This window comes from Amblyomma americanum, chromosome 3, assembly GCF_052857255.1.
Source record: "Amblyomma americanum isolate KBUSLIRL-KWMA chromosome 3, ASM5285725v1, whole genome shotgun sequence".
In the NCBI taxonomy this organism is placed as follows: Eukaryota; Metazoa; Arthropoda; class Arachnida; order Ixodida; family Ixodidae; genus Amblyomma; species Amblyomma americanum.
In genome coordinates, this window is record NC_135499.1 from 164,692,670 (window position 1) to 164,834,188 (window position 141,519).

The 141,519-nt window shown below is 45.9% G+C and overlaps 7 protein-coding genes across 11 annotated transcripts; 4 read left to right on the forward strand and 3 right to left on the reverse strand.

Annotated features, from left to right (window-relative positions):
* Positions 1–4,865: 4,865 nt before the first annotated feature.
* MED4 (mediator complex subunit 4) lies at positions 4,866–7,765 on the reverse strand. The gene is made up of 6 exons (XM_077658654.1): positions 7,667–7,765; positions 7,358–7,476; positions 7,174–7,289; positions 6,381–6,525; positions 6,150–6,287; positions 4,866–5,091 (listed from the first exon to the last, which is right to left on the reverse strand). The coding sequence occupies exons 1-6, from the start codon at positions 7,732–7,734 to the stop codon at positions 4,922–4,924; spliced, it is 756 nt and encodes a 251-aa protein (XP_077514780.1). The 5' UTR covers positions 7,735–7,765; the 3' UTR covers positions 4,866–4,921.
* Positions 7,766–7,979: 214 nt separating this feature from the next.
* On the forward strand, positions 7,980–13,793 carry LOC144125352 (uncharacterized). The gene is made up of 8 exons (XM_077658659.1): positions 7,980–8,188; positions 8,280–8,387; positions 8,490–8,567; positions 8,775–8,836; positions 8,946–9,185; positions 9,726–9,798; positions 9,999–10,148; positions 13,611–13,793. The coding sequence occupies exons 1-8, from the start codon at positions 8,115–8,117 to the stop codon at positions 13,777–13,779; spliced, it is 954 nt and encodes a 317-aa protein (XP_077514785.1). The 5' UTR covers positions 7,980–8,114; the 3' UTR covers positions 13,780–13,793.
* A 463-nt stretch (positions 13,794–14,256) lies between these two features.
* On the forward strand, positions 14,257–27,726 carry LOC144125351 (UDP-glucuronic acid decarboxylase 1-like). 3 transcript variants are annotated; one of them, XM_077658658.1, is made up of 11 exons: positions 14,270–14,632; positions 15,158–15,260; positions 15,629–15,821; positions 16,314–16,494; positions 18,255–18,359; positions 19,288–19,469; positions 21,214–21,333; positions 22,426–22,588; positions 23,579–23,682; positions 26,562–26,592; positions 26,683–26,901. In XM_077658658.1, the coding sequence occupies exons 1-11, from the start codon at positions 14,524–14,526 to the stop codon at positions 26,757–26,759; spliced, it is 1,368 nt and encodes a 455-aa protein (XP_077514784.1). In that variant the 5' UTR covers positions 14,270–14,523; the 3' UTR covers positions 26,760–26,901. The 3 variants fall into 3 exon arrangements, with proteins under 3 accessions (XP_077514782.1, XP_077514784.1, XP_077514783.1); XM_077658656.1 differs by having other exon boundaries at positions 14,257–14,632; positions 26,562–27,726; XM_077658657.1 differs by lacking the exons at positions 26,562–26,592; positions 26,683–26,901 and adding an exon at positions 25,324–25,578.
* A 3-nt stretch (positions 27,727–27,729) lies between these two features.
* On the reverse strand, positions 27,730–56,866 carry LOC144125350 (putative serine protease K12H4.7). Its single transcript, XM_077658655.1, has 9 exons — positions 56,532–56,866; positions 47,146–47,330; positions 39,098–39,333; positions 35,507–35,642; positions 34,704–34,818; positions 34,034–34,235; positions 33,464–33,557; positions 31,177–31,385; positions 27,730–27,931 (listed from the first exon to the last, which is right to left on the reverse strand). The coding sequence occupies exons 1-9, from the start codon at positions 56,748–56,750 to the stop codon at positions 27,816–27,818; spliced, it is 1,512 nt and encodes a 503-aa protein (XP_077514781.1). The 5' UTR covers positions 56,751–56,866; the 3' UTR covers positions 27,730–27,815.
* A 10,254-nt stretch (positions 56,867–67,120) lies between these two features.
* Positions 67,121–73,400, reverse strand: LOC144125353 (transcription initiation factor TFIID subunit 9-like). Of its 2 annotated transcripts, none has more exons than XM_077658661.1 (6): positions 73,136–73,400; positions 72,909–73,045; positions 72,686–72,817; positions 70,757–70,823; positions 70,228–70,386; positions 67,121–67,426 (listed from the first exon to the last, which is right to left on the reverse strand). In XM_077658661.1, exons 1-6 carry the CDS (start codon positions 73,251–73,253, stop codon positions 67,134–67,136), a joined length of 906 nt encoding a protein of 301 aa, XP_077514787.1. In that variant the 5' UTR covers positions 73,254–73,400; the 3' UTR covers positions 67,121–67,133. The 2 variants fall into 2 exon arrangements, with proteins under 2 accessions (XP_077514787.1, XP_077514786.1); XM_077658660.1 differs by having other exon boundaries at positions 70,228–70,425; positions 73,136–73,392.
* Positions 73,401–73,702: 302 nt separating this feature from the next.
* LOC144125354 (sepiapterin reductase-like) lies at positions 73,703–78,039 on the forward strand. Its single transcript, XM_077658662.1, has 3 exons — positions 73,703–74,608; positions 75,388–75,534; positions 77,213–78,039. The coding sequence occupies exons 1-3, from the start codon at positions 74,053–74,055 to the stop codon at positions 77,335–77,337; spliced, it is 828 nt and encodes a 275-aa protein (XP_077514788.1). The 5' UTR covers positions 73,703–74,052; the 3' UTR covers positions 77,338–78,039.
* Positions 78,040–83,153: 5,114 nt separating this feature from the next.
* Positions 83,154–94,555, forward strand: LOC144125355 (sepiapterin reductase-like). 2 transcript variants are annotated; one of them, XM_077658664.1, is made up of 5 exons: positions 83,154–83,291; positions 84,524–84,675; positions 88,033–88,670; positions 89,889–90,035; positions 94,269–94,555. In XM_077658664.1, the coding sequence occupies exons 3-5, from the start codon at positions 88,115–88,117 to the stop codon at positions 94,391–94,393; spliced, it is 828 nt and encodes a 275-aa protein (XP_077514790.1). In that variant the 5' UTR covers positions 83,154–83,291; positions 84,524–84,675; positions 88,033–88,114; the 3' UTR covers positions 94,394–94,555. The 2 variants fall into 2 exon arrangements, with proteins under 2 accessions (XP_077514790.1, XP_077514789.1); XM_077658663.1 differs by lacking the exon at positions 83,154–83,291 and having other exon boundaries at positions 84,215–84,675.
* Positions 94,556–141,519: the final 46,964 nt, after the last annotated feature.

Consider the following 141,519-nt stretch of genomic DNA (forward strand, 5'->3'; position numbering starts at 1 on the left):
CAGTAGCTCTGCAAGGCAACAAACTTGCCTGCATTTGTTAATAAATTACTATGTGTAGAAAAAAGGATATAGTGCCAAACAGTTGCAAACTCGGATGATTCGCATTTCCGGTTAAACTTTTAAAATTTTCGTTGTGTATATTTTCAGTCCATTCTAAAGCCGCTTAATTCGTGCCGCGGTTAGGCTACGTTCGCTGAATTCTAAATTTTGTCTTGCTGCTCCCGGCGCGTGAAAGAGCAGTGGCAGAGGTCTGATACTCAAGTTCGTGGTGTTGCGCGAGCTGAAAGTTCGGCCATGTAGCTTTTATTTTTCTGAGCTTCGCTACCAGCCTGCAGTGATATCTGCTATCGGCTGCACATCAGAGAGCCATTAAGCTCAGCTGCGTGCCGTTTCGGATGCTGATTGATGCTTCGCTGAAGCCCTTAGAGAGAGATGCCGGCGGCGTGCGTTAACGTGTACTTGCAGATGGTACACAAAATCCCAGCGATGGCAAGAAAAATGGTGTGACATCACCAAGCGGCCATAGGACACACACTGCAAGCCAAGCACCGCCATTTCAGACAATCATACACATTTCGTTCATACCCTTCACTGGTTGACCTCAATGCAGCGCCAGTTTTCCCGACTACATTCGTACCAAATTTATGAGCAACCGTTTTTCTTGCAGCATTCCAGGTGGTGTCATACGATTTCTCGTTGCATACATGAGCTGGTCAAGTTGGAGGCTAGCTTGCGACAGATTCGAACTGATGACGTATGCATCATCAATTGTATGCCTTCCCAGGCTCATAAATTTACCTCTTCCCTTGAGGCTCAGTTGAGGTTTCCACCGAGATGTGACAGTTACTGCACCATTTCCTTTCCTCAGAAGCCAATTTTCATGAATTTGTAATAAAAGAGTAATTACTCCCTTATGAGAAAGCTGTATAGCTTTCCTTTGTAGCCGGATGGCTGCACTTGGGCGGATGCTAATGAGTAATTACTCCCTTATTACACATTCTACTCCATGTCAAGGGATTCCCCTAAACATTTGACCAACACTGTTCCCACTTCGAGTTATTGCTCAATCCGCTCTCGCCCTACCATAAGCTTACCGTCCCGGATAGCTCGGTTGGTAAGAGCGACTGCTCCGGTGAAGCGGTGGTCCCGGGTTCGAACCCTGACCAGGACGAATTTTTCTTTAACTGTGAAGTTTCTGTGAAAGCTGTACAGCTTTCCTTTGTAGCTGTATGGCTGCACATGGGTGGATGCCAATGAGTAATTAGTCCCTTGTTAGGAGTTTTCATTGCATAATAGCATACGTCTCTTAGGTTGGAGGCTAACGTGAGACAGGTATTCAAACCGAATGTCCAAGTGTGTCACTCGTACCTGTGTGGATTCAGAATTTGTGTAATTGGCGTTGAGAGAAGCGTCTGTGCTTCACTTCTCACTGCACAACCTGCTTCGAGGTCAAACACTAACGATGACACACTAATGCTTTTGCCTTCACAGCACATAAGCAGTCCGAAGTGCCTTCTGAATTTTTTTCTTTCTAGAAGGTGTAGTGTTAATGTGCGTTCGTCTCGCTTCTGTCTGCATGGTCCCGTGTGCCAAATAAGCGCGCTCTGCCTCTACACAAGCTGCTGATTGTGTGGTGGAGCCTCCTTGCATGAATGCCGCCGCTTTTAAGGAGGACACGGAAAGCTTATATTTTAGATCAGTTCTGCTTTAATATTCCCGGCAATGGACACTCAGTACTGTACAAGTTAGTAGCAAAAAATAGTCATTGCTGCGCTGTTTTCACTCAAAAGCAGACTACTATTATTAGCTGTTATTTATCAATTAAATCTGCTGCCATGCGAAATTGGTTTTTAAAGTTTTTTCACTGCTATTCAATGAGTCTACCTTTGGATAAATTGAACTGCTTACTGTGATAGCAGTACCATTAGTACTGGCTGGAAATCGCGATGCTGTCCGTTTGAAGCCTCCACCTTCCAAAACCACCCCTAAGCACATATGTCGACAAAGCAAAGTCTACTGTACTTCAGACTTCTATTTTAAGGTATGGCACATTTGTACAACATGTAGACCATGACACAATAATAATAATAATAATTGGTTTTTGGGGAAAGGAAATGGCGCAGTATCTGTCTCGTATATCTTTGGACACCTGAACCGCGCCTCAAGGGAAGGAATAAAGGAGGGAGTGAAAGAAGAAAGGAAGAAATAGGTCCGTAGTGGAGGGCTCTGATATATTTCGACCACCTGGGGAACGTGCACTGACATCGCACAGCACACGGGCGCCTTAGCGTTTTTCCTCCATAAAAACGCAGCCGCCGCGGTCAGGTTCGAACCCGGGAACTCCGGATCAGTAGCCGAGCGCCCTAACCACTGAGCCACCGCGGCGGGTCCATGACACAACCGGCAAAATACTTTTTCTCCTCTCTACTCCTGTGATGCCATTATTGTGCTGAACTGTGCCAAATGACATTTTCTGCTCAGTGCCTAGGATGAGAGGTTTAGCATTCAAGTGCTGCAAGTTTCACAGCTGGACTCTGCTTTGCACCCCTATCTTGACAAAGGATAACCTGCACTCTTACCTGTGTGGTGAAGCATTTTAGAGACTGGATCAAGACTCTAAACCAAGGCACTTTTGGAGAGAAGATGGTGTTCTCCAGGATTATTGTGCAAGTATCGTATTGCTGTTCTAATGTGCCCACCCATATTTGCTGTTAATGGCAGTTCAGCCTGCCGAGTCTCTCGTAGCCAGAGTCACTTTGAGACGTTAAATCCCCCATAAACTAAACCATCAGTCTGCCAAGCATATGGCTGCGGTCAATTCAGTTTTTCCCAAGGGTGTTCAGGTAGCACTGCTGCTGGACAAGTGGTGTGCACTATTGACCTAATGAAGATGCCACTTGTACTCTCTCGTGTTTTTTTTTGCCTTGCCAATTCTAGTTACATGAAATGCAGGCTACAAATGTTTAGTGAGAAACACCTTTGTGTGTAATCGGAGGCTGTGATCCAGGAGAAACCAAAAAAAGCGTGGGCTGACAGCAGCACAACGAATAGGACTGAGATTTGAATGGAGAAATGATGCCATCAGATGCTCAGGTCATCAAGGAGAATATATCTTTCAAAGGGTTCAGGAATTTATCAATACAGGCCCTCGATTCCAAGAAAATGGAGGAAACTGAATCCTGTCAAGCACTCCTAGCAGAGGCAAATGGGACACTTGCACAGAGATGGAACAACTGATGGATGTAAATGAAAAGCTAAGAGAGCTGGCATGCAAGTTCGCATGCAAGGTGTGCCCAGCTTGCAAATGCTAGTGGTCAAATAAGCAAGCTGTTCTATGCTACTCAATTTGTGGGCTTCACTAGTAGTTTCCCATGTACCTGTACCTTGCTCCATTTCTTATTAGATGCTTGCACAAGAGGGAGGCATACCATTAAACAAAATAGTTCTCTTATGAGGCATGCACACCTTAATTGTATGCCAAAGCCGGCTGTTAGATTTGACAATAGACTTTTTGTTTGCAAAAAATGAGACTAGACACATGCCCATTTTGGTATCTCCACTTAAGCATGCACTGCTGCCTGTCCAGTCCGGACCTGTCTCTGCATATATATTATCTGCCGATAAGCCAGTTTTCAGTTGGAAAGCTGAAGCCTTTCTTGTCATTAGAGCACTTGCCACACCTGGGTTGGTATTATATTAAATATTCCATTTTTGAATTTCCTGACCTTTGCCTTTGGCTGAAGCGACACCAGGCCCTAGGCTTCAGCCAATAATCAAGAGCTAACATGCAGTGTGATGTGACTTCAGCCAATGTGTAAGTGACCCCAATGAGGAAGGGTTGGAAATTAAAAAAAAAATGGCACAGAATCATTATACTATACTTGCTGCACCATGGTGTCACCTGCCAACACTTTAACTATCACACCAGTGCACACTAGCCTTAGTCGCTTTGGGACGTTAAACCCCCATAAAGTAAAGTAAACACCAGTGCACATATGCAGACACAGACAGCGAGGAGCCTGTCTGATACCTAAAGGAGCCACAAAATTTGAGCTGAATGCTCTAAAGTTTGATTTCAGTCCCCACAAGTTTAGAGGTCCAAAAATTGCTCCCAATCAGTAGCATCACTGGTTCATGCTCACAAGACCTAGTTCCAGTTGGTAGACTATTCTATGAGCATTAATGAGTTTGAGAACCAACAACGTGACTTCCATTCTATAAGTACAGCGACTTAAGTTTAATCTCACTACTTCCAACAGTTCACTGTGCAGTTTTCATTTGAAAGTCGCACGAAGGTTTGCTCAACTGCTTCTTTTAGCTCGATAGCAGTCATAGCAACTTCTATATGTTTGACGGCATGTTTTGCTGCATTAAGTACTAGACAAAAGGAGCAGTCTTCAAACTGCTGCTCTCATTTCAACACATTCAATAATTTTCTTGGAAGCAAGCAGTGCCATGGCCTGAACCAGGAAAGTAATTTTTGGTGGGCATTTTGCACTATTTTGTGTTGTACTGTAGCCATTTTCCTATCTTTACACAAACAGCCTCTATAGCATGGTAGTGGCATTTTCTAGTGTGGCAGTTAGGCACAACAATCATTCAAATATCTACAATGTGGTAAGCCCATAAAGTACATTAAATGTAAGGCTGACTTCCGAAACTATGAGCAATTTAAAGGGTCCAGCTTTTGTTAGTGCAGGAAGCGTAATGCTCTATTTACTCTATTATGCTCTATTATTAGGTACTACTTGGCACTGTTCTGCACATATCGTGGTGAGTGCAAGCAGGTTTCGAGCCAAGTTCACTGTGCATGCACCACAGCACGTACGACACATCAAATGAGGTCGGACAAGGAAGGCACACCATTGCAAGTTGCTCACATGGTGTTTGTTGATATGTACAATAGTGAAATGGAGTCTGTTCACTGGCTGTCACTGGAAGAGCTGCTAGAAGAGTCCGTTGACATGACTTCAACATCTTCGTTTTCTTTGTTTTTAGCATCCATGCCAACAGAGTTGTGGTTGCTAGAGATAGGTGGCTTGATATCTCCGCCAATCTGCCATGAAAATGACTGCCCAAGTGGATTCTGGTCTGAAACAACAGTAGAGCAACAGAGTTACACATTTTGCTTCAATGTATTCGCATCATGCATCAAATGTGTTGAATGGTCATTTGGGGAACCCTTCATTCTACCACACCACCAAAGCCAAGTAAGGGACTGATGTTAAAAAAAAAAAATGAAACGGCTACTACTTGCACAATAATGGCTAACATCCATGGGTTTGTACAAACTCGGCAAGAACATTGTTCCATTTTAAATGGAGGACGTGGAATATACGACAACCGGTTAATACTCCAATGTTGATACTTTATTTGCTGGAAACAACAAGATTGGACTCTAACCATTTATTATCTCAAATACTTGCACCAAAGTTAAACCAAAATTTTATACCACTTCAGTCGCAAAATTTTATACGTTGCATCATCATGAATGGAGCAGCACGAGTATCAATAACAGGAAATGAAAATAGCTTCACTGGCATTTCAGCACATGAATAAACAACAAAAGAGTAGGTCATATAAGCTGTAGAACTTGAACATGTCAAGTCTCCTGTATACAACTGCACTTCTGAAACTGGATTCCAGCAGCCCAGTGACTCATCATTTTCATTTCATGTAGAACTGCTGTGGCACTATTTGCACAAAGTACGTCCACCCTATGGTATGGCATGTGGATGGCTCCAGATTTATTTTGACCACCTGGTGTTCCTTGATGTGCACTGACATCATATAGCACATGGGCATTAATGCAATTTGCCTCCATCAAAACGTGGCCACCATGGCCAGTATTTGATCCCGCGTCTTGTGCTCGAGAGCCAAATGCCACAGCCACAAATCCATTGCGGCAGGGCTTTCTCACAAGTGCAACAAATGCAGTGTACTAAGCATGCCGCTGCTTCTGCACTGATCTAAAGTGAGTTGCACTAAGGAACTGCCACACACTGTACTGCCACAAAAGGTAGCAGGATGAGGCAAGTCAAAAACTAGTTCTGGAAGTGCAGGCAGCTTTATCTGCGCAGGGTTATCTCCCAGGCCAATCAATGGCAAGAAACTGAAGTAAGCAGTAGGGAGATTTTAAAAAATCTCACCATGATGACGAGCAGCATTGAGATCACCCAAGCTTCCCTGTGGCTGAAGGGGTGGCCCCGAGAGAGGAAGATCACTAAGGCGACCAAGGTATCCCTGCCGCATCTCTATGTCTGTCGGGTATGGTCTTCTCGGGTCACCTGAGTGCCACGGAGAACCGCACAAAGGTCACCACAGGAATGAGGCTTCCTCACACAGCAAGTAAATACACGGCACTGCGGCCAGCTTGCTACCTTGCTGCCAGTTGTGTGGTGCGGCCACCGCGTTGCTGGCACTGATGCGGTGGGCATACTTGATGAGCTCCTCCGAAGAGACTGCCCTCGCATTTGCCTTCTCAATGCTCTGCAGTTTCTGCTTCGCCTGGTAGATTGCTGTTGACTGAAACAGGACAGTTCAGAAGTTATGGCGAGCATCGTGTTACAGAAACAGGAGGAGGCTTGTTGTTAAAAGACGGTACATGCCCACTGGGGGATCGGCCAAGAATCGAGGCATAGGTCGCTATACACCTGTGCGTTTCTTTTGCCTTTATTATGCACTGTACAGGCCTGTTGCATGTCCACAGCATAATAAGAAAACAAAACTTTCTTCCCCTTCTTTTTGCACAAGGCAAGCATACGACGTTCCAAATGACTAGCACGACTTAATTACATCATTTTTACATGAAAGTATTGAGCACTGGAGCACGCCGCGAAAAACAGACTGGCAGCTGACGCCGAGGAAAATCATCGCCTGTTTATTCTAAAGTCCACAAAGAGAAAGACCAATGACAAATTCAGAAGCAGAAGTAATTACGCGATCAATAAAAAAATATGTGCCAAGTACACACAACGTTGATGCGCGCACGGCAGCTTGATAAACGAGTGACACGCAAAGGCGGCGCACTGCTGAAAATCTGCTTTTGTTCTCAAGCACTGAGCATGCGGGTGATTTTTTTTTTTTACCGCAAAAATACTTGCTACACAGCCGATGCGTTGACAATAGTCATCGCTAGAATGAATTGTGTGTCCGGATACAGAAAGAACGTACCAGCAAATGTTCCGCTTCTTTGAGCTGCCACTGCAGTAAGTGAATGTCGTGGTCCTGCTTTTCCACTTCCTCCTGAAGGCTGTTGATCGTCTTCTGAACTTCTGCTTGGACTGCGGCTGAGCGGATGAAGCATAACAATTTGACAACCTTGACAGTACGGATCGCGTCGATATGACGGACTTACCAATCGCCAGCGTTTGTTTGAGCTCTTCGTCCTTCGCAACCAACAATTCGGCAAGCTGGCTGTGCTCTGCTGCCGACAGTCGCTGATTTTTGGGAGCGATAATGTTCTCAAAAAGCTCTCTGAAAGAAATTGACGGATTTCAGGCAAGCCGGGAACTGTCATCGTTCAACACACGTTTCGAAAGCTGCGCAACACTTGAAAGAAACATACAAACTTTGCACATATAATATCACGCGCGATGCTTAGAAAGAACAAGGAGCAAACAGCTAAGCTTAAGCAGACGCCTCACAAAAAATTATTCCCACGTACTTGGCAATTATTTCGATATCATCAACCAGTCGAAGCAACTGCTCGCGCGTGCTCTGGGGAGCTGCCATATTTGATGCCTAACCACATTAAAAACGAAACAACTCTAAAACAATCGTGGAAACGGTAACGAAACTGACTGAAGAGAAGAAACAATATAAGCCATTCTGCGGTGATAAAATTAAAAAGTGTGTTATTACACAGCAAACTGCAGTAAAACATGCTGTTAGCAAAAACCTCCCAAAAAGTAGAAACCAATTTTTTTGTACGAAACTAAAACAAACATTAGAAATGTATTAAAGGCCGAAACTGTATAAAGTTTGCCACACGGAGAAGCCGAATTCAGTGAGAAGTGTGACAGGAAGTCCTGTGTGTTGACATCGGGTAGAGTTCTGTCTCGGAAAAATACGCAGCTAAGTTCGTTAATAATTCGTTAGTAGACGTATTTACCATGAGCAGTGGTCTTCGCTATCAGGTTCCTGCGGCGGCTGCTGGCTTCGACAGTTTCAGGAAGAAAGATTACAGGTGCGCAGAAGCGACGCTTGGGGTTACGCACTTCGCACGTAAGTGGGACGTTTGCTCTGGTTAGGCACTCAGCTACTGACGCCCTTCGCAGGCCTTCGGATTCGGAGCACTCGAAGCATAGGGACGACCGGGAGGATGGCCCATCGCACAGCAACTTCAGGCGACCCTTGCCTGATATGGCAGACAGCTTCATGGCTAGGTGTGTGTTATTACACAAACATCAGAAAAGTGACAGTGATCACCGTGCTACGAACGGATGGTGAGAGCTTTCTCGTGTTTCCTTTCTTTCTTTTAATTCCAGGAGAAGGCAAGAACGAGAGAAAATAGGCGCCCAGGGTGTTCGAAGCCTGTGGGGTGAATCCCCGGAGCGGCCAGTTCAGTAAGTGCGCGTTTACATTTCTTTTTTAAACCTACCGCTATGGAGCGCTCAAGTGTGAAGCGCGAAACCCGAGATCTTTTGCGCAAGCATGATCATAGGTTTAGATATCGTTCGTGCCGGGCTTTCAGAGCTTCTTTATATAATTCTCAGTTTGTAAAATTTCTACGCATACTGGCATGTTTAACTTTGTCATCAATTTCGTTTCAGGCCAGACGACGATCAAAACAGCAAAAAGAAACAGTCTGGCGACTCACCTGACACTGGCAAGAGTGAGTTCGACACCAAAGCAATGTTTTCTTGATTTTGATTCACACATCTTTGAGGCTGCGTCTCTTAAACCCCGAACTTAAATGTTTCATTTTGTCAACGCAATTTCAGAGAGCAAATCAAAGAAACGTAAACACAAGCACAGCAGAGACTCCTCATCGCACAAGAGCAAGAAGCGAAAGAAAGAGAAGAAAAAGCACAAGAAGAAAGAGTCAAAAAAGAAAGCCAAGAAACACCACAGGCGCAAGAGCAGCTCCTCCAGCTCATCTAGTTCTTCAGACTCTGAGGGATCAGGCAGTGGGAAGCACAAAGCTGGTGACAGTGATTTCGAGATGTGGGTTGACAAGCGAAGTGAGTGCTTGAAAATCTGAAATGCTAAATCCTTGAATCCTACTTCTTCTCTTTTCCTATTTCTTTTCTTTTCTTCAGGCATACACAACAGGTCAAACAAGTTTTTCAGATTAATGCTTAAGCTCTTGGTGCATTAATTCTTCCTAATTGTCTCTTGTTTTCAGGAATACATTTGAGGGCACTTCTTGTTGCCAAGATCATCACAATCTGGCTAGGAGTGACATCTATCTCCCTCAAATAACCTATTGTTTTTTGTGCTGTTTTGTTTTGGCCAGTATTTAAAATGCAAAAGTGCTCCTCGAGTTGTTTCGTGCTCACAATTTCTGCGGATAAGTAAGCTGCACGTTGGAGCACAGAAGCATGTGATGGTACTGCCTTGACAGTTTCGTTGTTCATCGTTATGGTATCGCAAAGTATGTGTGTGGTATACGTTGAGGGATTTGTTTTGCCACCTTATATTATAGGTAACAGAATATTTCTTTTAAATGAAGGCATAGCATAAACCACTTTTCCATCTTTATTTTTTTTTCACGGTTTTAGGAGAAGATGCATCAGACGATGATGAGATCATTGGTCCCCTACCAAAGCAGCATGTTCAGCTCTCTGCCAAAGAGTAAGTGTGCCTCGGCTGATCTCTGTTTGTGAAATGCTCTCATCATTGCAGCTCTCTGGTGTCTGTGAAAGAATGTTACTTTCTTACCTTGTCCACGTCTGCCTGTGATATCTTGTCCACATGTGTTTGTGTGGGCAGTACAGCTCCTTGTTAATTTGTATCATTGAGTGATTACAACTTGCATTAATTGCAATTTGCAGCTACGGCAAGGCCCTGCTTCCAGGAGAGGGTGCAGCGATGGCAGCATATGTGGCAGAGGGAAAGCGGATCCCAAGAAGAGGAGAAATTGGTCTCACCAGCAATGAAATTGAGTCCTTTGAGTCTGTGGGCTATGTCATGTCTGGTAGCAGGTACGTACATAAAGAAGGCAGCAAATCAACCCATATCAATTGTGCAATTGGTGCATTTTCATGTGTCTTTCGCCGAGCATGCTATATGCGAGCAATTAGGGTGCCATACAACGAATTCCAATCTATCATTGCTTTCATTATTGAACAGCTTGTATAAACTAAACTTTTGAACATTTCAGATCTTTATAGTCATATCACTCTAATAGCTGGGCTCTTTGCAGTTATCACCTCATTTTTTGGTGGGGAGAGCCATCTAGAAACTGAGGAGCATGTTATTATATGGACACTCACTGCAGTGACGTTTAAATTTGTCATCATCATCATCATCATCATCATCATCATCATCATTTATTATACCCTTAAAGGCCTCTGTTGAGGCATTACATAAGGGGGGGGGGGGGGGACAAAGCAAATGCAACTAAGAATAATACGTTAATACAACAAAACATAATGCAATACAATAAAATGAAAAACGATACATCACAATACAACGTTGGTCAATAATGAAGGGCACAAGGCTGAATTAGGCGGTAACAACTACAACAACAACAAGAAAAATAATAAGTTAACTGGGTGAAGTTTGAGAAGTGTCTTTTATTCAGTACAGTGATTAATTAATGCCTGTCGAAATTTAGTAGCGTCGCGCTCGTTAACAATGTAGTCGGGTAGCAGGTTCCAATTTTCTATTGCAGTTGGAAGAAAAGATTTATTAAATGCCAAGGTCGATCCATGTATACGTTGAATGCTGAGGAGGTTAAACGGGCGGCGCGATGTTCTGATGGGAGCTAGTAATAATGTGTCACGAAGATCAGGAAAATTGTAATATAACTTATGGAAGAGGCAGAGTCGTGCGATTTTCCGTCGGAGCTCTAGTGGCGGGATGTTAAGTGAAGATTTAATACTGGTGATACTGCTGTGTCTATTGTAATTTGAGGATATAAAACGGGCTGCTCTGTTTTGAACGGCTTCTAAGGTGTTAATTAAGTATGCTTGGTGAGGATTCCATATAGCCGCTGCATAATCAAGTATGGTACGGGTGAATGTTTCGTATGCTAATTTTCGAACAGAAGGAGGGGCTAGGTACAGGGATCTTCGGATGAGGCCAAGTGATTTTGATGCTCTAGATGCTAGATATAAGATGTGTTCCGACCAGGTTAATTTGCTGGAGATGGTGATTCCAAGGTACCGATATGATTGGACTTGGGTTATCGTGTTTGACAGGAGTGAATATGCAGATCTGATGTTGGAACGTTTTCGCGATACTTGCATGAATTGGCACTTTGAGACATTCAGCTGCATAAGCCAGTCGGAACACCACCGTTCTATTATGTGTAAGTCGTTCTGAAGCGATAGTTGATCCCTGTTAGTGACAATGCGACGATAAAGGATGCAATCATCCGCAAAAAGCCGAATAGTGGATGAAACACCGGAAGGAAGGTCATTAATGAAGATTAGAAAAAGAAGTGGGCCAAGAACGGAACCTTGGGGAACGCCAGAGATAACGTTAGTAGTGCCTGAAGGATGATTGTCGATTACTGTGTATTGGGAGCGACCTGTTAAAAAGCAATGTATCCATGATAAAACGAGAGGATCAATGGACAGTCCGGAGAGTTTAGACATGAGGCGAAGATGGGGCACGCGATCGAAGGCTTTAGAAAAATCTAAAAAGATAATGTCAGTTTGGAATGAAGAGTCCATATTTAAGTGTGATGTCAGGTTTGGAAGTTTGTGACCATGATCTATTATTAAGCTGCATGTGGAGATGCTAGTGGATACCTCTGCATTTTATTTCTTTTAGTTCTGGGCACTCAGCTGTTTGAACATCACTGTAAAGAAAGACAGTTGTAGGCCACAAATTTTCTTGTCAAGATCTGATTATTTTTGTTTCTTGAAAAAAAAACGACTTGCCCGGCTAAGCCAAATAAATTCCTAGTCAAAAATTGTCATCACTGATAGTGCAGAGAAGTGAGGAGTTTTCTTTTTTTTTTTTCGAAATGAGCCAAATCCAGACATTGAATTTCAGCTGTAATTGTAAGTTGTCTTATAGATATTCCTTTTGAAAAACTATCAAAATTAAATGGGCCCCATAACTAGCATTTTAAAGCATATCACATAACAAATCCCAGTGTGTGTCTACGGATAAAAAAGCTTCCACGTTTTTCTCGGGTTCTGTCAAGGTAGATGCGACTTATTTCGAAAAAAAAAGAAAAAAAAAAGTTTTTGGTTTTGTTGCCATAGGCAGTACTTGACATTTACACTATTTGCTCCCTTAAAAATGCTTTTATTAGTGAAATCTGCATATTAGGTGACCTTGTTGAATTTATCAACTATATTGATAACCTGTCCAGACTAACTTCGTGTTGGAGTTTATGGTTCCTTGAAGGAAATAGTTTTTACTACAAATGTACAGAGGCTTTTGGTCATTTCTGGCAAATAATGACCAAAGCTGTCACATACAGTTGCCAGTTTGGACAATCAACGCACTCACGATAGGTTTTGTGACAGTAGCTGCGACATCATAGGACGGTCTGTCGTGATGTCATTGTTGGGTTGAAACCCAGTTTCAGTTTCCTGGTTCTTGCTTTTTTTTTAATATTTCTACTTGGTATTTTGAAAGACGTTTTTTTTTTGTACCGGAGTGAGGGTCCACTAAGGAATGTGATGTGGTTACCGGATTCTAAGATGTAATGTAATGTCAGTTTTTTTTTGTATAATGAAAAACATTGTGCCAGAAGTGTCCGTCACCACATTACTGACTTCAAAAATACTGTGAAATATTTTTGACGGGAATTTTTCTATCAGTGGACACTCATTTTTATGTCTTTTGATTCTGCAAACAAGATTGCTAAGAGCAGCGATGACCACAGGCCAATGAAAATAACAAACGGGAAAGCAGTGCTGTCCCAGCTGGAGAATGTAATCTTTTGGCTCAGGATTTCAGGATGGTTGCATTATTTCCGTGCTAACATGCACATGCTTGAATGTGTTCTCATGCATGCATACATATTAATGAATATGTGCAAGGGCTGCTCCATTTGTCCGTGGGATAAGAGCGCCACTTTTCGGCATTGTCTGTTTACACCAGAAGGCAGTCTGGAGAGAGTGTGTGTTGTTAATAAATTTAACAAATACCCTTGAAAAGAAAGCACCACAATGCATTTGATAACAGCTAGGTTAATTACATTGACTGATATGTGGTCATGTCGAAGAAAGTGCCGGTAATGCCAGTTTCAACATGGAACATTTCATCATCTAATTTTGTATTTAACTAGATATATTATGCCTGATTTTGACACTATGGAGCAACATGTCGTTTTGACCACCATTGCAATATGCAGTTTGGTTATTTGTCAATTCCTTTGATAGACCCTTGGATATGCAGACATTGAGCATGTGTTATCTTTGTCTTGTAGACAAGAGAAAAACATTTCTGCAGTACTGTTTCCTTTATTTTTTGGGCAGACATCGTCGTATGGAAGCTGTGCGTCTGAGAAAGGAAAACCAGATTTACAGTGCTGACGAGAAGAGAGCCTTGGCCATGTTCAACAGGGAGGAACGCCAGAAGAGGGAAACGAAGATTTTGTCTCAGTTTAAGGAGGTCATTAAGGCCAAATTACACAGCGACAGATAAAGAGCACAAACATATTTAAGCCTCTTTTTTTCTTTCTAAGGGAGGGAGAGAGGGCATTGAGGCAGGAGGCAATTTTTCACATGTAATCAACGGAAGACCAGAAACATTCATTTATCACAAGAGTCTTGCACAAGAGTGTTACCCGCCAGCTTCTTTTCATTACAAATACCCACATGTACAATAAAATATATAACTTTACCCACCCCCATGCTGACTGTGCCTGAAATGAATTACTTCTTTAATGCCTTTGTGCGCAGTTTTTAGGCGATCTTGGTTGTTTTGCGCGCGTAACTTGCATAATCTATCACGCCATTTTAACCTAAATCCAAACAGTGGATACTGAAAGGGAAAAAAAATGTTTATTGTGAGTAGAACTTATGAGTGGTTTTGCGGCTAAAGCGCCAACACACAAATGCCGTAATTGATCGTCTCTATGGCTAAAGTTGTGTTTGCAACAATGGGCTTGTTTTGATGGATGCTAGCGGCGACTAGTGAGCGCTGCGTAGGTTACGCGTGCGTTAGCGACCGCGCGCCGTGTGTTATTTGTACTCTATGCAGAATAAATAACGACATGTTGCGTGATTTTTCGTTGCCCAGCAACATTAGGCATTGTTGTAAATTCGCAGCTAGTGAGGTAAGCGTTCACTGAAACAGCATGTGAGCTCTTCAATGGAATGTTCAAGGCTACGACTCCATGAAGACAGTCGTTCCGAAACTGAACCGCGTGCGTAGACCCGGCTGCTGATGTGGAATGCAATGGAGCGGCCTGGCGCAATTAGTTCTTCACGCGTGCAGTTAAGAATTAAGATGGCATGCGTGTACGCAGTGGCGTGTCTCCTAACGTTGGCCATTGGTAAGTATGTACCACTTAAGCTTGTGATGCTCTTGCAGCGGTGCAGTCTCTCGCCTCTCTCTCTGCATATTCAGGGCACTTGTTCATTTCACTTGCGCCAAAGGTACCGGCACTTAGCTACTTTCTATTGAGCGCGGAAAAAAAAAAAGTAAGGGTAGGAGCTTAATATAACTCGCTCACCGTGTTAGACGATTTCAGCGCATTACAATGATGCCTGCGTTTCCAAAAACACTAAAAATAATTGATGCCGAGAGATAAGGTTGCACCGAAAAGTGTCACATAAGCGTTCTAGTTTCGCTGTATACGCTCGCCTGATTGGCGATCTTTTGGTGCGTAGGACACTTTGTAGACAAGCAGCGAGCGCGCGGTGAACTGCATTGATTGGCTGCAGCTGTGGTCTGGATACCGGGGTTATGCCCTCCCTTCTAATCAATGGAGTGAAGGTCCCTACCTTTTTGGGATTCAGCGCGGCTTCCGTGCCTCGTTCCTCAAGGACGTGCCGCATGTTTCTCTTCCTCTGGCCAGTTGCGCTCAGCTATCGGCAACTGGCGTGGTCGGGAGCAACTACTGCTTCAGCGTCGCCTGTAGCGTTTGCAAGCTCGGATGTGAAAGTCCTGCATCCTGTCCCGTGAGTGTTCAGCTTAAAATGTATTTCTATACCCTTGCATTAAGCGTTATTTGTCACTTGCGACATACGTCTGTGTTTGCTTTCAGACCTCGTTCGTTGTTCAATGTCCCATGCAAGCAACAGAATTTGCAAAACATTTTTTCTTGCTATTGAGCTACTAAGTTAATATTTGTAACATAAAATGTGTTTTACATAGTATTTTCAATTCTACGGCACATGCTTTTTCACTGCACACTCTTGGTACTGGTGCTGTGAGACTGCGTTTCTGTTTTATACCCTTTTGTCGCTGACATACTTTGGAGCAGTACTGTGAATCCAAGGTGTAAAAGTTTTCTGATGCATGTGTCTACATCACCTTACCACTGCAGTGCCATCGCCAAGCCATTGCCTGTTGTGAAAAGTAATTACGGAGGCGAGGCTGACGCGAAAGATCAACTGATAGCTGCAATGGAACAGAAGCTGCGTGACTTGGAAGTTCGAATCCAGAAACTTGAGAAGAATGCGCCAAAGACTTTTCCTTCTGTCAAACAGCTGGACTACCGAGAGAAAAAACGCATTCTGGTGGGTGCACTTGGAATATGTGATTCAACTTCACATAATTCCTCTCACGTGCATTACAGATGAGAGGTTTGTCTGTCTGTGCAGGTGTAATTTGTGCAAAACAGTGAGACATTCCATTTAGCTGTTTCGTGTATTGCACACTGCATGTCGTGCTGAGACACTGTCAGCAGTTTCACTTACGCTCTTTGGTGCATTGAAAGTTGGAAAATTCATTGACTGGCATTCATGCCGACCGGTTTTAGTTATCTACTATATACTTTTTATGCCACATACTGTTTGCTTGATCTTTTTCTGCTTGAGTAACTAACTCTACCATTTACCACTGCACTTTGATAGTGTGGGAAAATAATCTTAAGCCGTTCAGATAGGCAACTTCAGGATGTTTAGGTTTTTGCTGTTTTACTTGCACTGGCTTATCTTGATAGGGTAGAAAGCACAAAAAGGAACTCTCACTAGTGTTAAAAACCGAATAATTTGTTTTGTTTATCATAGGTTGCTGGTGGTGCCGGGTTTGTAGGAAGCCACCTTGTGGACTTTCTCATGCAGCAAGGCCACCAGGTTACTGTAGTGGACAACTTTTTCACTGGCAGCAAGCGCAACATTGAACATTGGATTGGCCATCACAATTTTGAGCTCATTCATCATGACATTGTGAGCCCACTGTTCATTGAAGGTAGGATATAATGCTATGGTTCTTGTTTATGTGTTGCAGAATTTACCCAAAATTTAATAAATAGCCCATAAGGAATGCAGATATGTATAAAGACTGTAGTAGGTAAAATAAATTAGGTAATCATTTGAATGCTTATGGCACAGCCTGCAACATGGGGTATGTTTTCCTTTTGGGCCAGTTTATACAGCCCACAGATGCCCCTGCAGAGGTGATAGCTTATAAGGGGTTGCTCAGTGCTACGGCTGTCCTTTTGTTGAAAATTGCAACCAACATCTTGATACCCGTAGAGCATGTGCACATGCGGTTTGTGAACAGTGCCAATGTTGATGCTCCCAATAGCACAGGTGCATAACAAAATACAGATTTCAGCCCAATATGCTGCTTGTACTATTCAGTTCACTTTTCTCTGGAGGTGTCACTTTCTTTGGCACCGATTTCACCAAATCTTTGATACCACTTTTGCTGTGTCCATAAAGATGAATCTTTGTGCTACTATAGTTATGAAAGGCTGAAGGAAAATTAAAGACATGGTAAGAATTCTTGCTTCTGGTTAGCATTTGCCTTTTTCTGTGTCCATAATGATAAGTCTGCTTGTTTTTGAAACATACGCACTATTTCGGATAGACAACATAATACAACACAAGCGACCCACAGAGCAAGTGATGAACAACGCAAGTGACTTGCAACACAAGCAAGGTCAAAAATGATAAACCAGCTGGACCAGTTTCAGCCGTAATGAGCAGTAATTTCAAGTACAGCGGGCTTATTTATTCCTAACCTTCCATAGAACATCTGTCATGCGTCATTCTATCCCTTATCGTGTATCCCAAGTGTCGTGTACAGTCGTGCGCAAAAGTGGAGAGACCATGAAATGGCGGTGACTGCGATTTTTCTGCGTCGGATAAGCACATGCCTGGCAGAAGTGTGGGGGCAGACAGGCTAGCATATTTGGTCAGGCACCCTATGCATATCTTCAAAACAGGCACTGCACCGTGAGAAAGTGCCCTCACGCAGTTTTGTGAATTCGCTGGTCTCACCACTTTTGCGCAGGGGTGTAATTTCAAAAATGAGCAACCAACTCGCCCCTGTGTTAGTTTTACTAGTCTACTTGTGCATTCTATTTCAGTGATGTAAAACCTATTTCAACCTATTTCAAAGGCACAACAAGAACACAGCCAGCGGTCTTGCTGCTCATTGTCTTTATGGGTGTGAATGTTGTGAACACAAGTTTCAGAGCTTCCTTGAAGCATGCAGTGTTCAGCATTTTATTGCACTTGCATGATGATTAAACAGTAGTGAATGGCATGGAAAAGTACAAGAATGATGCAAGGCTCAGTGTGTGCTGTGTGTAAGTAGCGGGCTGATGTGATGTTTATAAAACCAAGTGGCCTGCGACTTCGATGCCTAGTGCCATTTTCAGAGAGCAAAAGATTTTAAATGTTGTAGTTTGTGTTGATTTCATGACAGAGTCATCTTAGATCAGTTTTCACAAAGCAGTTCATACCAAATATTCCATGTAGTTGTGTTTCATGTTTGTGTGAAGAATGTTTTTCATGCATAAAAGGAACAGCTTGGTCGATTACAATGCACACTACATCTGATAACCAAGCATTTAGAGTGAGTAGCGATTCCATGACCTGACCTGCTTTCTGCAGTATCTTGCACTTGCCATAAAAAAAAAAATGTGATGTTTACTTTCACAGTATGTGGCCACGCTCATGCATTGGGGTGATAGTAACATGCTCCATGCTCATTTGCAGTTGACTACATCTACAATTTGGCATCACCTGCGTCTCCTCCACACTACATGATGAACCCTGTGAAAACAATCAAGACAAATACATTGGGCACCATCAACATGCTTGGTGAGGAACTCTTGGTGGGCAGGCCCTTCTTGCCCTGCAAGTATAATGTGTGTCTCGGGGCTGCAGTGCAAATCTGAATTGTTTTTCAAAAAGGAAAACTGCTTTTGGCTTCATTTTTCAATAAGGAAAAAAGCTTTCGTCATACCAATGGAACTCTCTTCTAGCATGGTTGCTCAGAGGGTTCTGTGAGGTATTACTTTGAATAGACCTCATCGTAACTGCAGAACAGAAGGCAGCTTTATTTCTTTCTGCTGCCATGCTGCTTATGCTGCCACAGTGCTGCCATGCTGTTTGTCATCTGAGCCAACTCTATGTAATGTAATGTCCCATCAGTTTGGCGGCTGCAGCTTGTTTCTTACATGAAAAGCTTTTTGAGGAAAAGGAAAAGCATAATGATATAGTGACAAGCGCCTCACTGAACCACTTTGCAAGCCTGCTGCATCTTTCTAGTGGAGTATGTTGTCTTTCGGTCCTTAGTGTGTTAATCATAAGAACAAAGTGTGATGGAGTTCATGTGACATAGTTATATTCAGTAGGTCAAAGTAGATCATGCCTTTTTATGTAACTTTTTGGTATGAGGTCATGAAAGCAGTTTATTGCCTTGTGCTTATTGAAGCTATTTAGCAGACACTTCTTTCAGGTGACCAGAGCCAACACTGCGTGCCAAGCCTGATTTGCAAGCTCCTACAAAACATAGTTTTGCCGCTTTTTATAAACTGTAGACTTAGCCCCTTCAATGTGTAACGGATAAAAGACCATGAATATGAAATTACCAGAATACAGCCACTAAATTAGGTGGCCCTCTGTTGTGTATGACGGCTGCCATACTCTAGAAATATTTTTGAAAATGTATATACCTGCAAACTTTTTTTCTCGCCCTATGTTAGCGAAACCTCCTTGGGAGCTTTATACTTCATTTTATGTGCAGGGCTGGCAAGACGTGTTGGTGCCCGACTTCTGATCACATCGACATCAGAAGTGTACGGGGACCCCACAGTACACCCACAGAACGAGGATTATTGGGGCCATGTCAATCCAGTGGGGCCCCGCTCGTGCTATGATGAGGGCAAGCGGGTTGCTGAAACCCTCTGCTATGCCTACGCCAAGCAGGCATGTAGCCATAGCCGTAGCCATGAACAGGCTGCATTGTAAAAGTTGTCCACTTCTGTCTGGTTTTTCATGTGACAGCGCTGTCATGTTTTTCCGAGTTGAATTTCAAAAAAAAAAAGAGGTAATCAAGCCGCAGCAATATGGTCATGTAGCAGAGTGTCAAAAATCTGAGTGAGTTGCGCTTGACATTCACATTCTTCTCATAGTATATTATTCTATGTGAAGACATCATTTTAACTGCCTGCTTCAGGAAGAGTACCTGTTTTAGTTATTGTTGTTGTTGTTTTGCTCATTTTTAACTATGTAAGAAAGGCTCTAGTGCAGTGTTTTCATTACCTCTGCTGATCTGCTGCCAGTGTCAGGCAGGTTGGGCTCATATTCAGTAAGTGGGAAACATGTAAAAGCTTTGGTACTTGATGTAAAAAGTTTTTGGCAAGTTGCAAAGTAAAAGTTTCATGAGCATAAGAACTGAACTGCGGGAGAACTTCTGTAGGTTGAATTTCAGTGCTGACACTTCTTTCTTAGCCCCCTAATGGCCATATTTTTTTTTTTCGAAAATGGCACTAAAATGGTCATTCAGAACCCATGCAAACCCAAACCAAAAAAAAAAAACAAAAAAAATGCTTGGAATGAGCCCTACTTGCCTTGAACACGACACAAGAGTACCAGAAAATGCACAAGCTGGACTCGTCTCGAGCCAGAAATGACAGTCTGCGTATGACAAGCCTGGCTTGTCCAGGTCCGCGAGGGGATTAAGATGGGGTGAGACTGTTTTGTCAAAAGCATATTTAGATTTTGTAACTTTCTGATAAAGCGTTATGAAAATGGGTTATACTTGAGTATTCGCGGCTTCAAAAATGTTTTTTTTTTCTCCTTTTTCATGTTCTCATCAAGCAGAAAGATGGCAGTTTTCAGAGGCTTTATCTGCATTTTTTTCAATACAGCATTTTTGGAGGTTTCTGTACATTTTTCTCAGGAACTATAAGGTGCAAAAGACAAAATTTTCTACAGATTTTAATCAATCAATGCCTTTTAAATGATTGGAACCACAATAAACAGCCTAAATCAGTTTATATCTTTATGATTAAAAAAAGAATCATACATGTGTGGTAATTTTTAGCACCGATAAATAAAAAAGCATAATAAATCTGTTCGTTGTTCAAAGCGCATAATTTTAGTTATGGTTGTGTAACATAACCATTTCTACTCACGTACAAAATTTCAGAACTCTGCATCCAGTAGATTTTAACAGAAAAGTACATAAGTAAAAAAAGACGCTAGATAAAATTTTCATCTGCATTTGAGCTCTTATGCAAGCTGCATCCATTTAGAAGATTGCTAGCAAATTTCGTAGCCACCATAGCTTTTATTTGCACTACCCTGCAGCCAATCTGAAAACCATTTTCAATGTCACACCCCACCTTAAGTTATGCTTTGTGTCCAGTTTTTATTGTTATAAAATTTATGTCCTTGATTTACTTTTATTTTGGCTTTCTTTCTGCATTTATCGAACTTCATAATCCAGCAGCCAATGCAAGGAGAGCAGCTCGACTCTTTTTTGCAAGAAAACTACAGCTGACAAATAGAAGCCACACAGGAATGAACACACACGAGTCTCATGTATGTGTATGTGTGTTCTTCCCTGTGAGGCTTCTGTTTGTCAGCTGTAGTTCTCTTGTATCATGCACCAACTAGCTCAAAAACAAATTCTTCAACTCTTTGTGTTAATTTTTTTTCAACCCAGGAAAATGTAGATGTCCGTGTTGCTCGTGTTTTCAACACCTATGGGCCTCGCATGCATCTTAACGATGGCAGAGTGGTCAGCAACTTCATTCTGCAGGCTTTGCAAGACACTCCTATTACCGTGAGTCAACTGGCTTGCTTAATTTCTTTTAGCAGTGAACATATTGCCAGTTAGCTCACAAAAACAACATACGTCCTATCTTAGCTGCAGCACAGCAAGAACATGATAAAGTCTGTCATTTGTATTGACTGAGGATTGTATAGTTCCGAAATGGCACTTCAACCAAATTATGCCATATGCTGTGGCTACATGGACTATTCCCTACACTACCACAAACAAAACTGAAAGACCAATGTGATCAAGTACTGTAATGTCCAGCAAGTAGATTCATTCGCACTGTGCACAGTGCAAACAAGGCACTGCAAAGGGCAGGAGAATTGATCGGTTCTTTTGTGCTGTGTGCACTCGTTTGCTTTCATATGAATGGAAAAAGCGCAATACAAACCGTGTTATACTGTTCATTTCATAGTAACCATGTTCATTTTTTTTGCACACCGTGCTGTTCCTGGCACTGCACTTTGCATCTTGTAGCTTTCGTAGCTCACCCACACTGTTGTTTGTTGCTTTAAACATAGGAATACAAGCACTATGTACTGCATTCATCATTACAAGCTACTGCAGTTGTTTTTGTTTGCATTTCAAGTACATAGCACACACACACACAGTTCTTTGCTTCAGTGGAGTACCTTGTTCACATGCCTGTTAGCAACAGTCCTACCATCATACAGTGCCTGTTTGTACAGTAACTACGGTGCACTTGTATGCCGGCCAATTAGTTCAGTCACCCAGGATTCTTACCTCTGCTGCAAGCACCTGCTTGGAAATCTTTTTGGCAGCTCTCTGTTTATCACAATAGTGTCTACCTACGGGCAATTTTCTTGTTCGCGCATTAGCCAAATATTATGTAAAGACAGCCTAATTTGAAGAGTTTGGCAGCAGACATTTTGCTATTGGTTGTTGGGTAATAATGCATGGAGAATTAATAAAGCTTGTTGACATCACAGTTGAGGGAACAAACTTATGAATTCTTGCTTCTTAAGTTTCACACATGTCTTCATGAAGGAGATGTGTTAGTGTCAAAGTGAAAGAGATTGGAGATTTGAAAATCGTTTCTCATAATTATGGTTAACCTTTGACCCATCTTGCTTGCAGATTCATGGCAATGGCAAGCAGACCAGGTCATTTCAGTATGTCAGTGACCTGATTGATGGCTTGGTCAGTCTTATGCATGCCAACTACTCCAGACCTATAAACCTTGGCAATCCTGAGGAGCACACTATTGAGGAGTTTGCACAGATAGTGAAGAACCTTGTTGGTGAGCCACTTATGCTTCCCTACTTTGCCCACCTACAGGCCGAACTGTTGAAAGGTTATCATTCTAATGTATGGAGTTTCCTTCTGTGTGCTTACTGTAGATAATATCTTTGTCATCAATGACTCCAGGTTTAAAAGCCTAGGTTAGCTTTATACGAGCTGAAGCTGACACGCAGTTTTCATTTTGAATCATCTTCTTAAATGAATACATAGTACATGTTTGCTAGAGAGTTTGACTCTGGGGGTGGTTGTATATGCTCTAGTAGGTAGCACGGAAATATGGACAAAAGAAATCTTTGGTGATTGTTTTTTTCTTTTGCAGACAGTAAAAGTGACAGCTTTGTGTAGTCCCATGCTTAGATGGTATTTAGGCTTGACATTGCTGCCTGAACCTTGTTTATGATGCATCCCTAGTGGCACTAACTTAAAGAACGTCCATGCAAAGCTCACTTTTCTATTTAGAAATGCCATGCATGCATTTGTTACTAGTTTGGCCATAATCATGTAAACCTAGATCTCTGTTTAAAATTTAGGGGCATAGAACTTTGATCAATGATGCATGTTTGCTTTAATATCTGCTTCTGTCTATTTAGGGGACAGGGTAAACTGCATGCTACGCTGAAATTAACTGCGATGAACCCTTGTCTGTAACACTCAGTTGCTTGATTAGCTGGATACTAACCACTGTCATTGTAAAATGTGTCGAGCCTTTTTCTACCTGCATAACTGTCTGCAGGACAAGAAGTGGTATACTAGAAATTCCGGCTTAGTAGCTGGGTGCCCTACCCACTGAGCCACCACGGCAGATAGCGTGGTAGTTGTGAGCTTACTTTGTGGGGCATGCATGTTTGTTAAGGTGAGAGTGCAGGGATATTTACATATGATTAAGCACTATGCATTATGGTTTGCTCCCCTGGCCTCTGCTCTCCATGGATGCTGAGACATCATTAGATGCTTGGCCATTGCTTAAACCCTGTTTTAATTTTTACAGGAGGCTCTAGTAAGATTGAGTACGTGAGCACAGTTGTCGATGACCCGCAGAGGAGAAAACCCGATATTGGGCGTGCCAACAAATACTTGAAATGGGAACCAAAAGTAAGTCTGTTCACAGTTGTACCAATAATACAGGGTACTTATAAAGTCTGTTTACAACCTTGCTCATGGTTGACACTCTGTTATGTATGTCAACTCATAGTGATGATAGTGAACTTTAATGGCAACATTAATGGCAAACCTTGTACACATTGGGAACCAAGTGGGTACCTGGCAGCACTGGTGACTGAACCCTGCACCTCCCATGTCAATTGATTGTACAGTTGTACAAGGAAATATGAATGTCATAGTTGCGTTGGACAGTTTTCAATTCTATAGTGATACAGCAGGTTGTGTTGCATAAGAATATATCTCCTACAAAAGAAATTGCACTGCACTGTTTAATCCAAGCAAAATTTGGTAGAGTAAGGAGGTGTGCATCACAAAAAGAAATTGCAGTTGTGATGCTAAATACTGACTGACTGATGGTAGCAAGTTTTTTTGCACATTCTTGCCACCGTAGAACCCCACTATATTAAACTCAGTTATAGTTAAGTGAAGCTGCGGTCCCATTTCCTCTTCCATAGGTGACTAGATTTTTTTTTCTGTTATAGTAAAAAAAATTTTTTTTTCCAAAGAAACGGCTGTAGCAAAGAGCATGTGGCCGTGGCGACGTACTTCCCGCGAAATGATGACATCGAGGCACGCGCGAAGTCTAGGATCGCGAGGCCTTTAAATACCAAATACAATAAAATGGCGATTTTTAAGGTGGCTTCACCGCCAAGCTCTAAACCCGCGCAGAGAACCCAACTTTTCGAAGCCCTTGAAGACTCTGAAAGAAGGCGGTGCTGGTCGCTAAGAAAGGAAAGCCAGTAAAAGTTCGGTGAGCACTAGAAAGGGGAAGAAAAGGGCGTGCGTTCGTAGCACGGTAGCACAAAGCACGGTGAAGCGGCGACAAGAAGCGGAGGCACGGTGGCACTGCGTAGGCGGTTTTGCCGCACATCATGGTGTCGCGCGCGTTTCTTGACTGCTACATCTTAAATGACACTGAGGTCACGGAAGACGATGCCTTGATCATGCAAAGCTTTGGTTTCCACATGGAATCAAACTGGTATTACATTCGTAGCCGCCTTATATTCGTGCAAATCCAGTACTTCCAAATCAAGTCGAAAACGTAATAACATGTGATAACTGAAAATAAATAATTATCACATAAAGGGACAATAAGAGCAGGATGCAAGGTATTTCTAAGTTCTTTTATAAACCAACACTTCATTGCTTAGGAAGCAGCCAGGCAGTATAGTCAGAGTCGTACCATGACCAACAACTGGTGTCACATGCTGTCTAAATGGGACAGTTTCTTTGTCTTCAGCTGAAGTGTGGCCCTTGTTGTTGGTCTGAGGTGCTGTGTTACATTGGTGCCACATACTGGTGTAAGTTGATGTGGTCCTATCTGAATTTCTGGCTTAGAATTCACTCAGAAGTGGCATTTTCTGGTAAGCTTGGTTCAGTATCACGTCTGAGGGCAATTGCTCAAATGACTTGTCCAAATTGTTCGGAGATGTGTTTAACTACCAGTATGCAGTTTTCCTTGCTTGAAGTTTAGCACAATTGGTGAATAAGTGAAGCTGAACTTTTTATAGTCCAGTCTGAAAAGTGCACAAGGGAGGTCATGGACTGCAGCTGCTTTTACAAAATTTGCAGGTGCCACTGTTAGATGGATTGAGGAAGACTGTGGCTTATTTCAAGGAAGAGTTGACAAAAAACAGCAAGACCTACAATCCGCACCTAAGCCAAAGCCCACAAGGCTAGCGCAGTACTCTTTCCAAGTTCTTGTGTTCTCATTAGTGTCGTTGTCCCTTGAGGAAAGAGACTGTAGGCTGATGAATGGTGACATTATGAAAGGACTGACGGGTGGGCCAAGACTTGTGCTGCTGCGTCAACAAAACTCGAACTGTTTCCAGAAGTGCCATTAATTTCTAGATGTGTTGTCGCAGCCATGTTTTTTTTATTAAGAGTTTTGTTTGTAAAAACAAAATTGAGAGTTGGCTTTCATGTGAACAGAAATGATCCATACGGTTTTTTGCGTAATGTGCCTGGTATGTGTTCCTAGACTTAGCATTTGCAAACTCGGGTAAGTCATCTGTATTTTGGCGTAGGTTGTGCAAAAGGCCCTTGTTTCTTTTTATTATTTTGTGATAGTAGCAAGTTTGTATTTTTCACATTGTTTCTTGCATGTACAACCATTTGTATTGGAAGCACCTCAGTGTCCATGAACCTCATATGTCTGAACATATGATAACTGTAAAAATGTCTTTTCAACACTTTTTTTATTTCAAGTCAGCACTGATGTTACTAAATCGTTTGCTGTTGTTTTGTGGAAAGATATGGTGTCACGATGAAGATGACGCCTCTGGAATAATGTTTGTGTTTGAAAGCTTGCATTTCCTACACTATGTTAAGACCACATTTGGAACATTTGGAAGCCGTCACGTAGTACAAATTTCTAGCTGCCAAACAAATAAGTTTGGAGGTGTTTCTGTTAAAGATTGAGAAGTGCCAACACATTCACATGATTCTTGTCCTGATTATGCATACAACATCCCAGAGCATATAGCCCTATTTTCTGCTGGTCATCACTGGAAGTTGTTTGTAGTCATCTTGTAATTAATTTCACTGATGAGGAAGTGCTGACTTGTCTTGGAAACTGTCTGTGCACTCACCCAAACCAGGTTGAAGAAAGCAAGTTATTTTAGTGAGGCTCTACTAATAAAATCTGTTCAGCAGTGCATGCATGGGATGATATCAGGTTTTAATTGAAGACAAAGGCCCTAGATGTATGTATTATTTTGATGTAAGTAGCTAGCAGCAAGCTTTTTAGTCTTAACTAGAGAAATTGTTTAGTAAAGTTTTTATGCTCATTTGCCATGTTTCTATTACAGTGGCATACTCAGGACGAGGCACACACGAAAGGTAGTGCTGAAATCTGCCGCATTTTTTTTTTTTTCTGTGCAGCTTTTCATGTTCTGAATTCTAATGATGTGTGTTGTATATGCTGTACAGGAAGGAGCTCCAAAACAGACCCTGATGGCAGACACATTGCATTTAATGTGTCCTGCAGCGCTATTGAGACGACTTAGAACGTGTCAATTGGTCCTAGCTTAATTTTGAAAGTCTTCGCTAAGTTATGAAGTCCTGGTGCTGCTTTCATAGCATCAGATTTAAGCAGACTAATCTCTCTTGAGTGGTGAATAAGTGCACTTAAATATCAAGCTTGGCTTAAAGTTGTTGCATAATGAAATGAACTTGGCAAGTGAAGGGGGGGGTTATGAACAGAACGTTTGAAAATTGCAATGAAAAGTAGATCGTCGGGTTCTTTTACTCCACGTGCTTGACTTTTCAGTTGTGTCCAGTATATGATGGTACATTGTTATCAGAGTGCATGCTCGAAAAACATTCGTGCTGTATCACAACACTGCTTCACAATCTGTTGACATGGTTTTCTTTTAAAAGAATTATATGACAATGAAGTTTCTGCCCGATCGGTGGGTATATAGGCCTTGTTAGTGCCCTAAAATGATTTGTGCATATTATTTTTCTTTTAATTGTGCCTTTGTTGCTTAAGGAATTCTGCTCATGAAAACAAGTGCTTGGATCACCTCTTCAGTGCTAGTCAGAAGAAATAGCTACAATAGCTGCCTACAAATGCAGTGGGAAAAGACTTAACTGGGCCCACATGTTAGCTTTTGGAGTTGCGCTGAGACATGCAAGCGTAGCCCTGTAGCTGTGCTTCATGTGACTCATTTGGGAGCCTTTGGTACATGTAGAAGCAATTCGGGTATACAACTACTTGCAGACACCCTGTGTGTGTTTCTTTTTTCCTTTTTTTTTTTTAGGACTGCTGTGATATGTCTCGAAAGGAGGAATTATTATGCATAGCTAGATTGTGTACCATTTGCATGCAGCAGCAGTGTGCTGCTGTCAATGTTGCCACTTTGCACATAACTGTACATACATCTTGCCATTCAGAGACAACCACTCATGCAGTGGTTTATTTGCATTTTGTGAACTGACTTGTACAGTGAGAAAATATATGCACTTTACACAAACTTGGTTGTTTCACTTTTTTAACATTTTTATTGCTGAATTAAACTCTCTTTTTCGTGCAAGCAGCTCAGTTCCTGGCGGCACTGTGGCTATGATGTGGCTCCCACCCATTTTCCAACGAGGTATTCAATCTGTTCTCTTGCCGCTGTCAGTTCAGGCACGTCATGCTCAGAGGGTGGGTACATGTCTGCACAGTGGGCAGTGCCTGAAAGCAAGAATAAACATGTCGCAATAGAAATGAAGCAGCTGCAGAACTTCTGGTGAATAGCTTCATGCAGGCATGTTTTAAAATCTTGCATTGACCTAGCTTACTTGGAATGTCACGTGTGTACACGTGCTGTTCGACATAAAACTGTACGATCAAAAGTGATCTGCAATTCATATTCAGACTCGAGGCTCATCCAGAAGAGCAAGCCGAGTGTGTGTCATATGGCATGCACAAACAGGAAAACTGTCACAGCCATGTCCTCTTGCAGTGCAGGCTTATTTCACCACGTGCAGTTCACACACAAAGTTTAGATCACCATTGTTATAACCCACCCGAGTTTATGGTACCCTTGACTGCATTTCCATTCATATTCACTCCATCAGCTTGAAATGGCGCCATCCTCTCCATTTTGCGTAGGATGTCGATAACCTGTGTTCTCTAATTCACGCTGCTCCTTTTCTGTTTCTAGATAAGGTGCTGTCCATTAGTGTGTCATTGCTAAGTCATTGGATATGTCTTGTTCATTAGTGCCTATTCCCATCTTGAAAACTCATTTTCAGCATTTTGTGTGTCAAGAAATGCAACATTTCCAATGATTCGGAACAAATAGTAACAGGACATATATGAGTAGGGAATTCAAAGTATACTTTTGTTTAAATTAAGTTTCACTCTACTGGAATTTCGGCTGTGTATAGTTCTAACTCAAATCTTATAGCATATATATGGTTGTGTATCATAGAAGTGTTAGATGTGGGCCTGTAAGAAAAACTGTAGTACACTGGATATGAGTGGAAGCCTGGGCCAGTCACCCTAGGAGGATAGCCTGAGGACAAGAAAGAGGTGTTGAATGTATGAACAGTTCATGCACGTTGTACCTCAGCCTAGCTAATCGTGATTTAAGCTGCTGCGGAAAGTCCTAAAGATCCATTAAATATCCTATCGAGCCTTTTTAACACTACTACTTGCTTAGAAATTGTTTTTCCTACAAGTAAACATTGGACAAAGGACCGGCTTAACGAAATTTTCAGTGTAACGAAATAATAAACGATGGTTTATTCTTTTGGTATCCGTGTGCTGCTAATATTGTATAATTTTATTTTTTTGGTTATTTAACAATGTAAATTCATTCCTGCTTGGGCCAAGCAGTGGCCTGCAGTATTCTAAAAATAAATAAATAATACTGTTATAGCTTTCCAGTGCAATGGAGGCTAGCGAAGTTCAATCACAATCAAACTAAATTTGGCTTCTGTTTGTTGAGCTTATATTTATCATGAAATAACTTGATGAAGAGATCAGCCAAGTAATAAACTGCAGCAAATTATAGAACAGAAAAACTCCGAAAAACTAGGATAGAGATAAGACGCGAAAACCGCACACACAGCGCAGCCTTCGTGTATTATGTATTTCTATTCCAGTTTTTTGCCAATTTTTTCAGGGGTTCTCAAGTTGCACAAGCTATAGCGTGCTAGAAAGCTAGCCTGCAGCGAAATTAAGCTAAAATCACGTCTTGCTCGGGAGCAAAGCCGAGGAACTGCGAGGTGGTACCACGTGCTTTGTAGCGTCGATGTGTTTCGGGCACCGGCGTTTCGGGGTTACCGCAGAATACACGCCCGATGTGTAGCGAAACGCACAGAGACTGAGACGCTGTAAACACACATTCGAGGGGCAGGGTTTTAGCATAGGCGGTCTGTTGGCATGCGGCGTAAACTGCGCGTGCGCAGTTCGTCATTCATTCCCTGTGTTGCTGCGGTAGCGGATCGCCACCCGCCGACCGGGCTGTGTCAAAACTTCCCTATACAATGCCGAAGTCAGAAGATTTGTGTCACCTATGGCAGGATTAGAGGAGCAAAGTCTAAGTTGGAGATTTGATCCACGCGTTTAACAGTTCTACGTGCACAAAACAAAGGAACGACTGGACACGTGCTGCTATTGTACCTTCGTGAAGGGTTTCTAGACAGGTCATCTGAAGCAACGCATTCTCTAATTCATTTACCTCCATATGTAAAATCAATAAATCAATCAGTCAATCAATTGTAGCAGCGAAGAGGGGAGGGCACGTGCGTTGGCAACGTCCGCTCCTCAGACACGCGGCCAGTGCTGTGTTGTCTTAGCTCTTTCTTGGCCTGCCGTTTTTTGTGCTGTGACAGTGTGGAAAATTCAGATCAACTCGCCCCCAGCTTTTCATCCTGTCACCTTACATTTCTTCAAAGCCAATTTTCATTTTTACGTGGTTCCGGTTTGGTGCGCTTGGGGGGGGGGGGGGGGGGGGGGAGAAGGGGGGGGGGGGGGGCAGTAACCATTGCACTGCACCACTGATGAGAATTGCATTTTAGAAAACCTAAAGGCAGATAAGACTACTACTAATAGCGAGCTGCTAATCTCTCATTATACAGTGAGGCACCTGGCTAATACTCTCTCGGATTTTAGTTGTTCATGTGTTACCACGTTTTAGCTGTGTTCCGATGTCCGTCCACCGATGACAGTACTATACCAAAGAAAATGTTCTTTTAACTCAAAAGCCCATTGTTAAATGCTATCAGTAAACAGTCTTCGGTGAAACAGCCTGTACAAACAGCTGTAAGACATCAGCACGCTCGCACTGCCCTGCACTGCCGTGCACCACAGACGACTGACACCAGAATTCTTCTAAAGGAGGCGTTAGTCTAGGTGATGCTGGCTTAAACATCAGATTTAAGTTAACATGTAGTCACCGAATCGAGATGACCTTGCTTGGCCTGATGCTTAACTCGACCCGCTACTGGTAGTGTAATTAGGTGTAGTCGATAGGGTACGTTTATGTGTACAGAGAGAAGAGAACAAGAGAGAGCCTACAGACACCTTCTTGCTGCATCATACTAAATGTATGTGAGTTATGCTCGCTTAAAATCTTATACGTGGGTTGCACGTGACGTCACGGGTGCCATAATGGAGTCCAAGGCATATCTTTCACACGGAGCAGGTGGCAATGAGCGGATTAGAAAATTCGCCGGTTTCCGCCGTGCTTCTGGTTCCAGACATGGCGGCCACTTTGATGTCAAGGAGACCCATGTATACTTTCTTCGACAAGGTACTGCCAAAGGTTCGTTCTATAAATGTACCTTTACAGCACACATCCAGGCGCCCTACACTAGTGTGTACAGAACATTCAGTCCGTGTCTTCCTTTTTGTTTGCCTCGGATGGCAGCGAACCAGCCAAAATATGCGCGAATGGAGGGGCACTGCATCCGTTTCGAAGCACTGACCGTTGATAAAGATGGCGGTCACATCGTGAGCGAGGTCCTCGATGATGCCCAGCGCGTGCCACGGGTCGATGGATCCGTTGGGGAAGGTCACGTTGTGCACCGCAGGGTGGAAGCCGCCGTAGAAAGTGTTGGTGCGGCGCACCGCCCTCTCCAACAGAGCTTCATCAAAATGGGCCCCGAAGATGTCCTTACACTGCTTCACGAAGAACCTTTTGGGAGTAAACAAAAGTTCAGGGTGCCAACATGGCGGTGTTACAACGCGGATAGTCATGCAAAAGCCATGCTCGCTGCACATTACTCTGTTCCTCAGTCACAAGTTGACACCTCCACCAACTTAGCTGCTGTAAAGCGCAAGCTTGAGGTCGCAGTTATTGCCGCATCGGTTCATCTACGGCCTGAAACGTCAGCCAAACTTCGGGGCAACGCTTCGTGGTCCTACACCCTCCGCACTGCCGACACACAATTGATGATTATTGTTTCGGGGAAATTCAACGCACAACACGTTTTGCTTGGCTTAATGTGCTGGCCAGTGACTTCGAAAGCCCTACCTGGCTCGCTCTGTTCAGTCGTCTGAAAGACTCCACTCCTGATCTGACGATCCAAACATCGAACCAATTGTGATGAGACTGTGTGCATGCATATGATTCGTGCAGTGTGTTGAACGCTTTCTTTTCAGAGGTTACTTTGAGAGCATCAGGTCAACGGCAGTGCGTAACTGTAGTTTCACACGATCGCTAACAGTGATTTCCCTACACACCCCCTTGTTTTCCTGTATAGGCACCCTCTTATTTCGGAACGGTATTTTTTTCTACTCATGACAAGGACTTCTGTCATCTCTTTCATGAGTTTTGGAGTTATAAACTTTGCTATTCCTGCGTGACACATCGATGACACAAATAAAAAAAATTAAGAATGACCACCCCTACTCTACCCTCACCCCCCCCCCCCCCCCTCTCCCAATTCCTGGGGAAACCCGTTGTTGCTGACCTGATGGTCTAAAAAAAAACCTGCTTTGTGATGAAGCGCTCTTGTGGTCCAAGTTGGAGAGCAAAACTTCACAAGGTCGCAATGGGTGAAGGCAGGGACCCCGGAACTTTTTTTGAGTGAGGGGGCAAGACTTAGAGCTTATTTTGTTATTTATTTAATGCTCATTTACACAATAAATTTTATATTTTTATTATTTTTTATTTTTCAAAGTTCAAAGGTTGATGCAAACTGTCACGTTGTGGTGACGACGCTCCAGCAGTCGGGAAGGCAACTAAAAAACTTATAAAAGAAACTATTTAAAGGGCTGACTCGTGCCCACTAAGAACTGAATGACCTTGGCGGCGGCGATAGCCGCAAGCATGATCGGCGGTTATCGGACTAAATACCTGCAGTATTTGGCTGCACTCAATTTAAAGCTGGCAAGGAACCTTCGAGATAAGGAACCAAGAGCAACTACAGCAACCTGGAAAAATGTGGAAGCATTTGCACGTGGCCACGATCAATGGAGATAAGTCTGGTCACATCTCTCATTACAAAACAAAATGATAAGTTCGAATGAACAAACAGTGCAAAGATTCACAGCAATATAAAACGAATTGAAATGGGAAGCTTTATAAATGGGATAGATGGGGAGTGATCAATTGCAATAAAAAAGTTTGTGCACAGTGTGTTTAAATTCTGCTAATCATGATCATGTACATGGGTCAGACAGTCGACTTCTGTTGGGACTTATGACTGGTTTAGGTTACTCATATACGAAATGCTTTACAACTGGCTACGAAGCCAAGTAGCTCAGCCATACTGTGCTTTGCATTAAAAGAGTCCTAGAACTGAAATGTTTCAGTTGTCAGCAATCTGATCCAAGTGCCAGAAATTGGAGACTGCGTCCCCTCTGGAAAAATGTTGGGGGAGGAAAGACCGCCCCCCGTGCCCCCCCTGTTCCGGGGTCCCTGGTGGAGGGGCTCCATCGGGCATCTTGGCATAGCCCTTGCATGCTGCACAGGGAAACTGGGTCTTCATGGGTTATTCGGATCCGTTTGAGCACTACGTTTTAGTCGCTTGGAAATATACGTGCATAGGAAACTTTGTTACAACAAAAAAGAAAAAATTTGGACGATGACCGTCACGTAGAGTTCCCATTGTTTTCTGTTAAGATTTGAAGTCACAAGAACTTCAGCAAACTTGGAAATCAGTAACAGTAGCTCCTTTAGTGCAGCGTCTTCATTCCTTCTTTTTCTGTTTTTAAATGTGTAGCTAGGCATTCGTGGGGCCGTCTGATATTCCACCGGACTATACTCACTCAACAGGGAAAAGTGAGCCGAAAGGCTGATCCTTGAGGTCCGAAGACTGGTAGTAGCCGAACTCGACGCACGTCTGGTAGGTCCACTGTCGACCTGCACAGACGTATACTATTGAACATAATTGAGAACGCTGGCGATGGCGGCGAGTTGCCTGTATGCTAACAAAACTATTCAGTGTCTCATGCCGTTATACAGCTGCCTATGGCCCGCTGTTTTGTTGCTTCGTTGTACCACATTCTTCGTTTTGGCCCTCGTCCTTGTTTAAAGTTTAGAACATCGCTCAGGCCTCGTGCACTATTACATACTCGAAGCCATCTTTTTGCACAATTCTATACACCCTACATAACGGCTCTTGCAAAGTGCAGTCATGACTTCCGTAGGTGATAGTACGCTATGTCTCATCATTTATGACTATTCATGTTCGTTTCACTTATTGTGACATAGACGCCGGTTGACGGCTTTTGTGCAAATGGGACATATTATGCTTTTGCAGTAATAACAGTCATCCAGAGGAGCATGCCGTGAGAAACACGAAAGAAAATGTGGCGGTGCGCTGGGCATATGCCCACCTCCGGCTCCCTCGGTGCTGTTGAACTCTATCTCCCGCAGGGAGTTGATGAATGCGTCATAGTCATAGTCCAGGCAGGGCTGCTTGGTGGCGTTCAGCAGGATCTCGTTGACGGCGGCGAACCTCTCCAATGGGCTGCGGTCGTCGCTCGGGTCTGTCATGGTGTTGCACAGCGTATCGATGGTCACACTGTTGTCCCCGTCCTGCGCGAAGCATTGTGCATGCGGCGCCGTTATACTGCTCAACACCCCGCCCCCCCCTTTCATGAGCGCATTGACAATGCAATGCGATGATCAGGGGAGCTGAGCAGTAATGTGGAAACGTGACCAGACGACAGCGCGCCACATCACGGTGGCAAGAAAAGCAAAGCGCAGACGTTGCATGCGCAGTGTTTCTTTGCTCTTTTATGTGTTCCCACAAACCTAAGATTTTTTGCACATGGCATGCTCTCCATATATGCCGAACGTACTCTTTCGGATTCTGGCACCGCCTAGAACCCATCTGCTCTTCTAGGGCTCAAAAATCACGCCGCATGGTTGTCGGTTCCCACGAGTAAAATGCTTGAAAGTGTGCCACAACAAATTAAAGAAACCGTTTTGCTGAGAGGTATGCACGTGCTCCTCTTCCTGGTATGTGTGTGTTGGTTGGGCAATATAGGCGCGTGTACATACCTCGAACTCCCTTGCGTCCTTGTTGTACTGGACTATGCCTTCAAAGTTTCCAGCCAAGCTCTGGAACAGGTTGGCCATGTTGTTGGCGTTGTATCCGTTGAAATATGTGCACAGCCTGCGTAATAGGTAGATGGCTGTTTAGTTTAGAGGCAGGAAAGAAAGCATCAGGAGCATGCAGAAAATATTTGCGAGAAGCGTCAAGTATTTCAACCGCTTTCAGTAGTATTGGATAGGTGCCGGAGTATAGAGCGCATGCGCATTCTTGTGGAGGTAGCTGTGCTGAGTAAAAAAAGAAAAGTAAAATATGAAAAAAAAGACCGAGGCTGTAACGAAAGAGAGCAGTTGGTAACAATGGGCCATGGTCCGCAGTGTCCTGTGTATAACTCCGCTGACCAAACACAATAGGAAGCGAAATCAGCTTTTTAATCCTTTATATATTGAACAAGCCAGAAGCACCAAAATTCTTGAGCTTATAATGTTGACTTGCCATGACTTACAGTCGAATGTGTTTGGAAAGGCCAGCTGCCTTGAAGGTAAAGGTGTGCCCTAATGAGCGCACATGTGGTGGCCTTTACACTGGATAATCGTTTGTTCAAGGACTGCCTAGTCGTTCATGCGTGCCAACGATGTGAAGAGAAGACAAAACAGAGAGTGAATACGCTGCCGTATACTCTTGCTCATCAGTGGCGGCAAGGTGCATGCGGAGAAACAAGTGTGGTACATTTCAGAGATTTCGTATGAGCGTTCACAAGCTGTTGTACGCAACGACTGATAGACGCAGGCTGATGTGCGAGTGCGCTCACTTGAACATATCCTTGATAGCCGGCCAGTTTTCGGGCGTTCCTGCCAGGTAGGTGAGGTGGTCCACGGCTTGCTCGATCTGCTTGTCGCAGTCGGGCCCCGTCGTCGCCAACGAGTCACGCACCACTCGGAGATAGTCTGCGCATGATCGCACAGTGTTGACATGGACAGAGGAGAGACGATATAGAGAGCTAGCCGACATGGCTACGGGGACACATGCTGTTGGTGCGGGGTATATGTCGTGCATGAAAAAAAAAAATTCAGAGCGATTACTTCCCAAGCTGTTCAGACTTAGTACACATTGTCATTACTCGATTGTCATCATCACACGGGTTGGACTTACTGCACGGCAAAGGTCTCTGCCAAAGACCTCAAACTGTATTACTATACTAGCTGTTTCAAGTTTGTTACTCCATTGAACTCTCAGTCTCCTTTGATTGCATTTTCCCTTCTCTTATATCTACCCAGACACTCCCATAGACCGTCGGCTGTCAGTTCAGCGCACTATATCCAGCAGATATACAATAATTCGGATCAGTTGCACTATAGTGTTCAGGTCTGGCTGGACATCCTTTCGGTTGGGCTTGTTGGCAGACAGTCCTGTCTGCCATGTTCGTCTTGGTGTATTCGCACTGCCTTCCCTATAAAGTTGCTTCTTGGACCCAATCAATACCCTCTCAGTCTCATTGAAACTCAAGTTTACTGAAAGATGCATTGATTCACGCTGCATGTTTTTAGTAGTATTTCGACGCATTTGCTTCTATCTCTGTTTCATTCTCTGCTCGTTTGAATCGTCTCTCGGTGCATTGCGACGCGAAAGTCATTGCGGCGAATGCTTTGCAGGCCATGGCCGTCGCCAAGAGGCTTATAAGCGTTGATTGCAGCTCTTGAATTTCTTGGAATTTGTTTTTGTCGTCGGACCTTTCGTCTAGTGCACGTATGCGTATTTTCAGCTGAGCCCGCTATGGTTTTCTCAGTAAAAAGAATAATATTAACTGAAGAACAGGTATATGGTTTGAACAAATGTGCACTCAAGAGCAACTGAAGAGGTTTTAGAATTTGATGAGTTTAAAAGGGACGAAAGTGTAAAAAATGCAGGTAAAGCCTGCGAAATCGTTTTGCCCTAGCATTTGAAATGGCGATGTAATCGCCAATAAGGCGTCGGCGTTGATGCTTCTCTGCAGTGCACAGCGACTAGCAGAGGCCCCATTAATGACGTTACATACGACAGCACTACATTTCCAGCAAATAAACAGCTGTTTCATGGAAAAAAACCAACGCCATTAAAGGAGAATCTCGCAAAGCATTGTTTCGCCGTATCAGACGACGCACAGCAGCATGCAGGTGAAGGCAGCGGACATCTGAAGTTTCGGCAGTAATGACGTCACAACGACTTTCCTCGCACTTCCCTAACGCAGTGAGGAGAAGTCTGAACATCGTCGCAGTTTTAATCGACGATTACGTCGCCATTTTAAATGCTAGTGCAAAAATACTTTGCATGTTTTACCTAGAATCTTTGTAGATACGAATTCTTGAATAACCTCGAATTCTCAGAAAACCATTAATTGTTTACAAAATGGCTATATAATGCGCGCATTATGTAGAATAAAGTCCATTAAGCGTTCGTGCCGCATAGAAGTCCTCAAAAGCGTGCCGATAATTTAGAAATAACCTTTAAAAGTTCCCATTCCGGCGTCTCGCTCTGAGTTCCAGTGCTGGTCTTGCGTGCGAATCGTGCCATGCAGCGTCGTATGAAGCTCGCATGACGTCATTCGCGAAAAAGTTATTGGCTCGCCAAAAACCGCAATGACGTTCGTTGTCGAACAGGCGAATGAGGCGGGGGCAGGCTGCCTGTCAATCCCCTCTATTGTCACTGCCGCTTTAACCTGGTCGGAAGAAAACGCATGGAGGGGCTTTAACTGCCTGGAGACGGCGGCGCGTTGCTTCCTTCCAAGCGAGCGGCCGAAGAGAGAGAGAGAAACCCTTTATGAAAAGGAGAGAAATCAACCGGCGTTTAAAAATCGCTGTAAATTGTAAATTGGCTGTTGGGGAAAGAAAATGGCGCAGTATGTCTCGCATATCGGCGGACACTTAAACCGCGCCGGGTGCTCCGAATCAGCAGTCGAGCGCGCTAACCACCGAGTTTAAAAATCGCTGACATTTGCTACTTTGCGTGGTGAAGGGAAAGGGGGAGAGATAGAATGAGAAATATGTGCAGAAAAGGGTAAAGTAAAAAAAGGTAAAAATGCGTCCATTGAATTTGGGCTGAGGTTCACCAACGAGTACCGCTTGAAGATAATAAACGGTGAACTGCAGTCTCCTACAAACGGGCTGACAAAGTTCACTGTATGAATTAGAGTGCAAAATGGTGAGTTATAAGGTGATTTAGAGTTTGCCGAGAAGACTAACGTCGTCTAAATAGGCAAATAAACATCCATTGCCCGCCTCTGCTGCGTAAGGCAGGCTGGGACCTAATGCACGGTCCACTATTAGAGGCACTTGGGTGAGAGAGAAGAAACATTTGTTTGTAAAAAGGAGACCGAATCGGATTGTAGGTGTGGTCCTCCAGTGACTCCCGCCTTTCCAAGGCTACGCGTCTAGTATGCACACTCGTCGATATACGCTGCAGCTTTCACACCGAACATGCTGCACAGTTTCGATTGAGCCGCAGTTGTCCCATTGTGGACTCTTCACGTGTAAGTACTATACGGTATACTGTAAGCCGTTTGTCAACGCAGCGTTTAGGTGAAGTCGATGGTAAACAGTTAGCAGATGGCGAGCAAACCTAGGTGGAAATCTAGACCTCGGACGTGGGTCGACTGAATGGAGAAATGGGTAATGATGTGGCTGCTAGCTCCCGAGTCTATTCTTTTCCTCATAAGCGTATCTTTTATCCAGCTGGAACTCATTTGATTTCGTGAAGAAAATCGTCCTGTAGTTTCAACGCTGAAGACCTTTGCGGGCCGCTTCATCTGCTTTTTCGTTGGCCAGAAAAGTAAACAATCGAGCCAGCGCTGACGTACTCGTGGGCAGAGCGTAGTCTCAGCCTATAATCTTTATTGCTTCCTGGTTGGCTCTGGTGTATGAGTTGATAGAAAAGGAAGACGGTCATTTTTGATATATATATATATATATATATATATATATATATATATATATATATATATATATATATATATATATATACACGGTTTGCACCGAGGGTAAAAAAAAGCGAAAGACTGATCACAGATATTGAATCACCCATCATCCCGCGCGCATATATATATATATATATATATATATATATATATATATATATATATATATATATATATATATATATATAACTTGGCCATGCCATTTCCTCCGATTACGCTTTGTCAGGATCAGCTGTCTATGTGATATATAGCGATAAGCGCTAGCAGAAAGCCAAACACACTTGACGACCAAAAATAAGAAATTTCCTTCTCTTCTCGATGACTCGTGACGTGTAATGGGATCTGCGAGGTGGCCGGTGTAAATCGCCGATACGAGATATCGGAAACATCACGGGTATGAGGTATAAGTCACCGTGCGCCCGCCAGTGAAGACGGCACCCTCTTTTTGCATACCTTTGAAGTCAATGATGGCGTAGAGGGGTGCGCTCGAGGCCACGGCTCCGACGGCCAGATGCGGATACTTGAGCTTGAACCAGGCGGCCAGCGAGCCAGAGTAGGAGCCGCCGAACACCACCCACTTGCTGTCCGGCCCGAGCTTGTATTTCTCCACCATGGCGTCGCGGAAAACGGCCCCGTCGGCCAGCGCCTGCTCGCTAGTCAGGAACTCCAGGTTGTCCACCGACATGTCTCTGCACGCAGACGCGAGATCGATCCGGTGTGATATGTCAACTATATGCCAGCGGAGGCAACAGACTTGGCTCAGGCGAACAGCGCGAAGACTGTGTTCCCAGACGGCTACAGCATAAAAATTTCATATGGGAAAAACACACCGCCCCCATTTTCTTTTACCAAGAAATACACGGAGCAGATGGGACCGTCCATCCTGCCGCCGCCATAAATCCGCCCCTGACTGCCGGGCGTTATAGTTATGCTGGTACGTATACAATGCATGGCGATATATGTGTTCATTAGAACGTTGTGTCTAAATCGTAGCGCGAGTGAATATTATGCACTATGTACACCACTCTGAAAATTATCCTCGTGGTGACAATGGCTGTTCCTTTTCTTGAGAGATCAACTTCTGTTGGTTCGCTGCGCGCGAGACATCGCAGCCAGCGCCCGGCTTGTGGTGGTGGTGGAAACATATATTGCCGAATACAGAGGGGGGCAAACCCCCTAACATGGCGCGAGGCAGCCCTTAGGGGGCTGCCCTTACAGGGCAAAGGACAGCCCTTGGAGGGCTATCCGCTTCAGGGCGTCGGTAATTATCCGGCGCTGATCAGCAGCAGCGGAGCTGGCCAGGAGAGTCTCCCAGTATGACTCCGCCGTGGTGGGGGATGGAGGGTGTGGGAAGGCAGGACATGAAGGAAGTCTCCCGGTTTCCCGCAGTGCTTACAAGAAGAAAGGAATTGACCGGGGTAGCAGGCAGGAAGGAGAATAGGGTAGGGAGCAGTTCGGGTCTTGAGTCGGCGCCAGTGGGAGGCATGGGTTAATAAGGTTAGTGATACCCGGAACGTTTACGCACGGCCGGCTCCCTCCCTAACTTTAACCCGGCTTCTGAACCAAGAGGAACGCCCTCAGTGGCAAAAATCTAATAAAGTTACCTCTCTCCATGGAACAAAGGCGCGACCGTATAAATATGCGTATACGGTCGCGCTTAATTAGTTTTAAAAGGTTTTCTCGAACTACTACTACCATTAACGTTCGTTAAGCATATTGATGGGTACCAAGGCCAAGAAAAGTAGATGCACAAAGGAAGCAGAATAAAATTTTTGTTCCTTGGAACCTGATATCGGAGGGAAAGTTCGCTCTGTCGGTAGATATATGCTTGTTTGGCGGGCGGCCCATTCCGTGCTCCTGACTTTTTGGCTGCATTGTTAAGCGCTTCTACAACACAACCTTAAACGCACCAAGTGTAGAACTTCAATATAGTTAATTGCATATACTGGAAAAATTAACGGTGGAAGAAATTCAAGGTCGAAAACACAATACACAGAGCTGTGTTCGTGATTTCCTTAGCAGTATAGTTCTGATTTCGACATTTTTACGCGCCTTCTTGAGCTATGGAGCTCTCAAACCTGATTGCCGCCATATGTTACTCGCTGGACAGCCTGGACTGTTTTTCGCACCTGGAGCTACCAGTCCACCGCGCCTGCGGCAAGGGCGTACGGCGGAATAGTCAAGAATAAGGGGACGCGCAGGGAACGGTTGGTAGCGCCCGGTAATAATTGGTTTTGGGGGGAAAGGAAATGGCGCAGTATCTGTCTCATATATCGTTGGACACCTGAACCGCGCCGTAAGGGAATGGATAAAGGAGGGAGTGAAAGAAGAAAGGAAGAAGAGGTGCCGTAGTGGAGGGCTCCGGAATAATTTCGACCACCTGGGGATCTTTAACGTGCACTGACATCGCACAGCATACGGGCGCCTTAGCGTTTTTCCTCCATAAAAACGCATCCGCCGCGGTCGGGTTCGAACCCGGGAACTCCGGATCAGTAGTCGAGTGCCCTAACCACTGAGCCACCGCGGCGGGGAAAAAATATGAATTTGGATTAGCTCAGCCCCAACTGCGGCGGCCGCGTTTCGATGGAGGCGAAACGCTAAGGCGCCCGTGTGCTGTGCGATGTCAGTGCACGTTAAATATCCCCAGGTGGTCGAAATTATTCCGGAACCCTCCACTACGGCATCTCTTTCTTTGTTCTCTTAGTCCCCCCTTTATCCCTTCCCTTACGGCGTGGTTCAGGTGTTCGCCGATATGCGAGACAGATACTGCGACATTTCCTTTCCTCGAAAATTGGAGTGGCTTAATTAGCTCGGCTATGCCAGGATATACGTAGCGAGAGGTACGTTTCCCTGGCTGAGCTTGTTGTGGTCACTGTATGCTTAGCAACGAGAGACATTGTGCTCCATCTCGGCGGTTATGCGCCGTCTATTACGCTCGGCAGTCTGGCATCTCCGTTTGGCAAGGCGTTCCTCTCTCTCTGTGTTCGGGCGTCTCCGCTGCTCTCTTCGCTTTCTTACGCTCATTCTCTCTTTGTTGAGTAGCCAACGGCCAGGCGACAACCTCAGGATCGGAAAAGTTAATCTTCTCTTGTCTGTACCGCCGTTTAGCAGCGGCTGGACTCTCCTTCTCTGCATCCATGTCAAACGTTGTGATACAGCCGCCCATTAGATCTCCGCCTTTTATACGCAATGCTGCGCATGCGACGCGCGGTTCGGGTGATAGAACGGCGTGCGGCGAAACAGCGACGAAGCGCGCGGCGCACCTGTGGGGTCTATCTGGTTACCATGGTATCGGCGCACAACTCCTCATCCGCGTGACGTAAGCGCGGCTCCGACGGCGAAGCGCACGCAGCACTTCTCCGGTTGCCATGGTAACGGCGCATGCGCACAATTGGCCTCTCCCGGCCACCGCGAAATGTTCTGCTAGTATCCCATAGTAGCTAAGTGTAGCTCTTGCTACAAAAACCGATTTCGTTAGCTCAGCTTATCGAGGATATACAAAGCATGCGAATGCTGTCGGCGTTCATTGTGTTCATTGGCGTTGACAACGTTCTATACGCTGACGATTTTGATGAAAGGAAGGGCGCATAACTGGCTCCCTGGGTCAGTGGACACCTCAATCTCGCTTTGAGGTACGCGGCGGTAGTGAGAGAGAGATGTGGACATCACACATCAGCGCTGACAACGTTGTGGCAGACATGCGGCATTTCAGCAATATGCCGCAGCGTTAATTGGGTGACCAACCTCTCGCGATCAACCATTAGCTGCCACCTGGCAGGGTGGGCGCGCTGCCCATCCAGTGTGCGGAACACACTCAACGTTACAGACGCCAAGCCGCGTCTGCTTGGCTAGATCACGTGGTCAGCAGCAGTCGTTCCGCGGCTGTGGAGCCCAGGCGCAGCGACGGCGAAGACTCGGCGGCGCGGTGAAGTCACGTGATGCGTTGCTATGGCAGCGGCGCAGCAACAACGTTCAAGGTCAAACTGTAGCCCACGGTGAAATCGGCGCCGCTAGGTCAGTAAAGCTTCCGCCTTAAAAGCAGTCCAGCGAGCAACAATATAGTGGCAATCAGGTTGGCAACGTCCATATCCCCGGCTTCTATGTGAAAGCCGCTGAAATAAATGTAGTGGGAGGTAAGTTGCGGCGCCATGTGAGAGGGTGTCGGTCCGTTCAGGGCGGTCACGTAATATTCCTGGGGATAGGCCCATGGGCGGGCGCTGCCGTATGTGATCGCGCCCGATGCTTCTCCGTTGCCGGTCCGTTGCCGCTCTGTCACTATGGGTACACCCCTGCTGCTAGTGCTTGCCGTCAAGTTTAGGTTCTTGAAATAGTGCCGTTGGTTACAACTTGTTTTTTTTTAAGTTGCCGATTACCAGTAATCAGTTACAGAAAAAAATAATAAACTACTCGGAACGTTACAGTTTGAAAAAATGATCAATCAATTACAAAAATTTTTAAATGTGATTTGTCGGCTACTAAGGTTCAGAAATGCACGTAACACATTAAAAATGATAGATTACTCTATAGATACAGTAATAAATTACTTGTATACGCGTTACGTATACACCTCTGAACGGATTTGCAGCAGTTTTTTGTCTGACTAACTTAGTTCAGCGCACATTTATACTTCTGATGCGTAGCAAAATCTTGCTTTTAAACTTTGCCCTGCGCTCGTACCGAGTAAAGACTGCTAAAGAAAACGTATGAGGTTTGTTTTGGCAATAGATAGCATAAAACTACAAGCGTCCCGAGGAAGGATCTGCGGGTATATTTATTGTTATGATGCAGTCTTACGATATGGGAAAGAATTGTGCTCGTGAACAAATTCCCGTTGAAAAAGATCGCTTATCCAGGATTTCTGGGTATGTTTGTCAGGGAGGAATTTTGTGTGGCGGTCACTGCAGACCTAATTTGTATGCGACTTCAGCTACCTTCTAATCAGAAAAAGGTAGCTCTTTCCGGGTTTTCCAAATGAACGAGGATGTACAAAGCAAGATATCAAGCTTTAAAAATTTCGGCACCATGTTTTTCGATTTGTTCTAGATGTGTTCTTTTTTTTCAACCTCTTTGACTGTGTTCTTGTATTGTCCTACGTACGTCGCCCCCCCCCCCCCCCCCCTATATAATACCCTGTGAAGGGTCCTTAAGGGATCAATAAATGATGATGTTGATGATGATGAGTGATTATACATTTTGCTTTATAACGTCATTACTTTGCAAGGTTTTTTTCCTTTACAGGATACAGGAGGCGCACGTGCAAACGTGTGGGCTTTTTACCTTCCGCTAATGGCACGACAGTGTGTATGCAGAGCCTCATGGGCAAACAAATCCCTATCTCAGTTTTTACAATTTCAATTTGCTTTTGGCTGTAGTAACCTTACTTTCACCTTAGAGCTTCAATTTTCAAAGCAGGCACATTTTAACTTTAAAAGACAGAACGAGAGAAAGTTATAAAATTATAACAAAATTTCGTTATTTTTAAAATAGAATCGAATTCGCAAGAAAATATCACAGGTGCATGAAGACGTGCGGAATGTAGGCTGTCCGGCTTCTTACGTCAAAAATAAGTGTTAAGCGAGGCGGCTGCGAACGGTTGACAATGTTCGTTTTCACTGCACGCTCTTGCTTCATCTGACTGTCGGTCCTTGTGTTCTTGCTTGGTTGCGTTTTTACTGTCACTGCCTGTGTGTGTTCTTTAAAACTTGTTTCGAACCCACGTGGCTGCTATGTCAGCTGTTCGTTATGGGCACCAGCACAGATAAGTTGGTGACAATGGAATGGCAGCAGCCTGAGAGCCTCCAAAAAAGAAAGGAGCGGCCGTATCTGGACCAATCTGTCGCGTGAAAGTGATACGATCCCGGGACGCATACAAAGCTCGTAGATATTGGCTAAAGCATTGTTCCAAGCCTGGGGCGTCATGTGACAGCATTCACTAGCGTACGAACGCACTTGACGACACTGGTCCGGCGATCGCACTGATCGCTCGCCCAAGCAGTTCAAGTGCCCATTGTCTTCGTGCTCGGCGGAGTTACATGAGGCCCGTTTTCGTCGCAAGTGCATGGCTGTAGGCGATGAGCCTCTCGGCCTGCACGCACACGTGTGTGATATTTCTTATAAGCAGAAGAAGCAAAGTAGCCGATTTTCAGTAAAACACCGATCATTATCATCACAATCATCATTATATAACTTTCTTTTCAATATATGGGTCCCATGATCATTTTTGTTCTCAATTAAATTTTTATACGGGATGAGCAAATGTGTTGAAACAAGGGAATGGATCTTGGTTTTGCAAGAAATGCTTAGCTTTCTTGTGAAAAATAAAACAGTATATTACAACAGGCCAAAAAGTTGCTTTTGCAATTTCGCAACATCGCAATTTTGGCTCCGGCAGAAAGACAACTAAAATTTTGGGCAACCTGAACATTTTTGCAGTGAAACTCTTCTGTTGGCAGCCGTGCAACAATATTTTTGGTGCATATAATTTGGCGGAACAAAATCGCAAACATAGTTCAAAAACTTAGAAGAGAGTCAAGAAGGGCACTTTTTAGGACGATAATGGGAGAAGAAAGATTGAGAACTCGGGCCTGAAATTTTTTTCTCAGTATTTATCAGTGCTTTCTACTATCGCCAGAGAAAAATCTGTACTTCTGGACGGGTGAGCTTTTTCTTAATTCGGTGTTGAAAATTTTGTAAACCAAAAATTTCGAAAAATGACGAACTTTAATTCAGACTAAAAAAAGAATACAGCCGATTCTCCTTAAAATTTCTCTGAAAGACCTATAGAACCTGGTAATTCTAGGCCAGCACTAAAGTGTGGCATTATATTGCTTTAAATTCTAAAATTAAATGCTTAATTCAGACAATATTTTGTTAAGTTACCATTAGTGGATATTGTCCGCTAGAAAACACTAACGGTCACGAATTAGACTTCGAACTGAGTTAATGTAGTCGCACTTCCCTTAGCACAATGGCACAATCTCAAAAATACCTTGGAAGCATGTTTCTGCTTGTTAGTGCCGTTTTTAATACGTTGAAGGTCCTATTTCGCGCATTCTCTTCAGGTCTCGCTAATGGCAGCAGAGGACTTCGAGTTTGTCTTGTTTGTTATTAATTTAAAGTTTTTAAATGTTAAATTTTATTTTTCTTCATATTTTTATTTAGCACTGTTCAAAGGTTTATCTTTTAATGCATATAAAATTTGAATTAAAATGGGCAGCTTTATAAGATGTTTGGTTTACGGGAGTTTAACGTCCCAAAGAGACTATGAGGGACGCCGCGTAGTGAAGGGCTCCAGAAATTTCTACCACCTGGCTTTTTCGACCACCGCACAGTACACGGGCCTCTAGAATTTCGCCTCCATCGAAATTCGGTCGCCGTAGCCAGGACACACACAGTGATAAGTTGCATTAAAAAAAGTTTCTGCATAGTCTGTTTCAATTCTAATCATGCTCATGAAGAGGGATCGACAGTCACCGACTTGCTTTACGACTGGCTACAAAGCCAACTAGCTCTGCCTCACTTAGCTTTGCATTAACAACACCCTAGAGTTGAAGCCTTTGTCAGAAATCTTATCTGATCGAGTGCTAGCAGTCGGAGACTGGGGGTGCGCTGCCCATCTGGAGAAATGTGGTGGCGACCGCAAAAGCGGCGTTTTCCATCTCTTTTGATAGATACGTGTTTTTTTTTTCAAGAAAATTACATATTTCTTGCTGAACCAAGGTCCATTTCCTTGTGTCGACAATATGCCCATCAAATATAAAATTTTGAAAACAAAAAACGGTCATGGGACCGCGATAGCGTGCTTTATATAGCGCTCAAAGGGGTGACATGATCGTCGTTGCATGGCTTAGAGACCGTTTCAATGACATAAAATTGCGTGATAACTTCTGTGAGATACAGGAAAGCATCACACGACTATACCACCGGGGTGACGACATATTTGGTTCGACTCAGAAGAGTAAAGCGCGAAGGCTGTATACTACAGTAATACTGCATATTATATTATACTCTATATAAGGTACCAACTGCACAAACAACATTAATCCTTGCCTTAGCTCCATGAAAGAATAAGCCGCTCACAGAAGTGAAGATATGACTGGAATGTGGCTTATATAAGGACGAAGTTTTCCGATTTAAATAATTGATGTTTTCCCCACATATACTGTGAAACTCTTTTATTAGCAGTGAAAATCGGGGCACACTGCTTTCCAATGCAAGGATATGTGGCCTGAAAAGCTAATTACTAGACCACTATATCGTCATCAGCTGGAAAATGTCGATAGCAGTTTATCGCTGCACGCATCCCAATTACCGTTCACTCTGCAGCAACTGGCGCCGAAATGCAATGGCACTTGGAGTTACGTGAACACTTTGTCATCTGTTTTTCATACTATACAGGTATATTCACAAACAGCAAAGAGGCCCGGCGGGAGTTATCCATTCTGGCACCGCTACGAGTTGCCTGTTATATTGTACGCAGCAGAAGCGAGGGGAAAGCTCACGGGGTTGGCCGGCTGAGGCCGTAGAAGCGGTGCTCCAGCTGGAAGACGAGTGCGCCGTACTTCTTGGCGAGCAGCATGACGTGCGTGGGCGCCGTGAGCCACTTGGCCGACGCCGCGCCCTCGCCGCCGAACAGCAGGAACACGGGGCCGCCGGGCCGGTAGAACTCGTCGCTCACAAAGTACCGCTGCGTCGGTAAACAACGTTCCGTCACGCCAAATGTACCACATGTCTCTCTGAGATGTGTTTGCGCTAGCAACCGAACGCATACCAACGTAACCGGTTTGTACAGCCCGGCCCAGCATTAAAGGGAACACACGAGCACGTGACCCGCGTTCCGAGCCGAGCGAATAGTTCACCCGTCGCGGTGAACTAGGGCGCTCGGCCACAGATCCGCTGTACCCGGGTTCGAAACCGACCGCGGCGGTATAGCGTTTCGATGGAGATGAAACGCAGAGGCGTTCATGTGCTGTGCGATGTCAGTGCACGTTAAAGATCCCCAGGTGGTCGAAATTATTCCGGAGCCCTCCACTACGGCACCTCTCTCTTCTCCCAGTCCCTCCTTTATAATTCCCTTAATTAGGGCGCGGTTCAGGTGTCGGCCGCGATGTGAGACAGCTACTGCGCCATTTCACCCGCCGCGGTGGCTCAGTGGTTAGAGCGCTCGGCTACTGATCCGGAGTTCCCGGGTTCGAACCCGACCGCGGCGGCTGCGTTTTTATGAGGAAAAAACGCTAAGGCGCCCGTGTGCTGTGCGATGTCAGTGCACGTTAAAGATCCCCAGGTGGTCTAAATTATTCTGGAGGCCTCCACTACGGCACCTCTTTCTTCCTTTCTTCTTTCACTCCCTCCTTTATTCCTTCCCTTAAGGCGCGGTTCAGGTGTCCAACGATATATGAGACAGATACTGCGCCATTTCCTTCCCCAAAAAACCAATTATTATTATTATTATTATTATTATTATTATTATTATTATTATTATTATTATTATTATTATTATTATTATTATTATTATTATTATTATTATTACAGCGCCATTTCTTTTCCCCCAAAACCAATGTAATTTATATCAAAGGGCCAGCGAGGGCCATAGAAATGATGAAATAAAGACAGGAATTTAGTAAGAAAGGATAGTGAAGATGATTACTATTTGCAGTTGTATGTACTGGGATCGCATTAGCACAAACACACGTCCACGTGCAGAGTAGTCGGGTCACGGATAACAGCTGCTTAACGGAGGTCACGCGCTGGCTAGACGGTCTCGGTATCGCGTTGCAGTTTAACTGCTGAATTTCAGCACTGACATTAGCACTTGCGTCATTGCCGACTCGCAGCTTTGAAAAGAAAAAAAAGAAATGCGCGTGCACTTCCCACCTTTGTCCTCGAGTGAATAGAAAGGCGGTGGTGGTGGAAATATTTATTGCCAAGCAATACAGAGAGGGGGGGGGGGGAACCCCTAACATGGCACGAGGCAACCCTTAGGGGGCTGCCCTTACATGGCAAAGACAGCCCTTGGAGGGCTATCCGCTTCAGGACGTCAGTAATTATCCGGCGCTGGTCATTGGGGGTGGAGGGTGTGGGAAGGTAGGACATGTGAGGAGGACGTGAAGAAACTCTCCCGGTTTCCCGCAGAGATTACAGTAAGATAGGGATTGATCGGGGTAGTGGGCATGAAGGAGAATAGAGTAGGGAGCAGTTCGGGTCTGGAGTCGACGCCAGTGGGAGGCCTGGGTTAAGGTTAGGGAGGGAGCCGATGGTGAGTAAACGCGCTGGGTAACTCGGTAGTATATAGGTAAGAATATCTTTGAACGTAAACAGACGCTCCTGGGATGGTGGAGGAGGTCCAACTCCAGCCCGGAACTGAGTGAGACCTCGGGCGAGGGAGTGGACCTCCTCGTTACCCGGGAAGCCTGCGTGTGTGGGTGTCCAGTTATGGGTTACGGGTTGGGTGGGATGCCAGAAGCGTAGAAGCCGAGCCGCGGTGCGGGATATCAGAACTTTGGCGAATTTGGATAGGGCGGATTTTGAGTCGGAGAGAATTTTGGTGGCAGAGGTGGAGGTGAGAGCGAGTGCAATGGCCGCTTCCTCTGCAATTTCCGATGAGTCTGTGGTGACGGATCCTGATGCGATTAATCTGGCCTGATATTAGCGACAGCGAAAACCATGCGGGAGCCCGCCGAGTACGCTGCCGCTCCACGTAGGCTACCTCGGGACTGTTGCCGTAGAGCTTGTGCAGGGCTTTGGTACGGGCTGCCCTGCGTTCTCCGCCGTGCTCGGGGTGCATGTTCTTAGGGATTGGAAGGATGATGAGATGGACTGCGTAGGTCTGGAGGTAGGGGAACCCCCTCGTTAGGAAGGGTGATCGGGGCGATGCCTAGCTGACAGAGTAGAGTGCGGCCTGCCGCGGTACACGACAGGCGGGTCAGCTGTGCTGTTCTGCCAGCTCCTCAAACGTGTTGTGGGTACCGAGGTTGAGGAGCCGGGCAGTAGAGGTGCTGGAAGGTAGGCGGAGGGTGACCTTCGTGCAGCTCCTGAGGAGGGCGTTGATGCGGTCCCGCTCCTGCTTTAAGGCTGCTGTACGATCGTTTTTTTTTTTTTTCGCATGCGCACGCGTCCTTCCACCATGCGCACGGGCGCGTTACGGGCGCGTTAGGGGGAGGTAGGGGAATGAGTACGCCATGCGGCTCGTGACGTAGGCTTGAGTGAGGCGGAGAGTGTTTCGCTCTCGCAGACCCGCGCGCCGGTTCGCCACGCGCCGAATGAGAGGGGTGGCTTGCTGGACTTGGGTCTGGAGAGTTTGGATGGGATGGATGGATGGGTGGAGAGTTTGGATGGAGGTTGGTTGGTTGGTTCTGATTTAATATCTGCTACGGGTCTCATTTGGACCCAATATATTAAATTTATATTTGGAAATATGGCGGGGTGCTTGCAGCACTCCGGCACGGTTTGGCCCGGTATTGCACTGCCTTCGGGATCGGCACGTGACATGGTATTAGCGCGCGCGCGTCTTTCCTAATTTTTCCTCTTCTATCTTTCGACTCTCCTATTTTCAGCACGTGGCAGCGCTTTTGGCTCAGCTTGAGCCAGTGGGCAGGTCCGTGCACTTTCCTTTTCATTCTTCATGACAGCAATAGCAGTAGCAGTCATTGACATTGGATGGCATTGCCATGCGCTCCGTAGGAGTGAAGGACGAGGCCCAGGATGCGAATCTTTGAGACCAGGGGAATGGGGTGGTTCCCTACAGTGAGTGAGATGGGAGGGTTGGGGGTCGTGCGGCCTGGGGTGGTAGAAAAAGAGGAGGCTAGGCCGCGCGCGCGAGCGTACGAGTCGATGATGTCGAGGACCGACTATGGGTTGTGTTCCATGTCGGCATCACTGCCTCGATTAGCCCAGACAGTCATGTCGTCAGCATAGAGGCTGAAATGTACGCCGGATATTTGGGCGAGTTGAAGAGGGGCTATGTTAAAGAGGATAGGAGACAGTACAGCACCCTGGGGAGATCCCCGTGCTCCCAGTGAGACACCGGACAGCCGGCGGTCGCCCATGGTGAGTGTGGCTGTGCGTTCGGAGAGGAAATCGCGGACGTAATTGTGCATCCGCGGGCCTGCGCCTAAGGCGTGCAGGCCTTCTAGGATGGCTGCGCTTGTAACGTTGTCGAAAGCTTTTGTTACGTCGACGCCGAGGATAGCCTTGGGGTCGTCCGCGGGGGAGTCAAGGATGCGGTGCTTGAGTTGTAGAAAGAAGTCCTGGGTGGATAAGCCCGGACGAAAACCAAATATGCACGAAGGCACAAGGTTGTTGTTCTCCAAATACCGGCTGAGCCGGGTCTGGAGAACGTGCTCCATGAGCTTGTCCACGCACGACGTAAGAGAGATGGGACGGAGGTTAGCGGGGAGAAGTGCACATGGTTTGCCGGATTTGGGAATAAAGACTACTTTTGCGTCTTTCCAGTGAGGTGGGAGGGCGCCGCGCAGCCAGCAATCGTTGAAGTAGTCGGTTAGGGCTTTGACGGAGGGGGAATCGAGGCTGCGGAGTGCCTTGTTGTGCGTTCTACCTTTCTGTGCGATTTCCTCTGGCTTTCTACTTCCCCTATCAACAGGCTACGTCTAGGTTTTCTCCTTTTTTTTCTGACTTAAAAAGTTGACTTGAGCGGCTTGTCGCAAAGATACACACCAGCTTCTTTTATCCGCGGGAGCAGATAGGTACTTTTAAATGATTCGCGGTTGTAAACATGATATGGAGCTAAACTGCTTGTCAAATATGTATTTTGTACGTGAGAGCACATATTGGGAGCATTATTCACTTCCAGGCCACGTCATAACCATGCTACAAAAAAAAACCTCCTCTTCCAGAGCGCCAGCTGCATGTTTTCCGCTATGCTTATTTTTGCTGGGAACACAGGCTCGCGGTAATACGCACACAGTGCCACGGTGCATCCAACAAGTGAGCAGAAAATTAAAAAAAATAGCATTAAGTGTAACATTGAAACTATTGAATAAAAACCGCAACAATAAATATTTGCAAAGTACCAGCAACTGAATAAAGCAATACAATGCAGTGATAATGACGGCGATGCTTTTCACCTCTGCATGTGTGCATGAAAAGGACAAACCCTATTACAATAAGCGGTATTATATAAGTTTTCATGAACACTGGAAAAATAAAAAAAAATATCTACAAAAATAATGTATATCTTAATGTAAATGCTGTAAGGAAAAAATTGGCTCTTTCTGGTATCACTCAAAAACGCTTAGCATTTTTAGGGCCTCCAGTACAGCTACACATCACGTATGAAGGGCAAGGTAATGGGCGCTAAGGATTGCAAGGGAAGTGTATTAAATTGACTTCACCTTGCCGCCTTGTGTGCAGTGCGGAAGGAAGCGCATAACTTATACGCTATTAATGAGAACCTTTGTCGATACTGGGACACGTACGCAAAAGATTTTGAACTGCGTTCTGTACAGCAAAACTGGAATTTGTTTGCCGCGCAGGTTACTGAGCTCTGCAACACATTCATTCCATTACGATGCATTAGGAGCAACGCTAGAGCCCCGTGGTATAGTAGAACACTCGCCCGCATTTCTAACAAGAAAAATAGGCTGTTTCGTCTAGCTAAAGCTCGTAACACGCATAATGGATGGGATGCCTACTTCTCAGTTTCAAAACAGTACGCTGATGCAATCCTGGATGCCAAGGATCACTTCTTTAAGAGCACGTTGCCAAACACGTTAATAAACAATCCAAAGAAGTTTTGGTCCACTGTTAACATGAAAGATAATAGAGCAATTTGTCTTCACGATGATTCTGGAGAGCCAATTACGCCTGACGAGTCCCCTTGTGTTCTGAACTCTGTATTTTTGAATGCTTTTTCGTCCGTGTCTGCAGAATATGTTCCGGATGATTTTCCAGATTTCAAGTGTTCTCCGATGTTCCCAGTAATCATTGATCCGGGTGGCATCGCAAAAGTAATTCGTGCCTTGAAAATCTCATCCTCTTCAGGGCCTGATGATATAAATTCAAAATTTCTGAAGCAAACAAAAGTGTGGTCATCTATTTTTTTGGCAAAAATTTTTCAGCAGTCTCTTGAATGCGGTGAACTATCCTTGCAATGGAATACCAGGAAGGTGGTTCTGTTGTACAAATCAGGTAACAGACATTCACCTCTTAATTACAGACCCATATCATTAACAAGCATTCCTTGCAAAATGTTGGAGCACGTGCTGTATTCGCATATCTTCAACTTCTTGGAAGAGAACTCATTTTTCACACAGGCGCAACATGGCTTCAGACGTTCATTTTCCTGCGAAACGCAGTTGCTGGTCTTTGCACATCGTTTGCATGCTATTCTTGACAAACACTCCGATATCGATATCATTTTCCTTGACTTCTCGAAAGCTTTTGATAAGGTTAACCATAAGCTACTAATGTTTAAGCTGTCTCTTTTGAATTTAGACCATAAACTTCTTTTTTGGATTGAGAGTTTTCTTACTAACCGCTGTCAATACGTAACACTTGACGGCTTCGATTCAAACCTAACTAATGTAACATCTGGGGTCCCTCAGGGTTCTGTTTTAGGCCCGTTGCTATTCCTCATATTTGTTAAAGGCCTTCCTAATTATGTGACATCTTCCGTGCATCTTTACGCTGACAACTGCGTTGTTTATCGGGAAGTTTGCAGCGAAGCTGATATAGAAATTTTACAGTCGGACATTGACAGCATTGCAAATTGGTGTAAAATGTGGAAAATGGAGCTTAACACCAAAAAATGCAAATTAATGCATGTATCACGTCGCTCCACTCATACTCCAAAGTACCACCTAAATAACACTGAACTGGAAGCCATGTCATATGGGTACTTAGGTTTGCTCATAACCTCAACATTATCGTGGCAACCGCACACTAAATTAATAATTTGCAACGCTAATCGCATACTCGGGTATCTGCGTCGAAATTACAGCAAGGCCTCAGTTTCATTAAAAAATACTCCTTTATAAGACACTTGTACGATCCAAACTAGAATACGCCGCTTCCATATGGGACCCTAACCAAGCTAAATTGTGTCAGTCCATTGAGCTTGTACAGAACAATGCGGCTCGTTTCATTTTATCTAACTTTCATCGCACATCTAGCGTAACAAGTATGAAGAAGTCTTTCACTACCCTGTTTGTCTCTGCGTAGAAATTTCTTTCGTTTATGCCTCTTTTTCAAAGTATACCATCATTCAACTTCAAGAGAGCAGCTCATTCTAGAACCCGCTTCTCGCTCGTCACGAGTCGACCACAAACACAAGGTTGGATATATTCGTTGTAACACATACACATTTTCTTACTCATCTTTACCAGGTATACATGCGGCGATTGGAACCACCTCCAGGCTGATATCGCATGCATCAATGATTATGCCCTTTTCAGGAAAGCTTTCTCCGCTTTTATGTTTGCTGGTGACGTGGCCTAAGTGTTGCAACAATTTTTCATTTATAATGCTCAAATGAAGCCATGACATTTTGAACTTCTTTGAAATCATGTAACGTCATAAAAATTATATGCTTAAGTAGTAGGCTTTGAATTTTTTTCCTCTTTTTTCATGGCTGTCTTCCCTTATGCCTTCGTACTCATGAAAGAACCAATTTTAGCTGTCTGTTTTGTTATCTACATTTTTTTTCATTTTTAGTTGTTTGTTGCTAATATTATGTCGGGCTTTTAATGGTTTGTTACTGTTTACTCTAATGTTTTTGCAATTTGGTTACTAATACTGTTTTCTCCTATAACCTGCTATATACAACTTGCTCCTCTTCAACCAAGATTCGTCACAAATGTCCACTGCAAATGTTCACCCCACTCCCCTCTGCAATGCTTCGGCGATTGAGGGTATTGTAAATAAATAAATAAGAAAAGGTGTGCAAGGAAGCGGCGGGTGCGCATGAGAAAACGCATTCACCATGCGGCGCGCTGAATGATTCGAACTGAAAATGTGAAGGTCATGTGTACCGAGACACAGTGGACGCCGATCAAGGAAATGCCAAGGTCATGGCCGCTCGATCGTGCCAAGGTGAATGCATTTAAAACCAATTCAGTTTACTACTTAATAAACGTCCCGAATGAAATGGCGATGATTACCGCTAAAGAGTTCCATAAAATAACGTATGGGATCTTTTCACAAGTATTAACGCTCGTTACTGCAAATGTTAAGGCTTGGATTTTCATTGACTGCGCAGCAGTGATTTTTCTACACACATCCTAGGATGGTTGCGCACAACCACTTTTTTTTATAGAGTCACCCGTTTAATTTGTGTCGTTTCTTTTTAACACTAATCACTACCAAACCTGACTACCGCTTTTCCTCTACCCTAACACGTCCCCTCCCCTCATAGAAACTTGTACCCCACTCCCCACAATTTCATTTCCTGGGGACAGCTGCACTGCTTGACTGCGTATGCAGGCCGACGTCATGGCACGAAAATGCGCGGTAACTGTCAGTGGACTCCTAAACCGCGCCGGAGGATAAAAAATGAAGGGAGTGCAACAAGGAACGAAGATGCGCTGTATTGGAGGACTCCGTAGACTATTCCTAATTTCACACTCCACCTCGGCGGTTCTGCGGCCAAGAGATAGAGAGAAATGGGAAGCGGTAAGAAAGTAAATTGTAAATTGTAAAGTTTAACATCCCGAAGCGACACATGGGCTTTGAGGGACACTTTAATGGAGTGCTCTGGATTAATATAGGGCACCTGGGGCTCTTTAACGCGCGATGACATTACGCAGCACACGGGCGCCTTTTGAGTTAACTAAACACAGCCGCCACGCAGGTATTGAACCAGGGTCATCTGGCTCAGTAGCCGAGAGCCCTATAATAACCACTACTAAGCCACCGCGGTGGGGCTATGGCGCTAAGAAAGGCGGAGAGATTTACTAGAAGAATGTACGGGTTTGTCACCCTGCACTGGAAGAACGAGGAGAGGAATATGAAAAGGAAGGAGAGAAAAAAAGCTGAGTTGAAATGCCAAGTACGCACTCTAGCATATGACAAAGTCATATAAGCTATCACGCGGGCACAACACCCTCAAAAAACGTAACAATGTTTGGCAGAGCACCCGCCGCGGTGGCTCAGTGGTAAGGGCGCTCGGCTACTGACCTGGAATTCCCGCGTTCCGACCGTGGCGGCCGCGTTTCGATGGAGGCGAAGCGCTAAGGCGCCCGTGTGCTATGCGATGTCAGTGCATGTTAAAGGAAAAATTGAAAATTGTTTTTTCAGGGAAAGGAAATGGTGCAGTATCTGTCTCGCATATCGGTGGACACCTGAACCGCGCCGTAAGGGAAGGTATAAAGGAGGGAGTGAAAGAAGAAAGAAAGAAAGACGTGCCGTAGTGGAGGCTCCAGAATAATTTTAACGAACGTTTCTTAGTCCTTCCTTTATCCTTTCCCTTACGGTGCGGTTCAGGTGTCGGCCGATATGTGAGACAGGTACTGCGCCATTTGCTTTCCCCAAAAACTGATCCAACTACTGATCCGGAGTTCCCGGGCTCAAACCCGACCGCGGCGGCTGCGCTTTTATGGAGGAAAAACGCAAAAGGCGCGCCCGTGTGCTGTGCGATGTCAGTGCACGTTAACGATCCCCAGGCGGTCGAAATCATTCCAAAGCCCTCCACTACGGCACCTCTTTCTTCCTTTCTTCTTTCACTCCCTCCTTTATTCCTACCCTTACGGCGCGGTTCAGGTGTCCAACGACATATGAGACAGATACTGCGCCATTTCCTTTCCACAAAAAACAATTATTATTATTATCAGAGCCGACGATCGCTGCCCCCATCATCCGAGAACCTGCACCCAAACCCAAAAACACAGGGTAATTAAAAGAAGTATGTGGAGACTCCACGGCAGCACGCGCGCACCTGCTTCCAGGTGTCCTTGCCGGCCGGGTTGAAGTGACAGCGGGGCTGGGTGAACCACAGCTCCTGGGGCTCCTTGGAGGCCAGCCGCAGCTGACTACGGGGCTCTCCCAGCATGCCGAAGCGGCCGCGGGGCCGGCCTCGGTGCATCAGCGGCGTGCGGGCCAGGCAGGCCGAGATCACAAGCACGAGGAGCGGCAGAGACCGGAAAAGAACACCCATGGCTGCTGTGTCCGCGCGTTCGGTCTGTCTGTCTAGCTCTACAGAAAGGCTGGCAGACTGCACCGCCTCTTGTGCAGACCGCTGAAAAGGCCAGAACTCCTATCTTTCCTCCTTTCTCTTCTCTCTTTGTGCAGGGGCTCGACAGGAAAGTGATAGACGCTCCCTATCAATCGGGGGACCGATAAGCGCCGCGTCGCCGCATGCATTTTTTTCTTTACTTCTATCTGCGTATCATGTTTTCTCGCGGAGTCGAGACGAAAAAGAAAAGCATAGACGAGGGGCGTGGAAATATGACAACAGGCAGCATCCATTTTGACCCGCCGCGGTGGCTCAGTGGTTAGGACGCTCGGCTACTGAGCCGGAGTCATCGTCATCAACACCAGCCTGACTACGCCCACTGCACGGCAAAGGCCTCTCCCATGTCTCTCCAATTAACCTGCGTTTTGCCTCTAAAAACGGAACCCGACCGCGGCGGCTGCGTTTCTATGGAGGCAAAACGCTAAGGCGCCCGTGTGCTGTGCGATGTCAGTGCACGTTAAGGATCCCCAGGTGGTCGAAATTATTCCGGAGCCCACCACTACGTACGGCACCTCTTTCTTCCTTTCTTCTTTCACTCCCTTCTTTATCCCTTCCCTTACGGCGCGGTTCAGGTGTCCAACGATATACGAGACAGATACTGCGCCATCTCCTTCACACAAAAACCTATTATTATTATTATTATTATTATTATTATTATTATTATTATTATTATTATTATTATTATTATTATTATTATTATTATTAATGTTAGGGCACTCGGCTACTGTACGAGGCTGGGATCAAAGAGTGTTCACTCATGTGACGAGGGCTCCTTGTCACCGGGGGTATCTGTTGCTATGTGATATGTGAGACAGATATACTGCACCATTTCCCTTCCACAAAAAAACAATTTTCAATTTTCAAATGCTTTATGTGCAGGAAAGGTCGCACTCTCGACAGACATTCGAGCCGCAATGCAGGCGGCCGTGGCCGGAGTACCCGGGTTCGAACCCGAACGCGGCGGTATTTCACTTCCATCAAAGTGTGGCCGCCGTAACCTCAATAGCCCCGCGACCTCATGCCCAGTTTCCCATGTCGCAATAGCCTATAGCTATGCCTTGATCATTGCGCCATCGCGATTTAGTTCAATGAATGAATGAATGAGCTATTTATTTATAAAGGGAGGCTCGAGGCAGTTTGTTGGTGAAGTGGGTTGTTGAGGAAAGCAAAAGCGGAGATACATGGATACATGGAAAACGGCTTGGGTGGTAGCCACGTTCTACACTGCTTTGTATAGAGGCCACTTAGCATATTCGCCGATATCTTCCCAGATGCCGTTCGCTCCGGCTCTGGTCAACGCACGAAATTCCTCGCCATCGGTCGGAAAACCATGCTTGGCGATGAGGTTGTCGCATCCCTTGCGGAACTCTGAGCAATGCCAAGCTACGCTGTACAGATCAGCACGAAATTTTCTCCGACTGTTTGCTGTTTTTCTTCTGCTTCTGCATGAAGTACTCACTGACACACCCTCCTGCGGTGAGCCCCTCCTATTTACCCAGCACATAAAGGGAGCCTTCTGTGACATCAATCAAGCGCATCCACTGCGGCTCTCACATATTTCAGTATGTCTCTGCCTTTGTAACCAATCGCACCGCCACAAGAGGCATCAGCGCCACACGATCCCCACCCTTCCACAATTTCAACAAGCGCACCCCACAAGGAGCTGTCCTCTCATCCCTTCCTTTCAACATTGCCATGGCCCCACTTGCCTATCAACTTACTGCACACGAGTACATCGGCTACACCATGTATGCCGACGATGTCACCCTCTGGTGCACCCACGGCTTCCTCGCGAATAACGAGGCAGCCCCGCAAAATGCCAGTTACACGGTCGAGACATTTGTCACGCAAAACGGCTTGCGATGTGTCCCGAAGAAATCTGAACTACTTCGTATTCACGGACACCTCTAAAGGTCACCCGGTACTATCTGCCTACAAATTCACAATTGTCCCACCGAGGAGCGCCCGCCGCTTGTGTGAGTCCTAGGTCTCTGGATCCAGCATGACGGCAAACCTGTCCAAACCATCACTATTCTTCGTACATCGAGCCCGCGTGATTCGCCGCATAGCAAAGCACTGCAAGGGCATGCGTGAGCAAGACATCACTCGTTTGATCACGGCCCTCGCCATCAGCCGCATACAATATATGGCCTCCCATATCATCAACTCACAGGCACTGTATACCCTGAATTAGATCGGCGTCCTAATATGCACCCTCTACAAGAGTGCTCTCGGCCTTCCACTGTGCACGTCCACAGCCAGCCTGCTCGCCCTGGGCATTCACAGCCAATTAGAAGAACTCCGTGATGCAGTCCTCAACTCCCAATGCACTCATATGCTCACCACCGCAGCGGGCAGAGCCATTCTCCGCCACATTGGTGACCCCCAGGCTTCCAACCCTTGTCCTTACGGACGCACTCTCCACTGACATCTGCATCCATCTCTACCTTGACCCTATACCCGCATCTCATGCACCGCGAACTTCAAACGGCCGAAGACAGGAGCGCCTTTGACATCTTCGCAAGGAGTATGGATATTACACCGTAGCCACCTACGAGGATATTGCCTCTATATGCCCACCCACAAACATACGCCTGCGCTGCAGCAGACTGTACCTGGCCACTTCCGTTCGGGCACAAGACCCCACCGCCGCTGAAGCAATCGCTATCGCCCTCACCATTAAACTGAGTGACGACCATTCTTCAAGATCACATATATCGTCCCAGACTCACAGGCCACCTACTGAGCTTACACAAGTGGTGGCGTTCCAATGCAAGCTCTCCGCATCCTCGGCAGCGCTGGATCGGGGTGGGGGGGCTGCAGCCCAGGGCCTCACCTCGGACAGTAGGAGAAGGGGGCCCATTTATTCTAACCTGCTTAGTATATGGAACCATGGGCAACGGAACTTCGAGCGACATGTATGAAGCGAGAAACCAGAACGAGCAGACGGGGCCCCCCGCCTAATGTAACAGCACGCGTTTAGCCCGATCATTTGGGGAGAGCTTGTCGAGCTGCAAAAACAGTAATCCCCCGCCATCCAGGCGGGGCCCTCTTTCTTACGTATCGAGGTGCGTTTTTCTTGGAGGAGTTTTCGTGGTTTCCTGTCAGTCCATCTGTCCAGTGCTGTCTGGAGAGGAGCGGCCAGGGCGAAACACCTATAACATGTAATGTGAGATGAGGACCTAAATCTCCCTTGCCCTCGTCACCACCACGCCACCGTCCACCTCTCCAATAGTTCCGCCGCTGTCCTTCTCATTGAAAGGATGTGCTGCAGTAGCCAACAGTGCCTCCCATTCGACTTTTCTTCACCGTGATGGTAATTTGTGCGGGGGAAGATGAGTCCGATAGCAGATGATGATGAGTCTGATGGCAGAGTCTAGGCAGGAAAGGAAAGAAGACGTCACGCGTGCTTTTGTCCGCGTGCCGTGGGGCATGGAATGTGCACTGTTCGGGCTAGGGTTGTGGAAGAGTGAAGGGGGAATTTGGAGAGCTGGACACAAAGGCCTGTCTCCAAGGCCCATTCCTGCCTAGTGGCTGCGCACCCTCGCGCGCGCTCAACGGAAAAAGTAGGTCAGACTGGCCGCCGAACTTACCGCAAAGTAGAAAACGATAACTCGGAGGCGACGGAGGGCGCGTAACTTCGCCCGCGCTAGGTGTCGCCCTCCCTCCTTCGTTCTTGCGCTCGGCGTCGACGGGGCGAAAGAAAAATCAAGAACCTCCCAGAACAGACTATTGCTCCTAGCCAATAGGAAGACGAGACCGGAACGGGAGAAGGAGTGAGTTTGTACGGAGGGAATTTGTACAAGGAACTCTATGCGTATGTGAACGCTTGTTTTGGCGCTATTAACAGACAGACACGGCGCGCGTCTGTGAAAGGAAGTTGATCGCGGGCTGCGATTTAGCCCCGAGCCGCCGGTTAAGCTTGCATAAGCCCGCCCGCTCAGGAGCTCCCGAGTGACGCACCACTCTCGGCCAGCCACGGACCATCCAGGCAGCGTGCGCCAGTCATCGGGATGGCCACCGTTGGACACCTGCGGTCGTGTCGGACTGACGAAGTGCCCGGTGCGGTGAACAATTAGCACCCATTAATGCGAAAATGCTCGGTCGGAAGCATCAAATTGGTGCGTCTAAACGAAAGGCGAAGTTAGAAAGATAAGAGCGTGAAAAGAAGCTACCAAAGATGACAAAGTACCTATTGAATGCAGCTTCCGCGGAGCAGTATGATCGCTCTACCCAGAGTCCGTGTCAAACTCGCAATAGTACCGGCTTGACTGTGCTTCTGTGGAGGACTTCCCAACTCCATCACCACGGTTTCCTGGCAAGAAGGAAGGTTTGACTCACCTTGGTTGTCTGGATCCTGTGAAAACGGTGCCAACCTCGGTCGTCCATATTTCTGAGCAACCGACGCTAACCGAGCCTTGTCCTGTTCTTGAGTCAGCAACGTCTATGCTACTCGGCCGGACCCCTGCCACAGGGTTCCAGGTGTCCGGTCCACCACGCCCAATTTCTACTACTGCTGATCAACAGGTGCCAAACCTCCCCGATGAGCCTCCTTCTAGCGCCAGGAAACAACACTCCAAGAACTTACTCGCTTGTTTCCTGTTAGTTTGGCTTCAAATAATCATGTTCCCACCCACAAAGTGTGCCGGGAGAGGACGAATGAGACGGCTTCTCGTTGCAGCAACAGAGAAGTACAGACACCCCCGCAGCAAGAGGTACGTTGCGAGATTCTCCGAAGTGACCCTGCTAAGTGGCCGGACGTTATTACTGAAAGCTTTCGGAGTGTATGCTTTGAGAAAGGGCCATTGTATTTTCAAAATCGGGCAGAAAACTTTCCGTCTTCCGAAAGGCAATACAAAACTCAGAAACGATATATGTGACCTCATCTTTTCGTGCGAAAGGCTGTAAATGGGGAGGCGTACGAGCGACACTGCATGGTTAATGTACTCTGAGTCCAAAGGTTCCGTTTATTGTTTCATGTGCAAACTATTTTCGATTTCAAGCAACTCTAGTGCTTTCACCACGCCCGGCTTTTCTGATTGGAAAAGAGCAGAAGAAAAAGTTTGCGCACATGAAAACAGCGCCGAGCACCGGAACTGCGTGCCAGTATGGCTCGCCCACTCTAACTCGAGCAGCACAATTGACAATTGTCACTGAGCGCTTACTGGACAGAGGTGTTGAAGCGCGTAGTCGTTGTAGTTAAGCTTCTAGCTGAGCGCAACCTAGCTTTAAGGGGCAGTGAGGAGATTTTTAATTCACCGAGAAATGGCAATTATATTTGAGTGCTTGAGGCCATTGCCAAGTTTGATCTCTTTCTAGAGGAGCACAGCAAACGCTACGGGAACAAGGGAAAAGGTCACCCATCGTATCTGTCAAAAACCATTTGTGATGAATTTATCGAGCATATGGCAAAGGCTGTCAAGGAACGTCTCCTTGACGAAGTGAAACGCGCAAAATACTTGTCTTTAATTGTTGATTCGACTCCAGACCTTACTCACGTTGATCAGCTGTCAGTTGTTTTACGATACTATTTAAATGAGAAAGTGTACGGGTGCTTTCTTGGATTTGTTCCAATTGAATCGCATACCAGCTTGTATCTTTTCGATACCTTGATGTCCCTCTTGACGACCAATGGCATCTCAATTGATGATTGCAGGGGCCAAGCTTATGATAATGCGAGTAATATGTCAGGAAAATACAAAGGACTGCAAGCTCAAATGAAACACCTGAACGAATTGGCAGTCTACGTCCCGTGTGCAGGTCATTCACTGAACTTAGTCGGCGCGTGTAGCGTTGACAGTTGCCTTGAGGCAGTCAAATTTTTCACTGTAATTCAGAGACTGTATGTGTTCTTTGCTGCCTCACCTAAGCGATGGACAGCATGGGCGGAACTGGCCAGCAGCTTGTTTTGAAAAGTCTCTCTGAGACCAGGTGGTCAAGGCAGGCTGAATCATGTAAGGCCATTCTAAAAAACTTCAATGCAGTCTTGTGTTGCCTTGAAGCTATACCAAAGAACGAGGAAGAAAACGGTGACACTAGGAATGAAGCACACTCTTTCTTCAAGAAAATGACGAAACTAGAGACTGCATTCATGGCGATTTTCTGGAGTGAAATCTTGGAGCGCTTTGACAAAACGAGCGTAGCACTTCAGAAACCAGGCCTAGACATTTCAACTGCTGTAGGCCTGCTGAGCTCTCTAGAAGGCTTTGTTAATTCTTTGTGACCTCTCTTTGATACCTTCGAAGAGAGAGCATGCACGCTAAGTACCAATCAGTGTTATCAGGATGAGGGCAAACGCATCGTTTTGAGTAAGCACCCGGATGGAAAAAAGCGATAGTGCGCTACAAGGTAGAAAAAACTTTATCGTACAGATCTACAACGTTGTACTTGAAAGTCTAGGCTCTGCTTTGCGAGTGCAAAAGGCTGCCTACACTGAACTCTGCGAAAGGTTCGGATTCTTAAAATTGTTGACAGAAGTTGGGAGCGAGGCCTCTCTGGCACAGAAGGCTGAGAAGTTGGTGAAAACCTACAAAAATGATTTGGAGCCAGCATTTTTCCGCTGAAATCGTTCAGTTTGCGAACTTTCTGCACAACTCTGTGTGCCAGGACACGAGTCCACTGGGAATAATGAAGTTGCTGCACGAAAGAAAGCTTACTGATGTGTTTCCGAACCTTTCTATTGCTTTGCGAATGCACTTAAGCATACCCGTGGCAAGCTGTGAGACCAAACGATCGTTTTCCAAGTTGTCGCGGGTAAAAAATCACCTTCGTTCAAGCCTCCTTGAGGACAAGGTGAACTCGCTTGCTATCATGTCCATTGAAAGTGACCTCCTCCGTGATCTATCCTTTGAACAGACTATATCTGATTTCGCCAAAGCGAAGGCGCAAAAGATGCCATTTTAAAAGAGGACTGTTTGCACTATACATGAATAATTCCAATAAGTTTACTGTGTCGCCTCCCAGCCTCCATGTTGCCAATGAAACGCTGAGCAGTGTAATTCAAGATATGCAAATCTTCATTGTTCGTCTCTTGTTTATTGTTCTTGTGATATTTAGCGTGCTTATAAAGAACTGTATTTTTGTTGTTTTTGATAGTGCCACGTTTATTTGGTGTCATCCTTCCTTGTCTTACCTTGAACGAAAATATTTTCAAATAATGTTCTGTAATTACAGTTGGTAATTTTCATCTGTATTCTAGTGCATTTTTATGGTGCTTGTATTGCATTAAGTATTGTATATATCTATTGCATATTTCTAGAGTAACGTGTATAACAATTACTGCAGTCTGATGCTTGAATTTTAATAAAGAATGTTCTGGATACAACCATGCGTCTCCTCACAGGATTAAACATAGTGATGCAAACAAAGCCTAGCTTCTGAAGGATCGACATCTGAGCTGTGTTGTCTTTTCTACGTTCTTGTTCGTCTTGAGTGCACTAAACTTTTCCTTAAACCCTAGCTTTTGCTGAAAACAGAATGCAAATTAATCACGAAGTGAACATATGTGTTGGTGTTTACAACAGCACGCGTTTCAAGCTAGTTTTGTTGTTTTCCTTATAATAATAATGCTCTCGGGTGGAGCCTCTCGATTCGAAGTGAACTCATTGGTGTTACTGCGTTATTCGGGACATGAACTGTCTATAAACAGGGTACGGGTTTTCCACTTCGTCTTATCTTGCCTGTAACAAATTGGACGGACGATAAATCTGGCCTGTTTTTTATTTCGTTGGGCGATTCGGTAGCTCCTATGCCTAACACGCATCGGTTTGTTATAGAAATTGTTCTCTTCATTCATACCAGATGGTGCCGTTATCACTGGAGTCATCTAGTCTATGTGCGTTGAATGACGCAACATCAACCATAATGTCTCGCAGAATGCTTGCGTTTACTGTAGTTTACAGCACGCAAACGCGCATTTCCTATTCTAGAACTTTCTATTAGATGTAGAAGTGTCCTGCATCATGATCGTGTGTAATGCCTGGCAGCGTGAAACCACTCATGTGCACGGATGGTCAGTCGCCAGCGACGCGTTACTGCACCGACGCGTTCGACATGCCATACGCGGTTTTTCGGTGTTTCTTAGTGTTCTCGATAGCCGTGGTGGTGTGGTCTTGCATTGAGCTCGCGAGTTACCTGGCAAGTTAGTTTTCAGGCGTCAGTGTGGGCATGCATGCGCTTCGTACCATGGCTAATCTATGAAACCTTCGTCTGCGAAGTCTCCCCAACATATATATGAAAAGAAACACCGCAAGATTTTTTAGCTGATTCTTTTTATTTATTTACTGCAGAAAAATTAAATACCTAAACACGGCATCTTGTTGTTCTTGCAGTGAATGCATAAAAGGAACGAAAAACAAATTACCGTCTGCACCACAGCCCGATCATAGCACCAACTTACGTTGAGTGATGTTGCAGACAAGTCGTCACATCGTCTTGGTTCAGCATGGCACGGAGCGCGCATTGTGCAGCGAGTGAGTGCATGCCACAAATTTTTATTTCCCTATCTTTTTACCTTCAAGGTAAATGTAAAACGCCGTGTTGTGAGAACAAGCTAGCTGTCTTTTATTTACCATTAGTGATCGACTGTCACTGAAAAGCCATGCGTAGCTGCGTGCAGTATTTTCCTCTTTAAGTACACCCCCGGCCTTTACGGTGCAGAAGAGAGTATCTGAAGTATTGTTTCTATTTGTCGAAGTCCATTGGGTAAATAAAGCAGCTTTGATATTACCCTTTACAGTGCAATGCGATGCACAACTAAACTTGTGGCTGAATTTTTCTGTCGTACTGGTCGCGTTCCATTTCTCGGCAAAGAGCAATAGTGCCGCTGGATGCTTTGCTGCAGCAACCGTGACGCAGTGACATCCTGCCGCCGCTCACAGTCGAAACCGAACCAACATCCACTTCCGGTGTTTTGACCAATCAGGTGTGGCCGCTGCGGCAGATTGACGCTTTTTATTATGACACAAACTCGGAATACGGCCCCTGCTCCGAACTGTCGGGTTTTAAATTAGAAGTTTTTGGTGGGAGATGTGCAAGAGTTATAAGAAACATATCCACGCCTGTAAAAAGCTGTATAGATGCATCTCTCGCCGTAAATGGCTAATGATGGTGCATGTGCATCTGGTTGATTCCGGCTCTACATTTTGCGTGTAAAAAAGCTTCCTTTTCTCTGTGCCTGTCTTTCAAGGTAGGTTTGCTAAGCTAGCGCATGCTATATATAAAGTATTATTTTTGCTTTGTGCCCCTATGTAGGCGTTTCAGACATGCGAGATGATTAGAGCATCAAAGATAAAAATTAATGTGGATTAGCCCAGCTAATCCAGGATATACAAAGCGAAAGCGAGATTGAGGTCTCCACTAACCCACAGAGCCGGTTGTGCGCCTTTCCTTTCGTGAAAATGAACGGTCTTTGCAAAGTTGACTATATATCATGAAGCAGGCAAATCTCTGCAGGGAAATTCCGCAATGTGTACAGAAGACTATTGAAGGCAATGTAACCGGGTTCAACAGGCAGTCTTGGCAGCGTTCAGCTGCTGTGAAATGAATGTTCTCAGAATGCTCCGTGTAGAGGATCTTTCAAAGCATAAGTCAAGCAGGAAGCTTCCCTACCGCAAGAAGCCTTTTGCTAGCATTTCAAGGTCATTCGGTGTTTAATAGTGCCACGGTGGCTCTGTTATGCGGCTGAAATGAAAAGCCTTTGGCCTTAAGACTTTTTTACCAAGACGGTATGTATTTATCACAGCTAAAAGCGGTTTTCCAGCTACTGTAAACATGTAAAGCTAGTATGGCACGCTCGTCCTGTGTTGCCTCTCTTGTGAACGTCCCTTATGCGAGGGCCAACTTGCCATACTCGAAATAAACCAACCTGCCCAGCAGCCCATCCCGCTAACTCGTATGTAAAAAGCTCACGCTGCGCTGTACTTGTTGCAATAATATTTAGTCGAACGCAATCAACGTATGAGGCCTTTTAAAAGCATTAAATTTTAAAAAATTATTTTCAAATTTTGTTTCATCAGTACACCGATTCATTTCTGAATCACCTGCAACAAATTTTGTTTGTAGTTAAACACTGTTAAAATGGTACAGCCAAAGTTGTAAGCCCCCTGCGCATTTTGCGGAACAGAAACAGTTTTCCAGCCAAATAAAAACACAATTTTTTTTTCGTTATTAGCTATTTTTCTTGTCAGTTTTTCATCGCTGCTGAGCCTAACACTACTGAGCCATCAACATATAGTGCCTTCAAAGCATGCAGCTCTGCATTGTGCGACACAAAAACATGCAAAGGCAACACACAGCATTCAACATTTATTGGTTTGCATCATATTCATCATCCTCTTCACGTTTCCTTTTCTTCTCATTGAGTTCAGTGGATGGCTCACTTTTAATATTGATGATTGGCTGAGGCATAGGTGGCTGAGATGCAGGCTCTGTGGTAGTGGCAGTGACGGCAGCTGTGGTAGTGACAGTTTCGGGCGTTGTGGCCACTGTTGCAGCTGTTGTGGCAGCTGGAAGCACAGGCTGTGGAGCAGCGCTTACTTGCACAATCGGTGTGGGTACTGCAGACGACGACACTGGTGCACTTACAGTGAGAGGCGGACCTGCAGTCATCAGAAAAACAGTAGGTAGCTCCCAATTTAACACCATCGAGGAGTACAACATTGCTATTCAACCAGCAGTGATACAAAAATGATGGCATGCAACAAATGAAAGGCTATCGACAAACGAATGGGCCCATTGTGTGCGCACATGCACAATACATTTTCGAGACTGGATGCCATATGCAAGGATGATACGTGGATGCCACTGTAGCCCCGTCAATACTGGCAACACAAATATACGTGCCTATGGGGGACTCTGCAACACTCTTAATTTTGCTTCCAAGTAGATACCACAGGTGACTACTCAATGCAATTTCACCTTGCGTGTTTTGAACCGCTGCCCAGAGATTAGGATAATGAACAAGTAAATGGCAAAATTAGACGTTGAAAAATCAAAAAGCAGACAAATCAACACCAACACCTCTAGGACACTAAGTTGCTACTGTTGAGTTCTCATGGGCGAGTGGTCACTTTTGTATGACCTAATATCACATACAACCACAGACAGGATCTCGAATTTAGTATTGTTGACTGTGGACCAGTCTGGTTAAAAATTGATCCTTTCTTTCTGAACATTGATGGCAAAAATTTAATTTTTGGGTGGTATCTATCAATCACTGTCATCTTCAACTACTGACTTTTGCAACACCCTTGAACATGTCATAGAAACACTATCATTTGAAAATTACAATGTTATAATTATGGGTGATATCATTAACCTTCATGATATCTCATCCTCTAGATATGTTAATTATTCCAATCATTTTGGCTATGAATGCTTGACACCCTTTCCAACACAATACACTCACAGTGGTTCAAGCACACTAACTGAACACTTATCTAATTTTGTAAGCCCGTCAGAAGGAGGTGCTTTACAAAACTATATTGCAGACCCTTATCCCATCTTTTTTTTTTTTAGTTTAACTGCCCTTCTCAAACTGTGCTCATTACAAAAACCTTCTATTCAACTATGCAACTGATCTGGCACTTATGTTTCTAATAGAGCAACTAAAAAAGGTGACAAAAGATAAGGAACGTGCTGGTTCAGTATTCACATATTTATCTAAAGTGTTCAATACAATTACCCGCTCCATCCTTTTAATTACAATCGAAGAAATAGGAATCACAGGACCACCTTTAATTACTGCACAATTATTTACAAGATCGAGATCAGGTAGTAACTATTTCAGGTGTTTACTCAAAGGTAACAACTAATATAGGCGTACTTCTATAGTAGTACTGCTTCTCTTTTTAATTTACATTAATGACCTGCCTAACTGTCTCATATCCATTAATTGCATGCTATACGTGGATGACACCGTAATCATAGGTAAAACTCTTGCTTGGACTAGTTGGTTCGTGCTTCAAGATGTAATGAAAACGGCGCGATGAGGAGGGCAAAAGCTGGCCCTGTCCTGTGTGTTCTACTTTTGTCCTCATTTGTCGTGTCATTTTCATAACATCTTCAAGTAATCTTAAGCTCCAATAACTGTATCACTTCTCTAGTTAGCGATGTGAACTACGACCTCACCAACACTTTCATTTGGTGTCAACTAAATCAGCTAAAAGTGAACCACAGTAAGACCAAATTTCTTTTATTCACTCTGCATTCGTTACTGACACATAATCAGATTACTGTGGCCCTCAATACTAATGAATTCCTCTTCAATGCAAACAGAACAAGATTTGCAGTAAATCACAACCTAATTTTGCCCAAGGTATGGACTAAATATATATAAAAAAGTTCATTTCCCATCGTTTTCTTTTTGTAATACACTACTATCTACCGTAAAACAATTTAAAATACAGAGGCTTAGCTCAGAGCTCAAGAATTTCTTAATATCAAGGTACAATGTGATAACGTCCTAGAGTCTTTCTTTCTAGAGTCTTTATGCTGCTTCTGTTGTATGCTTGAGTCTCATACATTACATTTCTGCCTGTTCTTTTTTTTGTATTGACATATAATCTAGTGCAATGTTGTAATCCTCCCGACTATTTGTAAGAAATGTGGGGATTTATGCATCATGTACTGGGCTTATAATTGCTATTGTGTTCTTTGTTAACCTTTTGTCAATGCTGCGTTTTGTTTTGAACACTTTCATGTCCACTATGTACAGGAGGTCCTGATTCAGTCTCCGACTATGGGACCTCCTCCTCCTGAACACATCAACAAAATAAAAGAAATTCTAATGCTGATGTCTATTATTTAGGCTGAACTGTATTTGTTCAGAATAACAGAAATTAGGACAAAACAGTGCAAAATCAAAGGAGGAGAAGAGTATTTAGACATTCTAAAACTTCCTCGGTAAGCTAGCCCTGGCTGCATGAAGTGCCATGCCAGTTTTTGTAGCCGTCTAAAAAAAACATCAAGGTGAGCACCTTTAAGTGTCCAAGAGCACTCATGTCGTTAACATCTAATGCATGTCCATGGCCCTTGTTGCTGCTACATATTTTGTGGAAGTTCTACAAAATGAGCGGCGACTAACTACATTCCCAGCTGCATATTTGTCACTGCAGATAAGTTGCTACCAGAGTTCGTAGAATGCACCATCACTGCAGAAAAATTTCAATTTCCTTTTTGATGAAATTTCTTATTAAGTATGGCAAGTAATTTGCATTATGATAAGGTTACTGTTTACCAGTTATATTTAGCACAACAATGTCCAACAAACTATAGACAAGGAAAAAAAACAGTTTGGTTCAGTTATAGAAATCACGCTGGGGCCAGACCAACAATCAATGTAGAACAGAACTAGTAGATACATTTTCTTTGATCAGAAATTTTGCGTAAGAGCACTCACGTTGAGAGAGTTTGATAATGGGAGTCGGATGCGTCTTGTTGGCTGTGGTGGGACGGGACACAATTGTTACCGTTGGCGCAGATGCTGGCTTGCTGACCACAGCCAGTGTGGCACCAGTCTTGCTGCTCAGGCTCAGTGCTGGTGCAACTTTCGGTAGGCCTGTAAGAAAGACATGAGGCGTCCTTGGCATGCCATTTACTGGCATGCGTTTGGCCACACAAACAAGTTACTGCAAAGGCAAAAACAAGACCACAGGCATAACACACTCACTACCCTCTTTGGCTGGTTAAATCTGAGTCTAAAAAACAAAACTCGAAGGAGTTTCCAACTACTTTAGTGTTTTTCTATCTCTTCGCTTAGATTCTGACTAAGACATGCTTACATATGGTAACATGACTTTAGCTCAAAGGGCTGCTCATACTTCATGTTTTGCAGGCTACTAGAACAATGCATGCTAGCCAAGTTGAAGCAAAATCTTTAGCCAAATAAAAGAATGACACGTAAAATGTCCAAAGTACAATTTGCTCACCTGCAACACTGTTTCCTTGCATAGAAGTTAGTCCAAGCTGTGGCGGCAGGCCAACCTGGATCCTTGGCTGTTAAAAAGGCACATAAAAATTGTTTTGGTGGCCCTCCTTGTTTTAAATTTTGGGGCAAACAATGAGATGCAGTAGGAAGAAATTTCACTTCAATGCTGGCCAAAAAGTGCTATAATAACCAATTCTACCTTCTTCGAAGCCCTAAAACGGTGCCCGTACTCTTAAATTTTGGACGCTACAGTCTGGTGTTGCTTTTACTATGAGTGGCTCCCACTATCCCCACTACCATTTGCAGAAAGCATTCAGAAGCACACTGCAGCCAAAAAAAGTGACACTGATGGTAGCTGCTTTGTTTACATTGGCTCTGGTATAAACCAAAAATAGTATAAAGCACTTGGGAAAACTCCACCAAGGTGGATAACAGCATTCATTTCCCTATTTGGACTCTACATCTTGGGATATTACTCAAAACACAGTAGACAAACATTACTGATTTGTTCATCTATTCAGCTTTTTCCTGCCAACTGTTAGCCATCCAGCCTCGTTAGCCCAACAAAGTGATGCCTGGCAGATACAGTGGTCTTAAGTTTAAGCCTAGTGCCAGAATGAACATTTTTGAAAAAACCAGCGTGAAAGAAGAACGGGATGAAAACAAGGGAACACGGACAAGCGCTGCAAACATGCATCCTCTCCAACCTGCCCAGTTCAGCATTCATGAACATTTTTCTATGTTGTGCTCTGGCGATTGCTAATAATAGCAATTATTCTCTTGTCAGTCGGAACCGCACTTCCACCAAGCCAACACACTTAAATTTGAGCCAACACATGACATGACGACAAATACTCTAAGCAGCATAACAAATTTTGAAACTTGTTCCAGCCTACATAGATGAACACCTTGCTTGCATTGGTACTTGTGAACTGAATTGCGAATTGCGAGATTTAACGTCCAAAGTGACACATGGACTATCGGGGACACCACACACAGTGGAGGGCTTCGGATTAATTTAAACTATCTGGGGATCTCTAACAAGCACTGATGCTATGTAGCACACAGGCAACTTTGCACTTGCATTCTTGAAACAAACGGAAGGAAGAAAGACACTGCTCCACCCATGTAGCACACATGAGTTTTGCACGCGAATGCTTCGCAGTAAGGAGACAACACAAGCAAGCCTTAGAAGTCGCCAAGACTTTTCACAGGTGAGTTAATTATAGCCAATGGGTGCGATTTCTTCCAAGTAGTAATCGCTGGTTCTAGCTTTCTCGTTAAAAGTAACCGAAAAAAGCACTTCTCTCATAGTAGTTGCACAATTCAAAGGAAAGATTGGTGTTAATGATGGCAGGTTGGCAGGGCTTCACGTATTTTTATCAACCTGTGTACAACCATGCAGTGAGGGTATGATGTTTACAAACAAATGCTTACAAATAAAAAATGTGGAGACTGCTAAAATGTGTTGGATTTTATGTTTTTCATTAATGTGCACTACTTGTTTTAGTTTTGCTGACTTTCAGCATTGCCTATATAAACACTCATTTCAACATTTGGTCAGTTCACACAGGATAAGACTTGGCTGCATAACCTTAGAATTACTTAAAACAGGATGGCTGCGGTTGATGAAACCTACCGTCAAAATACCTCAAACAGAGAGGCATAACGATCTTCCCTTACACATAAAAGCTATGTTTTGTTAACAAAACAATAGAAACATGATTTTTAAATCTCAAGCAATATCCTTGTTCATAACATTGTGCTCTAGAAGTAATTCAGCGGAGTCGTCAATGCGCCAGCCACAGGCAAGTAAGCACGCATTAGTATTTCAAGAGAATTTCAAACCAACTGCTAGTAAAGAAGGAATGTAACATATTTTCTATTAAGAAAGGTGCGGTCGTTGCTTTAAGCCCGACACTCAGCTTACCTTCTTCGCCGATTTCAGCCGGTAGTTACAAGCGGTCAGGCTGTACCTATCTGGAGGCAGACGGGGACCAGCATTGGCTTTAATGAGTGGCAGTGGCGTACTGTTTTTCTGGCGCGCGATTTCCATCAGCAGCTGCAAGTACATACAAGCAACAAGACTCGGTTAAACAGCGTCCACGCGGGTGAACTTGTTAGTTACCGCGTTGATCATGACAAGAACGTACGTCTCTGGGCGGCGGCGATGTGAAACTCTTGTCCGCTTGCATTTGAATAGCCAAGCGCACGTCGTCAACGTCAACAGCTCTCTTCTTAGCATGAGCTGAAAATAGCCTGGCGTCGTCCAGGATGTTCGTGACATAACCTGATAAAGAATGGAATATGTAACTGATTAGGTGGGCCACACATTCCGACACTTTTCCATAACTCGCTGCTTCGCAAGGTGACAACTCACGGTATGTGAATTCCAGCATTTGGTTTATGACTCTAGGTTCGTATTCGCCAATGCCCATGTCCTTTAGTATTGCGCTCATGACCTGAGCATCTTTCGGTGTGCTCTTTGGAGCCGCCATCGGGGTGAGACTGAGAGTTAGATCACCAATACAAAGATTAACGGAGAGCTAAGCGTGCTAAAGTTAGAATTCCACAGCTCTGGATAACACAGACAACCTGCACGGCTTCGAAAAACAAGCAGCGGCCATTGTTGTTTCATTGATGGGATTCAGCTGCAGAGTGCGCCGCGGTCGAGAAAGTGAAACGATGATGATGATAATTAAATAAAATGAGAATAAAAAGAAAAAATGCTTTCTTCTTATATGGCCTGCGACCTTTGAGACGGTAAACCCACGAGAATATAAAATAAAATTGAGCAGAAATGAGAAATGAGTAAGTCTCGAAGGCCATGGGCGACTGTGTGCGTAAAGTTAATGCAAGGTGTTTGGCTGCGTGTGGGCAAATGAGGCTCCATCCGCTCTGTTGCAAAGTTTGTAGTATAGTGAACTAGAATATTCTAGTACACTATAGTTTGTAGCATTAGTTTAAAAAGGCAGTTCGTGGTGGAGTTGCTAAAATCAGATTTCGTGGTTTCGAAGTTTCGAACAAGCCTCGAAGTGTTGTGAAAGCGCCGATAAAGCGCCATCACGCCATTCTGTGACGAGACTGGCGAGGCGCTGCTGCGGTCGTAGCTGTGGCCATAAAAAAAAACAGATCGTGTGGTAGGGTTCAAGGTCTTCGAAAACATGCGATAAGTGCTGTTGTGCTCTTCGCAGATCTCTTGCTCAAATAGCATGCTTTAGCGTCGACGCGACGGTAGTTAACCGCTGTCGTACCCTCGGTGCACCGAACCCCCAACGAACCGCTTCAAACTCCTGGATGTCTGAATCAACAGGTGACACCAAGAGCCGCTGTGCAGGCGTCTTCTGGGGCAAGAAGTATTATGTGATAATAACTGGAGCAAGCGCTGGAATAGGGAGGGCGATAGCGGTAGCCTTCTCTAAGGAAGTCGCCGAAAACTCTGTATTTGTAATCACCGGTCGCAACTCTGAACGGCTGGATGAAACCAAGCGCCTTGTTGGTGAAGCTGCTCCGGGAGTGCAAGTCATCGCAAAAACGACGGACCACTCGAAAGCCACTTTTAAAGACTACAGAAAGCTCATATCGGAAACATGGGCCAAGATTTCTGGGGCCGATGGGGTCGTGTTGGTTCACAATGCAGCCACACTTGGCGATGTCCAGAAGTATGCAATCGCCTACACTGACGAGAAGGAAATAGACGATTACTTTCACCTCAACTTGACTTCAGTTATGACGCTGACCTCTGCATTTCTTGAAAAGTTTCCTAGTAGTTCTACCTTACCTCGTGTCATTGTCAACATTACGTCACTTGCGGCTGTTAAGGCGCTGGCTGGTACAGCACTTTATTGCACTGGTAAGCAAAATTTTGCTGCTCATGCCTTAGGGGACTCTTGAGTTGCTACATAGGATGTCACAAATGCTATTTGCTCAAAATTAAGCAAACTAACGAATGATTAAGAAGGGTCCACATTGAAGAAGATGTCATAGTTCATATTTACACAGCTAAATATGTGTTGTGTTAAGCAACAAAGGAGACCACTCAGTATTTATTTGAGGTTGAGGTTATGTAAGCATTGCCACTGCTTCTTTAGTATGATAACTCAGCTCATTTTTCATGTCGCCGTCATTGCAATACAGCCATAAAAGGCAACGTGTGATATGTGGTGGACCCTGTGCGAAACTCTCACTTTGCACTAAACCCTGACCTCTTCTTAGTGAAAAGCACTTCTTCATTTTGGGACGGCCTGACCTTGTGGCATCAGTTATGTACAGTGCTGGAGATTTCTATAACCACAGTAATGTCGGACGTCTTCCCTGCACACAGCTGCTACACGTTGCAGCTGCTACACGTTGCAGCTGCTACACGTTGCAGTTGCAACAAAGTGCAGCCCTACCGAGCCACCAGCTCAGCTGGTGTGTGCAAGGCACAAGGCTTGCGATCATTCACGAAATACTTCATTTTGCAATTTTATCAAGTGGTGACTGAGCTAGTACGGTTGTGTGGTAATGCACAGTTCTTTCAACTTCTTTTGTTTTCTGCTCTGCTATTATTTGTGAACTAAGTAGGCACAGTGAGTTTATGCATATTTTGTAACCAAAGACTCACTTTTTGTTTTGATTATCAAAATTCAGGGAAAGCTGCTCGAGAGATGTACCTTAATGTCATCGCTGCAGAAGATCCATCGCTGACTGTTCTGCACTACTCACCTGGTCCCGTGGATACAGCGATGCATCACGAGTTGCGCCGTGGAGTAAAGGAAGCTGCTACAGTGGCATATGGTAACAGTAATGGACATAGGAGTTGTCACATGCTCCAGTCTCACTTAGTACTTGGTGTGCTACAACATGAATTCTATCAGTTCAGAAGAATGCCTCACTTTTGTTAGTAAGGTTAAAATAGCCATAAATAGCGGTGAGGTTAAGCTGCTTAAGGATTGAGCTTACTTATTTGCCAATTAAAGAAAAGAAGCCGAATATATAATGCAACTTTTGTTTGTTGATGACATGAAGTTGGCATTACGCAGAAAGATGGCTGTGCTTAATCTGTCGTGATTGCAATGCTTATGCTCTTAGAGGCGTGAATACAGTTTGGTTGGAGTATCCAGGAGATGTGAAATAAAGGGGGCTACTAAATAACATGTGCTGCTGCTTTAGGTGCTGCTAAACATTTCCGGCAACAAGGATGATGTGCAGGGTAGCTGCTAAGGGAATTCATATGCACCTGGTCAGTATATTGGAAGCAGACAACTTTATCCTCTTATTTTTAATGTGATAGCATTAAGGCTTCCATTCCGCAGAAAATCCGGCATCTGCGTTGTGAGCGAAAAATCCATGGAGAGGAACCTAGGTGGGCCACCTAGTTTACATGACCTTGTGATGTCATCACAACCTGCCCAGCGGATAGTGAGCAAACTTACCACCATAGCAGGTGACAGTTAAATTAATGATTGGTCACGAGAGGTTGCTCGGGAAGAGCAACCTGGGTCGCACTAGTCCTACCGGTGGCAGCACCTGCCATCGCATGGTAGTGGCACATCAGTTAACTGCTGCACCACTGCACCAGGAATGGTATGAAGACTCCCAGGGATCTATGATGTAAAGTCGTGAATGACCAATTCCGCATATATGGGCATTAACCCATTAACACTCTCTTGTCATACCCTTATTGCGGAGCTTTAGTATCCCCTCCAATTTTTTGTTCATCATTTTTTATGATACTAGATACAACTGTGATAGTCAGCTATGACAAATGCAACTTTTACAATGCTAGGCATAAACTTTCTACTTGATGCAATGCTATTCATGGGCTTACGTTGTGAACTGCGTATGCAGTGTGATTTATCTGTCAGGACTGGGAACTTCTGAACGCATGGTGCTGGAGGGAAAGGAGCAAAGCCAAAGGCACCTTTGCAGGATGCGCCAGTGTGCCTGCTTGAGGCACCCAGCACTGTGTCTTTTCTTTGGTCAAACATGATTAACCAAAAAAATCAAGTCATGTAATCTTTAAACTGATTACTTGTTTTAGTGCACATTTTTTGCCCGAACTGCCTACATCTATCTCTGCGTCACTGTGTTGCTCGCAGCGTAGTTAATACTGCTCAACTAAATGCTTGTAATGAATGTTTTGGTACCAAAATCCTTGGCTACTGATGGCCAGACTTTTCTTTAAGTAATGTACAAAAATTTCTTGGAAGTTGCGTAACCTACAAGAGACAAGAGCTGAAGTAGGGTTCCTGTATTTCAAGGCTGGATGCTTCTCATTTCGATCTAATCCTTAGCATGCACACTACTTGATGTGTCTTTGCCATATACTACACTTGCGTAAAACAGATATTGTTGCTTTCTTGAAACTCAGTAAATTGTAGACATTAATTTCGGATGATATCACTTGATGATGGGATTACATACACTCAATAAAGCTGTTACCTTGCTTTTCATTTGTGATACTTGCTTCCAGGTGCACGAGATTCGGGCAGGCTTTTGACACCAGAGGCCACAGTTCTTCGCCTGGTTCAAGTTCTTGGTGCTCAGGAGTTCAAGTCTGGTGATCATGTTGATTATTATGACCGAAAGACCTGTTGAGGCAGTTTGTTGGGGTGGTAGTGTCTTTTTCTTGATGTTTCAATTTGCTGAGCAATTTGTTCAAGGCTAGTATGAACAGTTGTCATCTATTTGATACAGAAATGCAGGCTATGATACTGCCTTTAAAAAAAAATTAAACTTGTAGATCAATAAATTCATGGACCATGTAAACCGAGCTATGACTCCTGGAAATTATGAATGGAGACCTTGGAGGCATGGCATGATGGTGCATGTGTGCATAAAAGGGAAGCTTAAATTATAGGCAACCTTTAAATAATGCACATTCTCTTTGTAGAAAAACTTGCAGTGGTGAGTTTCATTCCTCTTTTATATCATTTGGCAAGCACTTATTAATTGGCATGGTTTGTGTTTTTATGGTTTTGTATTTGCACACTCAAAGGCCGTGCACCTCATTTGAAAAAAGTGAGTTTGCGCAAATGCAGGGTTACGCCTTAAGGCCATTGCTCTGATATTATGGCAATTTCGTTTACTTATATTAGCATACGGCAGGTTCGAGAGCCATGTTTGTCATGCCACTTGCATTAGTCAAGTTGTGTTTGGAACGCATTTTTGATGCCTTGCTTTTGTCATTCTGATGTCAAGTGTTTGCTTTTGTGTGTGTGCGTGCGTGCGCGCATGTGTGCATGCACAAGTGTGTATGTGCTAACGTTACCAATAAACATATTCTTTGGTGCAGCAAAACTTGCAGCCCGCAGTGCTTCTTATACCATATGCAGTGCTGTGTTGGTGTTTCTTCCACTTTGTGTTCATCTCTCTGCACTGGTTTCTACCATGAATCACCAATAACTCACCAAGCTTGCCATCCTTGCAAGCTGTTGTCTTGAAGCTCTTATTGGGGTGGGGGATTGGAAAGTCACTACCCACTGTCAGCAGGTCTGTGTCGTGGTGCACGCTGTATGCAGCTAAAATTGAGAACGAGAAACCGCAACTTGCACGTGCAGGGGGTGTTTTCTTCTCATTGCAGAGGTTGTAAGGGGGGAATGGGGGCGCAGCTAAAGACTTAGGTCTGTAGCATAGTATTTATGCTTTGTATTCATGAAAAGTTGCTTTCCTGATTGGTTTTTTGTTAAAAAATAAACATTCAAGCAAATATGCAAACCATTTCAGAAGCTATAAGATTAATTGCATATGATTGTCAGGCAACTGCTGAAGGACAGAGACACATTGCAATGTTTCTGAGTGGCAAAAATTTTAGAATAGGTTTTTGTGTATTGCAGAACTACAAAAACATGGTACCCTTGTGTTAAAAGGTAACACCGCACAAGAAAAATGAAGCAGCGAAGTATGCAGTGAACAAACGTGTAAACCTCGATCCATTTATCGTTGTTTGCAAAATGACTGTTAAATTCTTGCGTGACAATTACCGTGTGGATATACAAGACCACTTCAAGCGACCTTCGCCCACATGTGACGTCAGAGAAGGATCGTGTGGTACTGACGATGCGCACAGGCTACTTGAAAAATTAATTGACTGAAGGCATAACTGAAGGGAAGAACACGCACTAAAAAGAAATTCAGTTCCATTTTTTTTTATGGACAGACACTCAAAACGTGACGGCGGGCGCCGACTACAAGCATAGCATGTACCGCGCCTCTCTATATTACTCGTGCATATGACTCGTTTCACGGTCGACGCACCGCTCCAGCCATGTGCATGTTTAGATAGTCCCGACGCGGCCATTGGGCCCTCAGCTGCCGTTCCAACACAAATACGCCTATATGGGTGTAAAAAGGGAGTAAGCTGTCCTCTCGCACACTCCGTTTTCCATAGGGAGTGAGCTAGAGGAAAGCTCCCTTTTTACTCCTTTGTGTTTATAGTGGTGCTTCCCCATGCCTGGATGCCTGCTTGCCTACGCTTTCAGGGTGAGGACAGCCTTTCTACCAACCCGCACTGCTGTTTCCCTCTCGCGTCGGCATCTTGGGTACCCTGCGCCGGTCGTGAACTGCGCGCTATGCATGTGGCATGGTTTCTGTGTGGTTGCATGGCGACTACAATAATGCAACTGGACTGGGATTAAGCAATACATAGTTGTTTCACTTGTGGCAGTAATGGTCTGGCACTTTTGAGCGTGTTTTTTGCATGATGCAGTCTGTCCAACTACACAGAAGTTAATTATGAAGAGTTGCAGTGTTTCCTAGTCACTTATTGCACTGATAAAGGGCAGCGGTTATTTGGTCTTCCTTCGTAGTAGATCTAGAATACCAGGGTCGCCGAATTCTGTAGAATCATGCTGCAATTGCTGTTCACAATGCCCGAAGTTTCTCGGGTATGTCAGCTAGCAGCGTGGATGACCTGCCAAATATTACTTTTTGCGTAGTTAACACCCGCTTTTACAACATTCTCTAGGTGGGATCCCTTTGTCTTATTACTGCACCATATATGGAGAATTCCATGCAGTGATGGCACATTTGTCTTCCAAACAGTTCGCTGCCACACTGGCAGCTGAAGACACGTCTGAAACCAAATGGTCATATTTTCACAACTGCTTCCCTTGGTGGTAATTGTTCCGCAACAAAATCATGCTGACAGTTGAATTTCCCTCTGTATGCTGTTGAGTCTGTTGTCTATACTTCGGTTGATGTGATGCGACGCCATGTCGCTAATTCGTAGTTCCAAAGTATCTTATTAAAGGACGAATTTAACTAAAATGTTTTTTTCTCTTTTCGAAACATCAAGAAAAACTATTAAAAACGGCTGATTTACAAAGAAACTTCACAAAATCAGCCTTTGATGACCATTTTGTTTGAATGCTATTGTCCCTGCTAGGCTAAACTAACAAAGGGAATCGGAGCAACATACTCCAACGTATAAGCCGCATTCCTCGCTTCCGCAGAACCGTCTACTCCACTTGCTAAGAGATGCTGCCTAGCCGCCTCACTCGATAGTTGTCACGAATGGCAATAGATCTCTCATTAAGATATGGGTGTAGGCTAGTTGGAAAACCACGTTTGACATAGAGCGCGCAGAAAGGCACGGAGAAGTGAACAGGACCAAGCTCTCATTTTCACTGCTGTCATCAAAAGAGAGAAAAAAAGTAATCTCTATGGTATGTCTGCCCAGAAACATGCATGTCGAATTTTAATGATGCAGCTTCGTGACGCCAACGAAAGGAACCTTTTTTTCTCAGTAGTAGTTCATGTAAAAGTAATATGAAAAGGAAGGATAATAAACGACTGCTGGGGAAAAAGAATCCTTTCATTGGCCGTCAAGCAGCCACTTCTTTTTCTTACTGACGCCCTGCAGTTCGGTTATATAACTTTAGTTATATATGGTGCCAGGATATTCGTAGTGAGCCGGTGCAGAGAAGTAGAGGGCAGGGGGTGAATTCCTCTGTGGCATAAATAAATAAATAAAAGGAACACAGACGTGTGCTTCACATACTCTCTTACCAGCGAGAGCACCTAACGGCTGCCTTAATAGGAAATGTCTGTTGTCAGGTTCGGAGGAAAGTGCTCGGCAAATTTTGATGTGGCTTGGCAGGTTTTAACTCTCATCTCTCTTTGACACTATCATTTCAGCTGAAGGCTGAAATGATAGTGTCCGTGGTGGTGGAATTTCGCCGGCCGTGGTGGAGGAATTTCGATGGAGGCGAAATTCTTGAGGCCCGTGTACTGTGCGATGTCAGTGCACGTTAAAAAACCTCAGGCGGTCGAAATTTCTGGAGCCCTTCACTATGCTGTCCCTCATAGCCTGAGTCACTTTGGGACGTTAAACCCCTGTAAACCATAAACCAAAGTATTTATTTCTGGAACATGCTACACAAGGAAGGACGAGTGCATCTGTTTTCTATTGTGGATCCGCATGCAGTATCACTTCCCAAAGGTCCACATGCTGCCCTTTGATGGCAGCTGACAGGATGATGTGCGGATATATCTGTAAAATCAGTAATTTATTTTCTTAAAACCCTTTTCTTACTGCACTTGTTGCTTTCTTTTTTACCTCAGGATATATCATATCTGAAATAACCTACAACTAAACTCGGTGTAAGTCGGATTTAGTGGCGCATAAAAGCCACTGTATTTTAAAAATATAGGTTTAAAAACTGGGCTTTTCCTTTAGGTTTCAGTATACAGGGTGTCCCAGCTAACTTTAGCCAGGGTTTTAAAATATGCCGCGGCACTCTGAGACGACGCGACCAAATGCATGTTGCTGGCCATTGTATGGAGCAACTCACTATTTTTTGTATTGTGTTTAATTGCATAATTAGTCGAGATTAATTAACCAACTTCGCAAGGAACGAAGATATATGCGAAAAAGTCCAATGAGAAAGTTGTAGAACGCTCTGCGAAAGGTACCATAGAACAGTTTTTAACTTTCCATCTATTACGTAACGGCTTTCTTTCGCTCACAGCAGATGTCCGCGAAATACAAAAAAAAAAGCACGTGACATGCGCGATTGCAGTGCTCTCAAACGCTCCGCGTAGGAACGAACAAACCCGGTGTGCTGCCGCTTTAAAAAGTGACAGGGCAGCGACGCAGCAGCTGGCTGTGCGATATACGCCAGCGGTATGCTTCCCTTGTGGCGCTTGATAGCGACAAGCAGACAGCCCTTATCGCTTGCGCTCGCGTAAATCGCACAGCCAGCACGTGCGTCGCAGCCCTGTCGCCTTTTTAAGCAGCAGCACTTCGGGCTAAATGATCGGTTCGTTCCTGCGCAGAACGTTTGAGAGCACTGCAGTCGTGGCGCGTAAGCGGACACGTCACGTGGTATTTTTTGTATTTCAAGGGCATCTGCAGAGAGCGAAAAAAAGCCGATACGTAATAGATGGACAGATAGAAACTGCTCAGTTGGACGTTTCGCGGAACGTTCTGCAACTTTCTCATCGGGCTTTTTCGCCTATCTTCGTTGCTTGCGAAGTTGGTTAATTAGTCTAGACTAAGTATGCAATTAAGCACAATAAAAAATAGTATGGGTTGCTCCATGCAATAGCCAGCAACACGCACTTGGTTGCGTCGTCTCAGCTAGTGTGTCACGGCATATTTTTAAACCTTAAACCTTGGCTAAAGTTAGCTGTGACACCCTGTATATAAACATGGGCGTACATAAAATGACCGTTTAAATATTTTCACCACTTAGTTCAGTGCCCCTTGTTTGATTAAAGGACAAGTTAATTCTGGATACGGCATGTGTATGTGCAAGCACGTTATATACAGTTAGTTTGGTGGTTGATTGGTTATGAAGCAGATCAAATAATTTTTCCATTTTCAGTTTGTTTTCAGGATGAAACTTGTCTGTAGCGACCTCCGTGACAAAACATAGCTCCTCTGTAAAAGTTATCTTGTTCCCTTTGCAAAAAGCTAACCTCCTGCAGACGAATATATAAGCTCAAGAATTTTGATGCTGTGACTTGTTTGCTGTAGTCAAACATACAAAAATACTGATTTCGTTTATTGTTGTAATTAGTCGCCGGAGTAGTACAGGATGCCGTGGACCATGGCGTACTGTTACCAAGTGCTGTTTTTCCAAGCTGTATGGCTGCATCCTACTATAGCTGCGCTGTTGAATTGTGCTATTTGAGCGCTTATTTACTTTTTTATAGGTGTTTTTTTTTAAGGAGAACGTTGATCTGACATGGCTCTCGGGCCTGTGTCAGCCTATATCTTGCACAACTGCCGTTGGCCCGGAGTGCATGTACCGTCTTTGCTAAAGGTAACCAAGCATACGTCGGTGGTCGGAGCTGCGCGCAATGCCCTCCCTGAGCAAATGGGATGGTCAAATACGTGCTCCACTGCACGTTTGAATTGTCCCCAAAGTAAGATGGGGAGCGGATCTCGAACATTCAGTGCATTTTCTTCAGTGGCACCTTGTCTTCTGTCCCACCATGGTGCACTTTTTGCGGATCGAGGAGAGAAAAATGAAGCAAGCTTCCAGGAGTTTCAAGTGCGCCTGTTGCTACATATTCAATTTCACACCGCTTGGTAGCGCACAAAGGTATGTATACCTTCCGATTATTTTCTTGACTTGGCCTGCTCGTAATCTTTTTGTTTCAGGAACACAATGCGATAAAGACTCAATGCCGGACACAAAACAGACGTGACTCATTTTCACAGTAAGCACGACCCGTTCTTTTTGAGCAACACCACGTCCTGAACCCAATGTTTTGGAAATGACTCAACCGGGCACACATCACCAAAACTTTACGAACTGTTGTAGTGCTGCACGCTTTCAGCTGGCCACCTGCTTGACAGCTGAGTGCCATCTGGCAGAGCAGCGCCGTCACTAACACGCTAAAAGCGTACTAGATGCAACCTTCAGGTGCAATGCAAGGGCGCAGTGGGAGCCTAAGATTTCCCGTCTCTACAGAATTTTCCGGCCATAAGGTCGTCAGCGCCCTGCGGACTTAAGATTCAAATCAGAGAAATTAAATTAGCTCTTCACCGGCATTCTTCGTAATAGTGAGGTTTTCTTTGGGGAACCATACGTAAAGAAACACTTCCGTTAGCAATAGGCGCACTTGAAAGGCTTGCTTCATTTTTGTCTCCTCAAGTGCATTGAATGATTTTTGAGATTCGTTCCCCACTATACTTTGCCGACCCTCCAAACGTGCAAAATAGCACGTATTTGCGTATTCTTTAAAGCCCGATGCACTTAAACTAAATGAGCATGGTTTCTACCTAATAGCGCGGCTTCACGGCGCATACCCGAAAGGCACGATGAGCGTGTGTTGCTGCGCGCCGAGCGCTACGAAGGCCCGAAATTGCACGCTACGACGCCACTCAGACTACCCGCCTAATTTTTACGACGCCAAGCAGATTGCCCGCTTATCATCCAGGTAAGGAGAGTGAGGGTGCAGGCTTACGTCAGTCACTTTACACTTGCAGCCGGGAGGGGTCGGGCTAGTGCCGTTACAGCGCCGGGTACCGCAGCGCCACCGCTAGGCTGCGAGCCCACTCCGGCCGCCGGCGCGACGCGGCCATGGAGGAAAAACAATAAATGTTTACCACCACCCATGGAGGAAGGAAAATTTATTTCCTCCATTCTTTTGGCAAAGACGGTACGCACGCCAAATATGCGTCGAACAAGCAGCGTGTGCTCAGAGCAAATACACGACGCGGCTGGAAAGCGAGATATCCTATATCCAAACAATCTTGCATTCGTCCCCACAAGTGCCCAAGAGCAGCAGGTTCTTCGCCGGAATTCGACAAGCAAGATATCTGACGCAGGACTTTGAAGATTACGGATCTGTCGGCGCCTGCGTCAACGGTTACTGTGCAAACTGGGTCACATATATGAATTGCTAGCAGCACGAACGACAGGGCTTTGTTCGGCAGCAGTGCGGGCTTGCAAGTTGTGCTAATATTTCTACATTTTGCTGGTAAGCAGAAACTTTTTGACGCCCTTTCTGCTCGCGTTTTTGTATTTCGCAGTGATGCCGAACAGTTCCCGGTCTTTTAGTGAAGGTTCTGTGAACGCCAGTTTGTAGTGCAGTTTCGAACAATGACCGGTCGAAGTGCACAAAACAAGGGTAAAGAGTGAGAAGATAAAGGAACTGGAGAAGATAGAGATTTGAAAACTGAGCTACATGTCTTGCTAAAAGTTTTGTCTCAGTTCTACGACAGCACTATGTTCTGTAGCGACTACTGCGATGGAATAAATGAGAGAACTAATGAAATAAATCAAAACCTTGAAGGAAAGCAACAAAGCACCTTAAGATGAAAACCGCAAACTGATCGAGCGTGTTGCAAAACAATACTCCCGAGCGAACAATTTAGAAATAAAGGGTGCTTCATTTGATCTGCAACCTATATATGCTGTCGTTAAGCTGGCCCAGGCGATTGATGAACCGGTCTTCTTGAATGTCAATGACACCTGTCACACCCCACCTGTCACATACCCACGTATAAATCAAGCAACGCGAACATCATTGTGTGCTTCGTGCTCCAGAAAACGGAAGTGTCTTAGCAAAGGCAAAAAAAAAAAAAACGAGTCACGACTGCTGCGCTCACATGCGAAACAGCAAGTGCAGTTTCGCATCCAACGTCACTTTCGATGCTGCTATGGTGCCTGAAACCTGGTACTTTGTAGCTTCTGGTTCCTTTGATCATCCTAGTTATAAAGCTTTAGTTGTCGCCCACAGAAAAGAGGTGGCGGTTTGCTGCTGCTGATGAAACATTACTTCTTGACATGCGCGTTGCTGAAGAATTTTCTGTACCTCTTTTAAATAATTGTGAGGCATCGTTGGTTCAAGATACCTCTAGAGTTTTCACCGTAGTGTATCACCATCGCACTCAAATTTTACCACTTTTCCGCGCTTTCTTGAATAGCTTAAGACCTTGCGTCTTTACACATGCACAGTAGTCCGCACACAGCACTCGAACGGCGCACCGGGGAGTACACTTCTGTCACTTACCAGTGACCTAGGGCACGAAGCTTGCCCATATGGTGCATGTACGTTTCCATGGACCGTGTTTAACTCATCATGTCTTTAAAAGCTGCATCGGGCCCGCCAGTTAGCGGCGATCATTATAAATTCAGAACAGAGCGCGTCGTTCGAGTGCTCAAGACAAGTATGTGGACGCCCGTACTTAATCTTGGAGGAGATGTTAACATTGACATGCTTGTCGGTTGAAACAGTCGAACTGATATCATTTCTATGTTGATGCGTATAGCTTTGTGAATCTCGCCAGTGGGTCGACCCGTGTAACATCATTTTCACAAACTCTGACATCTTTGTCGGTATAATACAGATAAACCTGCAGCTTGTGGCACCCTTGCGCAAGACATTAGTGATCACTTTCCGATTGCTGTATTAATTCTTTACAAAACACCCTGCCTCTTCAGAACGTTTAGAAAAGCATTTTGCATATAGGTCGCGCGTGTGTGAGAAACAAAAATTCTCGGAAGGCATGGAGTACAAGCTACCTTCTAGCTCTAATTGAACTTAAAAAGTAGCCTTTAGAACGAATTATTTTCCTATATTCAGGCCTTTAAATGATTCTGAAATTGTTTAAATGCTAAGCTTCAGAACGCGAAACATCAGCACTTAACCTCGCATTTGAATGAGATGCTTACAGTCTCATAGTTGATATGAAAGCGTTTAAATATTCCGCTGCGGAGCAAAAGTCAGAGCGAATTAGCAAGCTTGAGAGTTGGTAACAACTTTGTGACTGGCAAAAGCTTTCTGATGTGCTCGATAATCATTTTATTAGCGCTGGTACCACGAAAATTCTCCGAACAATAAATTCTGTCCCACTTTCCGGAGCGATTGCAGTAAGTAGCGGGATGGTGTTTTTTTTTTTTTTCCTACAACTTAGGATGAGGTCATATCGGATTTCCAGACGATGAAAAAGTCTAAATCACGGCACGAGAATGACACGCAGATTACCCCAAGGAATTATGTCCTTGTTCTGATTGCGCCTGTCCTGACAAAGTTTACAACTTAGTTTTAGAGCAAACTTGTTTTCCCAAGAAAATTCATATTGAAAAAGTGGTTGCTTTGTATAAAGGGGATGACAAAGATGGCATTAAGAACTTTCGTCCCACCTTCATTATACCAGCATTTTCAAAAGGTTTGCAAAAATAATGCACTCGCTCCTTCACAACTTTTTATACAAATACGCACTTATCTCACCGCCCCAGTATGTCTTAAAAGGAAAAAAACGCGAGATTAGCATTATTAATGAAAAAAAGAGTTCATAACTGGCGCATTTTGGCTTAAAGAAACTCGGTTGGGCGTATGCATTGATTTTACGGAAGCATTTCACTGTGTCCACTGCCAAACTTTACTGTCCAGGCTCGAGCGCTCTGTAAAATACGTTATATTTAAAGCGAAGCGTTAGGCGAGAAGAATCCGCAGTGGGCTCGAGAAAAGGAGCCTGAAGCCGCTCTCTAGCCTCATAGTTGAACCTACTAATTCTCCGCGTTAAGAGCCGGCTTAACGCTTTCTCGTGGTGCCTCTAGGTATGACACGCACTGCACATAGAGAGGGGTCAGGCCGCATCGAGCAGCTCTCACGCGGATTTCACCCGATACCCCTTTTCTTCTTGAGAGATTTTAGTTTGACTCGACTGAAGCCATTGACGTTTCGCATATCTGTCGGCGCTGTTATGGATCACTGACGGCGGAAGGTATTAACCAATGATGCAGGGTCGCGTTCGAGCAGCTAGGGACGTGAAATGGTTTTGGTAATGAGTTTCAGCAGCAGGGTGTGCCGCTATCGAACCAAGCTGCTGCTGCTGATGAATATTATATTTATTTAGTAAAAGTATGAAATGTAAAACCAAACTTCTGACTCTAAAGCTGACGTAGTATGGAGAAAAAAACAGAAACTAGAAAACAAAGAGGAATAAAACTGTTTTCCCTCTCTAAGCCAGGCTGACCATAAGCATAAACGGTTTATGTCCTCCGAGATGGCAAACGCGCCACACGCGAAATAGGTTATTTTAAGTCTCGGAGGCCGTGGGCGGCTGTGTCGACATGACGGAGCCGAGGCTTCGTTGCAATGTTTGTAATATGTTTAAAAAAATTGAGCCAGGGTCGCTAAAAAAGAGAGATTACATGGTTTAAAAGAAACGTTGAAAATTGGTAAAAGTGCCGATAAATGACAGGAAGCGTGGCGCAGCTGTGAAGTCTGTGTGTGGCCATTCATGCGGTAGAGCTCGTGCGGTTAGGTTCAAGGCCTTTCAAAGCATGTGCTAAGCGCTCTGATTTAGAGCTCTTGCCTCACTTTCAGGCATTAGCGTCGACGTGACGGCAGTAAACCCCCTGCCATACCGCTCTTGCATCAAACTCCAGTGAAACGCTTTCAACTCCTGATGTCTGAATCAACGAGCGACACCAGGAGCCGCTGTGCAGGCGTCTTCTGGGGCAAGAAGTATTATGTGATAATAACTGGAGCAAGCGCTGGAATAGGGAGGGCGATAGCGGTAGCCTTCTCCAAGGAAGTCGCCGAAAACTCGGTATTTGTAATCACCGGTCGCAACTCTGAACGGTTGGATGAAACCAAGCGCCTTGTTGGTGAAGTTGCTCCGGGAGTGCAAGTCATCGCAAAAACGACGGACCACTCGAAAGCCACTTTTAAAGACTACAGAAAGCTCATATCGGAAACATGGGCCAAGATTTCTGGGGCCGACGGTGCTGTACTGGTTCACAATGCAGCCACGCTTGGTGACGTCCACAAGTATGCAGTCGCCTACACTGACGACAAGGAAATAGACGATTACTTTCATCTCAACGTGACTTCTGTTATGACACTGACCTCGGCATTCCTTGAAAAGTTTCCTAGTAGCTCCACCTTACCTCGTGTCATTGTCAACATTACGTCAATGGCGGCTGTTAATGCGTGGGCCGGTCTAGGACTTTATTGCACAGGTAAGCAAAATTATGCAACACATGTCGTAGGAGACACTTAAGTTGCTATATATGATGCCACAAATACTGTTTGCTCGATGTTCAGTAAATTATCACGAAATCATTGAGAATAAGCCACATTCAAGAAGAGGTCATGTTTTATGTTTACGCTGTTAGAAACGTGTTGTGTTAGCCAACAGAGGAGGCTAGTCAATACTTATTCGCTGTCGTAATTATGCAAGCTTTGTCGCTGCTTTTTTAGTGTTCACTTTTTTCATGTTATAGTTGTTCAAATGCTGACATAAAAGGCAGGGCGTGATGTGTGATGCACCCTGTGCTACATTCTGTTATATGCTCAGCGAAAAGCCCTTTTCCGTGACGGCAAGTCCTGGCCTTGTGGCAAATTATGTGCAGCGCCGGAGACTTAATTGCAATGCGAGTATAATGCTGGACGCCCTTGCGTGCAGCTGCTGTGCGTTGCAGTTGAGAGGGACGGATGATGTGGAGCCCTAACGAGCCACCTGCTTAGCAGGTGCGTGATGGGCATAAGGTTTGCGATACAAGCCTCCAGCACTGCATTCAACTTCATCTTTAAAAACGGCCTACGCTGCCACAGCAAAAATCCGCCGTGGTGGCTCAGTGGTTAGGGCGCTCGACTACTGATCCGGAGTTCCCGGATTCGAACCCTACCGCGGCGGCTGCGTTTTTATGGAGGAAAAACGCTAAGGCGCCCGTGTGCTGTGCGATGTCAGTGCACGTTAAAGATCCCCAGGTGGTCGAAATTATTCCGTAGCCCTCCACTACGGCCCCTCTTCTTCCTTTCTTCTCTCCCTCCCTCCTTTATCCCTTCCCTTACGGCGCGGTTCAGGTGTCCAACGATATATGAGACCGATACTGCGCCATTTCCTCCCCCCCCCCCCCCCCCCCCCCAAGGAAAACCCAATTATTATTATGCCACAGCAAAAAGGCTGTTGCTGCACAGGAAAGCTGACTAAGATTTATAAAAGATATTTGTCGTTATTTAGTTGTTCACTGGCAACTATTCAGTTGAAATAGTTTATTTTACTATTTGGCCTTAGGGTGAGATAGCTAACGTGGTTATGTGGTAGCGAAGTTCCTTCAACCTATTTTGTTTTCTGCGCTTCCATTGTTCTGGTAACAAGCAGGCGCAGTGTGTATAAGCACGTACATTTTGTAACTATATGCTTGCTTTTTTTTGTTTTGCTTCCTAATGCCCAGGAAAAGCTGCTCGACAGATGTACCTTAATGTCATCGCTGCAGAAGATCCATCGCTGACTGTTCTGCACTACTCACCTGGCCCCGTGGATACAGCCATGCAACATGAGTTGCGCTGTGGAGTAGAAGAAGCTGCTGCATTGGGACGTGGTAACAAAGTTGTAGTAGGAGTCGTTATGTAGCCCAGTGCCACGTAGTCAGTACTTGGTGCACTACAGCATTAATGCTATCAGTTCAGCACAATATCTCACTTTCGTTAGGAACGTTAAGCTATGCATAAATAGCGGAAAGGTTATTATGCTTAAAGGTTGTGCTTACTTTTGGCTCAATCGAGGTAAACAAGCATTATGTGTATCCCGCAACTCTCACTTGTTGGCAACATGAGGTTGGCACTACGCAGACCGCCAGCTATGTTTAGCCTGTGCAGCTTGCAGCAGACAAAAAGGCAGGCCGTTCCCTAATGTTCCTGGGGGCATTGATACAGCTTTGTTGCAGTAACGAGGCGAAAAAAAAAACTTGTCGCCCACGTATTCACATTCTTAAAGAAGAAATCTTCCAAAAGACTCGCCAAATCTTGGAAGTAGGCTCATTCCAGAAAAATGGATTAGTGGGGATTAGTGGGTGGATTGAGGTGGAAGAATGAGTTGGGTTAGTACAATCCTATGATAATCCAGTAGAAGGTACCCGAACAGTCCAGTCCTCAGATTTTCAAATTTGGCGACGCTGATGATATGTCGTGACCCTCCCGACCAATAAGGAAATTTCGTTACGCGGATACCAGATGGTTTTTGCAAGACGGCATCCTAAATACTATCGCATTAATAAAGTGTTGGCACTAGGAAATGTGCTGTTGATTTTGACGGATCTAGGTATTTCCGGAAACCAGGATGATGTACAGGATATAGCTGCAGACAGAATTCATGTGCAGACAGTCAAAAATCCCTCATCTCCTCAAACACATCACCAAGCAAGAAGAACACGTGAAAGCCAAAGACAGTTCAAGTGGGGCATAGGAAAGTCAAAGGCAGCTTTGCAAAATGCTCCCATGCCCACCTGAATTACCCAGCATTTTGGCTTCATCTTTGGAGAAACATGATTAACGAGGGAAAAAAAGTCACGTTATCTCTAAACTGTTTACTTATTGTAGTGCACATTTCTACCTCAAAATGCCTACATGTCTTTAGGAAGATATAGTGCACGCTGCGTGGTCATCATTGCTCAACATAAAAAGAATGTAATGAATGTCCGGTACCAAAAACGGCCAGTGATGGTATGGCGCTTCTTTAACTGATATACCGAAGCTTCTAATAGTTATAGCTTATGCCCGCCCCACGTGCGCACAAGAAATGACAGTGAATGCTTAAAGTCTTAAGTTTTTAATAATATTATTTTTTGGGCTGGCGCTACGCGACAGGATATGATGTCATTATACGTACGTCACAGTGATGACGCCTGCAAGGCAATAAGAAATTATTCCTGATTATAAACAGCGCGCATAAACACAATCTCGTGAACGTTGTCCAAGCGTAATATTAAAATTTTCCTTGCGAAAACATTGCTGTTCTTGGTTAACCAACCGAAAAAGTAGCGATTAACTCGTGTGTCAGCACTCAAGCCGAAGGTGTCAGCCAGAAGTGCTGCTAAAAATGGCGTCACTCACAATGAAAATGTAGCAACAGTGCCTCATCTTACTGAAAGCTGTGAATACAGCAGTTTATTCTTGACAGGAGGTTATTTCTAACGAAGCTGCGTGCTTTCTGTGCGAAGAACGAAAACGAGAGTACGCACTTCTCGGGCGAATGAATTGTTACGAACTCCGTTGCGGAGTAGGTTGAGGATGGCAGTAAGGATAATGCCTTAAATGTTTGCGCATGGCACCACGCGAATGCCATTAAGACTTGAGGCAGTAAACACCTAATGACATCAAATTTACTCGTGTATCACCGGTATTGCTTTGCAAACCCTACAAGAACCAAAGTAGGCTTTCTGCATTTCAAGCTTGGGTGAGCTTCACTTCAAGGCCATTTCAAAAAGTTTAGAGCGCGTACACTACTTCATATGTCTTTACATGCTCCACATTTGCCTAAAACAAGTATCATTACTTTCTTGAAATTTTTATTTCCACACACAAGGCTTCGGAGGGGGGTTTCGGAATGGTAGAAAGGGGAGGGTCATTGTGTCATGAGCTGGAGCCAAAGCGTGTAACAAGACTTTTTTGATTGCACTGTGTACGTACTTCAGAACACCAACACTGAAAGCCCTTAATTTTTTAAAAGAATGCAGAACCATCCGAGATAGAAGAGAAGCCTGTGTGTCAATACATGTGTTGGATGTGTACTGATCCGACTGAGCATAACAAGACCAACAGCTGATATTGTCACAGATCTTTCCCTATGTTGCTAAACTGAGGTGCTCTAATAGTGAACAGGATTTTTTTTTCTTCTCACTGTCGTCATGTTGTCTGAGATGTGAGTAAATTTCGATTCAGTTTGAAATGATTTTAATTTCGATTTGTCCAGGAAGTAAGACCATGTCTCTTGTGGAACTACTAAATACATGTTTTCACTGCGTAGCCGCATTTCGCCAGAAATTGGGATGGGATGTGGTTCTTGTTAGATACATCCTTCTTTTATGTCAATGACGTATGGCATATTGAAAAGTCATCCTGATTCCTAGCAGATAAATAGAACAACGGCAGCCCTAAAAAATGGCCGTGCACACCAGTGCCAACAATGTGCTCTCCCCAGAAGGATTATCATAGCATAGTAATTAATCTTCCAGGCTGTCACGTCCCAGGATTATTGCGCTTGGTGGTAATCATGTTCTTTAATCCCGAAATTTAATGTCGTGCGGCAGCAGTTGGATTCAGTTCCGCTCCTGCAGTTATAAATTACATGTAGTTCTTGCTGTATATACCACTGTTGTCGTCATGGGCTACCTGTTGACATGTGTCTAGAAAGACACTTAAAATTTCTTGCTGCCTAATCAATTCAGTTGTTGCAAAGCAAGCTGTTTGTTGTGGTACAAAAAGACAGGAGTCCTAAAAATGTTTCGTGTAACATTTTGCGGATTTGGGAAACTTTAGTATATGTCACAGTTTAATTGCGCACACCAAATAGGAATTTCTAAAAATAAATTGTGTGGTTAACCTTCTGGCCTTTTCGCTGATCTTTATATCCTTTTCCTCCTCCTCCAAGTCTTGGGTGTCGATAAGATATAAAGCAGAAAAATGATAGCAGTTTGCGTATTTCTAGAACTTTGAGTTGATAGTCACATCAAATTCCTTAGAATCCCCTCTCTCCGCGGCAACAAACAGCTCTTCAAATTACTGAGTGGAGCCATTTAATTCAGCGAAAACTGAATCCGAAACTCACACCGTGGCCAGGGACGATGCTTCGCGTGGTGCAGTGATGACATTACAAACATTATTAGAAAAACATCCGTACGCGTGTTTATTGGCTGAAATAGCGACTGAAAATGAGGGGTCCTCTTAAAATACATGTGACGACCTGCTATAGATCTCAAAAAAATTTTTTAGAGACGTATGGAGCGGGTATTAACGTGGAGGGAATGTGTGGTGACGTCGAAAATGCAGTGTTGCCTATAGAAACCGTCTGAACCGAGGCCCCGGAAACAGCAATCTTGAAAATCAATTTGCGCCGAAATGAAATATCGCATAGGTGCCAAACTTCCTGGGAAAAATCAGGAACAGTAGAAAAATATACATTAAAAGTTTACTTAGGATATAGTAATCTTGAAAAATTCCTAATACTGAGCTCTACTAGACTGAAACTATGAATTACAGCGTGCTTTTTAAATCAAAATACACTGTCTTAGCAGCCCAATTTTTATTTCAAACACTTCCTTTTAGAGGAAGAGACTCCATGAAACTAAACGAAACTTTAATTTTCTGGTAAGTTTATTATTTGCAGTTATAAATGCACGCAGCTTGCATCAGTAAATTTTTAATTTTTTAAATTGGTTTTTGGGGAAAGGAAATGACGCAGTATCTGTCTCATATATCGTTGGACACCTGAACCGCACCGTAAGGGAAGGGATAAAGGAGGGAGTGAAAGAAGAAAGGAAGGAGGTGCCGTAGTGGAGGGCTCCGGAATAATTTCGACCACCTGGGGATCTTTTACGTGCACTGACATCGCACAGCACACGGGCGCCTTAGCGTTTTTCCTCCATAAAAACGCAGCCGCCGCGGTCGGGTTCGAACCCGGAAACTCCGGATCAGTAGTCGAGCGCCCTAACCACTGAGCCACCGCGGCGGGTACAGTAAATTTTAGACGTCGGTTTTGGGAGATAACACCATTTAGCGTGTGATTTGCGCGCGGCGAATAAAATTAGACTCCTTTTCTTGTGATAACCTCCTTTCAGATGCACGAGATTCGGGAATGCTTCTGGCGCCAGAGGCCACAGCTGTACGACTGGTTCAGGCTCTTGGTGATCACGAGTTCAAGTCTGGCGATCATGTCGACTATTACAACCGAAAGACCTGCTGAAACATTTAGTTAGGGCGGCATTATTTTTCTTGACCTTCTGCTTTGTCGGGCATTTTATTCAAGGCTAGTAGGAACACTTGTCTTCCAAATAAACTATAGTTGGAAGCTTTGACGCTGCTGTTTTTTAGTTATACACCAATAAATTCATGAATCATGTAAACAGAGCTATGAGTGGAAATTATGAGCGAAGAACCTTTGAGGCATAGCATGATGGCATTGCCCCGGTCATAAAATTGCGAAGCATGCTTCGGCCAACAAATTAATCTCAAGTCTTGCGTACATTGCATACAGGTATACATTGGACAAACGAATAAATGTGTTAATGATAGGGCACGGCAGCGTGAGCTGCCAATACTGAACGATGCAAACTTACATCTGCCGAAACAACGGAAAAATTGTAAATGCGAATCAGAGTTGACCAATATAAAAAATCTTAGGCAGAAGTCGTGGCACGCGAACTACTGGGAGCGTTCTTTATCAAAAGGATTTGACAGAAATTACGGTAGTCGGTGGTGCGAAATTTGACGGCAGCTCTTCACACGCCACCTGCGTTACGCTGGTAGCCCCCCTTCGGGATTTTCCCGTGGCAGCCACCTTCCGATTTTGATATGACGAATGATTTCATGAGTGTATATACAGGGTGCTTCAACTAAGACTTTATTTAATTCTGAAAAATAGGCTTTTTTGAGTTCGAAGGGTGCTTTTATTGGCGTAACATTTTAAACGGTATAGTGCATCACATACAGCTAAGACGTGCTAACTAGCAGGTTGGTTAACTACTATTGAATAGTTAACTTTTTAACTATTAGCGTTAGGCTCCTTAATTATCGAGAGGCGTGTAGCCCTACATAAGTAATGTCCATATCAGATTTTAGAATTTCGAAAACGCAATTACTCTCGGCGCTGCAGCCCAACAATTTTTGGCTATTTCGACTAGTTATGGGCACTGGCGAGGTTGCTTTGCCTGCAAGCTTCTCGAAAGCCATGCATTTTGGAGCGACGCAGCCAAAATTAGTTGGGCCGCCACAGCGCCAAGGGTAACCGCGCTTTCGAAATTCTAAAAACTGATATGGGCATTACTGACGGTGAGCTACACGCCTCTCAACAGCTACAGAGCCTAACAGTAATAGTTAGAAAGTTAACTGTTCGATATTAGTTAACCAGCCTGCTAGTTAGCACGTCTTAGCTGTATTGTGATGTACAACACCGCTGACAATGCTATGCAAAAAAAAAAAAGCGCTCTTCTAACTCAAAAATTCTTTTTTAAGAAACTGTGCAAAGCCTTAGGTGAAACAGCCTGTATGTACACTCTGCGTCACCCTTGCGTAGAGCGCTCGAGCAGTCTGCACCACGCAGTCAAAAGTGAAATTCGAAAGCAGCCCTCCGTTTGTGGGAAGATTTGCTTGCGCCCACGTAGCTTGCAGGATCATGTGGCGCTGCATCCGTGCAAGCGTACCCTTCAAAAGTGAGACGATACGACTAGGTGTCGACCTTTATGCAGGGGAGGAGACCGCTCGAGCACTCTATAAAAAAAAATACGCATATTGTGCGCGAAGTCTTTTCGGGTAAACAGTTGTGAGTATGCGCCTGTCCGGTCCCCTTTATGTGTTGCGCTAAATGTATTCAGCCTTGAAAACATGAACCAACTAGCCCTCATACAAAGGGTGCTGAAATGCAGTAACTCTCGTGCGGCATATATAGGGAGCCATTGGAGGTGGGTTCAATTGCACCCAGCCAATTCTTTAACAGTATCACGCGGCAGTCAACCCGCTGGCATATCAGCGCCTTATCACGGGGCAGAGTGGCGTAAAGAGCGAGAATAATTGTTTCTGAAACATATGAGCTTATTCTCGCTTGTTTCGCCGCTTGTTTCGTCATAAGACGCTGATATACCGGCGGGTTGATCATTGCGTGATACTGTTAAAGAATTGGCCGGATGTTCTTGTCCCCGATAGTACCTGCCTATTTGAGTGCTGCAAGCGGGCAGACTAGGCATTAAAAAGTCCACCCTATGTTAAGGTATGTACAATGTGTTGGAGGCAAGCCCGCCAGTATTTTAGAAAATAGGACTTTTTAGGTATGAAGATGGCTTTTGCAACATACATTAATACCAGTGGTGGAAAACCTCAGAAAACAGGTGAATAATGTCAACTATTTACTACGATTAGATACAACTCAAGAACGTAGCGGAAAATCCCCCCCCCCCTTATTGGCCGCGGCCACGGTAGCTGCCTGACGTCTGAAAGAATCTAACCAATGGCCACCTCTCACCTTGTCTACGCAGATGCGGGGGACGGAGGAGGGTGCGAGCACGAAAAAGTCGCCGGGAAGGGCCAATACCACCTAGATAGGAAGGGCTCGCCAACTTTTACACGTGATCGTGGGTCGTCTGCTGCGTGTAGAAGAGTATTGTTTGGCTCTGGTTTTCACGGCAACACAGTGCAGTGATTAAGTGAGTTAATGTGCTCTCCTCGGAAGGCATTTCAGAGCCCCTTTAATGCATATTCAGAGGAACCACTGCTACAGCTCGGCTATGCATAGCTGCAGCCTGTGGAAGAAAAAGAAGAACAACAAAAAGAGCGGAGCAGGACGAAGATTAGTGTGTGTGTGGGGGGGGGGGGGGAGGTTCTATGGTCTGGATGCGTGACGCTGTTGTAATCTGCAGAAACCATTGACATGAAATGTGCGGTGTGGCTGCCTGCATCGAAAATCTCCGACCATCTTTTTGACCATTGGTCACGAAGGAGTGCTTTATATCATGGCGGTTTTATATACTATGAAAAAACATATTGTCGCAGATGCACCGTTTCTCCCATCACACGTCTCCTGTAAAAAGTCGGATACAACTTAAGTCTGCAGTGAAGATCCGCCCACATTCAGGACCGCCGCGCAGAATCCTTCAACGAGAAAAAAGTAGTCGGTTATTAAAACTTTTTTTTGTTACCTAAACAAGAAGCATTTTACCAAGAAGCTAACCACCCAATGAAATTTTAAGCTAAAAAATTTCGATGACTGCCTTTTTTAAACTAGTCAAACTTTAAAAAGCGGATTTCGTTCACTATTATGATCGGTCATTGGAGTAACACAAGACGCTGCGGACAATGACCCATTGTTAGCAATTGCTGTTTTCTTAAGTTGTATTCCAATAGCGAGCACATGCACTATGGCACTACGGCAATCTAAGACTAAAGTTAATATTTAGTCTCACACGGTACTCACTGATGTATTCTCGTTTTCTCTGAATTGGGCCCTTGCAGTAATGTGTACTCCAAAGTGTTGAAACCCTATTATTCCATCTGGCCCGAATCGAGTGAAAGCAGCGGTAGTTAAATTAATCTTGCTGCCATTCTTATAACGTATGGGGCGGTGTTCATTGCGAGGATCAGTAAAATAAGCCCTTGAAAACTTACAACTTTTGCTGCTCATCAGTGCGACTATGAATATTTGTAATGCCTGACCTATATTGCACGAGGTCGCTATTTTAGTCATTCCTGATAGCTAACTCATATTATGCGAATTTATTCCAAATGAACAAACAAAATACGGATAGAAGAAGAAACAACGGAGCGCGCATTCACGCGCTCACGTGATCCGAAGCTGACCGTTCGCAAAAAGCTCGCAGTGGGGCCTTACTGCCGCGTACGCCGTGTTAACGCCTAAAAGGAGGCCGCGGACATCACTGCCGAGGACCCTGACAGCTCGCCAGGAAGCAAGACAACCTGAATCCCGCACAATGCAGCACGAGCCCGAGGTCACTTACGACTGCAGTTCGTATCCGCCTGCTGAAACTCGACAAGGTCAAACCGGCTCCGAATTGTTGATGACGAGAACTGTGTCGAGCTCAAACAAGAAACTTGAGGACTTTGCCGTCCAGTACCCTTCGGGCTCCCGACGAATGCCAGCGGTCAGCAGAGCGCAGCATGCACCCGAGGCTCCGTTCGACTCCAGTGCGAATCCCACCACTGAAACCGTGCCCCCGGCGTCGTCATCGATGTCTCCAACTGGCACAAGGCGGCTAGCGGCCAAAGCAACGAGCAAGAAACCATCGTCGGCGCAGGAAGAACATTCATACAGCAACAGGAACATGCTTCCAGGCGATGCCGCAACGGGAAGACCTGCTTCTGAAGCCAACAGAGAACGTGAGTCGGACGTTGCTAACGTTCTTCACCGAGATCCTTCGGTGGTGTTCTACAGACCCGAAACTCGAATTTTCACTGCGTGTAAGCAAGCTACGCACCTACCATTGTCATTTGAGCCGCCGCTTCCTCAGTCTCAGCTTCCTGAAGAACCACCGCTGCCACAAAAACAGTCCAGCCCACTGCCCTCACGGCGCCAGCCTTCAGCGGTTAGGCCTCCTGGGAGTGAAACGAAGATGGCGCTGTCGAGCCGCTCCGCAGACGTTGCTTCACCGCGCAGCTTCGCGATCGGATTCCCAGCGACCAAGCGGCGTCCGAGCTCTACTCCGCGACGCGCCGAGGCTCCTGCCATAGCCCCAGCTAGGGCAGTCGGAGCGGCGCCTTCGTCCGAGCAGGAAGACGCAGCATCGGTATACTTGGAGAAGTCCTCATCAGACAAAGTTCGGGTAAAAACTTCTGCCGGCAAAGGCCAGTCTTCTTCGATCGCCCGCTCGCGCGCCCTAGTGGCGCAGTTTACCAGCGGCAGGAAACTTACATCAGCCCGGCACGAAGAGTTGGCATACACTCGCAAGACCAGCGGAGCCGTGAGCTTGGACAGCAGTGTTAAAACGGCCAGCAGCGCCACAAAAGTGCAGCATACAACACCGCCTCCACTTAATTACCACGAGCTGTTAATGCAGGCTGGCCGAAATGCGCGATCGAGGCCATCTGGGGAGGTCACGCTAAAAGACATGGCGGAATCATTTAAGGACAAAAACTGGATGAAGGAGGCAGCAGAAAACGAGCCTTCGCCGCCTCGTACTACTGCGACTGAACCGGTCGAAGTGCACGCAGAGGAACAGGTGGGGTACACTGATCGCATATTCTATCCCGTGGCATTCTGCGTGCTCCTTGCTTTCATGCTGATATTCATGATCGTCTTGTGGCCTCTCAAATGGGATAGCTCCCAGAAGAAGCTGCGCGTCTGCTCTTCCGCGAGCTGTGTTCGGAACGCCCACTACATGGACAACCTCTTGTCGTGGGAAGACAGTCCCTGCGACGATTTCTACAGCTTCGTGTGTCGTCGGTGGACAAGTCAGTTTGCTGCCTCGTCGACTGGCGACTTCGTTTCTGCCGACGACGACTACGCTGCGTACCTAGAAGGCAGAGTGCACGCCTTCGTACAGGAAAAACCTGGACCACTGAGCGAACTGCACGCCAAGTGCATGAACTTTAGGCGCACCAATGATGAAGGTTGGGAGGCCTTCCTTCAGCTGCTGTTTCAGGTGTCGCTAGAAGGGTTCCCGCTCACGCCGCCCATACGCAAAACCATATCTGCTTGGAAAACGGCGGCGCAGCTGCTCCGAAGGACAGGTACTTCAGCACTGCTTGGCGTGAGCATTGCCTCGCATCCATCGAAGGACGGCACGGACCTGGTGTCCGTGGGGCTGCCCGACATGCTCACCTCTGGCGCCGGCCACGTCGACATCAACGACGCGGTGCGACTGTACAATGCGGCCGTGTTCGCGGCGATGAAGGCCCTGAGGAAGGAGTTCGTGCCGCCAGCCTACGCCCTGAGTGTTGTAAAGTTTGCCACCGACATCGAGCACCTCAGCGAGCTGAAGCCTTCGATCGGCAGCTACAGGCTCGACGCCGTCAGCGAACAGCCTGCGCTCTCCGAGTTCCTGACCGAAGTGTTTGCTGGCACCCCCAACGATGTCTCCGCTGGAACGCGCTCGGAAGTGTTGATAGAAACACCTCAAATTGTCGACAAGATCCTGAAGCTCGCCAAGGACACCGAGGTGCACACCGTTCTCAACTATCTTTGCGTGCGGCTCATGATCCAGACGTCAGCGTTCATCCCGGAGTCTCAGCTCACCGACTTCTATGCGACGCTTGCTTACGGGAAGCGTAGAGGTGCACTGGCTCGTTGGGAGCTGTGCGCCCGTGTCACGGACAAGGCACTCTTCCCGATTGTCTCTGCGTCGCTCCTGGCCCAGCTGAAGACACCTGTGTCGACTTACGCCAGCCTCACTGGCGACAGTGTGGCCGCGTTCCAGCGGGCCGCCGACGCTTCGCCGTACCTTGACGCCAGCTCCAAGGATGCCGTCCGCAGCCTCCTGGGCAACCTGCAGCTGCACGTGCTGGGTCCAGAGTGGGTGAGAGACGTGGGTCTTGTAGAAGCCTATGCCAGAAACCTGCCCAACGTGACAAACAAGAATGGCCTTGAGACCTACACTGTCGTCCACGAGTACACCTTCCTGGACTCCCTAGCGCGCGGCTCTGCACAGCGCTGGCTTCGGTCGACGTTCGCCCCTGATTGCTGGTACGAGCCGCACCCAAACACCTTGTACGTGCCCTTCCTGGCGTTCAACGTGTCGCAGCCTTTCGTTGAAAGCGCGGATCCACTGCAGCTCGCACGAGAGGGCCCTCGCGTGGGAAAGTGCCTTTTCGACATGCTGATGCTGCAGCTGGAAACCGACGAAACCAGCAAGGAGTCGCCCGCGGTCGGCACGGCAACACAAGGTGGCTGGCTGACCGCAGAAACGCGGGCCAAGCTAATGGACGTCGAGGCTTGCCTTGAGGGCAACCAGGTGCCGGTCGTGAGCGGATTCAGCCGGTTCCGCGATGTCCTGGCTCTGCGGGCCGCGTACAACCACTTCCGGGAGAGCCGGAAGAAGTCCTCAGAGCCGCGCTCGCTGCGCCTGGCGAACCAGCGCGTGCTGACGGACGACCAGCTGTTCTTCGTCTTTGTCGTTCTTCAGATGTGCGAGAAGACGGGCACTAACAGGCTGCGAACTGAGGCCGGTCACGATTGGCTGGTCGCTCTGCGCAACAGCGACGATTTCTCCTCGTCGTACAATTGCTCTCGCGGCGATGCCATGAACCCGCACAGGAAGTGTACTGCGTAGGTTTTGATAGAGGCTATCGGACGCCATGGTCTTGCTTTCGCCGGGACACTGACGGCTAGCAATCGCCGTCGCGTCCCCCCCCCCCCTTTTTTTTCCTTTTATTCACCAAAGTGGTTTTTCGCGGGTAGCCCCCGTTGCCTTTATTAGAGAGTATATTTTACTGCTATAAATAGCACCGCCTCGTTTCACCGTACACTTCTTGGTCGTATTTGAATGCGCCTGCTGAGACGTCAAGAATTCTATGCCAGCTGCGTAGCGGCTGGCCAAGAGATATATGGAAATCCGCAAATATAATGCGCTTATTTTCCTCACTCCCAGTATTTGTCGAGAGGACAGTTTACAAGCGCTTTGGCGAAACAACACCTGCGAGACCCGGCGAGGGACGGCTTTAAGAGTGAGGGGGATCGCCCCGCCCCCTCCCCCCAAGCGAAAATTTTTACATTAGAAAACCATGTTGAACTGTATTTTCCGACCAAAAAGTCCAAGAAATATATAGCTATATATATATATATATATATATATATATATATATATATATATATATATATATATATATATATATATATATATATATATATATATATATATATGTTAACGATGACAAACTATTGTTACCGATCCAAATGCGTCACGACTGCGAATAATGGCATCAATAGACGGTGCTGATAAAATTTAACACGACCTCAGCGTCATGGGACAGTTTATCGCAGAATATCCAATATCGCAGAATACCGCAGAATGTCCACACTGCGACATCGAATGAACAGCTGTCCCATTTATGCCCTCCCCTATAGCGTGTTTCGTTCATAATGGTCATGTAATTCGAAAGTATCCGTCCACAATCATTCCCACTGGAGCTCTGCCAGCGAAACCATGATCTATTTTCATGGCAGGATCTTATGCAAGTGTAATTTGCCATAGCACATATTCTCACCATTGTTTTTCCCCGTTCTATTGTTTCTGTACCAGTCAATTTATATAGCAATAGGCGTCCGGTATTTTGTCATGCATGGTTCGCAGTAGGCGGCTGCTTTCACTCGAGTGTAAAGGCCATACCTAACGTTCCATATCTGCGTCGCACATGTACGCAGTGTAGCGTGCGGTTTATTGCTTATCCCCAGAAAGAACACGAATGCCGGGAGTAAAGCATGGTTAGGCTAAGTATTCTTTTTTTATTAGGAGGCGCGCAAGTGGTTCTGGTAACTGCGTCGACGGTGCATCTGCTCTCGATACGCAGACTCATGAATAGGATGCGCCGAACGAATCGAACAAGCCATAAATGGTCCGATCTGTCAGCTGCACACGTGCTGCTGCTGGCGAAAGAATAATAGGCGCTCTCGGCAGCTGCACACGGCTCCGATGCCAACAAAGAGAAAGGTTCCGTTGCGCATGTGGCTTGCATTATGCATTGCCTGAGAAAGCAGCCATATCAGAGGCGCCGCTGCATTCGGGCGCTTTGCCATACTATTCATGGCATTGACCTCGCACAAGACTTTTTTTTTCTCTTGCGTCTGTGTTACCGCAGTTCCGTACCCGCATAATTTCCGCCATACCTAACCTTTCATATCTGCGTCGCACATGTACACCGTTCTTATTCGTGCTCATGAACTTAGCCTTTCACCGAAAGCTTAATTTTTTTTTAGCTGCGTTGGCAGTATGAGCTAATTTCCCCCAAAACAGCGGCGTGTTAAGTCTCCACTAAACAGAAGAGCCACCCACGGGCCACCGCCCACCTCGCCACCCCTGCCCACTAGTAAGAAGGCTGCCCGCCCCTGCGTTAGCAGTGTGAGCGACATTCCCCCAAACTGAGGCGTGGGAAGACTCCACCCACCTCCTAGTCCTCTACCTAGCCCAAGGCCTGCCCACTCAACCACATGCCTGCATCCTCCAGAAACACCACCACATACCACCCACCCACTTACTCACCCGCATCCACCTTCTACCCACTTTCACCCGTATCAATGTAAAGCGAACAATGTAACTTGTTTAGTAGTTTTCTGACGAACCCAAGCTCCGTTGAAGGCAGTGCAAGAGAAATTTTTATAAAATATCTTGCGCAAGTGAATACCTATAGCCAGTCCTACAACTAACCCTCTGATGTGCATTCTTACGGCGTAATCACCTATACGTTTGTAAAGAAAATTAAGTGAGGAATGCTGTTAGGTTTTACATGTAGAAGCAAAGCTGAGGAGCACTACACGAACGCGAAGTAAAACAAATTTTAAATTTGAGTGAAACTTTTTATTGATAATAAGTAACAAAAATGCTTCCCTAGAAGAACAGTCCGCGAAAAATATAAGAAGTAGAAAATAGGCTCAAGATGAATCCTTGATAGAGGTCTGAAGGACCGCATGAACACTGCTATGTAAAGTCAGGCCGGAATGAAACGCGAGCACGCATATGCCGTGCTTTTCCACTTTGCGGGTAGATATTCCTTTATAACTATTTTATGAATATATACATCGGTAGACTTTTTGCCCTTAAACATGCATCAGGCTAGTTGTGCGCAAGTACTCAGGTAAGATATTTTGTTCTGTTGGCACGCGCTGTTTGCCTTGTGGAAATACGGGGGAAACAAAGCCTTTCGCCCCGCCCGCACTCCCACTCCGCGGATGCAGCGTTCCCGCTCGCTAACCGCGGAGGGGTTCGTGCTCGAGGGACAAAGGGAAGGGACGACACAGCGTGAACACTCATATGCTATTTATTACACTTGCAATTAATACACAGAGTGGGCCAGCTAGCTACAAAACATCAACGAGGCATTCCTCGGAAATAGAAGGCTACGTAAGAAGGACTTCCGACTTACCGGCTGGGGCAGGGGGCGCGACTTCGGAGGTATCGGCGGCGAACGTTTGTATGCGCCGATAATGGCGGCCGGGTTTTCCCGTGCGCGCTGCATTCTTGGGGCAAAGCCATTCCCTAGCATTTGCCGGGGAAGGCGACCAGAGCGCGCGTTTCCTGCGCTCGTTTCGTTGCCTGGAACCAGAAGTCCAGCGGCAAGGCACAACGGATCTCCGTGCGCCTGCCGCGGAAGGTGACGGGAGCGTGCGGCTCCAACCGCACACCACGCTGGCCGGATCCCGAAGGGCCTCTCTCCGGTTCCGCAGAATTCCGCGTAACCTACGAGGTGGCGCTCCCGTCGCCGTTCCCTTTCCCCCATGAGGGAGACTTCCCTCCTCGCCCAGCCGGGGGCTGTCCATCCCGACGGCCGACGATGAAGATGGCCGCATCGAAATGGAGGGGGAAACAGGTTCTCCACAGCCTTTCATTCCGGCTTGACTGTATACTTCTCTCAAAGCGAAGACAACAAAATCCCGCAGCCTTTTTTGCACACATGTAATTTCGACTAATCCTACCATTGATTGAATAAAGTCACCGTATACGTAATGCCCTTTACGTAATATACGCACAAACAAAGCACCAAGACATTATCTGTGATGTGTCTCTTTGCAAGTTGACGATTGCACGGGGCCTTTGCAGCGTACCAGCTGCTTCGCCTCACAAAATGCACGGGCCAGCGATGCCCACGGGTGAAACCTGGCAATGATAAAATTAACAAAATAAAGTGGTACATGATAAATGAACGATTGAGAAATCTCATTTAGTGAAGGAACTACAAATTTATAAAAACTGTTTCCCTGACGCAGCCTCACATTGTCATTGCGGCGTTAAATCTTCGTTATACACGGCTCAAAAATGAGCAGTGTTGGCATAATGAACAGGTTTAGAATTGCGCATGAAACTTCGGTTGTGATAAACAATTTTACTCACCGTTGTGATTGGAGCAGTTAATGCGAGCCTTGGCTGCAGGTGTGTGTCGACGCCAGTGTACGACATGAGGTATCGCCGCTGCTTCGCTTCATGGCTCATCACACAGCTGTCCTTTGCAGAATCCCTTCTTGGTCCACGAGCGCATTAGCTTGTGTGTAATGCGTTCCACTTGACAGGACTGTTTCAATAACTTTAGTCGTCATCTGTGAAGAGAGCGCTTAGCTCTGTTAAGAAGAAATACCATTGAAAAAGTTGGCGCAATGCAGACGACTATAGAAACTTACCATCAAGAGCCATGGTATTTGCTCTTCACCCAGTAATCCTCACTCGTCTTAATTCTGGACCCTGTTAGTCGCAATTTGCAGCAGGTGCTGCAGACTAGTCTGAACAAAACAGCACAATATTAGCCTGTGCCTCATCAATTTTTGTTTATTAGTGGCTATGATCGCCTGATTTCGTCTCCTAGAGTTACGCACAACGTGGGGTTGTTTTGTGCGCACCACGCATGTGAGTATGTCGTTGATTTGTTCAACCTGCAACGAATTTACTCACTACAAAGAACGCCAGATCCTACGTCTGTTTCTAAGGCGCAGAGTTGATGGTGCAATCGTTAAAGGATGCAATGCCTCACAGGATTCCAACAACAATAAGTCGAGCAGCAAAGTTCTTACTCGGCAGAAATTACGATATGCCGGATGTTTCAGCGAACACTTTCAGATTCCTGAAAATATTGCGTTCAATATAGCAAAAAAATAGGTGTATGATCACACTCTCTGCCCCTGCAGACAAAATAAGCTGCAAAGCTAGTCTAATTATGCGGCTAATTAACAATAACCCACTAATTAACCTTTTAATTATCGTAGCTGGGTGGTTAGTTTCAATTGGAAGTTTGATGCCGTGAACAAGACGATGTCATATCAGTTTTTGAAACGAAGAAAAGCTCAATTTCTAGAGCCCTGCAGCGCGATGAAATCCGACGCTTTTCCCGCACGCGACCTAAACTGAGCGCACCAGGAGCGCCGGAAGTATGGCGTAAGCGAAGCGTCCGCTGGTGACGTGTCGTAATGAATGAAGCGCCGAACTTTCCTCGCTAGAGAACCTCGGCGCTCAGCTTAGACTGCGGCCGGCGTTATCGAGGCGTTATCGACTGCTTCGTCGCTCCGAGCGAGGAAAATGATAAGCCATCGTCAGTGACGGGAAGATCGATTTTGAGAGGCCTGATACGCGCATCTGCAGACGTTTTGTGTGTGTGTGTGTGTGTGTGTGTGTGTGTGTGTGTGTGTGTGTGTGTGTGTGTGTGTGTGTGTGTGTGTGTGTGTGTGTGTGTGTGTGTGTGTGTGTGTGTGTGTGTGTGTGTGTGTGTGTGTGTGTGCGCGTGTGCGCGCGCGCGCGCGCGCGTGTGCGCCACTTCTGGTATGGCTGCCCGACGGGCTCGTTTTTGTGCGTCATCATGAATTCATTTACGCACTAGGTTGATCTTCTGCTTTCTTATAATCGCTGCGCATCAAGAACCACGTCCGATAAAGAAAAGCTTTGTCAGCGGGGCAAGGAGAGCTTGCGCGGCAGTGGCTGCGTTCTATCGCGCAGTTGTTCTTGCGGTTGTGTTAGCGTGTGTTATAGCTTCAGTTTCTCAGTAAAGCGCAGTCGTCTCCATTTCAGGCGCCTGTCCTGGAGGTGCGCGTGTGACAAGGCCATTGCAGTGCCAGTGTTTCAAATCACTTGAATGTGCGGAAGTGCCGCCTAGGATTAAAACGTCACGCCGCATTGTGTAAATTGTGGGAATGACCGCGCCAGCGCAACTCCAATGCTCCACTGTCGAGAAGGCGGACATTGTGATCGCTATGTGAGCGCGCAAATGGACGCGAAGCTGGCATCCAGACTGCATGCTGCCCAACATCCTGGTCGTCGTGTGCCGATTCATCCCACGTTCGTATCGACATTTAATCGATTTAAGTCTACTGGATCAGTTCATGTTCAGAAAAGGAAGAGACCAAAGAGCGCAACCGATGATTTTGACATTGGTGCCTTCATGTATACGTTTCTGTCAGGCCAGAAGCAAGTGTCAGGGAAATCGTCAACGCGTACGTAGCCAGCCCGGCATCAATTTGGAGGTTACTACCAAGACACAACTACCACCCATATGATGTGTTTCTTCACCAGGAACTGGCACGGAATGACTTTCAGAAACGGCTCGATTTTTGCAACTGGTGCCTAATTAAATGTGATGAAGACCCGGAATTCCTGCACTAAGTGCTTTGGACAGACGAGGCCCAATTTTGCAGGGACTCCAATGTCAACTTGCACAATGCGCACTATTGGTGCGTCAAGAACCCATATTGGCTACGCCAGCACAAGCACCAAGTAAGATTGTCAGAAAATGTTTGGTGTGTCATTTATGACGGCCGCATTGTTGGTCCTTACTTTATCGACGGAAACCTCACTGGGTAAAAGTACACAGAATGCGTCCTAAAAGGGTCTCAGACAGTGGCCGGGTTGAAAAAAATGTGGTTTCAGCATGACGGAGCCCCGCCACATTTCCTTTTAGTTCCGCGGTGCAACTCCTGGAGAGAATCTTTCCCAACCAGTGAAATTGGGCGAAGGGGAACAACAGCGTGGCCTCCAAGATCGCCCGATTTGTCTCCACTGGATACCTTCCTCTGGGGATACGTTAAGAACGAAGTTTTCAATACGGAGCCAGCGAACCTCGAAGACATGAAGGAGCGTGTCAAGATAGCAATTAAAAAGGTTCCCCGAGAGCTGCTCATTTCTGCTGTGAATTCCGTCAAAGACCGCATTTTACTGTGCATCGCAATGGACGGCAAGCATTTTGAACAAAACGGCTTCTTTTCATCCCATATACTATAGTTCTTTCCTGGAGTGTCCGAGTGGGGCTGCAACCAACTAAAACCATAAAAGGTACGAATTTCATTCATTCCTGTTTGTTATGCAACTAGAAAGTGATAAACATCTGCGGACAAGGTTTCCTAATTGGGTACTAGCACTTCTTAACGCAAGGGACGTATCTGATCCGGCACACAGTAACCGTATTGAGCTAGCCGGTACGGAGCACCTTAGTGCTAAAATTGCAATGTTTTCGGTTAGAATCTTTTCATCCACGAAGTCATTCTCATTTATTGTAGCAGTCAAGGCGATAGCGCATAAAAGAAATAGACGCTTGACAGAAATAATACAACGCATGTCGATATACCTGCACTATTTAACGTTAAACAGTAATCTGCGCATGTCAGAGAAGAGTACTCTTATCCCTTTCACGAAGCTAGTGACGAAAATAAAAAAAAAAGATTAAACAAAACTCTTTCCGGAGATCACCAGACAGGCAAAGCGCCTGGTGTGCTTATCAGTGTTTCCAAAAGCGACGGCCGCGTAGTAGACGATGACTGTAATTCTTCGCACTCCCAGCAACGAAGCAGTTGATAACGCCGGCAGCGGTCTAAGCCGAGCGCCGAGGTTCGCTAGCGAGGAAAGTTAGCACACGCGTTTCGAATTGGGCGCTGCATTCATTACGACACATCACCAGCGGACGCTTCGCTTACGCCATACTTCCGGCGCTCCTCGCGCGCTCAGTTTAGGTTGCGTGCGGGAAAAAGCGTCGGATTTCTTCGCGCTGCAGGGCTCGAGAAATAGAGTTTTTCTTCGTTTCAAAAAACTGATATGGCATCGTCTTGTTCACGGCATCAAACTCCCAATTGGGACTAGTCACCCAGCTACTATACTTTAAATGTTAAATAGTGGGTTTGTTAATTACTTGTATAATTAGAGGCGCTTCGCAGCATACTGTGCCCGCCGGGGCAGGAAGTGTGATCCTACACCTATTTTTTGCTATATTGAACCCAATATTTTCAGGAATTTTTGAAAGTGTTCGCTGAAACACCCGGTATACTACCATCGATTCCAAGCTGACGCTACCCAACCGTCTGCAAGGAGCCGTTCCAGTCTGTTGCAGAAGCGAGAAGCGCTCTTACTATATCTTATCATGTGGCTTGCCGAGGACGGTGCAAGCGAAAATTCTAAACATATCGGTTCAGAATTATAAATTTGTCGCATAGGAGAGTTCATGACACCCAAGGAAAACAAAAAAAAAAGGTCGCAAATCGTTTAGATGATTATCATGAAATTCGCTGTTTTGATATTCGTAGTACTGAACTGTATTTACATCGAAAGAATATGCGCTCAGCACAGCATCTCAGAAATATTCGTCAGTCAGAAAAAAATCGTTCGTTCGAGTTCGTTGTGACTACGTTTCATTGTATTAATAAAGCTTTCATCGCGAATTACAGGAATGGCATTCCAGAGATAAGCTATTAGTCACATGCAGTCAGCACCAAACGAAGCACAGGCTTTTTGTTGTCAAGGCATTTTTGTAGATTTGCAGTTAAATATGCAAGTCCGAATTCACGGCTTTCACAACACGTTTGCTGTTCGTAAGCTGCTAAGAGAAAACAGCTTTTCTGCCCTTTCGTATGCTGCCGGTTGGTTCCCTTCGGGGTTTCCTTGTGGTAGCCCCATGCCCTGTGTAGTGCGTTAAAGTCCCAAATTATAATTTGGGAGTTCTCTGCCGACATACGTGTGGCATTGCAGTAAAAGTTGCTTGAAATGGTCCCGCGTGTTGCTTGGAGGACTGTAGAGGGTTAGGGATGAACACGCTATAAAGTTGAACTAGCACGGTGGATTGGGCTAATCGGTCGCTATTCATAATGCAGGCAAGATTCGCAGCATAAATAAAACGCACACAGAAGACAAGGAACAAACAAGACAGGACTGTGCTGGTATCCGCGGGGTTGCAGCAAAGTCGTGTCTTGTTTGTTCCTTGTCTTCTGCGTGCGTTTTATTTATGCTGCGAATCTTGTCTGCATTGTGAACATGCTATGTTTGCTTCTTTTTTGTGAGGTGATCTCGATTAGGACCTGATTCATCCCGCAGAAGGGAAGGTATGGCTCTTAGTGTGGGTGCCACTAGTGTAGCTATTCTAGGGGCCGTGTCGTGGGTGTATGTGAGGTATCCTTTGACGTACCGTGCTTATCCCGTATCTTGGAGAATGATGACGCCCGCGGGTTGATTTTGAATAAACATCTGCAGGGAGCTACTTTCCCTCTTGAAGGAGAGACAGTTCCACTGCAGATTTCTCTAGTTGCCGATTAGGGGAAGGTGGCCATCAGCGTTGCTCGTCACTGATTCGCAGTCGCTGAGATCTGTCATGCCAGCGGATCACTGGCGGGTTATTAGGCGTGGATTTGCGCACCCTTTGGGTTATTAATTGTAATTCGGAATGAAATTCTTCTTGCACTGCCGCAAACTTAGCTAGAGTGGCCGTTTATTGGGCTTGGAGGGGTTGGGTTAGTTGTGTCACGATCTGTTGCATTTGAATGATAATCTGTTGGACTTCGGTAATAATATTTTGTGTGCTTTTCTGAATTGGGAGTGCTGATGTTGGCGGTCTCTGCCGTTGCGTTTGGATTATACAGGACTGTTGAGGCGCGTGTATATTACCGAAGCGAATGAAAAGTGGTGTGCGGAAAATCTGATAGAAGCAAGGCACTTCCTCTGGGAGCCCATACACGCTCATGAATCTTCTCAGGGAATCACCAGCAGAAAATGTCGCAACTACATTGTGCAAGGAACAATTTGGTGCGACCGTATGGAGTCGAACGATGATGGCCGCTTTCTTAATTTGCGATTTACGTGGCAAAACATCAAAACTAACAATAAATGTACTTTTAAATTACGTTCCCTGCCATACACAGAGCTCTTGTCTAGCTTCTGTCCTCATTGTTGCGCGACGCTGCGATGTTCTGGGACTTATTAGATGTGGTGTATCACACTTGTCTAATGCTGCGGTATTCTACGAGTTGGATCATAAAAGTAGTGTAAATTAAGTTATGCAGTATCCAAGCCACGGATCAGGTAGTGCTCGAGCGCCATGCGTCTTCTACTCGGTCTTGAAGATAGTATAATTACGTTTCCTTATAGGGAGTGACTCGTTACCCACAGCAGAGTTTGCCTAGTACTCTTTAATAGTAGTAGGACAACTCTAAGAAGGAGAGTTATATAGCGGACCAGCATTTATTCCGTCGTAAAAGGATTGTCAGAACTATGTTTCTGTTCAGTAAAAAAGAGTGCGCGATTGGCGCTGTGACACTGTCGTCCTGGGAATTTTCTCTCAAACTATGAATCAATAACGTTTTCAAACTGCAGCTGGCGCGAATGAGGTTTTGTGGGCGGGCAATTGTATCCGCTCCCAATCCTACATTTTTGTCTTCAGTTTTAATTTATATTACTTCGTTTAACCATGTACCTAGTTTCACATATCGTTTAAAAATTTGTGACATCTGTATGAGCTTCCCCAATTCTATATTTTTCAATCTCGCTCAGGCCTGACAGACTTCCACTGAACAGGGTTCTGCCTGTTACGTCTTTTTAACTTCTCATCTCTACCAGAGATAATAATAATAATTGGTTTTCTGGGGAAAGGAAATGGCGCAGTATCTGTCTCATATATCTTTGGACACCTGAACCGCGCCGTAAGGGAAGGGATATAGGAGGGAGTGAAAGAAGAAAGGAAGAATAGGTGCCGTAGTGGAGGGCTCCGGAATAATTTCGACCACCTGGGGATCTTTAACGTGCACTGACATCGCACAGCACACGGGCGCCTTAGCGTTTTTCCTCCATAAAAACGCAGCCGCCGCGGTCGGGTCCGAACTCGGGAACTCCGGATCAGTAGTCGAGCGCCCTAACCACTGAGCCACCGCGGCGGGTCGCTACCAGAGAGGAAATAATCGGATTCGGCAGCAGGATGCCGAACGCCTACTACAGCAATAATAAAAAAGGAGGGCCACGCGAAGCACTATGCCAACAGCTGTCTTCAAACGTGCTAATTAAAAATCTGAAACATAGTCACTATGTTTCGAAACCCGGCGCGTGTAGTGATTCAAAACTTATCAGTACCCACCGATGACCATTGAACGAACTTATAAGGGCTGCTGAAAATCTTCAGGTATGGTGATGGCGAAAGTAAGGACAGCACACAAGAATGCATTCACACGGAGCAATCGCTACTCCCGTACGAACGTTTTCTAGGGTTATGTCTGTACTTTGAATGTAATCGCATCTTATACTGCGTCCACCAAAATAGCCCAACTATCAGTTTTGACTATGGTGTTGGAAAGTTACATGACGCTATGTTCAGTGTTCACAGGTATTTGTGGCGACTAAGTTAGCCAGCTCTGGCTTAATAGCTTCCGAAAACTTCAACACAGCATAACGTGCACGTACTTGTAAACATTGTTTATAGGTGACATGCAAAGCAACGACTGCGCCGCTGGTGATGTGTTTTTAAGTACACTCGGGACAGGAACCGGCTGCACTGGCCGCTCGTCGCATTTCGATTTGTTCGGCCGTTGTGTCGTGATATGAGAAACATCCGCTGCCGGTGCGCTGTGGCCCAAACTTTTGAGCTGTCCAGCAGCTTAATCTTTCTAGCTGGGTGTACAAACCCTCACAAACTATAAGAAAATGCACCGGAGGCAAAAAATTTACGTGTTCCTGCAGCTCGGCCGGAAACGCGACCAGGAACGCAGCTCAATAGCATTTAGCTTTAGTATGCGTTGGATTTTATCTAGCTCTTTTTATTTTTGATGTCAAATAGTATTTGAAGCACTCGGCCTGTCAGCGTCATTCGTAAGACGTTCGCTGTCACATGAGCTCCAGTCGGTAAGGAAATTGGTTGGTTACTGCGTATTGCTGTTATGACATCACTTGTGTACTGCAGTGCTGCATATTTTTGTGGCGCTTTTCAAGACACTTTTCATTTGTTTCGAATACAAAGCAAAAATTTGTGTTAAGGGGTCGGTGAATGGAACGCGGTGCTTCGAGCGAGCGCATGATACATGCATTAATTTAGCGCTGTGTCACGTTCGTTGGGAGTGTTTTTGCTCGATATTTTTGGCTGTCCACAAAAGCAATTACTCTCATAAAACGCACCGAAGGCAGAGCAGTCTCATAATTTCGGTTCGTCTGTTTGTGACCATACATGCTGCGCTATGAATCACCGGCAAGAATGCATCTTGTCGTATGTTGAAGCAGCTGATTCCGTCGTGATTTTTCGGTGCAGCTATACGCCTTCCAAAAGCTCAGCGAATTCTACTTATGAAGCAGTATGGCCTTCGCGCACAATAGTTCGCGGCGGCTCGAGGCGCGACATTACGCGCACATGAAAGGCACTTGCGAAGCATGCAGTTGTGTGAAAAACTTGACAGAAAGCTGGGATAGCCGGCAAACGTTTATGCTGAGGCTTCCAGTGCGGCACAACGACAGCTAGACGACAGCGCTGCATGTGTTTGTACTATGTCGTCTTTCGGTGTGTTGCGCTATAAACCCCAGTTTGAGTGAAAAATATTGGATGGCGATTATGCAACTTCTGATGCGTAAAATCAGCGCTGGCTGGCATGCGATAATGATAACGCGCAGAATTATGCAGCACGTGTGGTGTCAACAACCCTCTCCCCCTCTTCGGTCCCGCTCTGTTTGTTTTCGGAAGGTTAGCTCGAGGCGCAAGGCACGGGCTATGCGCGTGGGGTGGTCACGTGATTTCGTCCCCATGGCATGGCACGCCGTGCAGGACGCTCCCTTGCCCCTGTTTCCCTCTCCTTCGTGTCGCGCTCTGCTGCACGGACAAGAATAAGGACTGGGTGGAGCGCATTTAGTAGGTTCTCTCAGAACATGAATGGCAGTTCACCAATATCCGCCAAGAGAAAAGTATATAACAGCTGTATCTTACCGGTACCCACCTATGGGGCTGAAATGCGGAGGCTAACAAAAAAGGGGGCCAACTTAAATTGAACACAACGCAGCGAGCTATGGAAAGAAAAATGATAGGTGTAACGTTAAGAGACCGGAAGCGGGCTAATGACATTCGAATCAAAATCAAGAGGAAGAAGTGGGTTTGGGCAGGGCATGCAATGCGATGGGAAGATAACCGCGTGTCATTAAGAGTAACGGAGTGGATTTTAAGAGAAGGAAAGCGTAGCAGGGTTGCGCAGAAAGTTAGGTGGGCGGATGAGATTAAGAAGTTCGCGGGAATACAGTGGCCGCAGCTGGCAAAGGACAGGGTTAATTGGAGAGACGTGGGAGAGGCCTTTGCCCTGCAATGGGCGTAGTCAGGCTGATGATGGTGATGATGATAATGACGATGACAACGATGATGATGAGCAATAACTTTGATTTTTACAGCTGGTTCCCCAGCAGTGACTACGTCATTGATATCGACCAGAAAAACCAATGGTCCAAGCACAGATTCATACGGCACACCCGACCACGCATCAAAGAAACTAGATTCACAACCACCAACGTGTACATCCGGTTTACGGCTAGTATTCTATTCATTTCTAAACCTCGGATCCCTCATGGCTTGAGTCGCTTTGGGGCGTTACACTCTACGAAACTAATCAGATGCTCGGAATTAATTCTAGTTTAGCGCAATTTAGAAAGCAGTTTACTGCGAGGCACTTTCTTAAAGTCTTTCCCAAAAATCTACTCAAATGACATCGATCTTCGGGCGGTCAACTAATGCTTTTAGTGGTCTCTATAAGTTGCGTTGTTGTCGAAAGCCCTCGATGGAAGCGGTGCTGGTATACTTATGAAATAATCCACTGCTCTCGAGACAAGCAGTGATATGCTTCGCTATGATGTGCTCCGTAAGTTTGCAATGAACTCAAGTATAGTACAAGAATCAATAATTATTCACCAGTATGTGGTTTTCATTTTTAATTATAAGAATAACGGCAGCACATCAATCATCCGGCACGGAATGGGTTGATTTTTCGAAAATGTTATATTATAATTTATACTTATTATATCCCCAGAAGGACGTATATACCTCACGATGGCCGAGCATTTTTTTCGCTTTACTTCTTCCCCCTTGGTCGTGCGTTGCAGTCATTCCTTTTATTTTTACACATATAAAGGAAAACTACTGTATTTCTGTGCCTCAACGATAGGTGAAGGGGTGCTGCGAAGTCCTGGCTTTGCACAGAAAGAATATAGTCAGAGTTTTGTAAGTTCACATTTATTCAACACATCCCCTCATGAGATTGATATACTTGTTATATCGTTGTTGCAACTTTTTAAGTCAATTAAGAAAGAATTATGCGATAGGTCGTCAAATCAGGTCTCAGCAAAATGTTTGACGTCAGCAATATTGTCAAAATGACGACCCTTCAGACGTTTCCTCAATGCAGGACACAGGTGGCAGTCAGAAGGGGACGGGCCAAGTGAATAGTGGGGATGGTGGAGCAACTGGAAACCCAAGGTCTTCAATTTGGCAGCCACAACGTTGGACGTGTGCGCAGGTGCATTGTCCTGCAACATAATGATCCCTTTGTCCAGCTTTCCGCGTCTCGTCTTAATTGACTCGTTCAGCTGGTCGAGCATGCTGGCGTAATACTCTCTGCTTATACTACAGCCCTGAGGTAGGTAGGCAATATGAATCAAGAACCTTTGACTGTTCGTTGGTTGCGGGATCATAAATGTGGAGCCATGTTTCATCCTCGTTCACTAATCAATCCAAAAAGTCTCTTGTAGCATCAAAGTGGGCCAAAACAGCTCTGTATGCCTCAACTCGTTTCTTCTTCTGTTCACTGTTCAAACATTTCGGCACCCACTTCGCTGAAAGCTTGCGCATGTCTATAAGATGCTGGTAATAATAAAACCAACACACTCCCGGGAGATGTCCAGTATCTGGGCTATCTTTATTCGCCGGTCCTCAAGAATCAGCTTATGGACAGCATCGCTTGTTGCCAGGTCTGTTGAGGTTTTGGGTCGCGCCCACCCGCTGCGAGGTTCATCTTCAATGGTGAAATGCCCCGCCTCGAAACGAGAAACTCATGTTTTGAAAGTTCTGTAGAAAGGACACTTCTCCCCTAGTGTTTGTGAAATCTGAGTCTGAATGTCCTTTGCAGACTTTTACCAGAGAAACCAGAACTTCATGACGACCCTTAACTCCACAGACATGAAACTTGGCTGTGCCTCTGCCATCTCAGGTTCTAGTTATAAAAATCCAAAACATCTGATGCTTGCACAGTTACATCAAAAGATATTATGCCTTTTTATGGTTCCAAATTAATTTTTCATTTCCTACTGAAAGGGAGCTTCGGGTTACTTGGTATTGCATTGGTATCTTCACGGCAGCAACAATACTTTAACGCTCTATGTATGCCGTGGTTCTTTTTTTTTCTGTGGTAGCCCTTTTCTATTCTGTAATCATAAATTTATCCGTGTACATGGTTAGATGTGTGGCTGGTTATGCGTACTAATTTTTTCTTCGAGTGTGCTACTGGAATAAAACCAGTTATCAGGTAGCGCACGTCCTTCCTATCTTCCTTCGCCCTTTGTTTCCGCACTGAGCCACTCAGTCAGAACTGTTGTAGCTCCAAATCTCCCAATGTAATCAGTTATGCCGGACTCACCATTATGAACAATAACGCCAGAATTTTGTGCGATAAATTTCTATCGCATAACGCCACCGCTTTCCGCCTACACTTGTCCGCCATGCCTTGCCAAGCACCAGGAAGCGACTTTTCATCGGTTGTCCTTATCGGCGACATGACGGCCTTATTTTCGTTCAAGTCAGATTAAATGACTCATATTACTCACAACCGTACTTCAAAGTACCTGGTGAAAGGAACATAACGCTATATTACATATGGCTCGTCCCGAGTCCCTGCACATGTGCCCCAATTGCACAAACGTGAAGTTCAACGTCAAGGCTTTATTTTGTGTGCAACAATAAGACAATTCACGCATATACCACAATCGCGTTCAGGATAATGTCACGTGGTGCCTGTTGTCATACAAGTCCAACATACGCGCTACAACTTAGATGTTTGCAATTAAACGCTAGAAGGGTCGGAGAACTCTGTCGTGCGGCAGTGGACTTTACGTTAGGCAGTTACTGTGCGTAACGTTTTTTGAAAGCTCATTCCTTTGGCAGTGTCTTGCACGCATGCTTTAGTGCAAAAACGCAATCTACGGCTTGCTATTCAGGTTGTCACCTAGGTATGAGTCGGCACTGCAGAATTAGTTGTTTTAGTTATTGTCGTTGTTGTTCATGATGATATGCCTTTATAATCATACATACATACCTGACCATGTTAATATGAGGATAGGTTACCCATGTCATCTAGGCGAGAGTTTGGAAGATTGGGAGAATAAAAAATTTGTAGTCTAATCCGTGCTGCGCCCATATTACCCTACTGCGGTGCCTGAGTGAGTTGCATGTTTTGATCTTAAGCATACACAAGGAACATCATGCGGGGTTCAATCTGCAGTGCCGCCGGGTACCCACTGGCAGAGGTGGGAACCTCATGAGGTTTCGACCTCATGAGGTCGACCTCAACCTCACCTCGTGAGGTGAATTTGAGGTCAGGTCGGCGATGGCTCGAAATTTTGTGAGTGAGGTCAGCAAATCAGACCTCAACCTCTACCGTGAGTTTGAGGTCGAGTGAGGTCGTCATTCAGTGAGGTCGAAATTTTGAGGTCGATACTTTTTGCAGTTGCCGAGTCTTATTCCGACGAGTGCCGCTTCCGAAGCGGAGTTGCAGCGCATCACCGCAGAGTTCATGCAATGACGCTTGGTGTTCGGTTTCCACTGTTTGGACAACCGTATGCCACAGTTCCCTCTTAGCTTCCGGTGCTGCGGCGTAATGTCCGTTCAGTCCGAGCCTGCAGGAAGACGCACCCCGCTGGTATTCCCGGGAGGAGTGTTACTGTCACAGCACGCCACTCTCCCTCCCCCTTGCCCCGCTGGCGTAGCACCCGGCTGCCTGCCGGTCGGCTCAAACTCCCGGGAGCGCGCAAAGCACGTAACTCACGTTGACCCGCGGTAGCTTTGTTTGGTGCCGCAAACAAATAAGTTCAGGCCAACAAGCACGCAATGAATTCGTCGCATCGCAGATGTCCCCAAGCAAGACTGCTTCGTGTCCATGCTTGTTGCCGGCGCTGACATCATGGCTCTTGCCTTGCAGTCGAATAAAGGGGATCCTGCTGTACATTACAAGCTGACTTAACAGAAACTGGAGTTGTCGGCACAAATGAGAGAATGTGATTCAGGTGGTTCCTAATAGGGACACCTGCTGATTTGATGAAAAAAGCACAAAGCCAGAAAAACCCGTATAACACTGTCGACGCTTTTGGTCGGTGAGTTTCCCTTTCGAATCTCACACTAATTCTGTATATTCCCGTTTCGTAATGCAAGCAGATGCAAATATAATTTCCCTTTTTTTATCCTTCCGAATAACCTCTCTTTTTGTCTCCGGTTCCTTGTTCCTTCTCGGAAATTCTCTTATTATGCCGAAACACCGCAACACGAGGCGAACGCGCCAGCATAGCGGTGTTACAGCGGCGAAAAAATACAAAACTATAATGAATGTACGGTAATGTGGTAGCTGATTCCTTTTCCTTAATGAAGGTGTGTGAATGGAACTGATTACATGCTCGCGTTGTGCTGCTGAGTCGCTGTTTCAAACATTCTAATATGACGTTTAATGGGGCACACTGTTGTTCGCTTCTGTTTTTAGTGTGCGATTTTTGTTTGTATGTTTCTAATCATTCTCTTTTTTTTCTTTTCTCGTAAGGGATCAGTTAGGTTGGCGGCCTGCCTTGCAGACGACCAGGCACTACACGTTTTCTTTCCTTTAACTATTTTGCAGAGACCCATCGATCACCTTAAACGGCTTCGCTGAATGCTCGCGCGGTGCTCGTCGGTAAAAAATGTCGAGGATGCTGGCGTACCATTGATTATTTCAGTTTTGAAGGAAAACAAGTGACTGACTTAAAGCAGCTTGTCTCAGACTGGTTGACGAAATGGTACCCAGAATTCTGTTGAGGCGCATGAGTACTTAGGCGTTTTTTTTTTTTTTTCCGGGAAGGGGGCTCGGAAAAATATTTCGCTGCGGGGGAATTTCAGCGGAGAGCCATGGTGCTCTTGACAGAGAGAGCGGTTCACGCTGCCCACTCTAGGCCAGTTATTTTGACCCGTGTGATTTTAATAGTTTGCATAGTGTTCGAAGACGTAATCTGGCCCTTTCAAAATGCCGCGGGTTCACCGAGTGATCGCAGAATTCCCAGGATTTCGGAACCATTACCGCCGCCACCTGAATGGAAGTGGCGGAAACGGAGGAGGGTCTTGACCTCCCGGGAACATCAGCATCATCATCCTTAATTAATAGCTGCAGGTATTCCTATTTTCCCGCACAATAATTGTCTTCGGTTGAGGATAATCTACAATATTTAATAAATATTCTGTCATCTTTTAATTTGGTGGCGGTATATCAGACTTTAAAGACTCATAAGGATACACTGTTAGCATCATCATCATCATCGCTATCATCTCGAGAGTCAAAGGCATGTGTCGTTGCATGATCTTTGTAGTATGTCATACATGAGAACTGACACATTTACCTGCTGGACAATCCGAAGGTCATTAATGTGGACTGGGTTGTGGGCACTCTTTGTAATGCGTCATGCGCGCATGTGTAGTAATGTAGGATCCATATGGATCTTGAAATGGGGGTGGAAGGGGTTGGATGGGGGCATGGTATGACGAGAAATTACATCGTTGTCACGTGAGTAGATGTAATATATTACAGCGTCATCACGTGACTAAGTTTGATGGCACATTACATCGCTTGACCTGGTATGACGTCACACTCACATGATGTAATCGCTAATTATACTAATTAGTCTTAGCGTTACCTCATTATATTAACTAGCATTAATTAATCGTGTGATGTCATCATCTTCGTCGCGTGACTTGTCGGCTTGTGACGTCGTATGGCGCCGTTTCTTGCGGACACTTTTTTGCGGATATGACCGGATATGACTAGTGCTTTCATATTAATAAAAGAAGTCGCTCGCTTCTACACAGACATAAACACAACGTGTCTCCGTTGGTGTACTACAGTCGCAGCTTGTTAAATGTTTTCGAAGGCAACATACAGAGGACTGGAAAGAGCATACTCGCTATGCCGGATAGAGCTAGAAAATCGAAATATACTGATATGCGTCTGCATAACCACCGCATTGGAAAGTACATCGACGACCAGTTTCTTTATATTCGTAACTATATATTCTCAAGCCTGAAAAGAGTATCGTGAATACCTTCCTCCTCCTCCCAATTTCTGGTAGATGGTGTAGAAGGGCTGTGTTTGTCAATTGCCGGTTCGTGCGTGAATGAGCGAGAGGCTTCCAATACGAACAAGTATGCACGAAGCAGGTTGCCAAATATTGACACATATAAAGTACTCACCGACGTACTGGTGGTAACTGCGTATGGGACACCCCTGCCCGCAGGCCATATACTCATGTCAGATTATAAGCTTCTCCCATTGCGTGCACATCAATAGTGTCTGTACACACCTTATTCAATAATACCATCATCATTTTGGCTTTCCTGTCTCACAGCATTCTCAGAATTGTTTTTAACTGAAAAACTTCTTAATCGGTTTTTGTTTTGTTTTTCGTTTGTTTTCTGAGGTCGAGCAGCCGACCTCAACCTCAAAATTTGAGGTTTGTGAGGTTGAGTGAGGTCAGCAGTGGCCTCAGGAAAAGTGAGATGAGGGCGTCTAAGGAGACCTCAACCTCAACTGATAAGGTTCAGGTTGAGTGAGGTTGGCAAATTTTTTTTGAGGTTGAGGTGAGGTCCAGACTTTAGAGGTCAAATCCCCACCTCTGCCCACTGGTGATACAATGGCTACAAGTTTCCCCTGCCTGGTGCTTGGCTTCTTTAGAGTGGAATGCTTGGAAAATGGGTCTTTTACCCTACCTGGAGAAAAAAGAAAAAAACCTTGCGCCATGACGCTCTTTGGCCAAAGATGCCCTTGTGCCAAAAAAATTAAACATCATCACAAGGAACATAACATGGAAGTTTGTCACTAAAGAAATCTTTTGCACAATGTTCGTAATGTCACTTGTAAACACCCACGTGGTAGAAGCGATGACGCAGCGTGTACAGCATGTATCTTTAGAACATTCTCCTGTTATCGGTGTCTCGGCGCAAGCATGTTTTTAATTTCGTTCACTTTCCAACGCTGTCACGCGTTCCATGCGAGGTTGGTCTTGCGGATGCTAAGAGTGAGGATGCTAGCGTTGGTACAAGCGTATTTACAGACATATTTTGCAAGCGACCAGCCAGCTAGACACACAAAAACTCACACACGAAGAGAACTAACGCAGAACTAAAAGCGTGTGTGGGCACGGACCACAGCACGTGCGGCGGAGGCTGCAAACGCATGCTCGAACGCAGCGGGGAACACGTCACAAAGAAATACAGTTAATAAGCGTGCTGAACGAATTCCTTTGTGACGTGTTCACCGCTGCGTGCGAGCACGTTCGAGTGGTTGATTAACCACTACGGTTAATGAACCGAATATTTACCACTATATGGTCAATAAACAAAGTATTTTTTTCTCTGCATAAAAGTGCATTATACGATGCATTTACAATCCTGATTTTAGGGTTCACACGGCTCATTTTTTCGGAAAATACGACATGGGCAGAATTTTTCATCTATATGATGTGAAACTAATGGGGAGATATGTAAAAGAAACCATAAATAATCTTCATAACTTACGCAGGCTTGCTAATCTCACGCGCAATGTGCCAATCTACTGAAGTCGAAAACCTGAAATCTGGAACGTCACAACGTGTAGAAGAAACTTTGGCTTACAAAGCGTGTCAAACACATTACTGCGCCTGCTGAATGAACTTGACGCATAAAATGTTGACATATCACGATCATAATTAAAACATCCTAGAAAAATCATTTCCTGGCAATAATATTCTGTTAGAATCTAGTGTATGCTTCTGTGCGAATTAAAGTTGTTATTTTCGACAGACGGATATCTAGATCCTTCTTCTATGCAACTTCTAGTTACTTCCATTGTGAAATATCATCTATGTATTTCAGTGCACTTGGGATATTTTTTTCTGTGCGCAGTGAAGAGTTTGTTACTGTTTTTTTCTGGAAATAATTAGTAAATCTGCATTGTTTGGGGCTTCAAGCAACCTATGTCTATTTGCCAACGCTGCCTTCTGTCGACTGGGTTGGTGGGTATTTCAAGCTGCCCTGTGCAGCTTTTTTCAAGCCCTTTCCAGTGTAATTTATGAAAAACAAACAAATGAAACTTTGCTTTCCTGCTTGTGCATCGCAGCGTACGAAATTTGCGCCAGCTTTTAGCAACGCTGTATTAACTGTAAGCGACATAACTGTAACAACGCACTAACTGTAAGCGACATATCTCATAAGCAAGAGCCCTTAACATAAGCTAATACGACCTGCAGCTGAAAGCGAGGAGGGAGTAATGCGGGGGGAGGGGGGAGGGGGGTGCGTCGGTTTCTGCAGCAGCCGGCTTCATCGCTTTGGCAGGCGCGGCTGCTGCGACGCGTCTTTTCTTTCAAGATTTCTTTTGTATCTATTTTTTTTTTCAGCTCCCTATTGTCTGCGCGTCGCATTGAGGGTGGCCAAGTTGCAGCGAGTGGTGCGGACGGACGGGCAAACCGAGTTGAGAATGCAGCCGTTAAATGCATTCCTGTTAAATTAAGTAGCAGACCAAGAAGACGGTTGTCTCAATACAACCGGCGATTTTCATGTATCAATGCCATGCTGCAGTGGCACCGCGAGCTGGCCTACGGAGAAATATTAGCTAGCGCAAAAAATACACGGACAGTAGAGACTGGACAGTACGAATGTAGAAATCATTCTCTGTTGATTTTGGATCAGTTGAGGCGTACCTCCCGTAGGTGGTTTATAGTTTATGGCTCATGCGGTTTAACGTACCGAAGCGACTCAGGCTATGAGGGATACCGCAGTGGAGGGCTCCGGATAAGTTTGACGACCTGGGGTTCTTATACGTGCACTGACATCGTACAGTGCACCGGCCTCTAGAATGCCGCCTACATAGAAATGCGAACGCCGCGGCCGGGATCGAACCCGCGTCTCTCGGGTCAGCAGCCGAGCACCGTAACCACTTGGCTGGATCAATGTAGGGGTGCCCCATCTAGGCGGTTAATGGTTTATTGCTCATCCGCTGTCGGAGTTGTGAGCTAAAAATCACGAGCATGACTCTGGCAAGTGGTGCCCAGAGAGCACCCTACGAGGCAGGTGGGCCACCTTGGTCACGTGACCTTGCGGCGTCATCGCGACCTGACCATCGGATGGTGAGCAAACTGCCCATCGTGGCAGGTGGCAGTTATTTGATTGATTGGTCGCTCGGGAAGCGCAACCTGGGCGGCACGAGGCCTACCGCTGTGGGAGCACCTGCCATCGCAGGGCGGTGGCGCATTGCTTAACCGCTGCACCACTGCGCCAGCAGTGGTATGAGGACTCCCAGGGATCTATGACTGTAAAGTAGAGGATGATCTTCTGGGAACCAACCCATTACGCTATCGTGTCATACCCTTGAGGCGGAGCTTAAGTGTCCCCTCCAATTTTTTATTATAGCCTCGAAAACGAACCCCCTTGTGCCCGGTGTTAGTTTCAGGAGCGAGTCCTTGGAGCATGCGATTATCAGAGCCATCGTTAGGGTGACGACAAAGCCTGGTGAACACTTGCGCGAACAACGCCTGTCGGGACGAGCGTGGGGAGGGCAGAACCCCGTGGAGGAATGAGCCAGTCACACCGTGCACCGCATTGTTCTCCTTCGACCGACACATCGCCGCCGCCGGGGACGCGCAGACGGCAATGCGGATGGCAGCTGCCGGCGCTACGCCACGGCGGCGCTCTATACACCGTCTCGCTGAAGGCGCGTGCAGTGCGCTTGAAGCTACACAGCTGTAGACTTCCATTGAAAGGCGTAACGGTTACCACCATACCAGTCGAGATTAGCGAAAACGCAGTGTATAATGAGACAAGTCGCGACTAAGCTTTCACAGCGACTATCGCTGTTCTTTAAAGAGTGCATTAACCGCGGAAATAACCGGCACCTTTGAAATCAACTGCTACTTGTGCAGCTGTAAAGCAATGAATACATAGGTTTAACTGTAACCACAGCTCGCATCGTGTGGGATGTTTCAGTGAGCCATACTCCCATTTTGTGTAGTGAAGTGTGGTGCGTCCAAACAACCTTTAAGGTCTTTTTTTGTTTTAATTGTAGCCGATGACACAGCCGCCCGAGTAAACATCTCGAAGAGCATCTATACTCGGCTTGGGCACAGTTGTTTAGCGAATTCGGCCTCTGATTATTGCTGACACTGGTTCTAGCTTCTACCACGCTGCACGGTTTTATTGAGAGAGAGAGAGAGTGAAACGCATGCGGAGGCTCGTTATCGCTGAAGGTCGTCCGACAGAGGGCGGCGCTGTAGCTGTGCCATATGCGAGGCGCGACGGCGAACGGTGCAATTCGTTTGCCAAAGCGGGAGCTGCCACGATCGCTGCTTATCACTTCCGGTTACGCTCATTGAGATTCGCCGCGGGGCTTCAATTAACGGCTGCATATATGCACGGTCACAGCTGCCATTTTTATTTCGCTTTTATAAGCTTCATATACTTTCAGGCTGCGCTGGACTTAGCAAAGTTCGAAGCTGTATACGTCACTTAGCAACAAGACGGTTTTCAGTCACGCAGTCGGCGTAGCTCCAATACATCGGGTACATGCTACCAATACCGATTTTTGCGGCTTGCAGCAAATGATCGACGCTTTCTGTACGAGCCCTGAAATCTGCAAAGCGACTGCTCTCATTCAAATAAGCAGATCGGCTGTGACCCTTGCTTTGATTGGGGCCCTCGGCGGGAACAGGGCACAATTTTACATGATTTGAAAGATTAGCTTATTCATTCGTCTATATTAGTAACTGTCTTTTATTGGGCCGCCAGGCGCGCTAAACCAGTAATGACGCAGGCGCAGCGACCTTTTTATGAGTGATGTATTGATTTCAGCTGCCGCAGAGGCACGGTGGCTGTAGCGTTCTGTTGCCGACAAAGAACTCCAATGTTCGATTCCCAGCCGCAGTGGCGGCATTTTTTTGGAAGGCGGGATGCTGAAGGACTCGTGTACTCTGACCTCAGCGCACGTCAGTATCTTTTGCAGTCTTTTTTCGGTTTGCCTCAACCTAATTTTTCTGGTTATGGGAAAAATGAGGGCATGACGGAGCCTCTGCCAATGAAGAATGGTGAAAAAGGGATTGAATTGGAATGGAATCATTATATTATTCCGGCCCAGGTGGCGGAAATCACTGCGGAGCAGTCAACCACCGTATAATTTTCTACGCTCTTGCAGTATCATCGCGAATTCGATTTTCTCGGTCGTTGCTTCGTGATAAAAACAACATCCGCTCCAGGGGCGCTGTTACACAAACTTGTGGGCAAGTCCAGAACGATATCATCCTAGTTGGTTGTTCAAACTATCACAGAATGAAACGAAGACACAGTTTTTCTTGTTCTCAGCTCGGCCGGCAACACAACCGGGGAAGCAGTTTGATCGCATTTCGCTTTAATACGCTCCTTTATGTTCCCGCTTGTATTCAATGATATCAAAAAGCACTTCGAGCAATCGTAGCATCAGCATTAATAATCAGGCGTTCACTGCCACACGAGCTTAGCCCGGTCTTAGCTTAGCTTAGACGACAGCTTACTCTCTTTTTGCTCTCAAGTAGGCGTATTCATGTTTCTGTAGTGTAAGGAACTATAGATTGGTTACTGCGTATCGCTGTTACGACTTCTCTTGTGTAGCGCAGTGCTGCATATTTCTGCGGCTGCACCACCGCGGTGACTCTGTTAGGGCGCTCGATCGGCTGCTGAGCCAGCGTACCCGAGTTCAAACCTGACCGTGGCGGCCGAGTTTCGTTGGAGGCGAACCGCCAGAGGCGCCCATGTGCTGCGCCCATGTGCTGTGCGGTGTCAGCGCACATTAAAGAACCCCCAGGTGACCTAAAATATCCGGAGCCCTCCACTACGGCGTGCCTCAAAGCTTCTAGATGTTAAACCCCACAGTCGACAAGTCTTTTTGAAGACACCTATCATTAGTCTCTAGTGCAAAGTAAGCGTGTGCCTTATCGGCGTGAGCTAAAGAGAACAGCGAATGGTCGGTGTATGGTCTATGGTATATGCATGGGGGTTTAACGTCCAAGACAGACTCAGGCATTGAGGGAAACCATATAGTGAATGGCTGCGGTAATTTCAACCACCTGGGGTTACGTGCACTGACATCGCACAGTACACGGGCCTCTATAATTTCGCCTCAAATCGAAATTCGACCGCCGCGGCCGGGATCGAACCAGCGTCTTTCGGCTCAGCGAATGGAAGACGATGTTCCAAGCGCATGCACGATACGCGTATTTGGTGTTTCGTGACGTTTACTGAGACTTTTTTCAGTCGATAATATTGGCCGTCCACACAAGTAGTTTCCCTTTATCAATCATGGAAAATACCGAGGACCAAACGGTCGCATTGTCGCATTGAATCCGTTTACAAGGATGTAAACAAAATAAATGCTGCCCCAATGTGTCATCGGCTCGAGTACACTATTGTACGTCGAGGCGCTTATTCTATCGTGATTCTTCGGTAGAACTACGCATTCCAGAAAAAAAAGTTCAATGGATTCTACTTATGAAGCAATATACTATTGGAAGCGGTCCCTGCGCGAGCTGCAGAGCGGCGTGCGGCATAATATGCACCGGCTCGAGGCGCGACATGATTCGCGCACATGAGAGGCGCTTGCAGTGCATACACGAGGCTACGTATATACATATAAAAAAAACTGGCGAATGTAGCGCTACTCCGCGTCGTAGCTGACGATTTTCCGCTCGTGTGCGGGAGCCACCTGGCGCGTATATGGTTTCGGTTGTCCCTGATGGCTCGACCGCCACGAACGTGTTTACTTTCTCACAAGGTCGCGTGTTTCCTGCTACATGCTATTCAGCAGGGGAAATCGGCGGGAGCCGGGGAAAAAAAAACTAAATATCGCAGCCACGAACGTCTGCCATCCTCGCAGAAACGAATACATGGCGGCAGGTGCCATCCTGAGCATATATTTTTTAAAGCGACCGCTTAGGGGAGAGTGCGTCATCCGTATAGTCATGTAACCCAAGCGAGCCTAACAGTGGGGACCTCTTCCTTACTTCTTTCACTCTCTGCTTTATCCCTTCCTTTACAGCGCGGTTCGGGTGTCCACCAAAGTACGAGACAATTACTGGGCCATTTCCTTTCCTCAAAAACAAACAAAAAATCCTAACTGTGGGCGCACCTACGGAAAATGGAGACGGGCGGAGTACTACTATCACTCTACATATTCACTCCGAGAGAGAGAGAGAGAGAGAGGTTGAGAATTGTCAGGAAATTTTACCGGCGACAGTAAACAGACTGGAGTCGGTCGTCGTTTCAAGCCTGGACATGAGCTTCCATGGGAGTAGCCGCAAAAAGAAAGGGCAAAGGAAAGGTGCGGTAACTGCAAGAGAGGCCTCCACATCCGCTCTCTCGTTGACTTTTGAGGAAAGGAAATGGCGCAGTAACTGTCTCGCATATTTCGGTGGACACTCGAACCGCGCCACAAAGAAAGGGATAAAGGAGGGTGTGAAAGAAGAAAGGAGGAGGAGAAAACATTTATTGAAAATTTAAAATGGGTTGTTGGGGAAAGGAATTGGCGCAGTATCTGTCACATCTCGGCGGACACCTGAACCGCGCCGTAAGGGAAGGAATAGAGGAGGACTGAGAGAAGAAAGGAAGAAAGATGTGCCGTAGTGGAGGGCTAATAATAATAATAATAATTGGTTTTGGGGGAAAGGAAATGGCGCAGTATCTGTCTCATATATCGTTGGACACCTGAACCGCGCCGTAAGGGAAGGGATAAAGGAGGGAGTGAAAGAAGAAAGGAAGAGAGAGGTGCCGTAGTGGAGGGCTCCGGAATAATTTCGACCACCTGGGGATCTTTAACGTGCACTGACATCGCACAGCACACGGGCGCCTTAGCGTTTTTCCTCCATAAAAACGCAGCCGCCGCGGTCGGGTTCGAACCCGGGAACTCCGGATCAGTAGTCGAGCGCCCTAACCACTGAGCCACCGCGGCGGGGCATAGTAGTGGAGGGCTCCGAAATAATTTCGACCACCTGAGTCCGTAATCCGAGTTTGTGTCATAATAAAAAACGTCATAATCTGCCGCAACGAGCACACCTGATTGGTCGAAACTCCGGAAGCGGATGAGGTGGTTCGGATGCAGCGAAAAGGGTCGAAGAAACTGGACGGTGACGTCAAACACATAGCGCACGCAGTAGATGCTCGACAGCCAACATGGCGGCGCGCTCTGAAGCGGACCTCTCGCTTCGAAGTGAACTCGTCTATGTTACTGCGTTTTTCGGCCCGCGAACTGGCTATAAACTGGGTACGTGACTTTCGCTTCGTCTTGTCTTTCCTATAACAAACTAGATGGACGATAACTTCGGCCTGTTTTTTTATTTTGTTGGACGATTCGGTGGCTCCTAGGCCTAACGAGCACCGGTTTGTTGCTGAAATTGTTCTCTTCGTTCTCTCTCACCCGCCGCGGTGGCTCAGTGGTTAGAGCGCTCGGCTACTGATCCGGAGCTCCCGGGTTCGAACCCGACCGCGGCGGCTGCGTTCTTATGGAGGAAAAACGCTAAGGCGCCCGTGTGCTGTGCGATGTCAGTGCACGTTAAAGATCCCCAGGTGGTCGAAATTATTCCGGAGCCCTCCACTACGGCACCTATTTCTCTCTTTCTTGTTTCACTCCCTCCCTTATCCCTTCCCTTACGACGCGGTTCAGGTGTCCAACGATATATGAGACAGATACTGCGCCATTTCCTTTCCACCAAAAACCAATTATTATTATTATTCTCTTCGTTCAAACTGAATGGTGCCATTATCACCGAGTTATCTCGTCCGCGTATGTTGAATGATGTAACATAAAGCAGAATGGCCCGCAAAATACTTGGGTTTACTGCGCGCAAACGTGCATTTCCTATTCTAGAGTTCTCTATTGGCTGTTGAAGCGCCCTGCATCATGATCGTGTGCAATGTCTGCCAGCGTGAAACCACTCACGTGCACTGATGGTCTTACCCGCCGCGGTGGCTCAGTGGTTAGGGCGCTCGACTACTGATCCAGAGTTCCCGGGTTCGAACCCGACCGCGGCGGCTGCGTTTTTATGGAGGAAAAACGCTAAGGCGCCCGTGTGCTGTGCGATGTCAGTGCACGTTAAAGATCCCCAGGTGGTCGAAATTATTCCGGAGCCCTCCACTACGGCACCTCCTTCTTCCCTTCTTATTTCACTCCCTCCCTTGTCCCTTCCCTTACGGCGCGGTTCAGGTGTCCAACGATATATGAGACAGATACTGCGCCATTTCTTTTCCCCAAAAACCAATTATTATTATTATTATCACTGATGGTCAGTCGCAGCGACGCTCTGCTACATCGAAGCGTTTGACATGCCAGAGGTGGTTCTTTAGTGTCCCTTACGGTTCTCGATAGCCGCGGTGGTGTGGCTCTGCATCATTGAGCTCTCGAATTAGCTTGCAAGCTATAGTTTTAAGGCGTCAATGGGCATGCGTGCGCCTCGTACCATGGCGAACCTATGAAAACTTCGTCTGCGAAGTCTCCCAACGCATATATCAAGAGAAACACTAAGAAAAATTTTTAGCTCATCCCTTTTATTTATTTGCAGTGCCTGCATATAATGAATGAAAAAACGTAAATTACCGCCTGCACAACCATCCGATTACAGCACCAATTTATATTCAGCGATGTTGCAGACGGAAAGTCGTCACGGCGTCTTGGTAGCCCGTCACGAAGCGCGCATTGTGCAGCGAGTGAGTGCATGGTACAAATTTTCCTCTCCGTTTCCTTTTCCGCAAGATAAATGTAAAACGCCGTGTTTTGCGAACAAGCTAGCTGCCTTTACCATCGGTACCATCGGCGATCGACGGCTGTAGAGGCCGCCTTCTGTCACTTAAAAGCCATGCGTGGTTGCGTACAATATTTTCTTCTATAAGTATACACCTCCGGCCTTTACGGCGCAGAAAAGAGTGTCTGAACTATATTGTTTGTATTTGCTGAAATCAATTCGGTAAATAAAGCAGCTTTGATATTACTCATTTGCAGTGGAATCCGATGCGCAACCAAACTTGTGGCTGAATGTTTCTTCTGTCGCATTGGTCGCGTTCTTTTTCTCGGCAAAGAGCAAAAGCGCCGCTGGACGTTTCGCTGCGGAAACCGCAACGCAGTGACATCCTGCCGCCGCTCACAGTCGCAACCGAACCGACATCCACATACGGTTTTTTGACCAATCAGGTGTGGCCGCTGCGGCAGATTATGACTGTTTTTATTTTGACACAAACTAGGAATACGGCCCCTGGGGATCTTTTAACGTGCACTGAAATCGTGCTGCAGCACAGAGGCGCCTTTTGCGTTTCGCCCCCATCGAAACGCTTCCGCCGCGGTCGGGTTCGAACCCGCTGCACTGTTCTAAATTGGTAATGGAAGGTGGGGATGGTTGTTGCGCTGGGTGACAGTCCCTATTCCGGGACGCCATTAACCGCCGCTGCTGCCCGTGCTCTCTGGACCAGGGCCTGCTGGGCCTCCAGGTCCAAGTTGGACAATGCTGCCTCCCAGCCCTCCCTAGTTGACCGTCTTATAACGGCTATATGCGTATTGTACTGGCAGGCCCACACCATGACTCGTGCACAAATCGACAACGCTTAATGCGTAGCGCTGTAGGCCAGCATACTGCCAGCAGAATTTGCACCTGCCTGTGAGTGTAGGGTCCACGTGTTTTAGTATGGCGGGATATAAGAGAGACCCCGTTTGGAGTCGCCTAAGGTGGCACTCCTCGGTTCTATCGAGACCCTTGGCGGGTCCCGGGAGTAGCCTCCTGCAGAGGCGTAGATGTTTTTGTAATATCCGCATAAGAGATTAGCGGGATTTGTATGACTGCCGCGGCAGAAACGGGGGATTGAGTGGAAACCGGGGGAAGGAACAGTCGGGCAGCCGCGTGAGCGGCCTCGTTCCCCTCAACCCCCTAGTGACCGGGCACCCATACTATGTTTTTTTTTACTAATCGCCGAATCCGAATTGCGCGAGTGGTTGAACCCTCACGCTCTCGTCACCTTCCGCGGCCGGCGCACGGAGATCCGCCGTGCCTTGCCGCTGGACTTCTGGTTCCAGGCAGCGAAGCGAGCGCAGCAAATGCGCGCTCTCGTCGCCTTCACCAGCAAATGCTCGGGGATAGCTTTGCCCCAAGAATGCGGCGCGCACGAGAAAACTCGGCCGCCATTGTCGGCGCGTACAAATGTTCGCCGCCGATACTTCCGAAGTCGCGCCCCTGCCCCAGGCGGTAAGTCGGAAGTCCTTCTTGCGTAGCCTTCTATTTCCGAGGAATGCCTCGTTGAAGTTTTGGAGCTAGCTGGCCCGCTCTGTGTATTAATTGCAAGTGTAATAAATAGCATATTTTGTCGTCCCTTCCCTTTGTTCCCTCGAGCACGAACCCCTCCACGGTTAGCGAGCGGGAACGCTGCCTCCGCGGAGTCCTCCCATATTTCCACAAGCTTCGTCTTTAAGAGTGGGACACGGCACAGTGTTGCAGCGTTGGCAAGGAGTGCACGATTTAAGGAAAGGAAATGACGTCCGTCTGACATATCTCGATAGACACCTGAACCGCGTCGTAAGGCAAGGAAAATGAAATGAAAATTGGTTTTAAGGAAAGGAAATGACGCCTGTCTCACATATCTCGGTGGACACCCGAAAGGAATATCAAGACGGAAGCCTTGAATGGCTCATCGTCACACTATGACGTCATCAATGGCATAATTGCTATAACCCATATACGCTTAGACCCGCCGCGGTGGCTCAGTGGTTAGGGCGCTCGACTACTGATCCGGAGTACCCGGGTTCGAGCACGACCCCGGCGGCAGCGTTTCGATGGAGGCGAAGCGCTAAGGCGCCCGTGTCCTGTGCGATGTCAGTGCACGTTAAAGATCCCCAGGTGGTCGAAATTATTCCGGAGCCCTCCACTACGGCACCTCTTTCTTCCTTTCTTCTTTCACTCCATCCTTTGTCCCTTCCATTACGGCGCGGTTCAGGTGTCCGCCAAGTTGTGACGGATACTGCGCCATTTCCTTTCCCCAAGCACCAATAATAATAATAATAATTGGTTTTTTGGGGAAAGGAAATGGCGCAGTATCTGTCTCATATATCGTTGGACACCTGAACCGCGCCGTATGGGAAGGGATAAAAGAGGGAGTGAAAGATGAAAGGAAGAAAGAGGTGCCGTAGTGGAGGGTTCCGGAATAATTTCGACCACCTGGGGATCTTTACCGTGCACTGACATCGCACAGCACACGGGCGCCTTAGCGTTTTTCCTCCATAAAAACGCAGCCGCCGCGGTCGGGTTCGAACCCGGGAACTCCGGATCAGTAGTCGACGAATCCGAATTGCGCGAGTGGTTGAACCCTCACGCTCTCGTCACCTTCCGCGGCCGGCGCACGGAGATCCGCCGTGCCTTGCCACTGGGCTTCTGGTTCCAGGCAGCGAAGCGAGCGCAGCAAACGCGCGCTCTCGTCACCTTCCCCAGCAAATGCTCGGGGATGGCTTTGCCCCAAGAATGCGGCGCGCACGGGAAAACCCGGCCGCCATTGTCGAGGCGTACAAATGTTCGCCGCCGATACTTCCGAAGTCGCGCCCCTGCCCCAGGCGGTAAGTCAGAAGTCCTTCTTACGTAGCCTTCTGTTTCCGAGGAATGCCTCGTTGAAGTTTTGGAGCTAGCTGGCCCGCTCTGTGTATTAATTGCAAGTGTAATAAATAGCATATTTTGTCGTCCCTTCCCTTTGTTCCCTCGAGCACGAACCCCTCCACGGTTAGCGAGCGGGAACGCTGCCTCCGCGGAGTCCTCCCATATTTCCACAAGCTTCGTCTTTAAGAGTGGGACACGGCACAGTGTTGCAGCGTTGGCAAGGAGTGCACGATTTAAGGAAAGGAAATGACGTCCGTCTGACATATCTCGATAGACACCTGAACCGCGTCGTAAGGCAAGGAAAATGAAATGAAAATTGGTTTTAAGGAAAGGAAATGACGCCTGTCTCACATATCTCGGTGGACACCCGAAAGGAATATCAAGACGGAAGCCTTGAATGGCTCATCGTCACACTATGACGTCATCAATGGCATAATTGCTATAACCCATATACGCTTAGACCCGCCGCGGTGGCTCAGTGGTTAGGGCGCTCGACTACTGATCCGGAGTACCCGGGTTCGAGCACGACCCCGGCGGCAGCGTTTCGATGGAGGCGAAGCGCTAAGGCGCCCGTGTCCTGTGCGATGTCAGTGCACGTTAAAGATCCCCAGGTGGTCGAAATTATTCCGGAGCCCTCCACTACGGCACCTCTTTCTTCCTTTCTTCTTTCACTCCATCCTTTGTCCCTTCCATTACGGCGCGGTTCAGGTGTCCGCCAAGTTGTGACGGATACTGCGCCATTTCCTTTCCCCAAGCACCAATAATAATAATAATAATTGGTTTTTTGGGGAAAGGAAATGGCGCAGTATCTGTCTCATATATCGTTGGACACCTGAACCGCGCCGTATGGGAAGGGATAAAAGAGGGAGTGAAAGATGAAAGGAAGAAAGAGGTGCCGTAGTGGAGGGTTCCGGAATAATTTCGACCACCTGGGGATCTTTACCGTGCACTGACATCGCACAGCACACGGGCGCCTTAGCGTTTTTCCTCCATAAAAACGCAGCCGCCGCGGTCGGGTTCGAACCCGGGAACTCCGGATCAGTAGTCGAGCGCCCTAACTACTGAGCCACCGCGGCGGGGCAAGCACCAATTTTGCGATGAGGAGAATGAGGTTCTTTCCCGCTCGCTCGGTCAAGCAACGTGCTGTGATGATAAGGAAGATGAGGATGAGAAAAAGATAACTATACGAGAGGAAAGGTGAGCGGAGTTGCGCATACGTGCACTCGAAATCTGTGAGCCTTGCTAGGAGGAGGAGTGTGTGAGGGGAGGACTGGCGCATGCATTCCTGCGGTACTCCCCTCCGGCATTCGCAGACATGGCTGACATTTACATGACGAGAGCGCGCACACACTCCTGAGTACAGTAATGGACAAAAAAATTTGAGGGGACACTTGAGGTCCGTCTTATAGTTATGTAACAATAGCGTTAATGACTCCCTTCGGGGGCATAGGGTCCTCTTTACCTATCGCTCCGTTGGCCATGGCCGCTGTTCTTTCTTTCACCGTCGCATATCACTTAACCTACCTTTAAGAAAACAATGCGGTAGCGTTAGAGATCCCTCCCGCGCAAGTACTCCTCTTCTGTCATCTAAGTTCAGCCTGCATGTACACATATGTACAATTCGTCATTCTCTATTTTAAATTCATATACCTTAGGAGTGCTCATGCCACTCTTGGCGCAGTAGTGCAGCGGTTAAGCGATGCGCCACTGCCCGGCAGGTAGCCGTTTCAAACACAGCCAGCGGTGGGGCTGAGACCCAGACAACCTCTCACGACCAATCATTAATTTAACTGCCGCCTGCCACGGAGGCCAGTTTGCTCACAATACGGTGGGCAGGCTGTGATGACGCCACAGCTTGCAGGTGGGCCACCCGTTTTTTCGCTCACAACGCCGCTGCCGACGATGACACCGCCGATGACAGCGGATTTTCTGGAGAACGGCAACCCTAACGCTATCGCGTTAAATTTTTCAGAACGCGCGTTCGAGAAAAAAAAATGAGATCACTGCGGCGCCCGAATTGGAGGAATGCATAAGCAGTGACGCCTCCTCGCACCTCTTTGGCTAAATTAATCAGGTTTCATTGCCCATTTTGAATTTTCAAACTTTGCGCCACGTTTCGTTTTCAAATTTGGCGCCACGTTTTAGCTCCGCCCACTTTCGGTGTTTTAAAATTTAGCGCCACTTTTTCTCTGGCTCCGCCCACGTTTGGACATTTTTGGCTTTAATTAATTGTCTAATTAAGTCACCTTAAACATTTTGTCACTCGCACATCCTCTCTCGATGGTCTATCCGACGGCACTATTCTTTTTCCGATATATCAACTAGTTCCTCCGTTACAGAACCGAGATTATCTAGACCACGCCGAAACCGCCTACATAGCCATACAGCGCTTACTCATTTAAGATTTCTACACGTTACTGGGCGAACCACTTTACTGGAACGTCCAGAAAAAAAGCAGCATACGCATGCTCCACCGGATGGAGCGAATGCAGGCTGCCTAGCATCGAGGCAATACAGAAATATTTTATTCTCGAGAACCTGTATCCAATAAACTTTTGAACATGCGCTATACAAGCGGGGCGCGAAAAATGACACATGGAGAATGCAGAACAACGTTTCTTTACGCGAAAGCGTATACAGGTCGTTCAGTCGAAAAGCCGTCAGTCGGCGCCGCATGTCGGAAATAATCGAGGGCTGCGTAAAAAAAAAATCGTGTCCTGGTAATTTGTGGTTCTAGTGAATGATGATTGATTGGCGTGTGATATGCGATGACGAGTTAATGATCAATTAATTAAAGAAATAAAAAATGGAAAAATGGGGTTCAAAGGTGTCAAAATCCTCAGAATGAAAAAACCAATTCTTGATGACGGTAATTAAGAAAATTTACAGTGTGTAATTTATCAATTAAATATTTGAAACAATGGGAAAAAATGAAAAAAATATGCGTTCAAAGGTGTTCGCGGAACGGGCGATGGCGTTCCGTGGACTTGTGTTCTTTCTTTTTGGCGCAGAATGCGGAAACGCGTTGTTAGCCCGGCAGGCACCAGTGCCTCTATTTGCGAGGGGCCCGAGGAATTCACTATTTTTTTTACAGTTTTTTAGTACAGACGTCTTTTCAAGGCTTATCTGGCGAGTTTGGGATCGCAGTCCCGGAAAGCTGATGAACACACGAAGCCAGAGACAAAAAGGAATTAAATTTTCAAATTTAACTCTGAACTCTTTGAATCACTAGCCAACACAGGTGTGTCTACCGGGCTGACAGTAGAGGATACAGCAGGACGGCTGGCCCTTTAAAAGCGACACACAAAAGGACAAACCTAATTCGAAAGGGAGGAAGGGGGGGGGGGGGCATCAGAGCAGTGTAATACCATACGTATATATGTCTCTGCTGGCGGACGTGGTAGGTACACCGGCTGGAGCTATAAATCAAAACAGAACGAGAGGAGAAAAAAAAAGAGAAATTGAATTAGAGATCACACTTGTCCGACCTGCTGCGCTAGTTTTCTGCTCCCCTCTAAAAATAGAACGCGGAGGTCAACGCAGATAGCGATGTCAAATGTCTGCACAAAACTTTTACCCGGATTTCCGCGTGAACAGGTGAGACCAGGAATCCATCTGGTCCCCCCTGATGACAAAATCTCTTACTGGCGATGACGAGATAGTTACCATAAATTCCGGTACGCCACTTAACTTCTTGCTAAAAGTTAAAATTATGGGCTTTGCGGTTTATCTATCGGTGAAGACATTACAGCGTCTTTTTTTGTCAATTTCGCTAATATAAGGGGTATTCAGGTGACGTCAATGGCGCCATTTTGTTGCCCAGCTCGTAGCGTCACCAGTGCACGTCGGAGCAGATGGCCATAATCCCACCGCCGGCAGCCTTTTGCAGTGCTCCATAGACAACAAAATGGCAGCCTCTGTGACGTCAGTGAATACTCTCTATGAGATACCCAACGCGATATTTTGCACCGGGTGAGGACCATACACCGGGTGCGGCCTGTGTAATGTATGCGGACACTAGTAAAAAAAAAATTCTGCTGCCGAAACTGCGCCGTTTCTGTTTCTGTTTAATTTTTTTTATTTACAATTACGGGGTCAGCGCAGTCGGCCGTAGGATATCCTAACTTTTTTAAAAACTTCATTCTTCGCCTGCACCTGCCGCGGTGGCTCAGTGGTTAGGGCGCTCGACTACTGATCCGGAGTACCCGGGTTCGAACCCGACCGCGGCGGCTGCGTTTTTATGGAGGAAAAACGCTAAGGCGCCCGTGTGCTGTGCGATGTCAGTGCGCGGTAGAGATCCCCAGGTGGTCGAAATTATTCCGGAGCCCTCCACTACGGCACCAATTTCTTCCTTTCTTCTTTCACTGCCTCCTTTATCCCTTCCCTTACGGCGCGGTTCAGGTGTCCAACGATATATGAGACAGATACTGCGCCATTTCCTTTCCCCCAAAACCAACTATTATTATTCTTCGCCTGCGGGTGAAAAGGAAGGTGATACCTATCTATCTGGGTGATCCCTGTCTATTTCCACAGTGTTATCCAAGCGCATTCTTTCTGGGCCAGGTACCCCCTGATTGTTATCTCACGGGGATACCATTCTGGGGGTTCTCGGCCCGGATAGAATGCGTCATCAGTGGCCATGCATGGTCCATGTGGGTGTCGAAGTGGGGCGCTCATGGAGTCAAGGGTATGGAATGTGTTGCAGCTATCGCTATCAATCATAGCCCGCCGGGGTAGCTCAGTGTGCTGGGCTGTTGACCCAAAAGACGGGGTACCTAATCTCGGCCGCGGCGGCCACGTTTGGATGGAGGGAAATTGCAGAATTTGCCCGTTTGATGTGCGACGTCAGTACCCGTTAAAGAACCGCAGGTGGAATAAATTAATACGAAGCCCTGTACTGGGCCGCCTCTTTCTGTTTTTCTTATTTAACTCCCTCCATTTCTTCCCTCTAGGCTAGGTTGGCGTGTTTACTGAGAAATTAAGGAGTTATTGCGCATTTGTTTTCCCCGTAAACAAGTATTACTGTTGTTTTTATTATTTCTACTGTCAAAAAATTCATGCCGTCGTCTTTCTGAAGTCCTGAGATTATGCACTGAAAACTGCTCCGTATATTGAGTTCAAGGCGGTTGGTAACTAGTTACTCATGGCAGTACACTCAAAAATGACTGCCAGAAGTCGCTGTTTTCAGGTCACGTGTAAGCCCAGTTTTTGAGTATTTCGCAGCAAGACTGATTTAAAGGGGTACTTTAAGCTGCATTGCCATGCTACCGGTGAAGAGAGCGGTATAGTGCGCGTCCTTCCACACTGACGCTGGAAGCACAGCCTGATGACTTCGTATATCCCCCCCCCCCCCCCCCCCCCGAAGCTCAGAAAGTCCTCCGCCTTTTGTAAAGGCGCCAGCTTTTGTTTTTTTGTCCTATGCCATATTGACCTGTATGTACACCCTAAACACGAATACGCCTATGTTGGAGCAGAAAGGGAGTAAGCTGTCCTCTAGAGCACTCCGTTTTATAAAAGGGAATGCGCTAGAGGAGAGTTTAATTCATTTTTACTCCTTTCTGTCTAGTGTACCAAGGTTTCTACCAAGGTTGTGCGACGACTTCCACGCGTTTGTTCCAATCTCTTCGCGGTACGATTTCACGCGTAAGACACGCTTTAGGCATCAAGGCGGGTTCACACTGGCGAGTCGCAAACGTCGCACGACCGATTTCGGCCAATTAGTTACGGTCCCCGAAGCACTAGGAAAGCGGGGAGGGAGCGTAACAAATCGATTTAAACCTGTCGCACGACCTTCGCGGCTCACCAGTGTGAACCCGCCTTAAGAATGGGAGGAAGGACAGGTGGTGCGAAAAACGGAAGAAAGAGAAAGCAAAAACTTACACCAAGTAAGTATTTGGTGAAACCACTTACTCCTCATCTTATCTTACTATGCAGCTGCGCTGCCCGTGACTGCTGCGCCGCTACATCGAGGCAGAGAGGAAGAGAAAGACGGGAGAGAACAGCAGTCATGACTGCTCAGCTGGAAAGACTTCTGACCCGCGTTTGCATCAACGAGAGCTCAGTATGTAGACGTATACAGCGGTTATAGTGCCTGTCTGGCGTTCCGGCGTCCGCAATGAACGCGCCCTGCTGTGTCCCGCTTACGTTCCATTGCAACGACAGAGCGTTTCGTTTGCTTCCCGGGGTTAATCAGTTTACTCCACTGTATTCTGATTGCTTGGAAACGTATAAAAAGCACGCCTGACGCTGCATCAAAGGCGGAGCAGTCGTCACGTTTCCTCCGCAGTCGTCAATACTCTGCTGCGCGCCATTATTCAAAATGATGCGTTCATCATTTATTAAATGCAGGCAAATACGTAGTCTTTGGATCTGAAAACAAACATACGCGGGGTTTCAGCGATGCGCTAACTGGACTCTTAAACTACTCGATTCTACGACATATGCGACCGGATCTTCTAGCAAGTACCTTATTTTATGTAAATAGATACATAACAGAGAAGAATCGTGCCGACGCTAGTAGTACTGCGTGATTGAATATATACAATGTTTTCTGCAACAACGAAGGCGCGAGTAACGTAATGGAAGTGTCTAAGTTATAATAGGACGTACTTTATTTAAAAAAGAAAGTGTGCCTTTAACAAGTACATCCAGCGCATTTGCAATGGTTTTTAGGCCGGAAAGTTCTGTGCAGCGATTTTTGCCCGCAGCGGGTGCACCCGGAGAGCAGAAATGAGGGTGTTATCTGCTGTCACGTGGGTGAGGTGCCTCCTTGGAGTGGGTGCACAGAAATTGCATGCATCTATGTGTGCAGTGCGGGGCTTACGATACGAGTATGGGTAACATGTGTGTGCATTCGAACCAGTCTGCAGTTTTCTGCTGCTGGACTGACTGCTGTCCGGTTGGACCTGGGTCACGCTGCATGTGGCTGCATGGAAATCGGTCGGAAGGTTTGCGCCTGTGTCCAATATGCATGGTACTTTAGTCATCACGCACACCAGTCATACTCGATGTGTCCGTAAAGCAACTAATGGATAGAATGTTGTCAAATGCGTTACAGCGGAGAAGAAAAGTGTCATGTAACGAAACAAAGTGCCCCATCTTCAAATACAGCCTACGCAGCGTATTGTTTTGATTAACGCCATACTTCTGTAACAGATGGACTTTTTCAGTGCAGGAGAAGATACATTGCAATTTGTTTTTACAGAGATGTACATGAATTGTCTTCCAGGTAAACGGCGCTGCTATTGGCGTCGGTAGTACTGGCTAAAGACAATGCTGCCCAGGTTGGCATGAGCCTCAAGTAAAACAAGAACCGGAGAGTGGATTGGTGGATGCATAGATGGATGCTAAGAGCTTTTTCCTTGAAACGGGATGGTAGTGGATGCCACAAGAGGGCGTTCTGAAAAATGTGGCCTCCGCAGTGATATGGTTCTGGCTGGGATGCATGTGTGCGCACTCACGGAGGCGGAGTGGCAGGGAGAGGACGGATGCGGTACAGTTTTTGTTGTTACTCCTTTTCCGTGGAGGAGGGCAAGGGGTCTGGAAATTATTTTTCGGAAACTCGGTGCATTTATTTTCAACTTCCCAGGGCTATAGCTCTAGACTCGCTACTCGCGTCTCTATCCCCGGGTTAGCAGCTATTTTTGATGGAGACGTCGACAACTCCGCGAGTTGGAACGTAAGATCATTGTGGGTGTGTTCTCGTGACACAGACAAATAGATAGAAATAGACGGATGAACACAAGTACAGTTCGAACAACTATGATAGACGGTAAACACACACAGACGTCCTTTCTACTGGCCTAAATAATACAAAACAAAAATCGGGATGATAAATTAACCATTCCGCATTTTCGTCACAGCGAAAGGTACCGGGACAAAGCATTCAACTGTGACACTCCTGCACAGGTGCGCAAGCTGCTTCTGCTGAACCGCAATGACACTCGGTTTACGGGGCCATCGCATAGTTAATAATAATAACTGTTTTTTTTGGGGGGGGGGGAGGAAATGGCGCAGTATCGGTCTCATATATCGTTGGACACCTGAACCGCGCCGTAAGGGAAAGGGATAAAGGAGGGAGTGAAAGAAGAAAGGAAGAAAGAGGTGCCGTAGTGGAGGGCTCCGGAATAATTTCGACCACCTGGTGATCTTTAACGTGCACTGACATCGCACAGCACACGGGCGCCTTAGCGTTTTTCCTCCATAAAAACGCAGCCGCCGCAGTCGGGTTCGAACCCGGGAACTCCGGATCAGTAGCCAAACGCCCTAACCACTCAGCCACCGCGGCGGGTCACTCTTTGTGGATATTCGAGTTAAATTTGGAAGCTCAGCGTGGACCCCATAATTTAGAATGAATTTTAAAAAAATCGCTGCTCGCAGTAGCTCGTAACCGATTAGGGCGACAAACCTCACCGCGCGTCCCCTACCCCAATGACGTCAGTGGGCAGAAGAGCCGGCCTTCAAGCTCGCCCTCTCTGCCCACTGACGTCATCGGGATAGGAGACGCGCGGTGAGATGTGTCGCCCTAATCGGTTGCGAGCTACTGCGAGCAGCGATTTTTTAAAATTTCATTCTAAATTATAGGGTGCAC

Excerpts from the sequence above, each read along its gene's own strand:
- LOC144125351 (XM_077658656.1), top strand. The coding sequence starts at position 14,524 with ATGTGGAATGCAATGGAGCGGCCTGGCGCAATTAGTTCTTCACGCGTG. Across the intron at positions 22,589-23,578 it reads GATAGTGAAGAACCTTGTTG|GAGGCTCTAGTAAGATTGAG; the intron begins GTGAGCCACTTA and ends TAATTTTTACAG. Across the intron at positions 23,683-26,561 it reads ACTTGAAATGGGAACCAAAA|TGGCATACTCAGGACGAGGC; the intron begins GTAAGTCTGTTC and ends TTTCTATTACAG.
- LOC144125352 (XM_077658659.1), top strand. The coding sequence starts at position 8,115 with ATGAGCAGTGGTCTTCGCTATCAGGTTCCTGCGGCGGCTGCTGGCTTC. Across the intron at positions 8,388-8,489 it reads GCAGACAGCTTCATGGCTAG|GAGAAGGCAAGAACGAGAGA; the intron begins GTGTGTGTTATT and ends TTTTAATTCCAG. Across the intron at positions 8,837-8,945 it reads CTCACCTGACACTGGCAAGA|AGAGCAAATCAAAGAAACGT; the intron begins GTGAGTTCGACA and ends ACGCAATTTCAG.
- LOC144125355 (XM_077658664.1), top strand. The coding sequence starts at position 88,115 with ATGTCTGAATCAACGAGCGACACCAGGAGCCGCTGTGCAGGCGTCTTC. Across the intron at positions 88,671-89,888 it reads TCTAGGACTTTATTGCACAG|GAAAAGCTGCTCGACAGATG; the intron begins GTAAGCAAAATT and ends CCTAATGCCCAG. Across the intron at positions 90,036-94,268 it reads AGCTGCTGCATTGGGACGTG|ATGCACGAGATTCGGGAATG; the intron begins GTAACAAAGTTG and ends ACCTCCTTTCAG.
- LOC144125350 (XM_077658655.1), bottom strand. The coding sequence starts at position 56,750 with ATGGGTGTTCTTTTCCGGTCTCTGCCGCTCCTCGTGCTTGTGATCTCG. Across the intron at positions 34,819-35,506 it reads GCTATCAAGGATATGTTCAA|GCTGTGCACATATTTCAACG; the intron begins GTGAGCGCACTC and ends CCTATTACGCAG. Across the intron at positions 27,932-31,176 it reads GACCGCCATCTTTATCAACG|GCACTGCCCACTGTGCAGAC; the intron begins GTCAGTGCTTCG and ends TCTTGCTTTCAG.
- LOC144125353 (XM_077658660.1), bottom strand. The coding sequence starts at position 73,253 with ATGGCGGCTCCAAAGAGCACACCGAAAGATGCTCAGGTCATGAGCGCA. Across the intron at positions 72,818-72,908 it reads CATCGCCGCCGCCCAGAGAC|CTGCTGATGGAAATCGCGCG; the intron begins GTACGTTCTTGT and ends ATGTACTTGCAG. Across the intron at positions 70,824-72,685 it reads GGCTGAAATCGGCGAAGAAG|CCAAGGATCCAGGTTGGCCT; the intron begins GTAAGCTGAGTG and ends CCTTTTTAACAG.
- LOC144125354 (XM_077658662.1), top strand. The coding sequence starts at position 74,053 with ATGTCTGAATCAACAGGTGACACCAAGAGCCGCTGTGCAGGCGTCTTC. Across the intron at positions 74,609-75,387 it reads TACAGCACTTTATTGCACTG|GGAAAGCTGCTCGAGAGATG; the intron begins GTAAGCAAAATT and ends ATCAAAATTCAG. Across the intron at positions 75,535-77,212 it reads AGCTGCTACAGTGGCATATG|GTGCACGAGATTCGGGCAGG; the intron begins GTAACAGTAATG and ends ACTTGCTTCCAG.
- MED4 (XM_077658654.1), bottom strand. The coding sequence starts at position 7,734 with ATGGCAGCTCCCCAGAGCACGCGCGAGCAGTTGCTTCGACTGGTTGAT. Across the intron at positions 6,288-6,380 it reads ACCACACAACTGGCAGCAAG|GTGACCCGAGAAGACCATAC; the intron begins GTAGCAAGCTGG and ends CGTGGCACTCAG. Across the intron at positions 5,092-6,149 it reads CAATGCTGCTCGTCATCATG|ACCAGAATCCACTTGGGCAG; the intron begins GTGAGATTTTTT and ends CTGTTGTTTCAG.